The 144179-nt window shown below is 46.4% G+C and overlaps 1 protein-coding gene and 1 long non-coding RNA gene across 2 annotated transcripts; one reads left to right on the top strand and one right to left on the bottom strand.

The window, feature by feature from the left end:
• Positions 1–59752: 59752 nt before the first annotated feature.
• LOC136147524 (uncharacterized) lies at positions 59753–74319 on the bottom strand. Its single transcript, XR_010659207.1, has 3 exons — positions 74049–74319; positions 66818–66878; positions 59753–60106 (listed from the first exon to the last, which is right to left on the bottom strand). It is a non-coding gene; the product is annotated as an uncharacterized lncRNA (long non-coding RNA).
• Positions 74320–80922: 6603 nt separating this feature from the next.
• On the top strand, positions 80923–143717 carry TRPM1 (transient receptor potential cation channel subfamily M member 1). The gene is made up of 27 exons (XM_065906053.1): positions 80923–80931; positions 81915–81994; positions 83449–83644; positions 86732–86945; positions 88079–88203; positions 88864–89035; positions 92015–92189; positions 93051–93174; positions 94312–94384; positions 95268–95368; positions 99989–100162; positions 100329–100463; positions 101312–101362; positions 104770–104910; positions 105979–106008; positions 110599–110891; positions 112465–112693; positions 118501–118623; positions 119038–119169; positions 121988–122116; positions 125054–125305; positions 126786–126960; positions 128534–128554; positions 129343–129487; positions 131316–131518; positions 133070–133202; positions 142463–143717. The coding sequence occupies exons 1-27, from the start codon at positions 80923–80925 to the stop codon at positions 143715–143717; spliced, it is 4890 nt and encodes a 1629-aa protein (XP_065762125.1).
• Positions 143718–144179: the final 462 nt, after the last annotated feature.

Raw genomic sequence — 144179 nt, 5'->3', positions numbered from 1 at the left:
GGAGGAGGCAGGATAACAAAACCAAGGCTCCCAGCCCAGGAGGAGAGCTCCGTCTGGATAGAGCACCGGCTTGGGAGCCCAGAGGCCTGCCCAGGAGGCCTCCCCAGCCAGTGCTTGGGCTCTAGGGACGATCTGACTGGGCAGTAGGAGGCAGGGCGGGGCCTGCAGGGCCTCCTGGAGCAGACGGAGCTCCAGGGTGGCTGCAGAGGCTCCCCCAGACTGGTTCTGAACCCCAGAAAGTGTCATTCCCTTGGAGGGGAGCAGCATTGAGGCCCCTCTGTGTGCCCACGGGTTCCTAGACAGAGCCACATGGGGCTCTGAGCTCCTCTACCAGGGCAGGCAGTGCTCCCTCGGGGGCCGTTGGGGCATCGCTGGAAATCTCTGAGCTAGAGTCCAGGGTCTGGGAGGGAGAGAGGAGGCCCTGGGGCGGGATGCACCAGACTCTTGTTGCCTGGACACACCTGGTGGGCGGCCCCACCGTCTGGATCCTGCCTGGACTTCTATCAAAAGCCACACCCTCTCCAGCACTGGGGTTTAATTTTTTCTTTCGATTGCTAGTCACAGTGCAGCCCTCTGTGGAATACTTCTGAAGACTGTATTTTATAGCTGCACGTACAAAGTCCTTGGCCTGGCAGCCAGGTCCCTTCTAGAACCTGGGCCTCCCTGGCTCTGCCAAACCAAATGGGCGGCAGCAACTGGCAGACAGAGCTCCCTTCTTCCTGCTCCCTTCCCAGCCTTGGAGCTGGCCTGTCTCTGCACTGGGAGGCCCTCCTGTTCCCACCCTCTGCTGAGAATAGGGGTCACTGATGCGGCCCAAACCCCTCAAGCCCTGGCCACTGCTGTGGAGTCCCCATCAAGGCCCATAAGCCATTTTGTCCTCCAAACTGGCCTTGGCATTGTTGGTAGCTCCATTTTGCCATTGGGGTTTCTAAAGCCGAAGCAAAAAACTAGGAACACCAGAGCTGGATTGAAACCTGGGCGGGTGGAGCAGGTGAGCAGCCCACTGTCCCCTTGTTCTTGGGCCAGCCCAGTCATGTCTGGACCTTCAGACTGGAGTCGGGTGTTCTGGAGAGGGTACCTTCACCCCCACCCCTGCCTTAGGGCAGATGCCTGGGCCAGGCAAGCGGCAGTGCTTTAATACCCATGAATGAGACCATCAACAGGAGGAATGCATCCAAGCCTCAACCCTGGACAGCTCCCATGGATGAAGCATCTGGTCCCATCTAGAACTGGCTTGCCTGCTTCTTTCCCAGGACGCTAAGGCCAGTGTCAGCACCAGCCCTGCCCAGTAGGACACCCTGGACAGCTGCCTGCTGCCTTTGATCTGGGGACAGCCTTGTGTGGTGCTGAACCGTCCACCTGAGCCATGCCTCAGCCTTGCCCAGATCACTTGTTCATTTTCTCAGCAGCCTACTCAACCAAGAATTAAGGATCTTAGAGTTCTTTGTTGTCGTTTAGTCACTCAGTCATGTCCAAATCTGCAAGCCCATGAACTGTAGCACGCCAGGCTTCCCTGTCCCTCACAATCTCCTGGAGTTTGCCCAAGTTCATGTTCTTTGAGTTGGTGATGCCATCCAACCATCTCATCCTCTGTCACCCTCTTCTGCCTTCAATCTTTCCCAGCACAAATGTCTTTTCCAATGAGTTGGCTGTTGGGATCAGGTGGCCAAAATATTGGAGCTTCAGCTTCAGTTTTAAGTTCTTAAATATGCTGTATTTCTGAAGATCAACTCCCAAGACTTAAACGGTTTTAGTGTCTTCTGGGAGGGCTAAACCAGCTTTCAGTCCACACCAAGTTCATGTCCCAACACAAGACTCTGTACGCCTCAGCTAAAGATCCCACATGGTGCACTGAATATTTAATATCCCGTGTGCTGCAACTAAGGCCCGGCAGAGCCAAATAAATAAATAAATATGTTTTTAAAAGAGAGAGAGAGAGGGAGTCTTGACTAAACCCCAGCTAGTTCCTAACAGCTCAAGACTGCAACCCTAAGATGAGGTCTCAAGTTCCAGCTTTCTCGCTCAGCATCCCTGGGAGAATCTGTCTCTCTGGGTCAAACCCTGGCAACAGGTAGAAAGGCCCTGAATTCTGTGAGACCAGTTACTTCAGAACATCTTCTGGCCTTTGAGATGTCCATCGCCCACCACCCAGGACCGTACCCTCCAGGACCTGCAAGCTGTCTCTTGGAAATGCAAGCATTCTGGGAGTCTCTCCTCGCCCAGCCAGGCCCCCCACCCCGGGAGGGTAAAGGTGGTGGGTGGTCACCTTGCTCTAACTGCCTCTTCCTCCTGAAGACACAAGAGATCCTTTCCTGCTCACAGAAGCACCAACTGACAAACCCAGTGGCCTGAGCCCTCCCCCCAGCACCCTCCGGCCTTTACACAGTCTCCTGCCTGTATCTCTTCAAAGTTGAGTTGAATTTCCACTGAGTCCTCTTGTCTTCTGCAACGGTTGTTCCTTTTTTTTTTTTTCGGCCTTGCAGTGTGGCAAGTGGGATCTTAGTTCTCCAATCAGAGGTTGAACCTACACTCCCCGCATTGGAAGTGCAAATCCTTAACCCCTGGACCACCAGGGAAGTTCTAGCAACAGTTACTCCTGAATACAGTCTATCCATGCCTAGACTTTGACTGGTCTCTGGCTTCGTTTATTTTTGCTGGATGCTGGGCCTGGGGTCTTGCTCACACTGTTTCTTGCACTTGTCCTAAGGGTGTTCCTTGGGCTCATCTTTAAGGAACCTCTGCACATGGGTTGGTGACACATAGAACTCTGCTTTGTCATAGGTGTGGATCACAGAACTGAAAGCTTCCCCGGCACAGCCCAAGGAAGTGCAGTGAAACTCAGACCATGGGACCCTTGTGCTCTTGCAAAATGCTTCTGAAATTAAAATACAACTTTTCCTTTGACATTTTTTTTTTTTTTTTGCCTAAGGAAACCTTATTTAGGACTGGACTGTAACCCTCTAGGCACAAAACGGTCATGGAGCAGACATTTGACCAGATTCTCCTGAACTGGTGTGGTTTTCCCAGGCCTGTCGCTCAAGGCATGGGTTTAGGCCAGGGCCACCTCCATACACACAAGGCAGCTGGACTTGGGGCCAGGATGTCCAAGACCTGAATAGACAGGTCCTCACTGGCCCCAACCCCACTTCCTGGGCTTCAGCCTGAAGATGCCCAGTGGAGATGGGACCTGGGGTGAGATCAGTGGGTCAATCCGATCAAACTTGGGTGGGAACCTGGTGGCCACCACTCTCAGGGACTGTGAGCTTAAGTGACTGTGGACATGAGATGCTCATTATGGAAGCAAGGATGCAGCCCCATCTCCTGTTGGGTGGGCACAGACAGCTCTGGGGAGGGAAAGTCCCGGTGTGTGGGTATATGGAGACAATGTGTGTGCATATTGGGTGTACGCATGTTGGCGTGTGTGTGCGCCTGTGTGTGCAGTTACACGGACATTCACGTAGGGGGCTGGGTAGCTTCTGCCTGGCAGGTGGCTGCTGGTCTCAGGGATCTGGGTGAGGCTGAGAGAGGAGAGGTACCCACGGACAGGGAGGTGGGAATGGGGACAGCTGCTCTGCATCTCTGAGAGGTTGGAGGGGGATGTTAGGAGCCCTGGGGGCAGGGGCCTTCTAGAGGTCTTGCTCCTCCCTGGGAGGCTGGGGCTGACCTCCTGGTTCTGGCAGAGGCAGGCCCGCAGCACACCTGCAGCACCCACCCCACCAGTGGCCCTGCTTCCTGAAACGTTGCCTCCTGCGGAGAACAAGAGTGGTTCCACACCTGGGGTGAAGGGTGGTAGTGGGCAGGGGGGTGGATCAGAAGGCCTCCTCCTAGAGGAAGGGGAACCGGACCTGAGCCTGTGATAGGTGGCCTGGCCCACTGACCCCAACAGTGGAAACCTATGGACCTCCAGGGTAAAAGGCAGGAAAGAGTCAGGAATGTTGGGGACCATTTCAGAAACTGGCATTCTGCAGGGTCCTACCCATGTCAGTGCTTGTCCACCATACTGTGTTTGCTGCCTTGGCCTGCTGTGTCAAGCAGCCCCAGAATGTGCCTCCACCACTATGCCTTGAGAAAGAGAACCGTATTTTATAAGAGGAACTAATCACTGATGGTAGATAGTGTTTCAGACAATGTGAGGAGCACTTGTCGTGGGGGCTCCCCACGACAAATAACAAACACAAAACAGGTACGTCTGCGGAAGTACCAGCAGCTCCTACTGAGACCCCTTGAATTCTGGAGCTCCCCCTGCAGTCACCTCACCCACCTCCCTACCAGTGGGGTCTCTCCTGTCTCTTGGGAGCTCTGGTCTACCCTCCAGAACAGCAGCCTCGGGTTCCCCGTGTACCCATAAGCCCTGTGGTGAAACAACAGCAGCCCGCCCTGGGGGCTGCTCTGCCCCCCACCCACGTCTGACTTCAGCGCAGGTGTCGGCCTAGCCACGGTCCCTAAACCACATTCCTCTCTGTCAGAGGGGTCTTTGGGGACTTGCAAGGCAGTCCCACTCTGGCAAACCTTCCCTCCTGGCCTGTAATGTAAACAAACCCGCTGTGCAGGCAGTAAGTGAGATGAAGGCTGAAGCCTCAGGCCCAGCTGCAGCTGAGCCCTGTTTTTCTCTTCTTGTGGTTTCTCCTCGGGGTTAAGCAATGTTTCATTTCTCAGCACAACAACTGACTGGGGCCTCTCTGCAGTATCAACACAGTCTGATGGGGAAGGGGGAGGGGCTCCGCACCAGCCCTTGGGTCTCTGGGCTTCTCTGAGCCTGTTCACGATGCCTGAACGAGAGACCCCAGTGTCCTTCGAAGCCTCTGAGCAGAGGGAGAGGTTTTGCCGAGGGCGTGTTCTAGAAAGATTAGGACACAGTGAATGCCAAACACAGTGCCAGCACTCCTGGGAGAGACCAGCACCTTGATGAAAGCAGGTCCCCCAGCTCAGAGCGGGCAGCCCCTCTCCTCCGGCCTGGCTGGGTTGCCTGGGGCCCCATCCTGGTTTGCTGGAAGTCAGGCCCGCCCCATTCCTCTTCCCATCCTTTACCCCGCCCCCTCCTTGAGGGTCTTCAGGGAGGCCCTCCAGGTGCCAAATGCTCCCCCAACCTGTGGACTCATTTCTGAGACTGAGGAGGTCACTGCAGGGCGACGGGAAGCTGTGAAGAGGGCCTGTTGCCCAGGACTGATGAGCGTCCTGGCATCGTCTGAGGATGGCCCTGGACTCCTGCAACCCGCTGGCCCTCGGGGCCCCCACACCAGGAGAGTGTGCCCCTTAGCCCGAGAGGCATCTCCTGACCTTGACCCAGCCTTCAAACAGGCTCCCTGAGGCTGCCCTAGTCCCCCCAGTCCCCCACTGCAGGTCCCTAGGGCTCTCTAGGTCCTCCAGCTCCACAACCAGACCCCTCCCTGCCTGGCTGTACCCCCAGCATCCTGACCCTTGGCCAGGCATTGTTTGGGGGTAACCAGGCTCAGAGTGGTTCCAGTTTCCCAGCCTCTGCAAAGCAGGCGGCCCTGGAACCCTAAGCCCAGACTCTGCAGTCTTTTGCTCTCCTGATAGAACCAGAGCCCTGCAGCTGACCAGCCCTGACCCCTCCATTACTCCTCAATTGGGGGACTGTTCTGGAGTCCTCACTGGTGGGCGAGGAAGGCCCGGGGATGCTCAGAAACTGGAAGCCTGGACCACCACCGTGGTGCCTGCCTCTGCCTCCTTTTACGAGGTAAACAGCTTCCCTCAGCCTCTGCCAGGTCATCTGTCCCTGCAGGTGATGCTGTGCTGACTACTCAGAGCCCGGGGAGCAGAATAGGGGGCCCGGGTCTCCTGACTCTGCTCCCCTGCTCCCAAGGCCTCAATCTTGAGGGTGTGAACAGCCCACCGGCTGTGATCTGAGCGGGGTCTTCTCTGAGACTGTGCGGGCCTCTGACAGCCCCTTTGCCACCCACACCCTGTCAACCCCTCTGGCCCAGAGTTTACAAAGTAAGGGAGAGAATAGGCAGGATCTGGGCTTCTGGTGGTCCACAGCAGTCAGCGGGGCTGGAGTTTTCAGGACTGGTTACTGGTAACCAGCCACAGCATGGGGTGGGCTTCCCTGGGAGCTCAGCTGGTAAAGAATCCACCTGCAATGCGGGAGACCTGGGTTTCGTCTCTGGGTAGGGAAGATGCCCTGGAGAAGGGCATGGCAATCCACTCTAGTATTTCTGCCTGGATCCCATGGACAGAGGAGCCTGGCGGGCTACAGAGCATGGGGTCGCAAAGAGTCGGACATGGCTGAGAGACTAGACACAGCACAGCACGGTGCAGGGTGCTTCCTGAACGGTTCCCCTCCCCCAGGGCCACGCGGGCTCACCCAGAGGCTTCTCCCCGCTGCATTGCATCTCTCAGGCTCCGTACAGGGCGGGGCACCCCTGCTGGAGGCTGGGGACACCGAAAGGGGCTTCCTGAAGTCAGGCTCCCTAGGTGGCCCCAAGCTCCTGACCTCACAGCCACGCCCACCTTCCTTTTCAAAGCCAAGTGTTCTGGGTCCTCCCTCTCTGGGTTCTTCCTGTGATCCTAAACCCACAACAGAATTTCAGCTTCAGGTCACATGCATGGTTCCTAAGGCAGCCATGGGAGTGAGCCAAGAGAGGGCTGCCCAGATGGACCCCTCTGGGAGGACTCTGCCTGGGCCACCATCAAGGGAGCCTGGGCACCCTCCGCCCCTACCCATGACAGGGAGTTGGAACCAGCAACCACAGTGGGGTTTCAGTTCAGCCAGCATTTAGGGAACCCCGGCTCCGTGCCAGGACAGCGCTCACCCTGGGGAGGTGCCAAGAGGAACGGAAGCCCGATGCTGCTGGGATGCGATGGTTCCCTGGATCCCCAGTGTGCCACCCACCAGCTGGGGGCTGAGGGCACAGGAAGGTTCTGGGGGCTGAGGCTTCCACGGCCTTGGGAGGGAATGGGGGAGAGTACAGAGGGTGGGGCAGGCAGGGCTGCAGCTCAGAGGGTGCAGGGCAGGAGTCAGAGCATTATGTACAAAGGGACCCTCTCAGAAACATGCACCCCTATGTTCACTACAGCAGTGTTTACAATAGCCAGCGCATGGAAGCAAGGAGCTGAAGGTGGGATTGCCTTTTAGGGGGATTCACATGGCCCTTCTGAGTGGTGGAGTCATTGTGGAGTTGCATGAAGACATCCAGGAAGGACAGTCAGCTTACAGAGAGGTAAGGATGCAGTCCCAGGCTTTCACGCTTGCTGGGTGAAAAATATAGCTGACACTCTAGAACGTGCTGCAGGGTAAACATTTCTGCAGCCATGGGGTCTTTGTGCTTAGGCCAGGTTTTCCAGAGAAAGAAATTCTGCAAAAAAGTCTGTGCTCGATTCAGGTCTTTTGCAAACCACCAATTCTATCTGGCTTTACACACAAAAAGGAGGAATTCAGAGCAGGAAAGCTGCACTGGAGTTTTTAAGAGCCCAAGGGCAGGGTGTGGTGGGCTCTGGACTGGGGTCTGGAGCATTATATGGTAGAGGGTCCCCTCACCCCTTCTGGGAGCTCTTTGCATCGTTGTGGTCTGCCCACATCCCTCCATGGAAAATGACCACCTTCATGTCTACATTTCTGCAAATTGTGCTGTGGTCCCCCGAGGTCAGCTCTGTCCTCCCAAGGAGGGGGCTTTGGTGGTCCTGGCTTGGGTCCGGCACCTGTCCCCAGGCCAATCAGTATGGCTGGTGTGGGGACAAAGGCACCCTGGAGACATTACTATATATTTATTTTTTGTTCTAACTTTTTATTTTGTATTGGGGTATAGCCGATTAACAATGCTGTGATAGTTTCAGGTGGACAGCAAAGGGACTCAGCCATACACATACATGTATCCATTCTCCTCCCAACTCCCTTCCCATCCAGGCTGCCACATAACATTGAGCAGACTTCCCTGTGCTTTATAGTAGGGCATGTTACTGTCTTCACAGCAGAACTATTTTCATCCCTGAAACAAAATCCTAACCTGAAACTCTAAATATGCCAGGGGCAGGCTTGGAAACAGCAGGTAGATGGCCTCTGGGAGTCCAGGGTCCTCCATGCTCACCTCCTTCCCTCCATGAATCCTGAATAAACCTTCAGAGCCCATTTGAAAATAAACAGGTCTTCCTGTTCTCATGAGAGCTTTTGCTCCCTCCTACCCCAGCTGCCACCACCTCTTCTCAACAACACATATCTCCTGGGTCCCAGGAGACACCCCAGCCTCCCTGGGGTCTGCAAGGATCTTAAGTACCAGGAGCAGGAGCTTGGAAATGGCAGCTCTGGGAGACACATGGAGGGGCTGGTGATGACTGGGGTCAAGGGCATGCCCACCATGATAGCTCACAGCACCTCCAGTCCTGCCCCTGCCAGAAGCCTCCTTCTGCCTGGACCCATGCAGGCTGGGGGCCCAGAGCTCTCCCCTCCCTGGAGCAGCTGCACAGACCACAGTCCTCCTGGTTTCGCACCACATCTGGCCCATGCAGGTCTTCTTACGTCCCAGCAGTTTGACCGAGGAAACAACTTACAGAGAAGCAAAAGGAAAAGAAAGCAAATGGGACCAGTGCTTCTGGTATGTGTCAGCTCACTTACATTAACCAAAGAATCTCTATAATTCAGCATCTTTATGAACTAAGAGGCCAGAGCCTGGAGCTGGTCAAGTCCCCAAGGTCACACAGCTGGTAGACTGCTAAGCAGGACATTTAAACCAGATGCCCAAGACTCTAACAGGTTTCCCTGGTGGCTCAGTGGTAAGGAATCCACTTGCCAATGCAGGAGATGTGGGCTTGATCTCTGGGTTGGGAAGATACCCTAGAGGAAGGCATGGCAACCCACTCTAGTACACTTGCCTGGGAAATCCCATGGACAGGGCTATACATAGTCCATGGGGTCTCAAATGAGCTGGACACAACTTAGCGACTTAACAAAAAAGACTCTAATGCCCTCAGTTTCTGCAGCACTGCATCCAGAGCGGCATGAATTGTGGGTGGCCAGTGGAAGATCCAAGCCCTGGGTCTCATCCATGGTTTCCAGGCTCTTACAGTTGAGCAAGTCCTCCAGTTTAGCCAATTCTAACCATGTCTCTCGATCCTGGGAATCCTACAAGGGCCCTTGTGCTGTGCAAAAACACCACACGCCTAGGCAGGGAGTCTGGGCCCCAGATGCCATGTCTGTGCTGCTTGTCAAGGGCCTACCTACTATCTTCACAGCTGAGTCAGTTCTGCGCGGGACACAGGCTTAAACTGAGCTCATTCCTCCCCACCACCCCAAGATGAACTCCCCTTAAGACCCTAGTGCCTGGTCTCTCCTCTTCCCAGAAGGCCCTTGCCCCTCTGCCACTCCAGTTGTGCCTACTTCCTCTGAGCTTGCCTGGTACCCAGGCCTATTACAGGCCAAACGAGTTGTGCTGGGCTGAACTATGTGCCCTCCGAATTCATCTGTTTAAGTTGAAGTCCCAACCCCCAGGACCTCAGGACATGATTGTGTTTGAGAACGGGGACTTTTAACAGGACTTGTGTGCTCACTAACTCAGATGTGTCTGACTCTGCAATCCTATGGTCTGTAGCCCAGTTCCTTCCACGGGATTTCCTAGGCAAGAATACTGGAGTCAACTGTCATTTCCTCCTCCAGGGGATCTTTCTGACCCAGGGGATTGAACTTGAGTCTCCTGCCTCTCCTGCATTGACAGACAGATTCTTTACCACTGAGCCATCAGCAGAAATTAAGGTTAAATGAGGTCACGCAGTGGGCCTTATCCACTCTGACTAGTGTCCTTATGAGGAGGAGAGATTAAGACACAGACACATACAGCGGGATGGCCATGTGAAGAGGCAGGGAGATGACGGGCCATCTCTGAGAAGCCAAGGAAACTAGCCCTGCTGACACTTTAACCTTAAATTCTGGCCTCCAAAATTGTGAGAAAATAAATTTCTGTTGGTGAATCCACCCAGCCTATGGCACTTTGTTATGGCAGCCCTGGTGGATTTGTACACAGAAAGGTATTTAGAAGGTCTGTGTGCAGGACCCTGGGGCACAAAAGGTGGGGAAGGGCTCTGGGCCAAGGCTGGGAGAAGAGGGTGGAGCATGTTCCAACACCAGGGGCTTCAGGGTCCTTGGGAAGACTAAGTCACCCCTCTTGGCCTCAACACTGCTTGTCTCACAGAGCTGGGTGACAGCCAACCAGACAATGGCAAGGAAAGCCCTAAAAAGTCTATAAAAGAAATGTTTGTCTTTCAGTCATGTCCGACTCTTTGCGGCCCCATGGACTGTAGTCCGCCAGGTTCCTCTGTCCATGAGATATCCCAGGCAAGAATACCAGAGTGGGTTGCCATGCCCTCCTCCAGGGGATCTTCCCAACCCAGGGATCAAACCCAGGTCTCCTGAATTGCAGGCAGATTCTCTACCGCTGAGCCGAGTCTGCAGATCACCTTTCAAATATTCATTCCACTCCCATGCCTGCCCTGTTAGAGCAGCCACTCGAGTTAACAAAATGCACAGAATATGACAATGAAACCTGAGAGATGGATGGTGCCCAGCTTTGTGAGTCTTGCAAAGATTTGTGTTATGGCTGCCACTTCTTGGGGTCACATTAGTGGGGGTCCACCAAACTCTTCAGAGCCTGCAGCTGAGCTGCTCTGCTGCAGCCTGGAGCCTGGGCACCTTCACTGGGCCAGCTGAGGGGCACATAGAGACCGCCGAGATCTGGTCCTACCCCAGGGGGACTCTGGCTAGGAAGGTGTCTGGGGTGACTGTCCATCTGGTCTGCTGGGACTGAGAGGGTTCCTGGGGGTCATGACTTCTGAAAGAAAGTGCCAGGCAAATGCAGAGAAAACTCTAGAAGCTGCTGGCCAGGAAGAATGGTGACAGCCTTCCAAAGACATAGTTTTGGCACCAGCAGGAGCACATGAGGAGACTCCCCCTCCAAGGTGGAGGACCAGAGTCCTCTTGAGTGGAAATGGAGACTGACAGTAACTACTGTGTTGGATTCCTCAGGCTCCTGAGACAATGGAAGGATGGGAACTTGCTGCTCTCTGGGGTCGTCCACTCCCATCACCAAGGGGAGGCTGGGAGCTCTACACACAGAGGTGGGCAGGGCTGGTCTGGGACAGGGGCACCTCTAAGGGCCTCCTGTCCAACCACAGGGCCAGGGAGAAAGTACAACAACAACCACAGCAGGAGATAAGCCTTCCTGGGTGAAGGGCCCCATCAGCTGCCATGTGGATCTGGGTGGCTTTGGAGCCCTGGGGGTGGTCCTAACTGGCCACAGATCTCAGGACTAGTTATAGAAATGAAAATCTACTCACATACTCTTTCTCATTAACATTTGCTGTGTTTAGGCTATTTCCCCCCTTGCCTTCCCTATTTCAAAAATGATCATAAACTTGTTACTGAATTATAACAGAAACACAAAAAGGACACAAACACAAAGTGTACAGCCAGAGGCACACAGGTGAAGACATCCGTGCATCCACACCCAGATCAAGATACAGAATATGGTAGAAAAGGATGTATTTGGAGCTCGGGACTAACAGATACACACTACTATATATAAAATGAACAAGGACCTATGGTATAGCATAGGGAACTACACTCAGTATTTCATAAAAACTTGTCAAAAGGGAAAAGAATCTGAGAAAATAGATCTATTTTGAATGTATTTGTATGTATGATTGAATTATTTTGCCATACACCTGAAACTAACAACACTGTAAATCAACTATACTTCAATAAAAATTAATTTTTTGAAAAGACACAGAACATGGCCAGCAACCCAAACACTTTGCTGAGGCCCACTCCCCCCAAAGTAACTACCGTTACTAAAGAACTTCGCTGATTTTGAATATGAGTATGGCCTCATGCAGGCTATACTTTAAGGTAGGAGCTGGCTTCACTCATCTCAATGGGCTGGAGGAGAAACTGAGGCTGGGGGAGAAGCTGGGGCTGGGGAGAATATTTGCTTCCAGTCATTGCAGGAAAAGAGGGAAGTGAAGGTCATCGACTGCTGCTCACTTCTTGGTGTCCTCTAAGCTCTGTCTCTGGAGAAGGAAATGGCAACCCACTCCAGTATTCTTGTGTGGAAAAATCCCATGGACAGAGGAGCCTGGTGGGCTACAGTCTGTGGGGTCGCAGAGTCAGACATGACTGAGCGACTAAGCACAATCTCTGTCTCACTGGATGCACACCAGACCCATGAGTCCCGCAGGTGCGGCGCTTGCTAGAATCAGAGGGAAAGAAGCACCGGACCAAATAAGGCCCAATGGGTCCAGCATCTGGGCCTCAGGACCCACACACTGGGCTCTGCTGATTTTTACCACCACGTCCCTTCAGTTGGTGGGCTGGCCACGCAAGACCCTCCAGCAGGGGGCAGTACAGCAAAGCCGAAAGGTGGACCAGTCTTTGGACCAAATCCTCCTAAGATCAATTTAGGGCCAGGAAACTGCCAACGGCTTGGGTTGCAGGGCTTGATGGTACTGCTAGAGAAGTGATCACAGTTGGGAAGGAGAGACAGGAGAGTGCCTGCCGGCCCCTGGAACTGGATCAAACACAGGAGCCCCGTTCCGAACTGGCAAAGCAGGCTTGGGGGGAGGGGGAGAGAAAGGGTGTGGGTGGTCCTGGGTTACTGACCACCAGAGCCCGCACATGGGAGGGCAGGGACCAGTGACCAGTTAGAAGCCCAGTAGCCGGGACTCTGCTTGAGGACTGCATGCCCTAATCTCCTTCCGTCTCAGCCGGTAGATCACAGGGTAGACGCTGTCCTTGCTTCTTTGTTGCATGGGGAGTTGGGCAGACCCCAACACGTATGGGGCAATTTGAGGGATCACCCCTGACCTGCCAAGAAATTGGGGGAAGATAGTTCTAGACAGCTTTGGTGGTTGTAACATTTATTTATCACCACATAATAAACCACTTCAAAACAGCTGCATAAAATTCAAAATACCAGTTACTCTGCTGATGAATCTGGGACTTCTGTTCTGGGGCTTCTGCCAGTGGCTGCCCAAGGGAACGCCAAATTTTCCAGTTTTTCTAGACAGCCTAGAAAGTCAATTTTCTTAAATATGGAAATGTCTGATTTTTAGCTAATTTACAGACTATGGGGGCTACACAAGAGCAGCCCAGGTGCAGCCAGCCTGTGCCTCTGCCTGGCCATGCAAGGTCAGTTTGGAATGGTCAAGGGCAGGTGAGGCATTCCAGAAGCTTCTCTACTCAGCACACTGTTTGGTGCTTTGCTTGGAGTGCTCAGGGGAGGAGGGGCTTCCCAGGTGGCACTAGTGGTAAAGAGGCTGCCTGCCAATGCAGGAGATACTAAAGATGAGAGTTCGATCCCTGAGTCGGTAAGAGCCCCTGGAGGAGGGCATGGCAACCTGCTCCAGTATTCTTGCCTGGAGAATCCCATGGACAGAGGAGCCTGGTGAGCTGCAGTCCACAGGGTCACACAGAGTTGGACACGACTAGAAGTGTCTGAGTATGCATGCTGGGATGCTTGGGGTAGGACCAGGCAAGGGTAAGGAGAGGTAGTGATGAAGGAGTGGGGAGAAAGGCCTCCCTTAGAAATCTGGCAGAGCAACTAAGCAGCAGATGAGGAGGGGACAGCTGGGGGTGCCCCCAGGGCAGAGCGGCCTCCTGCATTCCACTCTCCTCATTTCTCCTCTGAAGACCTCTCTTTGCCAACTTCCCCAGCAGAGCACACCCCCTGCTTCCCAGCTGCAGCCTTAGTGGGTGCCCCAGACACTCACTGAACAAGCACACCCCTGGCTCCCACAAAGCAGACATCAGGCAGCCTTCTGGGCACCAGTCTACCTTCTGCCAGCCTAGTGGTGCCAAGTTCAGTCACTTTATTAGGGAAAGGGTTGGAGGGGAAACCTGACCCGCAGGCAAGGTTATGCAGGAGCCCTTCCATGGGCTCTGCAGAGGAGGCTGTGTCGCATGTCGCTGACACCTGGCTGATTTCATCTGACACCAAAAGCAAAGGGGGTGCATCTGGACACCCCACATAGAAGCGTTCTTGAATCCCCAGCAGCAGGAGCTCCCAAGGGCGGTGTGTGTCTGCTTACATCTAACCCAATAGCAAGGTGTCCAGAGGGGCCAGTCTCAAGCTCAAAGAGGGTAAGGAGTCCCCTCCCACCAACTGTGGGGTGATTTCAGGTGCTGAGAAGACTTTAGTGTTGTCGGGGAAAATTGTATTCATGACTTAAAAGTGTCATTCAGCAGGCAAAACTGAGGATTTAAGCCTAGGGCACAGCATCTCAGACAGCTCTGAGGGGATTGCTTCAGAGATGTAAGGGTGGGGTGAGGGCGGAGCCAGGATATAGCAGAGTTTTTGCAACAAACATCAGGTAGTCAGGGACTTCCCTGGTAGCACAGTGGATAAGAATCTGCCTGCCAATGCAGGGGACACAGGTTTAATCTCTGGTCTGGGAAGATTCCACATTCCTGTGTGCTACAACTACTGAGCCTGTGTGCCTAAACTACTGAAGCCTGTGCTCCCTAGAAGAGAGCCTGTGCCCCACAACAAAAGAGAAGCCAGTGCAATGAAAAGCCCGCACACTGACACGAAGAGTAGCCCCCGCTCGCTTCAACTAGAGAGAGCTCTCACATAGCAATGAAGACCCAACGTAGCCGAAATTAAAACAACAAATAAAAAAATTTTTTTAAAGATCAGGTAGTCAGAACATCAAAAGATTCAGTCAGTTCAGTCCAGTTGCTCAGTCATGTCCAACTTTTTGCAACCCCATAGACTGCAGCATGCCAGGCTTCCATGTCCATTACCAGCTCCCAGAGCTTACTTGAACTCATGACCATAGAGTCGGTGATGCCATCTAACTATCTCATCCTCTGTCGTCCCCTTCTCCCACCTTCAATCTTTCCCAGCATCAGGGTCTTTTCAAATGAGTCAGTTCTTCACATCAGGTGGGAAAGTATTGGAGTTTCAGCTTCAACATCAGTCCTTCCAATGAATATTCAGGAATGATTTCCTTTAGGATTGACTGGTTGGATCTCCTTGCAGTCCAAGGGACTCTCAAGAGTCTTCTCCAACACCACAGTTCAAAAGCATCAATTTTTCAGAGCTCAGATTTTCATTTTCTTTATTAAAAGATTACTACTAATTAAAGAAAACCAGATAGTTTAAGTAAGGAATTTATCGATTTTCTATGTATGGGAAGATGCATACACCTAAACTTTGGTAAGGGACATCTGTCTTTACCTAACCATGACCCAAATCTCCTGCACTGGCAGGGAACCCCCATGGTGGGAGTTTGGTGGGAGATGGCTTTTGAAGCTAAAGTACCAAGACTGTCCTTCCTCAGCAGTCCACCCACCCAACATGGGCCTGTGACCTGACGGATGCTCCTGGGCTCCTATGAGAGGAGGCAGTGAGAAGGGACGGCTAGATTTCCCACCTGAGAAGGCAGTGGCTGCCCTGAACTGAGAGCAGCGGCAGCTCCCTGACTGGCAGGTGCTGGAGGTTCAGCCACACACGTGGACCTGCCCTGCACTCTCTTGGCTCCTGGGTGGTTTCCAAGCTTGGCTCTGCTGCCTGGTGTCCTTCAAGTCAAGGCCCTTTCTGCTGAGTCATCCTAGTTGCTCTGTGTTGCCCTCTGCCAGGCTCGCTATTTGTCTGATACCCAGGAGAGGAGACAGGGCTGGTCTCCAGGAGGCCGGCCTAATCTTAGAAGGCACTTGCGAGGTGCGTGTGGTCTTCAAGCAGTGGATGGGGGCTCTGTCTTCAATGAGAGGGGGTGAAACCTGAGGGAGCCCTAGAAAGGCTCAGGGCTCCTGGGTCTCAAAGCTCTCAAGTCCCAATCTCCCCATCCTAGACTGTCCTTCCTGATCTGGGCCTTGAGTTTTGCCGGCCTGCTCGGGAAGGAGAGAAATTTCACACCCAAGTTGCTGTTGGACCTGCCTAGTACAGACCTGGGGCTCCAGTCAAGGGGAACAGACGTTTAGGCAGGTAAGAGAGACCTGTTGATATGTGGGTATTCTGTCCTCACACAGAATGCAGCATCCTGGAACGTGTCCTAGGAGGATTCCTTCTTGGGTGGCTCTTGGAAGCTTGATAAAAAGCAGTGAATGGCCTAGTTTTTTAAGAGAATGGCAATGGGAAAGGAATGCCGGAACTTGCAAAGCAGACTGTGGAGGAAAGATCAGTGCCTCAGAGAAGCAGCCTATAGAACTCACAGACACAGAAAACAATCTTGCGGTCACCAGAGGCGGAGGGGGGTGGGGAGGGGGGTAGTTTTGGATTAACAGATATATGCTACTATATATAAAACAGATAAACAACAAGGATCTACTCTACAGCACAGGGAACTATATTCAATATCTTCTAATAACCTATAATGAAAAAGAATCTGAAAAAGAATATATATATATATTTGCATGTGTGTGTGACTGAATCACTTTGCTGTATGCCTGAAACTAATACAGCATTGTAAATCAATTATGCTTTAATAAAAAGAAAAAAGAATTTCTGCTCTACAAGACTGGAAAACCCAGCATCTGAGTGCTCCTCGGAAGGTCTGGAGGATACTTGCCAAGATGGTAAGGAATTCATGGCAAGAGAGGAGGCACTGGCCTAGTTAAGAAGCTGGGTGGTGGCTGTCATCAGAAGGACGGGCAGGGCTGGTGGTAGGAGGTGTGATTGGATGGACCAGGAGCAAGGAGATCTGGGGAAGAAGCATGGAGACCTAGAAGGGAACCTCCCCATGGACAAAGTGAATTGCTGTCTGACTTTTATCCCTTGGGCTCTTACCTGGTGGCTCAGATGGTGAAGAGTTTGCCTGCAGTGCAGGAGACCTGAATTCAATCCCTGGGTTGGGAAGATCCCCTGGAGCAGTGCATGGCAGCCCACTGCAGCATTCTTGCCTGGAGAATCCCATGGACAGAGGAGCTTGGCAGGTTACAGTCTATGGGGTGGCAAAGAGTCGGACACGACTGAGCTACTTTCATTACTCACTATACTTGTAACCCTTAAGTGTGTGTGTTGGGGGAGGGGGTCGGCCTCCCTGGACCCAGTAAGATTCCAGAAACTGAGGACTGACCCTAGGCCCCCGCAGGCCCTTGGGAGATGCACCAGCTCCCTCCTGCCAAGTCCTCCTGATATCCTAGTGTCTTGAGTGACTCTCTCTTGCTAGAGACTGGGTTTCGACCCAGTCTTAACTTCCGTCCACCCCATCCACCCAATCATCCACTGCCCCAGTGGCCACGCCTGGGGTGAAAGCCAGCCAATCAAAGTACATGGCTGCCGGCAGCATCTCCCTTCCCTGGGCCCGGGCCCTTGGGGAGCAGTGGGCCGGCGGCAGTGATGGGAAAACACACACTGTTTGGGGGCGTTGCGGATACAGTACGGATTATTTTTAGCAAATTGTTCTGACTTAGTGAAAACCCTGAAAGATAGTGTTGATGATCGCCCCTATTTTGGTGCTGCAGAAGGCACTGCTATAATTAGACGCTTGTTTCTGGGTGATTCTGTTCTTCCCATGAGAAGACACCTCGCCTGCCTCAGAAACCAGCCCTGAGGGTTGTCTTTATTGTTCAACTGGGGGCTCCATCCTTTACTCTTTACCCTTAAGGATTCACAGCATTTCTGAGAAAAAGTAAATTATTTGCCTGTCTCTCAAGCTAATATTAGCTGGAGCATAAATGAGAGGGGTTGGGCCCTCTTTTGTTCTGCGATCCTGCTGACAACTGGGAATTATCCCTCGCAGCCCGCCCTCCTCCTCAGAGGTACTTCCTGGGCCCCCAGCCAAGCCCGGCTCCTTACCTCCTTCCACCCTGAAGTCTCTCTTGTATCAGTGTTTGTCATTTGTGACCTCAAATTTATCTCTGAAGCACTTGGACTAACATCTGTCCCTCTGCTGGACCATAAGCTCCACTTAGAAGGGACTGTAGCTCTCTGTCCTGTCCCCGGAGCCTACGATGGTGACATCAGTGAAATGCCACCATCAGAGTCAGGCATGTGGGGAACCCACAGCCCCCAGCTCTGCTCACTGTCCCCCATCTACAGGCTCACTGCATGGACTTCTCTGTGAGTGCGTATGTGTGTGCTAAGCCACTTCAGTCGTGTCTGACTCTGCAACCCTATGGACTGTAACCCACCAGGCTCCTCTGTCCATGGGATTCTCCAGGCACAAATACTGGAGTGGGTTTCCATGATCTCCTCCAGGGGATCTTCCTGACCTAGGGATTGAACCTGCATCTCTTATGTCTCCTGCATTGGAAGTTGGGTTCTTTACCACTAGCACCACCTGGGAAGTCCTCTCTGTGAAGTGACAAGCAATTTACAAATCCAACCAACTTGTGGCACAAGCATCATGAGACTTTAGTGTGGGATGTGAATGAGGTAAGCTTGAAAAGGGAGAAGGTGATATGAGCTAATGATCCTGCTATTGAAACTAGGGTTGGGGCATAGGAGAGAGGGAATCAGAAACTAAGAGTGTCAGTTTCCTGGGAGCTGGTGTCCCCTTCAAGACCTGGTCATAACCACAGCCCGAAGCTCAGGGTCTCCTGTACAGTAGGTGCCCATGACTGCCCATGGGAGCAGCCTCTGAGATGGCCCTCAGGATCCTTTCCCTGGTGGCCATACCCTCCTGTGGGATCCACTTGCACTGTGCCAGGACCAACAGAACACAGCAGAAGTGAGGGTATGACATTTCCAAGAAAAGGTCATAAAAGGCACTGTGCTAAATATCCATTGACAGAGGAATGGATAAAAAAGATGTGGCACATATGGAATACAATGGAATATTACTCGATCAAGAAAAAGATGAAATTGTACCATTTGCAGAGATATGGATGAACCTTGAGTCTGTCACATAGAATAAAGTAAGTCAGAAAGAGAAAAACAAATATTGTGTATTAGTGCATATGTGTTGAATATAGAAAAGTGGTATCAATTCAGTTCAGTCACTCAGCCATGTCCAACTGTTTGCGCCCCAAAGACTGCAGCACACCAGGCCTCCCTGTCCAACACCAACTCCCGGAGTTTACTCAGACTCATGTCCACTGAGTCAGTGATGCCATCCAACCGTCTCATCCTCTGTCGTCCCCTTCTCCTCCCACCTTCAATCTTTCCCAGCATCAGGGTCTTTTCAAATGAATCAGCTCTTCACATCAGGTAGCCAAAGTATTGGAGTTTCAGCTTCAACATCAGTCCTTCCAATGAATATTCAGGACTGATTTCCTTTAGGACTGACTGGTTGGATCTCCTTGCAGTCCAAGGGACTCTCAAGAGTCTTCTCCAAAACCATAGTTCAAAAGCATCAATTCTTAAGCACTCAGTTTTCTTTATAGTCCAACTCTCACATCCATACATGACTACTTGAAAAACCATAGCCTTGACTAGACGGACCTTTGTTGGTATAGACATGAAAAGTGGTGTAGATATGAGCCTATTTTCAAAGCAGAAATAGAGACCCAGATGTAGAGAACAAATGTATGGATACCAAGGTGGGTAGAGAGGTAGGACTAATTGGAAGATAGGGTTTGACATATACACACTACTATGAATAAAACAGATAACTATTGAGAATCCAGTGTACAGCTCAGGGATCTCTACTCAATGCTCTGTGGTGACCTAAATAAGAAAGAAATCCAAAAGAAAGGGAAAATATGTATATGTATAGCTGATTCACTTTTCTGTACAGCAGAAACTAACATTGTAAAGCAACTGAACTCCAATAAAAAATTTTTTCAAGAGTCACCGCAGCTCTCTCCATGGTTGAGCTCTGTCCCTCTGTGTCTCTGTGTTTCTGTCTGTCTTTCTCTGAGATCACTCACTCTGGGAGAAGCCATGTTGTGAACAGCCCTCTGGAGATGCCCACGTGGTGACGAGCTGAGGTCTCCTGCCAACAGTCCCGTGACTGAGCAACCTGGAAAGTGGATCTTCCAGCCCCAGTCAAGCCTCCAGAGACCGATGCCCAGGGCAACAGCTCAACTGCAACCTCACAAAGGTCCTTGAACTGCAACACCCAGCAAGTTGCTCCCAGATTCCTCACTCCCAGAACTGGTGGGCCATGATGCATGTTTGCTGCTTTATGCTGTTCAGGTGTGTGGTCATTTGTGACACAGCAATGGTGATTCATACACCAGCAGACTGCACCTCTTACTCCTGACTCTGCTCTGTCAGCTGGGAGCTGTTTCCCCTCCCAGCGGGGTACTCCCACTTCCTTCTCCTCATCAGCCTCCACCTCCCTCCAGCCCCCTGGCCCTGGCTCAACAAGAGTCACCAATAAGGGCCAGCACTGACCATAACAGAAGGAAGGGTAAGGCTCAGGGAAACCAGGGAACCTCAAAGACCTGACCCCTGGCCTGAGAAGGAAACTTGATCTTCTCCCCTCTGCCCACATGGCTTACTTAACTCTTCCCAACACCGAAATCTCTTTCCCTCCATCCTGCTGATCCCACTGCAGAGGAGCCAAGCAGCCACTTCCTTTTGCAAACTGCCTGAGGACCATCACTTTCCTGGTTCAGTCCTGATCTCTTCCCTGTGTCCCAGCACCAGAGACCAGTATTCCTCGGGAAGCTATATTCCACCATCAACTGCCATCATTTGCTGAGAATCCCTGCAGAAAAGAGAAGGGAAGACCTCCCACTGGCTGCCCAGGCCAGGACGGCTGCCCCTGGGCACACAGCTTGGAGTGGAATTTTCAGAGCTCCTTGGTGGGCACTTGATGAGTCCTCTCCAGTTGGAGGCCTCCACTCTTCTGCCGGCAATTTTCTTGTCTTATTTCTTAGCAAATATCTCTCCTTTCTCTGTTTTCTCCTTTTGCAACGCCAAAGAGTAGGATACTGGATCGTCTGGACCAAACTTCTAGTTGTCTTTTCTGTCAATCTCTTTTTCTAGATATTCCCTCCACCCTACCTTCTATCTCATCTATTAGGAATCCAAGTGCTTGGATGACCTCTTCCTTGTCTCTTGGATCCAATATCCTCTCTCACATCCCTGATAATATTAATGACAGTTTCATTAAGAGCTTCTCTTCTGCTCCTTTCTCTCTAAGTCCTCTGATGCCTGTTTTCTGTTTGGTTCCACACTGGTACATTCATTCACATGGTCAGGGATTCTGGGTAATCTGTTCAGAGTCAAGAGAGTAGCACTAAAGGGCTCTCTGAAGATTTCTTGGGGGGAGGGGGCTTTACGCTGGTGGGAAGAGCAGATTTCTTGTGGGGTAACCTCATAGGTGAGCATTTCCAGGTCTCTTCTCTAGGGACGTGTGCTCTCCCTAAAGCATGAAGGTCCTGCTGCCATCTTCCTGAGTGCAGAGTTGGGAAGGCGCTTTGTGGGTTCTCTTAGTGTGAAGTCTGTCTTCTTCTACCCTCGCCCTTCTCAGTCCAAAATCCTAGCCCCGCCTCCTTCTGTCCCTGGAGTCCCTGAGACCAGAGCCACCCCTTCTCCACTTTCTCCAAAGAGCAAAACTTCAGGCTTGTCTGGAGACTGCAGAGGAGGAAACCTGGGGTCCCACCCACTTCCTGGACAGAGTCTGAATCAACCCCTCCCTTTTTTTCTTGCCTCGACCATCCTTACATCATCTGCCTTTTGTGATGCCAGCTGCTACCCACTTTCCAGGCTCCTGGGTTCCACAGTGAACAGACCTGATCCTTGGCAGCGGATTCCACCCCACCCCCACAGAGCCTTAGGTCCTGGCTTCCTCTTCTCCATCCTACCCTCTCACATCTTAGCCTACCTCCTCTCCATCCTACCCACTCACATTTCAGCCTACTCATGGGGAAAGCGGAGGTAGCTGTGGATCCCTCTCCCATGCTGTTGCAAGGCAGAAATGAGGTCACCATGGTGCCACTGTTAGGGGAAGCACACTGACTGAAATAGCCCACCCTAGCCAGGCACCATGGTAACCGTTTGCGTGAGTTATTTTACAACAGGAGGCCCTGGTAAAGAATGAGGAACTAACAGGCCACCACCAACTGGAAGAATTTGAGGAAGGTCAAAAGGAGATGCCACATGTCCTACCACCTCCCAGAATCCTCCTCGCTGGCATCCATCTTGACTGAGTGACGCACACAGCACCAGCAAGGACCGTGAGTCAGATGACTGGCCAGAGACAACCTGAAAACTCACCCCATCACCATACAACTGAGACTGTGGGCCACATGGCAGAGCAGCCCTCCTGGGTTCTCTTACCCTGCTGCTCTCCACCCTTTCCAATAAAGTCTCTTGCTTAGTCAGCACGTGTGTCTCCTTGGACAATTCATTTCTGAGTGAAAGTCAGGAGCCCCCTCTCAGACCCTGGAAGGGGTCCCCCTTCCTACAAACACCATGACCATGATGGCAGCCCCTCGGGTGATCTCTGTCCCTGGCACACACTCTGTTTCTCCCACATAGGCCCAGGAAGAAGAATCACATGTAGGGATCATGGGAAGCACAGAGCCAGGAAAACTGCCCCCTCCACGCGCCCCCACCCCCACCCATCCATGCAGGACCGGCCCCCAGCCAAGTGTGCCACCCAGGGACGCTGTGTTGGCTGTTTCACGGCCTTTCCAAAGCCTCCTTTCAGCCCCCTCCCTCCACACCCACAGACAGAAACGTGCACAAGTGCAAAGTCACCATGACAAGAACGCGAGCTGGCAGCTGAGACCTGCACGGCTAATGACGGTCTGAAAGAAGGATGAGCCGGCTCTGTGCCATCTGCCCACCTACTCCTCAAATTACCTTCTCCCACCTTCGAAATGGTGTCTGACTTTAGGAAGAGTGATTGCCAGAGTGGGAAAGATGTGTGTCCCTCCCCTGCAGGGCGAGGCAAGCTCGCAGAGCAATTCTAGTTCTGTTCTGTGGGGGTCTAACTTGTCTGCTGCAGCTGGTTCCTGGCAGGGCACAGGCACTAGGGGGTGGTGACACAGGGTGTTTCAGGTTGGGTCTGCTCCTGTGACCCAGGTTGGCCCGAATCCCATCCCTTACCAGGACTGTTGAGGCAGGAAGCCTTGCCTGGAGCCTTTGATATCCAGAGGCCTGGCCAGACACATGGACAAGCTTGTCTTGTTCCTCAGTATGTGGTCACAGTGCACATGTGTATTTCAGGGAAGTCATTAGGCTTTGAGGTCATTCATTTGATGACCTGGACATTGTCAGAGGCTAATTTAGGAAAAGACAAACTCAGCCTACATCAGCTGGTAGAAGAAAAGCATTTGTTAGTTGTGATGCCCTCCTCCTAAGGAAGGAGGTTCCCTGGTGGCTCAGTGGTAAAGAACCTGCCTGCCAATGCAGGAGACTTGGGTTTGATCCCTGGGTCAGGAAGATTCCCTAGAGGAAAGCATGGCAACCCACTCCAGTATTCTTGCCTGGAGAATCCCCACGGACAGAGGAGCCTGGAGGGCTCCAGTCCATGGGGTCAGAAAGAGTTGGACACTACTGAGTGACTAACACTTTCACTTTCACACTGGTGAGTTAGGATTTCAGTATATGAATGGGAGAGTGGGCAAAAACGATTAGACCAAGACATCAGAGAAACCCATGATGCCAGTGTCCATGTTTTATGTATCCTTCCAGGAATTAATTTCTATGCTTCTACACACACTCTCTCTAGCTTCCTCTTTTTCATGAGTATACTTTTATATGTTGAAGACTGGTCCATATCACAGACCTATATATTTGCTGTTATTTAGTCACTAAGTCATGTCTAACTTTGTGACCCCACAGACAGCAGCATGCTGTCTATATACACACCTTAAAAAAAAAAATCCTGATAATTCCATACTATGGATGTGCCATAATTTCATTAATTTACTAATGCTAGTATTTAGGTTATTTTCTAAATGAGGAGGATGAGACGGTTAGATAGCATCACCAACTCAATGGATAAGAGTTTGAACAAACTCCGGGAGATAGTGAAGGACAGGGAAGCCTGCCGTGCTGCAGTCCATGGGGATATAAAGAGTCGGACATGACTTAGCGGCTGAACCATAACAAGGTGTTTCCACCCTTTTACAATCATAAGCAATGCCTCCATGAGCCTGTGATCAACATCCTTGCAGAGGCACTTGAGAGCACACACAGAAAAAAGTCTGAGAGCGAACTTGCTGGGCCAGTGGTTCTGACATAAGGGCCCAAATCTTCCAGGTCCTGTCCCTCTGGCATTGCGGTTATCAAAGTTTCTGGAGCTTGGCCAATCTGATTTAGGTCTAGAGTAAGGTTTCCAGGTATTTCAGTCTGCATCTCTTTTACCGTGAGATTAAACCTCTTTTCAAAAGTTTAAAAGCTTTTTCCGTTTCTGTGAGGGATTTCTATCCATTTTTCAATTCAGTACCTGGGGTTTTTTTGGTATTGATTTATAGCAGTCCCACACTTGTGACATAAATTGCATATATTATTATGCAGACGATACTGCTTTCATATTACAGACATAAATATATTTTGTTCATTTAATGACTGCATGATAATTCCATTTTAGGGATGACCCATTATTTTATTCTTAGTTGAAAGTTGCCTTTCTACTTTATTTTTTTTATTTTTTATTTTTTTTTTTTATTTTTCAGTGGGTTTTGTCATACATTGATATGAATCAGCCATAGAGTTACACATATTCCCCATCCCGATCCCCCATCCCACCTCCCTCTCCACCTGATTCCTCTGGGTCTTCCCAGCCCACCAGGCCCGAGCACTTGACTCATGCATCCCATCTGGGCTGGTGGTCTGTTTCACCACAGATAATATACATGCTGTTCTTTCGAAACTTCCCACCCTCACCTTCTCCCACAGAGTTCAAAAGTCTGTTCTGTACTTCTGCGTCTCTTCTTCTGCCCTGCATATAGGGCCATCGTTACCATCTTTCTAAATTCCATATATATGTGTTAGTATGCTGTAATGTTCTTTATCTTTCTGGCTTACTTCACTCTGTATAATGGGCTCCAGTTTCATCCATCTCATTAGAACTGATTCAAATGAATTCTTTTTAACGGCTGAGTAATACTCCATGGTGTATATGTACCACAGCTTCCTTATCCATTCATCTGCTGATGGGCATCTAGGTTGCTTCCATGTCCTGGCTATTATAAACAGTGCTGTGATGAACATTGGGGTGCACGTGTCTCTTTCAGATCTGGATTCCTCAGTGTGTATGCCCAGAAGTGGTATTGCTGGGTCATATGGTAGTTCTATTTCCAGTTTTTTAAGAAATCTCCACACTGTTGCCTTTCTACTTTAATCACATGTTTTCTGCCAGGCAGAAATATCTGGCTCTTGTATCAGTGATGTGATTTATGGCCTAGGGTTTTGTAACATAAGCATTCCTAGCCCAGGAGCCCCTTTCAAGACATGGCGGTGGCCAATGTATCCCTGTGAAGTGGTGTCCCTAAGATGGGAAAGTTGCCACATAGAAGTGTCTGATCCACATGGAAGTATCCCCACCCCCTCCCATCATGGGTGTGGCTGTCTCAGAGCAGGGGCCCAGGCCAGCTTCAAGCACCCCTGTAGCTGAGGAAGAAAGGCCCAAGGCGGAGGGAGGAGTGGGAGGCCAGGTGGGTGGGTTCCACACGCTCTCCACCAAGGCTGGAAGTGTCGGCGGCCACCCCAGCTGCCTGTCCCTGGCCTTTCCTGCCCAGCATTCTCCATCCTTCCCCACGGGACACCGCCAAACACTGTAGAGAGCTGCTTCTTTGTGTCAGGGCCTGCCCTGAGGGCTGGGATGATTGCACTGTGGAGACTGGTGGTCCGCGGAGGGCAGGCTCCCGGCACCGGGTTAGGGCCCTGCTTAGCTGGGGGAAGCAGCGGCTTGCACTGAGTGCTGCCCGGAATCTGGGAGGGAAAGCCAACAGGAGGTAGGTGGCAGCAGATGAGGCCAGACCCAGGGACCAGAGCCCGGGCTGCTCCCCACCACGGACACACTGCAGAGACCCCGGAGGATCAACATCCCCCAGCCCAACCAAGCTGGAAGCACCCCACACCCCTGGGCGAGACCAGCAGGGATGCCCCACCACCCCAGAGGGCAGTGCCCATCCAGGACCACAGTGACCCCAAAGTCTTTGGGGACTGGTCAGGCTCTGCGGGCTGGCAGCTCAGCTTCTGGTTTTGACTTAGAGCTGATGCTCAGTTTTCTCATCTATAAAGAGCATGTAGTGCTATGGCAACCCCTGAGATGGGTGAGGAGTGACCCACATGAATCCTCGGATCTGTGAGCACTGCTCAGTGAGTGTAGATGGAGGGCGGAGCTGAGCCCACTCACCAGCCCAGTCGTGCACACCCCTCCCACACACACTCATCCAGGATCACATTTTCTCTGCAAACGGAGAAACTCTCCATCACAGATTTCAGCACAGCTAGCATCTATGCTGGGAAAGACTGAGGGCAAGAGGAGAAGGGGGCGACAGAGGATGGCATCACCAACTCAATGGGCATGAGTTTGAGCAAACTCTGGGAAATGGTGAAGGACAGAGGAGCCTGGCGTGCTGCAGTCCATGGGGTCGCAAAGAGTTGGACACGACTGAAACTGAACAACACTGAACCTCCACGATTTACCTGGGCCACCAGGAACCAAGCGCCCCCACTCCTGGAGGATGCTCTAGGACTAGGGGTAAAAGTCAAATTGCACCTGTTCACCACCAGAAAGGTGAGTCCCTTGCCCCTTTCCTAGAGGTGGTGACACGCACAAGTGTATCAGGTTCCTGACAAATGCTCGCTCCCTTGGTACTGAAACTGCTTGCCTGCAGGAGAGCTCAACTTAATGAGACACTCAGTGACCGCTGTGTTTGCTGAGAGACGGGATGGGAGGGGGTTAGTGCCGCCCCTCTGGTGTCTCACCCGCCCCTCCGTGGTCTCTGCAAAGAGTCTGTACTTAGGAGATCAGGAAGTGGTCCTTTTCACAGGGCTGCCTCGAATTATTTCAGCTGCACCGAGGTATTTCAAAGTCAGACCAAATAAACATTTGCATCTAAAAGAGGCAAAACAAGGTCATTTGAAATAGAGAAGAAAGCCTTTCCCGTATCCGGAGGGTGTGGCCAGACTCCCCCATGAAGCCTCACAGCGTTAGCTTTGGTTTTATGAGTTTGCCAAGGCACGGAGCTCTCTGGCTTCAGGAGGAAAGTGTTTCGTTTGAAATATAACATGAGCCGATCTAAGGTTCCTTCCCTGATCTGCTCTGTGGCCACCCCGGCACCCTGCAGCTGCCGGGACCACATCTTTAAAGGTTTGTTTTTCCTGAGGAGGCAGCCGGGACCCACTGGGTGTTAACAAGCAATCAGGCCCAGGGCGGGTGTGTGAGTGTGTATGTGTGTGTGTGTGAGTATGTGTGTGTGTGGGGGGGGCTGCTCCCAGCCTCCACTCAGCATCCCCCGCATGTGGTCAGATGGGTCTCTGGCCTGCCCCCAGCTTTCTAGTTCTTCCCTCTTCCTGTTGGGCCTGGCACCCAAGAGACACAGCCAGACCTTTCCTGAAAGACTCTGGACCGAAACCAGGGTGTTCCTGTTCAGTCGCTCAGTCATGTCCAACTCTTTGCCACCGTGTGGACTGTAGCACACCAGGCTTCCCTGTCCTTCGCCATCTCCTGGGGGAATCACCTTTTCTTTTCTTCCAGCGATTATTTCTGCCCTCCCCTGGCTTAAACACATCTTTTAAATTAAGCCCAAAGGGAGGGGCCGTCTGTATAGCATTCTGTGTGCTGACAACCCCGCCCCCACCCACCCCCACCCCCCACCCGACTCCCACAGGGACCTGTAGCATTTCCACCAATCGTTGAGCTCCTGGATGACAACAGGGTCAGGGCACACCCTGGCCTCACCTGAGGTACAGGTGTTCTTACACAGGTGGGACTTCCTATCCAAACCACATGCCCTCTGACCCTCATGGCATCCCTGCCTCAGAGGAGTGTCTGCACAGGCCCGGGTCCTCCCCAACCCTCCCACTCCTCCAGGAGCCCTTGCTCATTCATTCATTCATGCACTGGGCTCAAGATGACTCATTCAACACCCAACTCTCCCTCCTCAGACCTCTGAAATAGCAGGATAAATATAAAAACAAATCCTTTGTATAGACGATCTTATGTACAAGACAGAAATAGAGACACAGGGGTAGAGAACAAACATTGACACCAAGAGAGGGGTGGGATGAACTGGCAGATTAGGACTGATATATATACACTACTATGTGTAAAGTAGATAATTAAGGAGAACCTACAGCATAGCACAGGGAACTCTACTCACTGCTCTGTGGTGACCTGAATGTGAAGGAAATCCAAAAAAGAGATATATGTAGGCATATAGCTGATTCATTCTAGTGTGCAGCAGAAAGTGATAAAACATTGTAAAACAACTGCACTCCAATAAAAATAATAAGAAAAAAAAAACACCCAGATGCCCTGGAAAACTAGAAATATGCCACCAGTAGACCAGAACATGGGAGAATTCGCAGAAGAGAGAAAGCAGAAGAGGTCAGATTAGCGGTGAAACCCAACATCCCTGAGGACCCACAAGGCTGGACCACCTTCTGAAAGTGAGCAGGGGTGCAGGGTCATGAACATTTACAGGGAGAGTTACCTGAAGGGCCACCCAGGCAGCCGAGCTGGTTTCCTGTTTGCCCGTGGGATAAAGCCAGAAGACAGCTTTAGAGACTTCCCTGGAGGCATAAGATATGGCATAAGTGGATAAGAATCTGCCTATCAATGGGGGGTGAACAGAGGCTTAATCCCTGGTCTGGGAAGAGTCCACAAACTGCAAAGCAACTAAGCCTGTGAAAGTGAAAGTGAAGTCACTCAGTCGTATCTGACTCTTTGCAACCACATGGACTGTAGCCTACCAGGCTTCTCTATCCATGGGATTTTCCAGGCAAGAGTACCGGAGTGGGTTGCCATTTCCTTCTCCAGGGGATCTTCCCGACCCAGGGATCGAACCCGGGTCTCCCGCATTACAGGCAGACACTTCACCCTCTGAGCCACCAGGGAAGATGTGCCACAACTGTTGAGCTTGCATGCTGCAACTACTGAAGCCCGTGCCTAGAGCCCATGCTCAGCAACAAGCCCTTCTCAACAAGACCAAGCATCACAACGAACAGTAGCCCCAGCTTGCCACAACTAGAGAAAAGCCCAAGCAGCAATGAAGACCCAGCAGAGTCAAAAGTCAACAGTAATAAAAAAAGAAGACAGCTTTACAACAGGGCAGGGGGCTGCAAGGGGCACTTCAGAGAGGGAGCAGGGCCACTGTCCCATAACCGTAGCAAAATGAGAGGCAGAATGTCCCTGCATCAGAGGCCTTCTCAGCGTGGGAACAAAAGGTTGAGGTTTTGTCTCTTCAAAGTGGCCCCCTCCCAGCATTCTGACTCCCATGTGTTGGTCTGAGAGTGGGTTCTGTGGGAGATCCACAGCCTAGAGTCGCCCCACCAGGCTACCTCAAGGCATGGCCCTTAGGGGTGGGGGATGCAGCCAGAAAGGAAGGGTAGCTCCTCTCCTAGCCCTTCCCACCCCCATAAAGACTCTACAGGTCCACCCCCCACCAGAAAAAGAAAACACAGGATGCTGGCCCGAGGTAGCTAAGTTGGACATCAAAGGAATGATTTCAGTGAGCCCAGACTCTTGCATATCTTCCCATACACAGAAAAGCGCCAAATTCCTTAACTTGGGATATCTGGTTTTCTTTAATTAACAATCATCTTTTGATGTTCAGGGCTTCCCTGGTAGCTCAACTGGTAAAGAATCCACCTGCGATGCAGGAGACCCCGGTTCTTGATTTCTGGGTTGGGAAGAGCCGCTGGAGAAGGGAAAGGCTATCCACTCCAGTATTCTGACCTGGAGAATTCTACAGTCCATGTGGTCGAAAGACATGACTGAGCTACTTTCACTTTCACTTTTGATGTTCAGACCACCTGTCCTTTGTTGCAAAACTTCTATATAACCTGACTCCTCCCCAACTCACCTCCTCCAAGCAGTTCTCTCAGGGTCACTTGAAATGCTACCTGCCTGTCTTAAAGTTCTAAAAATTCCCACCGAATAAAACATAACTGTCAAAGTTTACGTTGTGAATATTTTTTAAGTCTACAGGATCAAATGAGTTACTGCATGCAAAATGCTCAGAGCAATGCTTGGCATTTGGGAACCAGTCACTGCCCAGTAAGTCTTATACTATCCTGATCTCATTTCTACAACAAGTACATTAAGACACATCAATGCAGATTGATCCAGCTGTACATCCTTGGCCATGAACAGTGGTTACCTGGAAGTGGGGGTGAGGAGGGAGGAAGGGGGTCAATATGGTGTCTATTGGTCTATGGTCTATGGATAAATCCTTTCAATTTCCTCTAAAAAGTACTAACTCCTGTAGGTAGGCAAGTAAGTATACAGGAGACAGATATTCAAATGGATGTAACAGGACAACGCAGGCAGAGCCCTGGGACCTGAGGCTTCTCCAGGTCCCTGAGAGGCACCCAGGAATGGGGGGCGGGGCGGGGAGCTGGGAGTGGACCCTGGAGAAGGGGCACTGCACAGAGCCAGGCCATGACATTCATCATCGCCACTCTCCTTTCTGCCCCGCTCTTTGATCCACCAGGTCCCAGGGCTCAAGTCCCACCAGTGGACACAGTCAGTGAGTGAACAGTGAACTCATCGGAAAACGCACAGCCTTCCTGAAGGTCCAGGGTCCTAGCTTAGTGGGAGGAGCAGTGTAGGCACTGTTCGGGACAGGTGCTGGCTGACCCCAGGCGAGGGATGGGGGTCAAGACACGAGGGGGGTGGTACAGCCTGTACCTTTCACCCCTTAGACCTGGAAGGCAGGTACACCGTTCATTCATTTCATACTTCCCTGCAGGGCTGGCCTAGGGCCCCGGGAAAAGGCAGGAGTGCGGCCTGCGGCCTCCATCATCCTCCCTCCCGCTCCTGCCCTTCCCAACCCTTCCTCCCTCTCCTTTGCCTTCAAGTTCCTTTCTTCTCCTCCCCCCTCCCCGCTCCTGTCCCCTTGCTGCTTCTCCCCTTTCTTGTCCCCCCCCCCACCCCCCCGCCAACCCTCCTCCCTCTCCTCTCCTCTCCCCACCCTCCTTCACCCTTATCTTTCATCCTCCCCTATCTCCTGTCTCCAGCCCTATTCCCCCCTACCCCTCCCCAAGGCAGAGGCGGGCGGGCTGGGCGGCCCCTGGCTTGGGCCGCGCCCTGCGCTCGCACCTGCTCCGCGGCCGCGTGTATTCCCTGCCCCGGGCTCCGCGGGCTGGAGGGAATGTGGGTCAACGCTGAGCCGCTAAGCCTGTGCTTGGGAGCAGACCGGGGACCCGGGGCCTCTGCCGGGGCGGGAGCGGGAGGCGGCGGCTTGCGTTGCTGAGGATGCGGGCCCGCTAGCCCCTCCTCGCGCCCCAGCCCGCGGAAGGCTGCCTCCCTCCACGATGCCCCGGCCGCTGAGCCCAGCGCGCCCGCATTTCAACTGGCGGGTCGGAGGGTCTCCCCTCCAGGACGCGGCTCCCGCTACCCCTCACTGCCCCCTAGTGTCAGCCCCCGGACTGCGCAGGCTGGAGCCCAGCCCTGGAGCACGCCCCTGTGAGCGTCTGTCTGACGCCCCCAGACCGCGGCCCTTCTGCCCAGGTGTGCAGGGCCCTGGGTCTGCTCTGTGGGGAAGCCCCCCAAGCGGCCCTCTCCGCCTCTACCCCGGGCGATGCTCCCACCTGTAGCCCGGCTGAGCGCTGTCCAGCCGCACCCTAGCCCAGTATCCCGAAGTCCCATTGCAGATCCAGGTCTCTGCCCTGCAGCAGGGACCAGCTATGGGGCCATGGAGGTGACCTGGCCTCCCAGGCATCAGTCCTGGGGTCTCTCCGCAGCAGTTTCCCACCTTGGGCCTCGCTGCCTCCTGTATTGCCCTGGGACTTCTAGGGTGGGCAGCACAGCTCTACCACCTCCTAGTACACTCATTCTGAGCTCTCTCCAGGCTAGGCCTTGGATTCCTTCTGGACTTAAGCCTGATCCTGGAAAGCCCTACCCCTTGTTCACCTGACCAGTGGGTCACCTTAGCCCAGAACCCCCAAACCCTCTCACCAGAATGCTGCTTCATGCCCTGGTTCCCGGGATCCACAGTTTGCATCTGTCAGTGACCAGGCTAAGCGCTGGCCTGTCAGGGAGGCTGGGGTCTGTGAACCTCAGCAAGATGAGCTTCTCATATAGGAAGCAGGAGGCCTGCCTGAGTCAGAGGCTGCCAGAGTCCATCCACCCCTCTCCACACCCCACCCCACCCCACTCCCCTGCCCTCACAGGGCTCCAGGTTTGAAAGACTGCCTGGTGTCCTCAGTCATGTCAAACTCTTTTTGACCCCAAGGACTATAGCCCGCCAGGCTCCTCTGTCCATGGGATTCTCCAGGCAAGAATCCTGGAGTGGGTTGCTCTTTCCTTCTCCAGGGCATCTTCCAGACCCAGGGATGGAACCTCTGTCTGCTGCATTGTCAGGCAGGTTCTTTACCACTGCACCACCTTCAGACAAATCATCAGACACAAATCATCAGAGCCCTGTGGATCGCTTGGTAAACAGCGCTCAGGAAAAGCCAGGCTGGGCCCTGCCCACTCAGTTAGGAAACAGATTTGGATTCAGTTTAGTTTTGTTTTTATTTGAAGCTTTGGTCATGGGCAGGTTATCACCGTTGAGGATCTTCCTTCCCATCAACTCCCGCTGAGTTCTGAGGCTCAGAAATTCTCAGGGGAACAGACACTGGTTAATAAAACTTGGAAGGGGCTTTTTTTTTTTTTTTTTTCATGAAGTAACCCTCCTTTCAAGTCTGTTTACTGCGGGGCTCCATCTCTGGCTCCACGTAGCAACGTCTGATTAAATGCCCAACATGTCCTGGGGCGAGAGACACATAATTGCAGTGCTTCATTTTCCCATGTGATGATTAACGAAAGCTTTGCTCATTTTGTACGTGTGGGAAAGAGACGATGTTAGTATTTGGATTTGAAAACTTGTTGGTGTTGCTGTCCTGAGAGAATGATACAGTGTGGGTTGCCCCTGCAATGGTTACTATACATCTTTGAAAACAGAACGGATTTTTGGTGCCAGACGGTACGATGGGGCATGGAGAGAGGTATTCCCAGCCTGCCTTATATGTAACGTTACACACAGCAGCAGGACATATTTCTTCCTCAAACACTAGATAAACAATATACACCATAAATGAGGATCCTTTGTCATTAAAGATCTCAGTGTGACTAGTGTTTTGAACCTGCCACAAGGCTTTTTTTCTCAAGTAAAAGGAGAAAATATGCCTACCTGTACTGCTTCTCCTATGAAACTTTCCTGCCTCTGACTCTGTGGGGAGAATGGAAAGAACCTGGCCAAGGAGTCAGGAGTCTGTTCAGTGATGAATTTGGCTGTGAGCTGGCTGTGTTATGTTGCAGAAATTGCTGTCCTTCTCTGGTCTCAATTGCATTGTATGTTAATAAACAAGAGAGTAATCTCCCTTCCTCCCTCTCTTTCTCCTTCCCTCCTTCACTTCCCTCCCCTTCCTTGTTTTCCTTTTTTTTTTGGGGGGGGGGAGGTTTGTTTGTTTGTTTCTGGATTTTCTTGGCTGCACTCCGTCCTTGTCATTGCTGCACAAACTTTCTCTAGTGAGTGGGGGCTACTCTCTTGTTATAGTGCTTGGGTTTCTCATTGCATTGGCTTCTCTTGTTGTGGATCCCGGGTTCTAGGGCATGCAGGCTCAGTAGTTGCAGCACATGGGCTTAGTTGTCCCTTGGCCTGTGGGATCTTCCCAGACCAAAAATTGAACCTGTATCCCTTTCACTGGAAGGAGGATTCCCAACCACTGGAGCATGGGGGAAGTCCTCCTGTGATTTTTTATTATGGAAACTTTCCATTTCAAAGATAACCAATTGTAGAGAGAACAGTAAAGAAATAATAAACCGTCATGTACCCCCTCACCAGCTTCAACAGTGATCATTACAGAACCCATCTTGTTTCATCTTTGCTTCCACTCAACCCTCACCCCCAGCTCATGCATGTGTGTTCAGTCACTCAGTCATGTCTGACTCTTTACCTCTCCATGGCTGGTAGCCTGCCAGGCTCTTCTGCCCATGGGATTCTCCAGACAAGAATACTGGAGTGGGTTGCCATTTCCTCTTCCAGGGGATCTTCCCGACCCAGGATTCGAGCCCACGTCTCCTGCATTGGTAGGCGGGTTCTTTACCTTTGAACCACTGGGGCTTCCGTACCCTCCAGCTTATTGGGAAGAAAATCCCTAAACATCAGTCATTTCATCTACACATGTTTCAGAATTATCTGATTTATCACTGCAATCTGGTTGCTTGAAACAGCACTACTCTATTAGATTAAGATGCTGTGGCTTGACAGTTTTGGCTGGGACCAATTGGACTGTTCTTCTGTTGATTCTGCCTGGTTCTTTCATATAAAAACAGTTAGCTGATATCTTGCTTGTGGCCACACAGTCTGTGATGGCTTTATGCATCTGACAGCTGGCCTAGGTGCCTCCATTGTCCACATGGCTCCTCCAGTTAGGCTAGCTTGGGCTTGCTGTCATGGTGGTGGCATTCCATGAGTTTCCAGTGGCAAGAGAAGGCAAACCTCAATGGGAAGTTACTTTCCAAGCCTGCTGCTTGTGTCATGTTTGCTAAAGTCCCATTTGCCAAAACAGGTCTTGTGTAGCCCTGCCCAGAATCAACATGGGAGGGGAAGAGAGATGTACAAAGAGGGAGAAACAGGGGAAGTAATTTATTGGGGGCTGTTACTGCAGCAATCTACCATAAGGATATATTCCTAAAACCTAAGCCCTCTGCCATTTTAATATAACCACAATTCTGTTATGAAAGCCTACCATATTGACTGCAATCTTTGATATGGATGATATCCAGAGTTCCCCCATTTTCACGTGAATGTGGAGAAATGGGAACTTTGGTAAATAATATGGTGCAGCCACAGTGGAAAACAGAATAAAATGGAGTATTGTTTGTGTGTAACTGCTGTCAAGTTTTTTATGACTGTGTGCACTCTTATAGCATAAAATAGATCTGTTATTAAAAATGTTTTACAAACCAAAAGGTTGCTCATTTTGTCAGTAGCAGAGGGGCTGGAGTTCTCAAGAAATGAGGAGCAGTTGTAACAGTTCTGAGGACTTTTGGCTTGGGTCTGAGCAGCTACACTATGGCTTTATTGTCATTTATTGTCACTTGAACAGCTACTTTCACATTTCACCAACTTTAAATCTCTCAGGTCCTGTCATTAGTGCAGTAATAAGACACTCAAGTTCTTGCAAGCAAGATCAGTTGAAATACACAATTTTCCCTGATGCAATATAGGTATTATTCTCTAAAATGTAACAGCACACTCTTAGGTCTTAAGAGCCATTTAGACAGGGTGGATCTGGAGTCTGTGAGGTCTGAAGATTATAGACTTGTGAGACTCCTGTAAGAATTAGATGTTGCAAAAATCAAGTTAGGTATAAAAGTGAATATTTAGAATGAGAAAATAAATCACAACAAATCAGAAACTTAAAAGTGCTGAAAAATCTGTAAATCCAGAAATATAACATAACATTAAAAAAATTAACTTCCTGACATAATTATATAGTACTTGTTTTTCTACATTTTTGACTAGACTTTCTTATATGGCAGTTCTTTTGTCATATATTTTTATATAAAGTGTTTAAAAGATGATTAGAACGTGAAAGTGAAGTCGCTCAGTTGTGTCCGACTCTTTTTGACCCCATGTCAGGCTCTTCCATCCATGGAATTCCCCAGGCAAGACTACTAGAGTGGGTTGCCATTTCCTTCTCCAGGGGATCTTCCCAGCCAGAAATCACACCCGGGTCTCCCACACTGCAGGCAGACTCTTTACCATCTGAGCCACCAGGGAAGCCCTAAAAGATAATTAATCTCTGTCATATAGCACAGAGGTCAGCTAACTTCTCCTGTAAAAGACCTATCAGTAAATACATCAGGCTTCATGGCCATAGGGTGTCTGTCATGACTACTCAACTCTGCCTCTGCAGCACGGAAGCTGTCTTAGATGATGTGCAAATAAAGAAACATGACTATGTTCCAATAAAATTTTATTTATGTAAACAGGTGCCAACCCAGGAAGTGACAGCAAGATGGTGTAATAGGAAGACACAAATACAGAGATTAACAACAATAAATAGTTCAAAAAAGTGTTTCAGAGATCTCCATAAGCCAGTTAGGAAGTCATAACATTCCAGGAAGCTGAAAGCTAAGAAGAGCTGTACTGAAACAAGAAAAATCCATTTCAACCCAAGAAGGCACAGCTTGCTATCAGGATAAAGTGCAACTTTCAGCTTCTCCTTTGAGAGGAAGAGAGCAGAACATACGTCCAATGTTTCAACTTTTCAGGGAGCTGCCCAAGAGACTAGTTTCTGTCTTTGCTGACTCAGAGCAGTGATGGAACCAGGAGAGCTCAGATGCGGGGGACCACAGAGAAAGCGCTGCAGCTTGACACTGCTCCAGAGAAGCAGAGAGCTTGCAGTACTACAAGCAGACACCAGAGGGAGCAAGACTAAAAGCTCCTGAGAGAAATTGGCAGACCTCATCAGCTGGAGAGGGAAAAGGCAACCCAATCCAGTATTCTTGCCTGGGAAATGCCATGGACAGAGGTGCCTGGTGGGCTACAGTCCATGGGGTCCCAAAGAGTTAGCGATGACTTAGCGACTAAAACAACACAGCAGCAACAACACCTTATCTCTTTAGACAAGAATATGTTGGTCCCTGTGAACTGGTGAACTCTTTCAAAGTTCAGTTCAGTTTAGTTGCTCAGTCGTGTCCAACTCTTTGTGACCCCATGGACTGCAGCACTCCAGGCTTCCCTGTCCATCACCAACTCCTGGAGCTTACTCATATTCGTGTCCATCAAGTCAGTGATGCCATCCAACCAACTCATCCTCTGTCGTCCCCTTCTCCTTCCACCTTTAATCTTTCCCAGCATCAGGGTCTTTTCCATTGAGTCAGTTCTTTCTATCAGATGGGCAAAGTATTGGAGCTTCAGCTTCAGCAGCAGTCCTTCCGATGAATATTCAGGACTGATTTCCTTTAGGATTAACTGGTTGGATCTCCTTGTAGTCCAAGGGACTCTCAAGAGTCTTCTCCAACACCACAGTCTAAAAGCATCAGTTCTTCAGTGCTCAGCTTTCTTTATAATCCAACTCTCACATCCATACATAACTACTGGAAAAACCATAGCTTTGACTAGACAAACTTTTGTTGGCAAAGTAATGTCTCTGCTTTTTAATATGCTGTCTAGTTTGGTCATAGCTTTTCTTCCAAGGAGCAAGCGTCTTTTAATTTCATGGCTGCAGTCACCATCTGCAGTGATTTTGCAGCCCACCAAGATAAAGTCTGTCACTGTTTCCATTGTTTCCCCATCTATTTGCCATGAAGTGATGGGACCAGATGCCATGATCTTAGTTTTCTGAATGTTGAGTTTTAAGCCAACTTCTTCATTTTCCTCTTTCACTTTCATCAAAAGTCTCTTTAGTTCTTTACTTTCTGCCATAAGGGTGGTGTCATCTGCATATCTGAGGTTATTGATATTTCTCCTGGCAATCTTGATTCCAGCTTGTGCTTCATCCAGCCCAGCATTTCACATGATGTACTCTTCATCTAAGTTAAATAAGCAGGGTGACAATATACAGCCTTGACGTACTCCTTTCCTGATTTGGAAACAGTCTATTGTTCCATGTCCAGTTCTAATTGTTGCTTCTTGACCTGCATACAGATTTCTCATGAGGCAGGTCAGGTGGTCTGGTAATCCCTTCTATTTAAGAATTTTCTACAGTTTGTTGTGATCCACACAGTCAAAGGTTTGGCATAGTCAATAAAGCAGATGTTTTTCTGGAACTTGCTTGCATTTTCAATGATCCAACGGATGTTGACAATTTGATCTCAGGCTCTTCTGACTTTTCTAAATCCAGCTTGAACACCTGGAAGTTCGTGGTTCACGTAGCCAGGTGTTGAAGCCTAGCTTGGAGAATTTTGAGCATTACTTTGCTAGTGTGTGAGATGAGTGCAACAGTGTGGTAGTTTAAACATTCTTTCAAAGAGCACAGTGAAAATGGCCACCAAAGTGTGAAAATTGCAAAAGTATCATTGCACATGTAATTAAAGAGAATTGCACAATTATGTTGATTGACAGGGTGAAGATGTCAGAACAATCTGGATAAGTGAAGAAACCTGGCTTCACCTGGGAGCTCATAATCCCGTCCAGGCAGTTCTACAAACAAGAAGCTTGCATAAGTGGCAAACATTCCCTGAAGGATTCACGCACAGACAGACATAGTGGGTGCCTCAGGGGAGGGGTCCTTTCCAATTTAAATCCTTCCTTGATGTTTGATCGTTTATCATGTTTATGAGTTGTTTTTACTTTTAAAAAACGCACACATTTAGAAGCATGTGTGCATGTGTGCTAAATCGCTTCAGTTGTGTCCAACTCTTTGCGACCCCATGGACTGTAGCCCACCAGGCTCCTCTGTCCAAGGGATTCTCCAGGCAAGAAAACTGAAGTGGGATGCCATGCCCTCTTCCGGGATATCTTCCCAACCTAGGGATCGAACCCTAGTCTCCTGCACTGCAAGCAGATTCTTTATCGCTGAGCCACCAGGGAAACCCATGTAGAAGCATACCAGGATACAAAAGAGAAAGTTCTACCAGTGACTCCACCTCCCAGAAATAAGTCCGACGATCATCTTGGAATTTGTCAGTTAAGGAATTCATACAGACCTTGAACTCTGGATGTCTCTCCAGGCTGCTCAGCCTTTTCCCATAACCTTAAACTCAGCCATAGCAGATTATTCTAGTTCCTGGATGATCTTTTGACACGTTGGGCCACTCCCTCCCCTGCCCCACCCCGCCCCCCTCTCCCAGCCTATAACTGAGGCCATCCAGGGGCCTCGTACTTTGGTTCTGCACCAATGGCCCCTTGGGCAGGATCCCCTTCCCAACAGAAAGATACGTCACAGTAAACCCATGTGCCCAACAGAGGATGAGGACCCCAATGCAGAGTTCTGTCTGCATCTTCACCTCTGCTGCTCCCAGGGGTCCCCCCAGACCCCTTGGCTGGTCCTTCCCTGTCTTGTTCTTAAATGTCAGCCCTGTCCACACTATACTGTCATTGGCTTTGGGGACACTTTTAAATTCACTTTGTTCCTCCCCTCTGCTTTCTACTCATAACCAGCAAATGTGCTCAAGCCTTTGCAGATTTCAGATGCTCAACAAATAGATATTGAAAACGGCAGAGTGAAGGAGGCTGTGTTTATGGGTGATTGTGGTCCCCACTTGTCACCCTAAAAACTGCATCACAGCAGCCAGAACTCAGGCCCTACATGGTGGAGCATTCTGCCATTTACAAGGGGCTGGGAACTGCTGGGGCTTTTCCTGCTGTGGGAAATAAACATTCCCAAGGCCCACAGCTGCCAGGTCTGTCGAGAAGCAGGCAGGCTTTGGCAGAGGGCAGGGCCACCTGTCTTTCTTGTGACACATGGGCAGAAGGGTGGCCAGATGGGCCACAGGAGGACAAAAGTCACCCCGCCGTCCTGGGCTGCACTCTTCAATACAGGTGATCATCCAGGCTTCCGTTGAGGGTCTCAGCTTTGCCTGGCCCTGCACTCTTGCCTTTAATCCTGATTTAGGACGCACCCCAATTCAGGATGCTTAAGCCTGGTGAATGGGGCAGGAGTAATAACATTTGGGCTTAGAGGGAAGTTAATTCTTTCCACTCATTGGGGTCTGGAGATCTCAAAAAGCACAGGTGTCTCCCGGCACATGTAAGGACACGGGCTCTCCCGGGCTCTGGGTTAACAGCATGTTTCCCGGCCATTCCCAGCCTGCTCCCACCTGGAAAGAGCTGTCTTGCCAAACTCGCAGCCTTGACCATCCTTTGGGCGCTGCCATGAGGAGACATTTTCCCTCATTGGCCTCAAGCCAGCGAAGAATTTCTGAGTCCTGACAAGCCAAGGAACACACTGCTGACTTTAAAAATATTCAAAACCTAAAAGTTGGGACTTATGTTTTATTCAGCAGGAAGTTTTAAGACTTCAAACCCGGAAGGCAGCATTTCAAGTAACCCTGAGAGAACTGCTCCGAGAATCTTACTCAGACCTTTGCATCCATGTGGACAAATGTGTCTTGAAGGTAGATGGCCAAGAAGCAGATTTTGAATATTCATAGAAGCAGCCATTGGCTTTCTGTACCAAACAAATTTTTTTGCCTATGTAAATGTTTTCCCCCTCCAAAAATCTTTGAAAAAGAAAATAAATAGCACCTGAAATCTCAAGAATCTGAGATAATGAGCATTATCATTTTTTACACATACACAGGTGCGTGTGCACACACAGACACATATGTTTACATTAGTGGTGTCTCTTCAGCATTCATTATTATAAAAAACTTAAGTATCCTTTAAATGCAGTTTTTTCCTTTTGACTTTCTTCTTTCCAATTCCCCACCTCCCTGATCTCTTTTAATCTAATATGGACCTCTGGTTAAACATGCTGAATTGAAAGTATGCATTAACCTCTGTTCCCTCCCCAAACTCAGCTAAAATGACAGTAAATGGATGACAAAGGCATTATCCCTAAATGACAAAGAGCTCAGCAGAATATTGGACAGCCCTTGAGAAATGCCCAGGACATTTGGGAAGCAGAAAAACAGCTGGGTTGACCGCTGACCTTGATTCAGCAGGGCTGGGGCAGCTGAAACCTAGCTGCCTTCAGTGGGAAGCACACAGGCTGATTTGCCCCCAGTGACCCCGGGAATGTCAGTATTGGCATCTGAGATCCTTTGGGAAAATATGAACTCAGCAGCAGTTGCAAGTCAGCCTAATAAGCAACTGAATCTCCAGGTTGTATCCTTCACCCCTCAAGTGACTTCCCATCCCTCTCCTGGTAGTAAAACAGGAGGGAAGGGGGACAGGGTACCTTTAAAAGAATGACATAGCCCAAGGACACAACATAAACAAACATCACCAACTCACTGGATATGAGTTTGAGCAAACACCAGGAGATAGTGAAGGACAGGGAAACTTGTGCTATAGTCCATGGTGTCGCAAAGAGTTGGACGTGTCCTTAGAGACTGAACAACAACAAGGTCAAAGATGGCAAATGGGTCAACTCTACTAGATCTTAAGCCTCAGTATATGCTCACTATGACACATCAGCTAAATGACACACGCACAGATGCTGTGACATTCCCAAGGCCAACCATTAAGGTAAAAAAATGGGCAGTGGACCCATTTCTGGAAATCCCCACCCTTTCCCCCAAATAGCTGGAATAGTCCTCCCACTCATTAGCCTGTGAAATTAACCGCTCCTATAAAAACTGACAACCAAGTACCCCATGGCTGGTCTCCCCTTCAGAGATGGCCCACACTCTTCTGTGGAGTGTGTTTCTCTCTAAATAAATGCACTTCTTACCTATCACTGTGTCTCTCACTGAATTCTGCAGAGACATCAAGGACCTGAGTTCCATTAAGTCTTGAGGCCAGGTGTGTGATCTCAGTTAAGAGACCAATTTGGGTTGCATGGTTTCAGCAGGAGGTGAAGTTGCTGTCTGGAGAGGTTGAATCCATGAGCCCCATGGATGTGGGAACCCCAGGCACAGCCCAGGGTACGAGATCCATTCTGGACCCAAGACACATGGGATGTGAAGTGCTCGGGACCTCTCCTCCCATGGCTCAGGGAACCTTAGGGGTCCAGCTCATCCATCCAAGTCAGAGGCTAGAGGGCTTCTCTCTGCAAGAATTACTTTATAGGAAAGATACACAGATGCTGGTGTTACCAGAATCATACCCCTGCCCCCCCTCGAATTGAAACTAATTACTCTTAGCTAAGAGTCAGAATGAAGCTGCAAAAAACCCCCAAAAAACAAAAATAAGAGCTGGTTGGAACCAACTAGGTCCAAGATGGCAACCTGCAGTAGAGCTTGAGGCTCATCATAGGCTCACTGTGACACATTCCCTAAAGGACACACCCACCAGCCCAAGGCAGTTGCCAGTTGCCATGACAACAACCAGAAAAGCCCATGCAAGGGTATTTCAATGATGGTATGCATATTGTACCATGATTTACTTATTTCTCCTTTGAATGACACTGATTTTGTTTCCAGTTTTTTGCTACTACCAAAAATACTGTAGGTAACATCTTTAAATATATATATACATTTATATACACATATATGTGAAATTTAATATGCATATAGATATATACATATGTATACATATGTGTACATAAACATATATAAGAAAGCATTATTTGCTCAGTTGTGTCTGACTCTTTGCGACCCCGTGAACTGTAGCCCTCCAGGCTACTCTATCCATGGAGTTCTCCAGGCAAGAATACTGGAGTGGGTTGCCAAGCCCTCCTCCAGGGGATCTACCTGACGCAGGGATTGAACCAGGGTCTCCTGCATTGCAGGCAGATTCTTCACTGTCTGAGCCACCAGGGAAGCCCATACATATACATATAGAAAAGATACACAGATGCTGGTGTTACCAGAATCATACCTCTCCTCTCCCTTGAGTGGAAACTGATTAAGAGTCAGAATGAAGCTGCAAATAAAAAAAGATATATATATATATATATACATTACATAGAGCTTCAATTTCTGTGAGATAAAGCCCATAGACGAGTTACTAGTCAACAAGTAAGTGTACTTTTAAAGTAATATATTAAATGTATTTTATTTATTTATTTGAGTAATATAGCTAGTTTGACTTCCCAAAAATACTGCAGCAATGAATGAGAATATACATTTTGTCAAGATCTCCTTTCATGTTCTTCAGTAAAATTCTATCGGTTCCTCACAGTGAACTTACAAACTTGTTGCTAGGTTTATTGATGGGTGTTTTGTTATTTCTTTAGCAATTTGATGGGGATTATTTTCTCACTGGGGCTTCCCACGTGGTGCTAGTGGCGAAGAACCCACCTGCCAATGCAGGAGACGTAAGGGATATGGGTTCGATTCCTGGGTTGGGAAGATCCCCTGGAGAAGTAAATGGCAACCTACTCCAGTATTCTTGCCTGGAGAATCCCGTGGACAGAGGAGTCTGGTGGGCTACAGTCCATAGGGTTGCAAAGAGTCGGACACATCTGAGCGACTTAGTACGCACACACGAGGCAGAACTTTTGGGCAGTATAGGGATGTGGCACCCAATGCTTCTGCAAGACCAGGGAGAATTAGGACTGAAAATGCTATTAGGGGGACTTCCCTGGCAGGTCCAGTGGTTAAGACTCTGTACTTCCAACGCAGGGCATCTGGATTTGACCCCTGGTCAGAGAACTAAGATCCCACATGATACAGCTGAAGAAAAAAAAAGGGCTAGGGCTTAGCAACACCAAGTCCTGGATTGTCTCTCCAAAACCATTTCACCCACAGCCTTCTCTGTGTCACCCAGGGCAACTCCATCCTTCCAGTAGCTGTGGTCCTGAGCCTGCTGGGCATTGACTTTTCTCTACTCTGTCCCCGTCCCGTCATCCCCACACCTGGTCCTTCACACAGCCCCTCAGTTCTGCTGTCACTCTATCTCCAGGGTCAGACCACCACTCACCCTGCTCCTGACTTCTCAATGACTTGGCTCCCCTCTGCCCTGGCCCCTCGCCCTCCAGGGGACCACAGGGGTCCTTTTCAACCGCAAATCAGGCCAATGGCTCAGCGAACCCTATAGCTTCTTAGGATGGCTTCCAGGGCCTCCATGATCCCCACTGCACGCTGACCCCACTTCCAGCCACCTCTGCTTCCTGGCTCTTCCTCTTTCCAGACATCCCCCACATACACCCCATTCCCCTCTCCCGCCCCCTCTTCCCGGCTGCTCCCTTGGCCTGGAGCCTTCTCCCACATTCCTGTATGGCTTAGACATCCCTCTCCCGGAAGTTTTGTCCACACTGTGGGAGTGGGGAATGTGTTGAGGAGATGCCAGAGTTGGGCCTCTCCAAGCTCCTAAGCCCCATAAGAGGAAGAGGTCCTATCTCCGAGGTCAAGCAACCTCCTGGGGCAAGAAGGAGTATGTGCCCCCAGGAATCTGACTCAGCACACCGGCCTGTTCCTCCTCGCTACCCATCCCCTTTTTTCCTGCAGCCCCCCTCCTGTCTCCCTTCTATCCTCTGCTATTTGGGGTGGTCCTGCTTCATGATTCCTTCTCAAGGGGAAGCCAGAGAGGGGTCAGGATGAGTGAGTCTCAGATTTCAGTAGTGATTGCAGCAGTTCACAAGTCACTAAAGGTTGACAAGGTTAGGGCTTCTCTGGTGGCTCAGATGGTAAAGAATCCCCCTGCAATGCAGGAGACACGGGTTTGATCCCTGGGTCAGGGAGATCCCCTGGAGAAGGGAATGGCTACCCATTTCAGTAGACTTGCCTGGAGAATCCAATGGACAGAGGAGCCTGGCAGGCTATATAGTCCATGGGGTTGCAAAGAGTGGGACACGACTGAGTGACTAACACACACTTGTTGAGGTTAATAGGAAAAGGAAATGCCAAGCAGAGAATCCAGCCTAGAGTGCTGTGCAGGCTCCAGCAGCCACCATTTACTTATTGAGCTAAAGCCTGTCTGTCCTTAAAAAATTCACCTATGACCTTGGGAATACGTCACTGTACTCTGAGGCTCAGTCTTTGGGTGCAAGAGGACAGACTATCCCCATCTGCAGGGAGTGATGACACCTGTGCCTACAGAGGGGAGAGCCGGGTGGGTGACAACGCTGACACAGAGCACCCCATGGGGAACACCCACCACGTGCCCACCTGGAGCCCTGGGCCAGAACCTACAACCGCACCTCCCTAAAGAAACTGAGCCCTTTTGTGGGGGGCCAGACCGGCACCCCTGAAATAGCCATGACAGACAGGCACTCACAGAACACTCTGAGCCCCAGCCCAGACTGGATGGACCATCAACAAGGATGTCTGTAACAGGCCATGACGGCAGGTTAATAGCGGAGAAAGCGCATGCCTGGGGCTGGGGGAAGGAGCTGTGACCCAAGGGGCTGGGTCTTGGTGCTGGTCTTACTTCCAGACTGGGGAATCTGGGTGCTGCCTTTGGTGGGGGTGGCCCACCCTGCAGCTGTGGGCTGTCTGCCCCCATTTGCGCTTTTCTGCTCTGCACACCCAAATCCCTCCCGTGTGACCACCCTTTGCAGCCACCACTTTCTCAAAGTGGATTTACTTTCAATCACCATTTGCTAAATCTGCCCCCTCTAAACCTTGGGGGGATGGAGGGATTAAGCCTGATTACAGATGTTATAGAAGTGCCCCAGAGCCCCGAGGCGGGAGTCTGGAAAGAGGGCAGCTGGAACCCACAGCTGCTCCTCCTGGGCTAACCAGGCTCTGGACACTTTTGACCAGCCCTTTGGGGGCCCCCACAGGGACTGTGCCTCTACCCATCCCGGGACACGAGAGGCAGGCTCATGGGCTCCGTGAGGAAGATGAGCAGCTCCTTCAAGAGGGGTTCACTCAAGAGCTCCACTTCGGGGTCACAGAAGGTGAGTGGGCGGGCAGAGGGCCTGCGGGGAGGGGATGCTGGTCTCCCGCTGCCCTCTTTCAGAGTGCCTAGGGAGTGGAGATGGGCGTCCGAGACTAGAGCTCCTGTGTCGGGTCCGCTCCTCGCCCTTCATACCACTGTATCTAACGCCCGCCCCTCCCAGCTGCCCCCACCATCCACATATCCCCCACAGCTCTCGAGGAGGCTACTAGGGGTGTGAACCGTGCAGACAGTGTGGGTCTCACATCCGATTCCTCCACTGTAATGTCACCCCCTTAACTCTCAGGGTCTTGCCTTAAAGTTCACCTTCGTTCCTCATCACATGTCTGCGGGATAACTGTGAGGACTTGGGGAACCCTCAGTGAAGATCAGAGATGCCTCAGAGGGCCCCGGGAGGGCCAGGGGGCTCCCGGGACTCAAACCAGACTGATGGAAAGAGGTTGCGATGCCCCTGCCCCTGGGCCCCGTACAGCGCCTTGCGAAGAGCTGTGTTAACTTGAACCCTACCTGTGATTTTCCCAGGTGACCGAACTGGGGGCCCTGAGCACCCAGGGCCTTAAATGATTCTCTGAACTCAGGGGACCTGGATAGGCCAGCCTGTCCTTAACCCTTACCATTCAGAGGGTGGTGAGATCCAACCAGGAACCCAGTCTGGGCCACTCTGGGGGCCTCTGGACATCTCACCCCAGAGGCTCAGGGAGGGGGACCTCTGTTTTCCTTGGGGGTGCCCGCTGAGGGAGGGGAGTGGGGGAGGCAGCAGAGGTGCCACAGTGCACAAACAGGGGCCTGCCCTGTGTGGGCGGCGAGGACACCCCACTCCCACGAGCCCTCACTAGTACCCACATGCAGGCGGGCCCCAGGGCCTGGAACTTGAACCAGGAAAGGCCTTTCCCCTGGGCTGGAAGCAGAGGGTTCATCTTGGGGCTCCCCAGGCTTCAGGCTCCCAGCTGCAAACTGGGTGGGCAGGTATGGACCAGTCTCTCACATCCCATGAGCCTGAAGATTCAGATGGAACAATGAAAGGCTTTCTCTTCTAAATAAAGAGTTAAAATTCACCTGTCTCAGAAATAGGAAAAATCCATCCTTTGGGGGCTCTGTAGGGCATCTCTCTGCTTTTATGTGTGTATGAGTTAGTGTTCTTTGCAGGGACAGTGCACACCCATGTCTTGTGCAAAATCAACATCCAAAAACCCACCACAGCATTTGGCAGGAATGTGCATGAGAACCATGTGCAGCCTGGGACCATGTGACCCCTTCTCCCCAAACCAAGCGTTCACTCTGTTCTCACTGATAAACTCTGAAAAGAACAGGCTTTTGTTGTTCTTGAACATGATGTCTCCTCATGACCTGTGCCTGATGCTGGAGAGGGAATGGGAGCAGGGGAAGTCCCAAATGGTGATCGATGGGGTCTGGACTCAGGGAATTTGGCAAGAGGGGAGGAGGGGAAGTGCTTATCTTTTGTTCAAGATTGAAAAGCACCTCACTAATATAGACACACTCACAACCTTCGCTGTAGGAGACATGCCATCGGTGACAAGTCCAAAAGCAAAGGTCTCAGCTCCACTCTCACTTCTGAGCAGATAGTGCCAAACTCCTAGAAAAGCTGCATAAGGTGAAAAGTCTTAATATCATCATTTGCCCTATTTACAACCCTAAGCCCTGGAACTGAGAAGTACACTTGCTGATAGAAGAATGAAAGACAGTACCTCTGGCTTTTAAGGAAGTCACTCTTTAAAGTGGTGCTAGGAAACACCCACAAAATCACACAGGCAGATAGTGGACTGTGTCCATTCTATTTTCTTACATACTTGGCCCTCCTTTGACATCACTAGCTCAGGGCCAGGTCCCTATTTCCTAACCCACACCCACATTCTTCTGCCTGGTGTTCACTGAAACACACCAGGTGTCCCAAAGGGAAAAAGACCAACACAAGATACAGCAGGCACAGCCTCCCTGGGGTCATCTCGTCTGGACCTTCTATTGTCAAAGGCAGATTTGGCTCTTGGTCCTTGTCTGGCCAGCTCTTCTCACCTCTAAGGCTCTTCCTATGGTCTTAGACAGACAGGGGTGGCCGGCACGCAGTCCTGGGCGATGAACCAAACTCAGTTCACTTTGGGGCCCCTGGAGCTCCATCCTCAGCTGCCTGGCAGAATGGTCTCTTTTCCAGAAAAAGCCTCGAGTGTTCACATGGGAGATAGAAAATGTGCTTGTGTGCGACTCCTTGTCTGTACTTTTGTCTTCATCTACATTTTATTTAGCTGAGAGATGCAGAGGATATTTGGAGTCCACGGCCAAGGTCTTAAACACAACTAAACAATAGTCTGGCCCAGTGATTATATCCTAGAGTCAACCTTGAAAAACTGTAGTCCGTGTACTCAAGGGAAGGTACACAATGCTCGTGTCAGCATTGCGTGCTGCAGAAAATCAGAAAGAACCAAACAGTCCATCTAGGAGGGTAAGTATCAGCTTCTGTTTATTCACACAATGAAATATGCTACAGCCCTTGAATAACCAAGCCAGTTGTCTCAGCATGGATGCACTGAATGAAAAAGCAAACCCTGAAAGCGCACTCCTTATTGAAATTCTAGAACACAGGGAAATTCCACATAAACACACATATTTCTTTAGTGCGAAGGTGGTTAGCTGTATCTATAGTGTGCTTTCTCGCCCCCTCCTTCCCTCTTTTTAAAGAGAATAAAAAAATACAAAGCACATATGGAAATTCGAAACACCTGTAACGGCCAGACTGTGGGTCTATGCTTATCTGTTGTATTAGCCGTGTCTCTGATGTTGAAATCAGAGCCATGTTTTCATGATTTTTTAAAAAATGTGCTAATACTCTGCTTTTTAATGTCACAACTGCTGCTGCTGCTGCTGCTGCTGCTGCTGAGTCATTTCAGTCGTGTCCGTCTCTGTGCGACCCCATAGACGGCCGCCCACCAGGCTCCCCTGTCCATGGGATTTTCCAGGCAAGAGTACTGGAGTGCGGTGCCATTGCCTTCTCCAAATATCACAACATAGGATTTTATTTCATTAATTCATTCAAATGTTCATGGAAGCTTAGTCCATGCCAGACACTGTGTGAGACCTTGTGAACAGACAAAGACGTAGGTTTTGTGAAGCTGATATTTCAGTGGAAGAGATGAAGTATAAACGGAATGTGGTAGGAAGTAAACAGGGCTAGGATAGAGAAAGATAGGGTTGGGTAGGTGGCCATCTAGTTTACAGATAGTGTCTAAAGAGGTGGCATTTATACTCATGCCTTCAGTTTCAGAAGGATTCAGCTATTCAAAGAGCTGAGAGAACATTCCAGGCAAAAGGGAACCAAAAAATGTGCTAGTATCTTTAAAGTAGGCCACAGGGGCAGTGAGGGTAAACCTGGGTGTCCTGACCTGGGGTTGCCCCAGCTGCGCACATGGAGGATGAATTGTGAGTAAGGACAGAGCACATTACAAAGCCAGGCTGAGAAGGGCCTCCTGTAAACCCGCCCCTGGGATTGTCTGAGCCTCCTTCTCGAGGTCAGCATGCAGGCGGGGGTCACGGTCACCGGTCTCACCTCCTGCAGGCCCGCCACCCCTCCCCTTGCAGCAGCGGTGGCAGACCTTTGGCACTACGACCAGACCCAGTGCCCCACGAGGTCCTGCCTCCCCTACTTCTCAGAGGGCATTGCTGGAACCCAGGGTGTCATGCATACACGCATAGCCTGTGTTTGGAATCCGCTCACAGAATTCCAAGGGCGTGTGTCTTCAGTTGCCCAGTTGTGTTCGACTCCGCGACCCCAGAACTGTAGCCTGCCAGGCTCCTCTGTCCATGGGATTCTTCAGGCAAGAATACTGGAGTGGGTTGCCATTTCCTCCTCCAGCAGAATTCCATATGCAAATCCAAACCATCCCCATCCCCAAGCAGGAGGGGCCCAGCTCCCCAGTCCTCTGTCATGAAGGCCACAGAGGTAACAGACTCCCACCACGACCCGTCTGTCCATGGTTGCCCCATCATCTGTGGGACAAAACCTGAAATCTGACTGTTGTGAACAGCCAATTGTTGTTACATCTTCAACCCATTATAGACTGATACTTTCATAGAATGCAATACAAATGAACTATTAAATGATGAAATTTTAAAAAGACGTACAAAATTCAAGCCTTAAGGTTTTAAAAAATTATTAACTGTAAAAGACATCCTTTGATTCCTTCAAACTGCTGCACTGGCGTGGCCCTCGTTGCAGCCCTTGTGGTCTACAGCCCCATGCTCAGGCACATTTTGAGTACAAGGATCCAGGAGACTACACGGCCCCTTTAATCCCTGGCACCACCCCAGGGAGCAGGGGCTCTGGTCCCCTTTGAGGCTGAGGAAGATTCTCAGAGCAGAGCTGAGCCAGGGAGGCTCAATCTGGGCCTTGTCTTTCCCCAGGCACTGTGGTACCTGATTCTCTAGCATCTGAACTGGGCAGGAGAGTTCCCTTTTGTGTGAATACGGAGCTCTGGGGATCCCCAGGCCCAGGAACAGGCCCCAGACCCCATGTTCAAACCTGAGCAGAGTTCCCCAGGCAGCTACCCATGGGAGGAGGGCCTGGGTGATGTGGCAGAGAGTCCCTGAGTTCAGGAGAAGGTGCCACAGGGGCCCCCAGCCTGTGGACAGTCCAGTCACCCTTCACCTATGTGACAACAGGTGTTCCCAGGGACGGTGGGTCCAGCCCCTCTCTGGGGCCTGTTGGGTCACCCACTTGCCTGCAGGTCCTAGTTTCTGGCTCACTTGGACTCCTCACTGTTTGGTAGCCCCCACGTTTAGCCCAGGGGCAGAAATGTCACAGGCCTGGTTCTTCCACTCTGAGGGGCCAGGATGGGGGAGTTGTTGTTCAGTCTCTAAGTAGTGTCTGACTTGGCGACACCATGGACTACAGCACGCCAGGCTTCCCAGAGTTTGCCCAAATTCATGTCTATTGAGTCGGTGAGGCCATCCAACCCAGGGGGCGGGAGAGAGCAGGGAATGGGCTCAGGGTCACTTGCTCAAAGGACATTGCCCCCCTTTCCCCCTGCCACTCCCCCTCCCCATAGTATCAGAGAAAGGGCTGGGGAAAGAAGCTACCAGGGAGACAGGAGCCAAATGGAGTGGTTTGGGCTACAGGGTCTGTGTTTGAGGAAGTTGGAGGTGGGGTATGGGAGAAGGGAGCAGGTCTGACATTGCCTGATAGCTTACAGGCCCCCAGGGCTGATGTTGGGTCCAGGCTGGGCTGAGGGGTACCCCTGGGCTGGACAGGGGCTGAGACCTGGCCAGAGCCCACCATGACTGCTGTGTTGTCCAACCAGCCTACTGCCCTTGCTTTGGGCAAGTACTCAGGGGGAGGTATGACTCTGGCAGGCCAACCCCCACCCCAGTGTAAAGGGGATGCCAAGCAAGAGACCCTTGGAAGGCAATCCAAGGAAGGTATCCCTGTGCATTCCAGGAGGAGTCTGGCCAGGCCGGTGGGGAAACACTTGGTTGCTTTGTTGAGTTTGCCTGAGAGCGAAGGAGAGACATCACAAGGTTGAGTCAAAATCTCTGACGGGTTGGGAGGGACTGTAGGCAACCAAGATGTCCTGTTGCTTCAGGACCCCCAAGAGGACCCTATGAAGCCTAACATCAAGAACAGCCTGGAGACAGCAGCCCCCAAGCCAGAGGGACCAAGGAGTCCCTTGTTAGAGATTTACAGCGCACACCGCCATATTAAAGGTTCTGATAAGTCTTGCATGAAAGAAACTTCCATTTAACTCAGAGCACCCCATGAAAACCCTTTTCATGTCACCATTTTTGGAGCACTTCAAGGGGAAGGCTGGGGACACAGTGACAGCCCTGTGACCTCTGACCTCCCCTTACCCTTTGGCCTGTGCTTCACTGCACACAGCAGATCAAGCCACAAACCAAGCCCTTCACCAGAATCCCCATCCCTAGAAGGCAGCTCAGATGACCCCCCACCTCCCTGGAACCACGGTCCCTCTCCCCTGGCCCCTTTCAAAATTCCCTCCCCAAGAGATTTCCAGCTGCTAAGAAAAGTCATTTTTTCCCCCACATCAGCCCCTCTGTGTCCTGGGACACATTTCCTCTTTTGAATGCAGGTAAGTGTCTGGAAAAGGTGCATGTGACCCTGAGCAGTAGGTATCACAAGGTATAACTGTGGGCCTGGCTGGCACGCTTGACCTTCAGCTCCAGAGCAGCCTAGAATGCTAGAAAAGAGCCTGGAGCTGGGGAGGCCTCAGTGCAAATCCTAGTTCTGCTGTGTGGCCACAGGGAAGCCACTTAACCCCTCTGAGCCTTGGTTTCCTCATCAGTAAGATGAGCTGGTTTTGCATGGGACTTTTCTAGAAAATTCCTTACTTTCTATACATTTTATAACATTAAAAACAACAACAACAACAACAACAACAATTTGTAACATGTTACAGGTTTAACTTTTAGAACACTGGTTGAAAGGCAAACAAAACCCCATTATGATCAGCTAGGAAGTTGTTGGTGCAAGTATGTCATGATTCTTTGTTCTCTGCAAAGCCACCGTGGTGTTTTAGTAAAGCCAGGTGCAAGCCATCCTTCACCAGCCAGCATATCTTAGCCCTGCTGCATGCTGCTGGGACCTCTTGGAACTCAGGAGCCAGTGATGGCAAATCAGAAAACACTGCCATCAGGGGCAGACATCCAGCAGGGTCACCCAGATAAGGTGCCAGCTAATGAAAGCAAGACAGCAGCAGGAGGGGCAGAGCCTCAGGGCAGGGGCTCCAATTCTGTGTTGGCCCCAGGAAAGGAGGCACTGAGCAAGGCCTGAAGGACTGGTGGCTCAGACGGTAAAGAATCTGCCTGCAATGCAGGAAATCTGAGTTCTATCCCTGGGTCGGGAAGATCCCCTAGAGTAGGAAACAGCAACCTACTCCAGCCTGAGAAATCCTATGGACAGAGGAACCTGGCGGGCTACAGCCCATGGGGTCGCAAAGAGTCGGAAATGACTGAGTGACTAAGCACATATACAGACACATAACTTTACTGCAGTCAGCTTTGACCTGTTATGAAGGTTTTTGATTCAGTAGTAAAAGAAAAATGTTCCAGAAGACTGAGATTTGGAATTTGGGCAGGGGGGAAGGGGAGGGGGATTGAGTTGTGTCTCATCGGATTAGACTGGATTTCACATTCTTCCATGGGCTTGGAAGAATCCCTGACTTGAACGATGCAGTGCTTTAGTGCCTTCTAATTTTACATGGTGCTGTGACATGTATTTCATACTGTCAAGTATGACAGTAGGTTCCCCTGGCAGGCTAGGCGAACACATAGGGATACAGAGCCAGTGTCGCAGTCACTGGGGCCGCCTGCTCCCCTGAACATCCTAGAGTCTGTGAGCACCCACATCCTCCCTTACCCACATCCAGAGGAAGCAGTGTAAGACCCCGCTCCCTCCCACCCTCTGGAAATAATTGGCAGGTGGTTGGTGCCCCACTGGCTTCTACACACTCAGACTGGAAAGTACACACACATGGAGGGGTTAGCAGATGAAATCATCTTTGTGTGTATGTGTCTGCTCAGTCGTGTCCAACTCTTTGCTACCCTTTGGACTGTAGCCCATCAGGTTCTTCTGTGCATGGGATTTTTCAGGCAAGAATACTGGAGTGGGTTGCCATTTCCTTCTCCAGGGAATCGTCCTGACCCAGGAATCAAACCTGGGTCTTCTACATTGCAGGCAGATTCTTTACCCTCTGAGCCACTGGGGAAGCCATCTTTACTCAAACAGAATTCCATAGTTCTCATCACTCACAGCTTTAGCGGCCCATGTACTCTTTCAGCAGCATCCCTGTAAACCAGCAGATCTAGAGCTAAGTCTCTCTTGCATTTCTGGGTATTTCATCCATATATATGTACCCATAATGGGGTCTTTCATTTTTCTCCCCTCCTCTTCCCTGTCTGCTCGCTATGTGTATATAACATGGCATCATGATCACTGTGCTCCAGTGAACAGACAGTAGAGTCTGTGGACACAGAACGAATATACGTATCTCGGGGTTTTGTCAGTGTTTGCTTCTAAAGATAGGATCAAAATGAACATGTTTCTTTGTGTTTGGGGACGTAGATGACTTAAAACTCTTGAAATCAGCCCAAATAATTTGAGGAAACCTAGGTCCAGAAAAGGTGACCTGCTGGACTTGGCTGGGCTTTCCTTGCCCACAAGACCCAGCCCCACCCCATCCCCCTCAGCTCTCCAGCCACACAGAATGCTCCTCTCCTCTGGACCACTGGTCCTGCCACCTGAGGGCTTTTCACTGGCTGTCTACTCCCTTGGGCTGCCCTTCTCAGAAGCCTCACTCATTCATTCCCTCAGACATTCCATCTGTGACAGCCACGCCCTTAATTTTCCCTCTTTACATGACTAATCTGCAGTTTTATTCACAGTCTGACTAGAGTGACTGCTCCAGAGAGCCGGGCTCCATCCACCTAGGTGTCCTAGCTCCACTTAACTGCAGCCTGAGAGGTGAGGGGGTCTCCCTGGGCCTGGAGGGCTCTGTGGTGGAAGACGAGCCCTCCATGGGATCTGATTTACACTGTACTCCTTGGTATTCTCTTCTTTCAGTGCCTTTTTTTCTTAAGTTTTCTTTTTTTTAAAAAATGTGGGCCATTTTAAAAAGTCTTTATTGAATTTGTTACAATATTGCTTCTGTTTTGTGCTTTGGTTTTTTGGCTGCACATCATGTGAGATCTTAGCTCCCTGAGGAGGGATTGAACCTGCACCCCCTGAACTGGAAGGTGAAGTCTTAACTTCTGATCCACCAGAGAAGTCCCCTCCTTGCCTCTTTTTTCAGCCAGATTCCTACCATCAGCCTTTCCAGTCCCTCTGTGGTTAAAGAGACTCTGGGACCAAAAAGGAACAAAATGTATCCGCACTTGAATCCCCTGGCCCACTGGGAGGAACCTGAGGAGCCAGAGATCTCTCTTGGAAAGCTATGCTACAACCAGTCACACCTCCTTCCCCAGGGTCTCCTATCCCCTCAGGCCCACGGAAGAATATGTGCTTTTTAATACTGCTGGTGGTGGTTAATAGCAAAGAGGGCAGAGGCTGTAGATCTGGGAGTGTGCATTTGCTGCCCAGTGGCCATCCTAATACTGTGTGAAGCCTCATTGGCCATGGGAGAAAGGGTGAGAGCGAAGGAGGTCAGGCAGCTGTGGGTGGTGGGGGTCATGGACCCACCTGGGGGGCTGCAGGGTCCCAGCAAACCCGAGATGGGGGCGAGGGTGCAGTTCAAGGGTAATCCAAGTAATGGCCTGGGAAGCAGGATGGCAGCTGGAGGGCTAATGCTCCTTAGTATCTGCTTTCGTGTGATTAATGGCTGTGGATAAACCCTTGAGCCCAGGAAAGCGGGTGCCACAGCTAAGCCTGGCCGAGAGCATCACTTTGGGTTATGCTGGGAGCAGGGAGTATTTCATCCATTTACATTTTAGCACAACTGTTTGAGGACAGCGGCCAAGCCATCATCTGAGAAATACTAAAAGCTGACTAATAACAGAGGTGAGGCTCTGAACTCAAGGAGACAGCAGAAAGAAGGCCAGGAGGGAGCCTGGTGCTGGGGCCCCAAGTACCCTCTCACTGCCTCTTGCCTGGGCTCACAGGTCTCCTGCCCCACCTGGACAGCTTCCGGCCGCACTAGTGGTAACACCAGGAGCATTCTGCCTCTGCATCATCTACATGTCTTTCTTTTGCATGTGATCCATTTGCATTTCACCAGGACCTTGTAAATAGTAGAATTGGTGCAGACAAATCAGATACCAGGCAGGGCATTAGGCAGATCCCCGCGGTCTCAGGTGTGCCCAGCATTAACCCTTCAGCTGCTGGGTCATAGAGAAGTGCCCAGGGTCCCAGGGGAGGCACTCGGGCACCTGGGCAGCTCTGGACAATGACTATTTCATAACCTGTACAGAGGCATCCTGATGTTTTCCCATCTGAAAGTGCATTCCTGCTGAAGCCCAGCCCTGCCTGTGACCACCTGCCTGTGTAGGAGGCAGGTGTTTGCGTTCTAAAACCACAGGTGAGAACACTCAAGCTCAGAGGGCTCTGGACATTGGCACCAGCCAGTGTTCCCACCAGACCAGGCACTGACTGCATTTGGCATGTGCTTTCCCTTCTGCCAAATTGGCCCGCTGCAACCCAGGCTCATTGCCCCAAGGCAGCTCTCACTCATCCTCCAATGTTGGTTAACCTCTGGGCCAGGAGAGGCGCTCCACCCAGATGTCAGCTGTTCCCGCCCTCCTGTCCTCACAGGAGGAGCCGCTGTTTCTCTCCCCAGAACAGTGAGTTGCCTGTCTTTGCCCAGGGGCGCCTGGCTGCTGCCCTCACTGAGCACACCCTCCCTCCTCCCCCTTCCTGGTCCTTGGGGGAGGAGGGTGGATGTTGTTCTCGCTGCACCCGTTCATTCCCCACAGGCAGTCAGTTTCTATGCCAACGTCTGAACTGCCCCCAGAGCGAACCGCAGAGAGCTGACAAACTCCCGGCCCCTCCGGAGCAAGTGTTGTACTTCACAATTGTCCTGGGTTTTTTTTTTTTTTCAGCGGGGGAAGATGTTCAAAAATTTGGGGGGAGTATAGTTGATTTACAATGTTGTGTTAGGTGTACAGCAAAGTGAATCAGTTATACATACACACATACCCACTTTTTTTAAAAAGGCTCTTTCCCCATATAGGTCATTACAGAGTATTGAGTGGAGTTCCCAGTGCTGTACCGCAGGTTCTTACTAGTTATCTATTTTATACATTGTAGTGCGCATGTCAGTTCCAATCTCTCAATTTATCCTTCCCCCATCCCCTGTAGGATTGTTCTTTATACCCATGTCCTTTACCCTACCCTTTTACGCATGTCCCTCCATTCCTTTTTATAAGACCCTGCTAGTCCATGGCATGAGGTTGGACCACTGAAGCTTTGCCATTTGTATGGGTCAAACCCAGCCAACTAGCGGCAATTTCCTGTTGCTTCAGGGACTTGGCAATTTAGAGCCACACGGATCTCCGACTGCGGTCAGATGGGCTGTAGAGGTGGCCAGGAGGGGGCAGCAGAGAGCTGAGCCGGCACAGCTCCGGCCTACATGCGCGGCTGGGGCTGCTGCACGAAGCCGCCTCCGGCCTCTTCTTAAGCCCTGATCCTGTCCCAAGTGGGGTTTCTGGAGGGGGCAGCCGCCTTCCACAACCATTTTGGCGGTGGCTCCAATGCTCTGGAAACAGGGAACCACAGGCTCCGGCAGCCAGCTTTTGGTTTTATTTATTTTCTCTGTTGATTCTCTGTTTTTCATTTCATTGTTTTCCGTTCAAATTTTTATTATTTCTTTACTTGCACTAGTATTAGGTTTAATTTGTTCTTTCTCTAGTTTCCTAAGGTGGAAACTTAGACTATTCTTTTTTTTTTTTTTTTTTTTTTTTTTTATTAGTTGGAGGCCAATTACTTCACAGACTATTCATTTTTTATATTCCTTCCTTTTAATTATCAAGGCTATATATTTCCACCTCGGCACTGCTTTAGCTGCATCCTGCAGATTTTGCCTTGTGTTGTCTCTGAGTCGTGTTTGAGTCTTTGTGACTGCGTGAACTGCAACACACCAGGCTTCTCTGTCCTTCACTATGTCCCAGAACTTGCTCAAACTCATGTGCATTGAGTCGGTGATGCCATCCAGCCATCTCATCCTCTGTCACCCACTTCTACTCCAGCAGTATACGTTTACCTCTAATCTAGGTTTCCTTGAATAACATGCCAGTTCAGCCCATCTTCTGGGCTCCCACAGAAGCACAAAAACCAGGGCTGTGGGATGACTGGAGACAATGCAAATCACAGGGACCCTACTGTGACCATGCAGAATGGGTCACGGCTGGCTCTGCCCTGTTTCACATTCCCAAGGGCAAACAGACCAGCGGACTGGACTCAGGCCATTACTGCAGAACTCACTCTAGACACAGTTCTCCCTATGTGTGTTCAAGTATTCTCCTTATCTTGTATTTGTAACTTTAAAAAAGATCTATTTATTTATTTTTATTTGGCTGCACTGGGTCTTAGTTTCAGCATGAAGGATCTTTAGTTGCTGTATGTGGGAACTTAGTTCCTGACCAGGGATTGAACCCAAAGCCCCTGCATTGGAAGGTAAAGTCTTAGCCACTGGACCGCTGGGGAATTCCCCCACTGAACGTTTCCTTTGACATCTCCAAAATCACTGAATCTTTTCTCCAGTGTCTAGTCTGCCAGTGAGCCAATCAAAGGCATTGTTCATTGCTATTATAGTGTGTTTGATTTGATTTTCTTTTGATTCCAAAGCCTCTGCTGAATCTGAGTCCAGTTCTGTTGTTTCTTTTGTCTCTTCAGACTGTTTTTCCTTGTCTTTCAGCACTCCGTGTAATTGTTGAAAGCAGGACATGTTACATTGGATAATGAGAACTGAGGTTCTTGTGACTTTAGTTGGAGGCTTTATATTTATTTGGCTAGCAGTTACACTGTGTTTGCTCTTTACTGTGGTTGTAGATGTCTGAGACTTTGCTATCATCCAGTGTATTTTTTAGTGTATTTTTTTTTTTTTTTTTTTTTTTTTTGGTCTTTGAGTTCCTTTGAGAGTCCTTAGCATCTGAGCCTTGTGGTCCTCCCAGCTGTAGCCCTTCTATTCCACAGGAGCTCTCTTGCGGTGGGTGGGAAGATATGAGGGCCAGTGGGTGTACAGAAGCATTCTGTTACCCTAAGATCAGGCTCAGCCAGATCCTGTGCCCTGGGCGCCAACCTTCACAAGTGCTTCTCAGCTTTCTTCTCTCACTTACACAAGACAAGAAGACTGGAGGAGGTTAAAATTATAAATTTTATGTTATCTATAGTTTAGGGCAGGTGGAGAAGCAACAATAGAGGATGAGATGGTTGGATGACATCACCACACTCAATGTACATGAGTCTGAGCAAACTCTGGGAAATAGTGAAGGACAGGGAAGCCTGCCATGCTGCAGTACATGGGGTTGCATAGTTGGCCATGACTTAGCGACTGAACAACAAATAAAAGTGATTTTATGTGTGTTCTTTAGAAACAGCAAAGACATTAATTGGATGCCATTGACTCTGCATCTGGGGACTGGTGTCCTCACTTGGTTTGGGTGTCTTAAGGCACCACAGATCAGGGGGAGAATGGGAAGCACCCCAGGCCTCCTGCAGCTCCCCGGAAGGGCAGAGATGGGGACCCAGAGGCAGGTGAGGGTAGTCCCCAGAGGAGCAGAGGCAATGGAACCAGGTAGGGGCCTCAGAGGAGCTTTGGCAGCAAGGCTTCCAGGTGTGGATAGAGACCCCAAGAACATACCCAGAGTAGGGCCCTGGGGAGGGCACTCCAGGAGGGGGTGCAGCAGTGCAGGTGCAGCAGAGAAATAGGAGCCCAGAGCACAGCCATGGTATAGAGCTGGTAGCCCCTGTGAGGGCCCGCAGGGCATTTAACACTCAGGAGAACTCCTATCAGGCCCACAGGGACTCCTGCGCTATGACAATGCCCCAGGCCGGGGGATCATGTCTGGCAGGGAGCACTGGCCTGTGCACAGTCGCTCCCATCCCAGGTGGGATGGAAGGTACTAGGGAGCCAAGAAGGACACAGAGTTCCCAGGCTGGACCACCCAGGAAGGAGTGTGTTCCGCTGGAGAAGTCGGCGCTTTGTGGAGCTCGGGACAGAAAGTGGGGCCTGTGCTCCACAAATGTGCTGGATATAATGTCAAGGAAAAGAGAAGGAGGGAAGGAGGGTGAGCTTTAGAGCCCTGCAGAGAGGGCAGCGTTGCCTGGTCTGATGGGGTGGGAGCAGGACCACAGAGGCAGGGTTGCCCAGAATGCTGAGCGTGACAGCTGGCCACGGGACAGTCACCAGACCACCCTCTGCCCCCAACTCTCCAGGTCCTGTCTGGCAGGGGATTCAGGGGGCAGACCCTGGAGTCTGAGAGGGCAGGGGTCTGCCTCCATTTCCAGCTGGTTTAGCTGGGACACTTTCATCAGGTACCATTCTTGTCACCCAACTGAAGGTGGGTGACAGTGGGAGTGATTCAGACAGAATCCATACTGGGAGATGATCCTATCTCATCAAAGCCAAGGAGGTTTCTACAGGGATCCTTAGCATCCCATCTCCAGACCTTCAGAGGGACCTGGGAAGGGGGCAGTTCACCTGAGAACAGTCATCAGCCCCCCAGATGGTTAAGCTCCTGGTACCTGGGGAGGGGGCTTCCCAAACCCTCCCTTGTGACTTTGGATCTGAGATACACTTGGAGTTACTTCAGAAGAAAAAGGGGGATAAAGGGCCAACAAGTTTGGAGAACACTGGGTTATGTAAAATTAAAGACGTTTATTAGTTGTAGGACTTCTCAGAGCCTTTCCACATCCTAACATGTGAATCTCTGAAAGGAAAATACAGTCTGCAAAATGGTCTCAGTTAGTTCATGTGGGACCATTTTTTGAGGATATCTAGTCTCAGGGGAGCCCAGTTTAGAAGTTTAGGGAATGTTGTTCCTGGGCAGACTTAATTCTCTAAGGAGCAGCATCACTGAATTAGGATCTCCTCAGAGCAGAGATATTCCTCTTCATCTCAGGGGCTTAAAAAAAGTTTAATTGGTACCTTGGGAGGAGGGAACTGAGTGTGATGGGGAGAGAAATCTCAGCTAGCAAAGTTTTCCAGCACTAGGGGAAATTTCGGACTCATTGCTAACAATCTCATAGCCAGCGTTGTTTGTTGTTTGCTTGCTTTCTGAATCAACTGGGAGAGAAATGGTGACCTGAAAAAAACAGAGAGATTCAGTTCTGAGAAGAAGGAAATCCCGTGATTTCCCCCCCCTCCCAACCCCACCCCTCTGCCCCCGGACCTGGAGGGCATCACCCTAAGTGAAATAATTGAAATAAGTCAGAGAAAGAAAGGCAATGTATGATTTCCTTTATGTGTGGAATTTTTAGACGTTAAGCTTTTTTAGGCTCTCAGAGAAACCAAGTGGTGATTACTATGGGCTGGGTGGTGGCAGGAATGGGGAGAAGCTATTGAAAGGTAGAATGTTTCAGTTTAAGATGAACACTTTTGAGTATCTCATGTACAGAGTGGTAATTAGAGCAATAATACTGAGTCACATGCCTGCGTATTGGGAAGAAAATAGACCTTAAGTGTTCTCACCACACACACACACACACAAATATATATATATATATATATATATATATATATATATATACACACATACATATAGAAAAGGAGAGGGTGGAGATGGTAGCTAATACTATTGTGGTAATCATTTTGCAATTTATAAATGTATCAGATCAACACTTACACCTTAAACTTACACGATGTTCTGTGTTAATTATTCCAATAAAGTTGGAAAAAATAAACATAATGTGAGACCTTGAAACAGAGAAAGGAATTAGATAAAAGAACGTAAGTTTAGTTTTTTAAGGAAATTCCATACTGTTCTGTATAGTGGCTGTATCAATTTACATTCACACCCACAGTGTAGGAGGGTTCCCTTTGCTCCACACCCTCTCCAGCATTCACTGTTTGTAGATTTTTTGATAATGGCCATTCTGACTGGTGTGAGGTGATACCTCATTGTAGTTTTGATTTGCATCTCTCTAATATTAAGTTATATTGAGCATCTTTTCATGTGCCTCTTGGCCATCTGTATGTCTTCTTTAGAGATATGTCTATCTAGGTCTTCTGCCCATTTTTTGATTGGGTTGTTTGGTTCTTTTGCACAGGGAACTCAGCTTGGTACTCTGTGATGACTAGAGGAGTGTGAAGAGGGGGTGGGGTGAGAGGGAGGATTACTAGGGACGGGATATATGTATACATATGGCGGATTCACACTGTTGTACAGCAGAAACTAATACAATATTGTAAAGAAATTATATTCCAATTAAAATTAAAAAACTAAGGAAATCTGAATAAAGCATAATCTTTAGTTAGTGATAATATGTTGATATTGGCTCATTAACTGTAACAATATACCACAATATATGGGGCTTTCCCAGGTGACGCAGTTTTAAAGAATCCACCTGCCAATGCAGGATACACAGCTTTGATCACTGGGTTGGGAAGAACCCCTGGAGAAGGAAATGGCAAACCATTCCAGTACTTTTGCATGGAAAATCTCATGGACAGAGGAATATGGCGGGCTGCAGTCCATGGGATCACAAAGAGTTGGACATAACTGAGTGATTGTCCACACACACACACACCATAGTATATGTTGTTGTTGTTTAGTCATTAAGTTGTATATATGCTACCAGAATAATGTATTGGAGAAGGAAATGGCAACCCACTCCAGTATGCTTGCCTGGGAAATCTCATGGACAGAGGAGCCTGGCGGGATACAGTCCAAGGGGTCCACAGAGCCAGACAGGACTTAGCAATTAAACAAACAAAAACAACAACAGTGTATACAACATATACACATTTATATTCTAGTATAAATGGACCATAATAATCTGTTAATATTATTAAAGAGTATAGGGGAGATGGAAACTATCTATACTGTCTTTTCTCTTTTTATTTTTATTTATTTTACGTTTTATTTTCTTAACACCAAAAATATTTTGTATTGGGGTATAGCCAATTAACAATGTTGTGATAGCTTCAGGTGAACCGTGAAGGGATTCAGCTATACATATACATGTATCCATTCTCCCCCAATACCCCTCCCATCCAGGGTATGCTGCTGCTGCTGCTAAGTCGCTTCAGTTGTGTCCAGGGTATACTGTCTTCTCAATTTTTCTATAAATCTAAAACTATTTTTAAAATTAAAGTCTACTTAAAATTTTTTTAAAAAGTAAAATGCGGGAATCTTTCTTGCTGTATCTAGAACCGAACCTTACAGACCATAAGCTCTATGCTCTCACGCTGGCCACCTTCCTCCAGAGCATCCTGCCTGGGCCTGTTTTTCACATACTTTTTGGGGGATTTTCATCAAACGATTAAAAATCAAAGAGTCACTGTTAATGGAAACATGATTCAAGAGACAATGAGTATTTGATTCCCAGAATGTTTTGTTTGAAGCCTTACTGAGATTTACAGGATGTTCCTAAATTTTTATTTTGGTGCATTTTTTTTCTTCATTGATTATTGCAACCAAATTGGGTGAAACCCAAATTTTAGTAGCTGTGAAGCATTGCTCAGAAGAGATGAGGCTGGTAAGAGATAGGCTGATGAAGACCATTATGAGCACTTTCTTTCCAACAAAGTATGAGGTAGAAACAACCAGGGTGCCAGGTGGCCAGGGGAAGCCCCGTGCATAGAATGTGTGTGTGTCCAAGGCATCTTTCAGGTCCCAGCAGTGAGAAGGCACAGCTGGCTTCCTGAGGCTGAAGTTCCTCCTTTTATCTCCCAGCGAGTCTGTGCTATTGCAGTCAGCTGCTATAAACAAAGTCAGACGGAGGCAAAACAACTTCTTGCATGGTTCCTGCCCAAACGTCTCTTCTGAAACACAGACATCTCAAAGGAAGACAAGGTCACATTGACTTCCACATAATTGGACCCACATTTCGGGAGATGTGCCACTGTTCCAGAGTGAAGGTTGAAAAAGCATTAACCACCAGTGCTCAGAATTTGTAAGAAGGGCCCTCCTCAGTCCCACCCGAGAGCAAAAGATGACATCGTGGAATTAGACGTGTGGTGATTCCACCACCGAGATGCGGTGGGTCTTCTTACATGTGGTTGATTGGTTTGTAGATTAACTAACCGTCAGGAATTTGATGAGAAGAAAAACCAGCTCAGAAAAATGTTCTCTCCTGAGGACGCCCAGAAGCTCCAGCCACGAGCAGACCAGCCCCCAGAAGCACAAGGCACATCTTCTCCTGTGCCCAGACTGGCCACCCCAGTTCCTGGATTTATGGATGGTGACTGCAGCCATGAAATTAGAAGGCACTTGCTCCTTGGAAGGAAAGCTATGACAAACCTAGACAGCATATTAAAAAGCAGAGACATCACTGCCAACAAAGGTCCATGTAGTTAAAGCTATGGTTTTTCCAGCAGTCACGTACAGATGTGAGAATTGGTCCATAAAGAAAGTTGAGTGCCAAAGAATTGACGCTTTCGAGAGTGTGCTGGAAAAGGGAACCCTCTTACACTGTTGGTGGGAATGCAAACTAGTACAGCCACAATGGAGAACAGTGTGGAGATTCCTTAAAAAACTGGAAATAGAACTGCTATATGACCCAGCAATCCCACTGCTGGGCATACACACTGAGGAAACCAGAATTGAAAGAGACATGTGTACCCCAATGTTCATCAAAGCGCTGTTTACAATAGCTAGGACATGGAAGCAACTTAGATGTCCATAGGCAGACGAATGGATAAGAAAACTGTGGTACATATACACAATGGAATATTACTCAGTTATTAAAAAGAAAGTATTTGAGTCAGTTCTAATGAGGTGGATGAAACTGGAGCCTCTTATACAGAGTGAAGTAAGTCAGAAAGAAAAACACCAATATAGTATATTAATGCATATATATGGAATTTAGAAAGATGGTAACGATGACCCTATATGCGAGATAGCGCAAGAGATACTTGTATAGAACAGACTTTTTGGACTCTGTAGGAGAAGGCAAGGGTGGGATGATTTGAGAGAATAGCATTGAAACATGTATGTTATCATGTGAAACAGATCGCCAGTCCAGGTTTGATGCATGAGACAGGGTGCTCAGGGCTGGTGCACTGGGATGACCCTGAGGGATGGGATGCGGAGGGAGGTGGGAGGGGGGTTCAGGATGGGGAACACATGTACACCCATGGCTGACTCATGTCAATGTATGGCAAAAACCACTACAATATTGTAAAGTAATTAGCCTCCAATTAAAATAAATAAATTTTAAAAAAAGAATTGATGCTATCAAATTGTGGTGCTGGAGAAGACTCTTGAGGGCCTGTTGAACTGCAAGGAGATCAAACTAGTCAATCCTAAAGGAAATCAACCCTGAATCTTCATTGGAAGGACTGATGCTGAAGTTGAAGCTCCAATACTTTGGCCACCTGATGCGAAGAGCTGACTCACTGGAAAATACTGAAGGCAAAAGGAGAAGGGGGTGGTTGAGGATGAGATGGATTGATAACATCACTAACTCAATGGACATGAATTTGAGCAAACTCCAGGAGATAGTGAAGGACAGGTAAGCCTGGCATGCTGCAGTCCAGGGGGTTGAAAAGAGTTGGACAGGACTTAGCAACTGAACAACAACAACAACAACTGCACCAATGTGAGGCTCCTACAAAGCTCTGAGGCAGTTGGTCATTTCCACCACAAAATCACCAGCTTTCTTTTTACTGCAGAGATTATTCTGGAAACTAAAATACAGTCAATGTTTGGTTGTTGTTGTTTTTTTTGCCCATGTGCTTGTGATTCCAGGACATATCATCTGCCAACATTGCAACATAACCCATTGAGAATCCAAAATAAATAAAGAGAAGAGAAAAAGGAAAAATGAAGAGAAAGCACACAGGATTAGATAGGAAGCTGCTGTCCATTTGGACTCTATTGGCCTGTGTCCTCCACTGAAGAATGACCAGAGCTCTGTCTTCACCAGTCTAGAGCCATATGGAGAGGAGGAGGAGATGCAAAAAGGCTGCTACCAATATTCAACTGTTGATCGGAGAAGCACCCTTTGGAGAATGACCTATGTATTTTGGTCTATGTGGCCCCTGAGATTCACCAGAAAGACCCTCTGCTTTTCAGATGGAGAGGGGTGAGCTTCCCAGGCCTGTGTCCCAGATGTTTAAGGATCTTCTTTCCCCAAAGTAGCAAAACTTTCCTTGTTCTTCTGACAGTTGGTGGAGGATTTCCAGAGCCATGGAGTCAGAGTCTATGGTGATCAAAGGTTTTGATGGATCTGTCAGTCTCTGCCTGATCAAGTTTTCCATTTATTTTTATGACTATCATTGATCGCAGTATCAAAGGCCTTCAAGTCCACTCTGACCTTCCTCATGTGTACAGGTATTGCTTGATGACATGTGAATTTTTACAAAGTAAATGTATTTGTTTGATAAATCTACCACTTCAGCTTTGTTTCAAAGATTCTGCCAATGGGGTCATAGGTCATAAGTCAACACTACCTGGTTTTAAAATGTATGTAAATAATTCAGAAATATGGAGAGTGGATGCTGACTCCTGCAGCCATTTCCAGGAGCAATATAGTCTGTTGAGCAGGTACGAGTCAAGCATCAAATGAGACTTTCAGAAGAAGGCCTTTGGAACAGGCCTCTAGGTCAGGATTCACAAATGGCCAGTGCTGGCCCGAGCACTTGACACTCCCCAGGGCTTTCTCATCCCTCCCTGGACACCTGTATTAATAATGAAAGACCTCAAGTCAATAATCTAATCTTCAGCCTTGGAACACTACAAAAAAAGCAAAACAAAACAGCAAACTAAACCTGAATCAAGCGGAAGGAAGGAAGTAAGACTAGAGTAGAAAGAAATATAATAGAGAATAGGAGAACAATAGAAGAAATCAATGAAACCAAAAGCTGTTTTCTTGGAAAGATAAACACCATTGATAAGTTAGTTAACTAACCAAGAAAAAAAAAAGACTCAAGTTAGTAAAATCAAGAGAGAAAGACAGGATACCACAACTGATCTTCTGGAAATAAAAAGGATAATTTTAAGGGAAAACCATAAACAACTACATGCCAACAAATAAAAACCCAGATGTAATGAACAAATTCCTGAAAAGATACAAATTATTGAGACTGCCTCAAGAAGAAACAGAAAAGTCGGAGTAGATTTATGAAAAGTAAAGAGCTTGAACTATTAACTTTAAAACTTCCCACAAAGAAAACCCCAGGCTCAGAGGATTTCACTTGTAAATTCCATCAAACTTGTAAAGAAGAATTAATACTAATCTTTCACCAACTCTTACAGAAAATAGAAGGTGAAACATTTCCCAGGTCATTCTGTGAAGCCAGGATTATCCTGATTAAAAAACAAGCAAACAAACAAAAATAAATAAATAAATAAATAAAAAACAAGCAAACAAACAATAAAACTGGACAAGAGCATTGCAAGAAATGAAAACTATTCTTATTAAGACACCATTTGTTAATAAGATGGACAAAAAATCCAAAAGTTTAATAGCACATTCTATAGACAAAGCTGTGGGGAAACAATTCTCATAAAATACTGGTGGAAATGCAAGATGGTGCAACCTCTATGGTGGAGAAGGCAATGGCAACCCACTCCATTGTTCTTGCCTGGAGAATCCCAGGGACGGCGGAGCCTGGTGGGCTGCCGTCTGTGGGGTTGCACAGAGTTGGACATGGCTGAAGCAACTTAGCAGCAGCAGTAGTAACCTCTATGGAGGGAAACTTTGCAATGTTAGCAAAATTATGTGTGCATTTACCCTTAATTCCAATAATCTCACTTCTAGGAAACTAGCCTAGAGATGACTGGCAAAATACAAAAGGACACACGGCAAGGCTTTTTGTTGCTCGGTGATTTGTAAAGGCCAAAACTCACCCAAGTGTCCATCTGGTTGAATCAATTTTCATGCATTCACTCATGGATTCAGGTTACACAGCTACAAAAAAGAAATGAGACATGGCTAAGTAATGCCTCCCAAAAGTGGAGAAGATAAGTACAAAAAGCAAGGTGAGAAAAAGTGTATAAAGTCCTCTATCAGTTCCATGAAAAAAATACATGTGTCTGTATAGACACAGAATTAATATTATATACTAGTACTCAAAATGAGAAAGATTAAAACAAAAATATTTTAAAGTTTTCTTTACACTTTAAAGTAAATAAACTTTAGGAAGAAATAGATATAGTAGTCAGACACTTCTGAAAAAACTTTCTTTGCAGTTTTGAGTTTGCAATAATGTAATCATTTTATATAATTATAAAACAAAATTAAATTGAGAAGTCAATGTCTAAAAACCCAGGGGAAAATTCCATAAGTGAATCCAACTATGTATCATTTTTGCAGAGTAGCCAAACAAGGCAGAATCATTTTAGGTGATGTGAAAACCCTGATGGGATATGTGTGTGTGAGTGCTAAGTCCCTTCAGTTGGGTCCAACTGTTTGCAACCCCATGGACTATAGCCGGCCAGGTTCCTCTGTCCATGAGATTCTCTAGACAAAATACTGGAGTGGGTTGCCAGGCCATCCTCCAGCGGATCTTCTTGACCCAGGGATAGATCTGGTGTCTCTTCTGTCTTCCACATTGGCAGGTGAGTTCTTTAGCATTGAACCACCTGGGAAGTCCTTGATGGGATATACCTCAGACCAAAAAGAAAAATAAAACAACATTTAAAACCGCTTTCAGTAATTTATGGGTCACAGTAATACTGTTGCTCTGAAACTTTACCTAAGGTAAAGCAAAAGAGAAACTGTGTCAATGACCTGAAGATAAGAGAGCATAAAGAAAAAGAGACATAAATATAAAATCAAGGACTTTAAAGAAAATCACTCTTTTTAAATCTGAATGGGAAATTATCAGTATGAACTCACGATGAATTTTCTTTTATGTATATTATATAAATTAATATATGTGATAAAAAGCACATATATTTTTATCAACATAACCTGTTAGCATATCATGCTCCTTTCTGGTCCGTTTTTCTCTTAAGTATATTTTTATAGCTGGAATCAAACTGTACATAAAATTTACTCATATTTTCCTCCTAAGATTAATCATATTGAAAGTTAAAATATTAAAATAGAATATATTAAAATATTAACAATATTTTAAAAATAATGTTTTATTCAACTGCAAACATCCAAAATATCACTTCAACATGCAATCAGTAAAAAATATGATCACCAGTCTTGGCCATTTCATGTGTTTTATGCTAGATTTCATCTCAGATTGAACAGGCCAAGTTTTATGTTCTCAGTTAGCAGGCAGGTGGGACTGGGGCCACCGTGTTGCATGTGGGGGCTGGGTACCGTGTTGCACTCCCAGGGGGCTGGGCTCAGCATGCTGGCCCCGGGGAGGATGGGCATTGGCTTGCAGAGGTCTGGGGATCCCATTCTCCATCTTATCTGACCCCGAGAAGGGCCTAAATGACCAGTGACAGTCGTGTCCACTGACTGGCGAGCCACTTACGGGCTGGCTGGGATGGGGCTGGTCCATGGTTCTGCAGCCATGGTGGGGCTGGCCATAGAGGCAGCCACAGGGAAGGCAGGAGGCCTCCCTGGTTGCTCCAGTCTGATTCCTGATGCCCCAGAAGTGCCCAGTATCCAAAATTCTGCCTCGAGCCACGCAGTCAGACCTACAGCCACCTGCAGCCCCCCCTCTGCCCAGAAAGATTCCTGCTAAAAGCTGTGAGCCCATCAGGGATGTGGTCTACAGGGTACCTAACCCTGCTGCCAGGCCAGAGCTGCTTCAGGGCAGGCACTGCTGACTCATTCCAGGCTGTGTGCATGGGCAAAGCTTGACAGGAGTCACACTTTACCCAACCCTGGCACTCACTCTGCTGGAACAAAGCCATCAATCTTTAGTGGGCAGAGACCCAAGATAAGCTGCTGAAAGCAAAGGATAGACCTCCCCTCCCCAGGCCCCCTGCACAATCCTGCATCCATCTCCAAACTTCAGAGGCTCCCCAAGCCCCTAGGCATCCCCCAGGTGTGGTTACAGCCTATGGCCAGGTGTGGTTACGTCCTGCTGCAGCTGGTGGTGGGGGCTGGTCCCAGGCTTGGCCTGCAGTCCCGGGAGCTCTACAGGGGGGACCTGACAGCCTGGGCCCATTAGAGTCCTGCCCGCCTCTCACTATGTCTGGGCAAACAGCCTCACATGATCCTCAGTCTCCTCATCTATAAAATGTGAACTCCCCTAACACCCCTTGGGTCCAGTCTGCCTGCATCTCTGTTGTCTCCTCTGTGATGACAGAGGGAACCCAGGCTGAGGAGACTTGCAGCCTCCTCTGTTGGGGAGGTGTTCCTTGTGTGGAAGGCCATGGCGGGGAGAATTCCAGGGCTCGGGTTTCCTCTTTCCTCAATTCATGTCCATTGAATCGGTGATGTTATTTAACCATCTCATCCTCTCCCGCCCCCTTCTCCTTTTGCCCTCAATCTTTCCCCACATCAGGGTCTTTTCCAATGAGTCAGTTCTTCCCATCAGGTGGCCAAAATATTGGAGCTTCAGCATCAGTCCTTCCAATGAATATTCAGGGTTGATTTCCTTTAAGACTGACCTGTTTGATCTCCTTGATCACTGGACTAATCATTACAGCAAACCTCAGAAACTCTCATCAGGATAGTTGTGGGGTGACTGTGGACATAGATCGCTCGGGCTGTGGTTGGAGTGGGGACCTGGGGTTCAGGGGCACCAAGACAAGGCTGACAGTCACATGGAACTCACATCCACCTCAACCTCTGGCCCAGCCTCAGATGATTTCAAAGGATTAGGGTAATTAGGGCACTGCCTTCAAGCCAGGAGCCTGCTGAAAGAGCCAGTTATGTCCAATTGTCTCAATTATGCAAACAGGGCTGACATTTTTAGCTGGGAAGGGCTGCTGGGGGAAGGGTCACTTCAAAGGGAAAGTTCTTGCTCCCCTCCTCCCGCCTCCCCAGACCCCAAGGCTGCTTTCATGGCATCGACATTGAACAGTCTGGTGGGGTGGGCTGGGCTGTGGCTTCCTTTTTGGGCCTTGAAGCCAGGTCACAAGCCTCATAGGGATCATGAGGGCTCAGTATGGGGGCTCACGTGCTCCTCATGTGGACACCCCCTCTTAAAGGGTGGGCCCTCCTCAGCCAGCCTCCTGCCTGACCAGAGGAGGAGGCGGAAAGAGGCCAGCTGTACCCTCTTGGTTCCGTGCTCGGGCAGGTAAATTCAGGTGTGGGGGAGTGCAGGTGCGCTGTGACAGGTAAGCTCAGGCATGGGGAAGTGTTGCAGGTGTAGGACTCAGATTCCTGGGGCCTCCAGCTCCTCTCCTGTGGAGCATGGCTGAACAAGGTCATGTTGGAAGGGCCAGTGAATCCATGTTCCCTGAAGGGACAAGCCTATGGAACCGGCCACCACCAGGCTCCAATGTCTAAATGCAGCTGCTGCAGTTCTGCTGAGAAGCCCCAGCTCCAGGGCTTGGCCTCCTGGCCTTCACTCCCTAGCATCTTACCTTTGTCCCCTGCTTCCTGCAGAATGTGCGTCTGTGTGTCTTCCTGTTGGCTGGGATATTCCTGTAAGCCTTTATCAGCTGACATTTTAGCCATTTTAGCCATTAGATTGATTGACTGTGAAGGAAGATGAAGGTTCCTTCTTACTGCTAGGGGGTGGGAGGTGGGAAATGGGAGCTGGCTTCCAGAAGGCAGTTCACCTGCCAGTGCAGGAGACCCAGGAGATGTGTGTTTGATCCCTGGAGGAAGGCATGACCCCTGGAAGAGGGCATGACAACCCACTCCAGTATTCTTGCCTGGGAAATCCTATGGACAGAGGAGCCTGGCGGGCTACAGTCCATGGGGTCACAAAGAGCTGGACACAACTTAGCAAGCACACACGCCCAAGTCCAACAGCTGCACAACTAAGGATCTGTCCTAAGGAAATAATCCTGACAGATTAATGTACATATAAGCCAACATTTATAGAGTGCTATTTACTGCAGTAAGACACAGGGGACAATCCAAACCCCGAAATAGAGGACTGGACACATAATCGTGGTCTATATACAAGGTAAAATGTAGTCTTTTTTTTTTATGTGGACCATTTTAAAGTCTACTTAATTTGTTACAATACTGCTTCTGTTGTATGTTTTAGGTTTTGGGCCTTGAGCCATCAAGGATTTTAGCTCCCTAACCAGAGATAAAACTGTCCTCTCTAGCCCTGGAAAGTGAAGTCTTAACCACTGGACCACCAGGGAAGTCTTTGTAATGTATTAGCTTTTTAAACAACAGAGAAGAGTGAATAATGACAAAGTAAGATAATCATATTTTCCATTACACACACATGTACACACTCACACACACACACACACATCTTATCTATTCTTGGAAAAAGCCAAGGGATATGTTGAAATGCTAGCCATTATTTTAAATGCAGTTTGTATGTGTGATGTTTATTTATTCCTTTGTACATTTCTTTTTCTTTTACTTTAACAATATTCGATAATGAATACATTTTCATTTTGTTACCAGAAAATTTTTAAACTATAGCAAATATTAACAAAAATAGTGGGAATGTGGGGAAGATTGAAAATATTCACAGGATTTGTTCTCAGCTGACCAGGGGTAGGAGACAGGAATAAAAGAAGGGAGAGAGGTTGGGAGAAAAAAGACAAGACAGATTTGCTGAGTCTGAGGTAAGTATTTATGGAGGAATTAAGAGGGATGATCGGTCTCTCTGGGAGAGGACCTTAGTAATACAGGTCTGATTTTGGGAAAGGGTTGTCTTTGGGAATGTTTACCAAATTACATTTTGCAAGGTATTGAGCAGCATTTAAAATATATATATATATACATATATATATATAATTTGATTTGTTTATTTATGGCTGTGATAGCTCTTCACTGCTGTGTGGGCATCAATCTAGTCGTGGCCAGTGGGGGCTACTCTCTAGTTGTGGTGCTCAGGCTTCTCTTGTTGCAGAGCACAGACTCTAGGGCACACAAACTTCAGTAATTGTGGCTCCTGGACTCTAGAGCACAGGTTTCATTGCTCCACAGCATGTGGGATCTTTCTGGATCAGGGATCGAATCCATGTCTCCTAGGTTGGCAGGAGGATTCTTTACCACTGAACCCCCAAGGAAGCCCCTCAAGCAGCAGTTTTGACTCATGGCATTTGCAGTGATATTTGTCCCATAAAGTGATCATTCCCTGCCATGTATTTTAGGCCCCAGAAAATGTAACTGTAAATGTCAACCAGTACCGAGGGTATTTGCTGTCATGGTTTATATTTTATTAGTTATTTTTCAGCAGAAGTCAGGGCTTGTGTTGGGTTTGGCTCCTTCGAAACTTCATTTATTTGCTTTGCAAAGTTGATAAGTACAAGGCACAGAAAGATGTGCGGACGTTTTAAGTGGTTGGTCTCCATTTTGAACTAAGTGAAAACAAAGCAGACTTTCTATTAACTTACAGTTCTCTTGACTTGGAGCACTAGATATTCTTAGAAAATTCTCTCTTGCTTTGTTTGAAAATGTTTTAAAATGTCCTATAATTTTGTGTGCATGCGTGCACGTTTGTGTGTGTGTGTGTGTGTGTGTGTGTGTGTTAAAGTTCTAGATCTGGGAAAATAGAAGCCCTCATCCAGAGGACTAATGAGACCCGGTCCCTGACCTAGAGATTAATGGTGTTCAGCATTTAAACACCTCCATTAAAAAGACAGTCACCAGGGATATATTAATATGCAGAGAGATCTGTCCCCAGACATCATTGTACATTGTAGAGTAACTGTATCCAAACAAAAACAAGCCATGTTAAAAAAAATTAGTGAAATATAAAAATGTATTTAACTCAATATATCCCCAATATGATCATTTCAAAATGTGGTCAACATAAAAAGCATATTAGTGAGATACTTTTTGTCTGTTTTTGAATGCATTTGTACCTAGTAGCTCAGTTGTGTCTGACTGTTGTGTAGAAACAACAGTCCAGTTGTGTCCACAGACACCATGGACTGTAGTCTGCAAGGCTCCTCTGTCCATGGGATTCTCTAGGCAAGAATACTGAAGTGGGTTGCCATTCCCTTCTCTAGGGAATTTTCTCAGGAATCAAACCCACTTCTCCTGCATCTCCTGCATTGGCAAGCAGATTCTTTACCACTGAGCCACCTGGGAAAATCCTCCCAAACACTTTTTCTTTTCTTTCTTTCTTTTCTGGGGTTGGAGGAGTGGGGTGACAGTACTGCAAAGCACATAGGATCTTAGCTCCCCAAACAGGGATCAGATCCACACCCCCTGCATTGGAAGGTGAAGTCTTAATCACCGAACCTTCAGGGAAATCCCCACTTTTCTTTCTAAGGTCCAGTGTTAGACATGGAAAATGATAACTTGCTGTTTTACATGTAAATTCACAGCATATCCCAACTCAGACCAGCCAGATTTAAGATGCTTCATAAGCTACCTGTGGCTGCCATCTTGAACTCAACATTTATACCTCAAGGTTGGTTCTTGCACAGCTAGATCGTGCCAGCAAAATCTTATTACAACTTTTTTTTTTTTAATTCAAAATAGAGATAGTTCTGTTCTCTATCCTCCTTAAAGGGAGGACCTCAAAAGCATCTGCCCATTTTGGAGAAAATTTTTTGAATCTGCCAGAGAAGACAGATGTGTGATGAGAGATAGAGCCATGCAGGGAAGTCAGGCCAACCACCTGGCCATGAGACTGGCCAAGCTTGTGGCTTCACCGTGTCACTGTGTCTTATATCTCAATGACCCCTAACTTCCCAGTTGTTGTTCAGTCACTCAGTCATGTCAAACTCTTTGCAACCCCATAAACTGCAGCATGCCAGGCTTCTCTGTCCACCACTATCTCTCAGTGTTTGCTCAAACTCATGTCCATTGAGTCAGTGATGCCATCCAACCATCACCTTCCAGAGTCCCTACCAAAGCCCTAACCCCTCCACTGCCTGTTTCCTCATCTGTGAAACCACAGTGAGGGAGCACATGGTCTCCGCATGGCCCCCACCCCAAATGCATCCAGATTTGAGCAGGCATCACTGTGCCCATCACAGCAGAGAAGGGAGGCCTGGCATTCTTCCCTGTCCTGCTGTCCCCTCTTCAAGAGCACTTTCCCCCTGTCTCCTGTGTGGGGGGACTCACCACCTATTACAGCTGTGTGGGAGGTCTGTCAGCCGGAGTCTCCACATCCTCAGGGCAGTGCAGGGCAGCCAGAGGTCAAGGTTTTCACACAGGGACCTCTCTTGCAGTTAATAACAGCAGCGAATTCTCCTCCTGATACAAGGGTCAAACCAAGTCCACGTGTGGGCCCCATGCAGCCCTGGATGAGAGCAAGCGCAAGGCGTCTGCTCCAAATAGACACATGAGACCAGTGGTTTCTTTCAGCTAAATTGGTCCACAAATCACCATTTCACTGTGGCCTTTGCTGTTAATTTTGGCCCAAGAAGCAGGGCCACTGAGTAAACAGAGACTCACCCAGCTGCAAACCAGCTCTTAGTTCCGAAGCCACTTCCTGAGGCCCAGACCAGGCTGCCCCATCGCCCCAGCCCCACCCTCCCCACCTTCCCTGGGCACCCCCACTTCAGCCCTGCCTTCTCCAGGCTGTGCCCTGCCCTGCTCCTCCCTCCCACACCTCCCCAGAGGCCCCTCCCCGTCCACAGGAACCCATTCCAGAAGGTCCTGATGCCACCCCTATTCTGAATGGGGGTGGAGGGAGTGAAGCTGGCTGTCTACAACTCCTCAGGACTTGGCTCTAAATCCACATAAAAGTCCAGCAAATGACCTGATCATGAGATCCAGTGGCCACTCCCCAGGTTGTACAAAAGTTACCTGGGGATTTTTATTGTTAATAGCAGATACTTTTTTTTTTTTTTCCTTTCTTTGAAAACAAAACAAAAAAACGAGCTGGCAGGGCCATCAGCCTACTTCCCTCTGACCTCCCTCCCGCAACTTGACTAGTCCATCAAGGACATATGATCCTCAGCAGGCCTCTGAGACACTGTGTCTGTCCTCTGCCTCCCAGACCTTGCATCCCCAGCCCTCTCCCCTGCTCCTGGGGGCTCAGTGCCAGCCACCTTCCTCTCTACTTCCTGCAGTCTCTCCATCAGCAGTCTCTCTGATTCCCATTATCTAGAGTTGTCTAGATATCGCTCTACCCTGAGTCTCACTTATGCAACCAGCTGACCCCTTTCCCTCCCTGCAGTTCCGGTGGGTGCCTGGAGCCTAAGGTGTCCACTGCAGGGGGTTGGGTTGTCTTCCTCAAGCCTGGGCCTGCTTGAGGTGGCCCCACCTCCATAAATTGCACCAGCCACCCAGGTCCACCAGCCAGAAACCTAGGTTCCTGATTAGGCCACTTCCCTCCCTCCATCCCCATCAACCTCAGATCCTTTCCCAGTCCCACCAGCACCACCAAATATTCCATCTGCCTGCTACTGAGCCTTCCCCAAGCAAGAGAAATTGACTAGAGGCCAGACTAGGCAAGGCTTTTTCTTTTATTATTAGGAATTGTTGTTCATTTGTGTTATTTTATTATTAGTTATTGTTATTAGTTATTATATTATTAGTTATTGTTAATCTCTTACTGTGCCTAATTTATAAATTAAACTTTATCATAGGTATGTATGGGAAAAGGCATAGTATATCCCAAATTTGGTCCTATCTGGGTTTCGGGCATCAACTGGGGGTCCTAGCATGTAACCCCTGTAGATAAGGGAGGAGGGCTATTGGAATGACCAGGATTTCCATTTAAATATGTGTGTATGCATGCTTAGTTGCTCAGTCATATGCGACTCTTTTGTGACCCCATGGACTGTAGCCCACCAGGCTCCTGTGTCCATGGAATTCTCCAGGCAAGAATACTGGAGTGGGTTGCCATTTCCTTCTCCAGGGGATCTTCCTGAACCAGGGATCGAAACTGCATCTCCTGTAGGACTTCCCAAATACTGCACAAATATCATCCCACTTGAAGCTCAGAACTATGCAAAGCAGTGTCCCTTTCAGAGATAGGAAAGTCGCAGCTCAAAGTGGTGGGCAGGGCTCCCCCATTCCCCTCACTCAGCTTCTTGCACTCTTTCAGATGGGAGCCTGATCCCATCCCCAGGACAAGGGTTCCCATTACCCTGCCCCAAGGCATTTCAAATAACCACTTCCTGAAAAAAATAAAATGTTTCTCAATTTCTCTTAAAAAAATAAAATAAAAGTTTATTTGTGATGGAAGAGACTACTTCAGAAGAGTGAGCGGGATCTAGCCTGGGGGCTGGGGGGACCTGGAGGGTTTATGAATGAACCCCAGGAGGCTCGGCTTCCTTTCACCCTCCCTTCCTTAATCCCTTGGCCTGACTCAGCCCTGGGGCATCCTCCGGAGGGCTGGGAGGGCTGTTTACCGAGGGGCCCTCCACCCGCGGCCTCTCACCTGAATTTGCCTCTGAGGCTGAGCTCGCCCCACGTGAGCTGAGGCTCTCCCGGTGACCTGGGTGACTTCCTGCTCTATGTGCCCAGCTGCCCTCAGGGGCCCGGGGATGGGCTACTGCCCGCATCCCTGGCAACACTCCACCTGGGCTTCTGAATCACCCCTTAGTCACCAGGGGACAGTGAGCACCGCCCTTCCGCCAGGCACTCCTACAGGAGACGGAGCAGGGCTGTGGCTTCTGAGATTCCTGTGGGAGGAAAAGGGTCAGATGAGAGAGGGAGGGTGTATAGGAACAGGTTGCCGGAGGGGCTGGGGGGCGGGGAGCCAGAGAGCCTCCCTGCTGGGCCTCTTGACAGAAACTGGACCCTGTGAAGCAGGACTGCAGGCACAGAGTGAGTGACTTCCGGGACTTCTTGTTCATCCTCAGAAGATTCAAGAACATTTCTGGAGACTAAGCAGTAACATAGCACCACGGACTCGACGGACATGAATCTCCCACAAAAATCACAGGAGCCACAGTCCTGCTCGGTCCCCTGCAGGAGTGCCTGCAGCAAACTCCAGGAGATAGTGAAGGACAGGGGGGCCTGGAATGCTGCAGTAGGCCATGGGGTCGTAAACAGTCGAATACAACTGACTGAACAACAACAACAAGCAGTAACTGGAATTTTGGAACTTCCTAACTAAACTAAAAAAAGATTAAGAAAAATTCAGTTACTACTAAAGCAAAGCCTTTCTTTCCTCAGGGAAGGTATGGTAATCACATGCTAGCTTTTTCATTAGAAAAATAATGGATTTTTGGTGAAGCAGAGGGAAGTGGGTTGAGCCTGGAGCTGTGTGGATGCCAGCTGCTGCCCTCGCCCATGGCTACAAGCAGAGTCAGTGCTGGGTGCCCTGAAAAGCCCCCTCCTGAGTTGGGGGAGCAGATGCCAGGCTGATGCCCCCAGAGGTCCACGGATGCCCTGCACCTGCAGGAAGGACGCCTGGGGGCGCGGGGTGGTGGGGGCGTTTGAATACTGCCTGTGGCAGAATAGATGTGAGTATGTCTGAGCCATGTTACTGCCGTCCCAGCTCCTTACCCACCTCAGCATGTGAGACCCTGCAGGGCAGATGGTTTGTCCCCCTTGTGATGACAGGGGCCTGGGCCTAGTTGTCCAAGGAGCTAGATCCTGGCTTTCTGACTTCCCACGTGCATGCATGCATGTGTGCCCTAAGTAACACCGGTCTCTTTGCTACCCTGTGGACTGTAGCCCACCAGTCTCCTCTGTCCATGGGATTTCCCAGGCAAGTACACTGGAGTGGGTTGCCATCCCCTGCCATCCAGGGGATCTTCCCAACCCAGGGATTGAACCTGAGTCTTGTGCATTAGCAGGTGGATTCTTTATCACTGTGCCACCTGGGAAGCTCCCCTGATTTCCCACACCTAGTTATGAACAGTTTTCTGTGAAGGGCCCACTTGTTGGTTTCTTATGCAGGGGTGGGGTGGGGGCACTGGGAGGAAGGGTCAGTGAGCCATTAGAGGGAGTGGGGCCTGGAGAGGGATCAGAGGGTGGGAGCCAGAAAGCGTGGGTGGGGCTGGGGAGCAGGGCCAAAGATGAGGCAAAAGACTGAAGGATGTCCCAAGGTCATGTCTCTACAGCTCCTGTGACCGTTCCCCAGCCTTTCCTTGTCTTTCATGGCCTTTGGAGTTTTGAAGGTCAGTGATTTCAATTATTTCCCAGATTGCTCCTCAATTTGGGTTGTCTAAAGTTTCCTCCCTATTAGATTCAGATTTTGCATTTTAGGCAATTTTTCTTCTCTGCATTTCATCTAGAGGCTCATGGTGAATATTGATTTCGTTGCTGGTGACAGCTCACTTTATTTTAGGTGGTATTCACCAGATTTCTCCAACCTGTCAGGTTACTCATTTCCCCTTTGTGATTAAGAAATATCTGTGGAAGATGAGATTATGTAAGTGTACTGTTACTCTTCAATCCTTTACCCATGGCATGTAGATTTCATCAAAGATTCTTGACGGTTGCCCCAAATGTTGGTTTTCTTTATTTTATTTATTTTTTAAAATATTTATTTATTTGGCTGTCCCGGGTCTTAGTTGTGGCATGTGGAATCTAGTTCCCTGACTAGGGGTGGAACCCAGGCCCCCTGCTTTGGGAGGGTGACTAAAAAATGCAAGAAAGAGCTTTCCCATCTTCCCTATATATTTATTTATGTATAAATTTATGCCATTGTGAGTTCATGAGTCCTTATTTCAGCCAAAGGGTTACAGTTCGTTATTGTGATCATTTAGTTTCAGGCTCACATCCCAGATAAAGCCAGCGAGAGCCCTTTCAAAGAGGGTTCTGTGTTCTCTGACAAGTTCCCAAGTGAAAAGTAAACACTTCCTTACTTTCTGGCACAAGATGTTCCAAGCTCTTCTTGTACTTTCTCTGCCCCAGATCTGGATTCAGTCATTTGTCCTAGGAGCCTTGGCTTTTCTTAGTGGAGAATGTTGTTTAGAAACAAATATTTGCACACTAAGTATATTCATTTCTGTCAGAGTGTTTTTAGGCCCTTTTGGTGGATGGAGCCAGGAAATAAATATACATACGTGAGCATGCGTGGTCAGCCGATGATCCCCAGTGATCCCCAGTCTCCTGAGCTCTGTGCTTTGTGTAACCATGTTGGTCTCAGCCTGTGGAGAGTGAAGCTCCCAGCGAGGCATGCCCAGGGCATTCACCCAGGCCTCCCTGCAGGGAGCCCCACAGACATCACCCCCTGGGACTAATGTGGCTGCCCTAGCTCTTGTGGTTCTTATTCTGATTGCAAAATACACTTCAGCCTAGACCAAGGGAACTTGGAGGAATGAGATTTATTAGTCACAGGTCCTGGAGGGTCAATAGCACACTTGAAGGATGGCCACACACCAAGGTCGTACATTAACATCATTCAGATTTTTAAACGGGAAAACTTACACCCACACAGAAAACCACACACAGATGTTTATGTCATCTTTATTTGGAATTGACACAATTTAGATGCAACCAGCTTCAGAGGGTGGATGGGTAAATAAACTGTGGTACATCCAGACCATGGAATATTATTCAGCACTAAAAAAAAAGAGGCATCTGTCAGAAAGGCATGGTAGAAGCTTAAAGGCAAACAACTAAGTGAAAGAAGGGGCTTCCAGGTGACACAGCTTTGTAAAGAAACTGCCTGCCAATGCAGGAGACGTAAGAGAAATGGGTTTGATCCCTGGGTCAGGAAGATCCCCTGTAGGAGGCATGGCAACCTACTCCAGTATTCTTGTCTGGAGAATCCCCATGGATACAGGAACCTGGAGGGCTATAGTCCATAGCATCATGCAGAGTCAGATACGACTGAAGCAACTTAGCATGCATGCAAGTGAAATAAGCCAACCTAAAAGGACTTTAGAGCGGATGATTCCAACTATACAACATCCTAGAAAAGGTGCAACTATGGAGATAGTAAAAATTCAGTGGTTTCCAGAGATTAGGAGGAGGGAGGGATGAATAGGCGGAGCACAGAAGATTTTGGGGGCAGAAAATACTGTGTATGATACTATAATGGTGGATAGAAGTCATTTTAAGTTGTCAAACCATAGACTGTACGATGCCAAGAGTGAAATAACACACACTATCAGCCTCAGGTGGTGAAGATTTGTCACTGTAGGTTCGACTTTGGTAAAAAAATACACTACCCTGATGGAGAACGTTGATAAAGATGGGCAGGGAGTTTATGGGAAATCTCTGTACCGCCCTTTCAATTTTGTTGTAAACCTAAAATGGCTCTAAAAAAATAAAGTCTTTATTTTTTTGTTTTTTTTAATTGAAATATAGTTGATTTACAATGTTGTGTCAGTTTCAGGACAGCAGAATGATTCAGTTATCTGTATCTATATCTATGTATCTTTGGCCACATTGTGCAATGTGTGGGATCTTAGTTCCCTGACCAGGAAATGAACCCAGGTCCCACAGTGACAGCACTGAGTCCTAACCACTGGATCACCAGGGAATTCCCATATATTCTTTTTCAGATTCTTTTCCTTTATAGATTATTACAAGATATTGAGTATAGTTCCGTGTGCTATACAGTAGGTCCTTATCATTTATCTGTGTTATATATAGTGGTGTGCATCTGCTAATCCCGAGCTCCTAATTTATCCCTTCCCCCACAACCTTTCCCCTTTGGTAAGCATAAATTTGTTTTCCGTGTCTGTGAGTCCCTTTCTGTCTTGTAAATAAGTCTGTTTGTATCACATTGTTAGATTCCACATAAAAGCAATATCATATATTTGTCTTTCTTTATGGCTTACTTCACTAAGCTTGACAAAAAATAAAATCTTTAAAAAACTGAGCAGGGCATCAGGCTCTGGGCGCCTCCTTTCCACCCAGGTCCCTGAGGCCTCTAGGTCTCCCCCTGGGGGAGCCACTGCCAGCTGCTCCTGGGGTATCATTTCCATACATGGTGTCTGTTTTCTAGAAATTATCCTGTGGCTTGCTTTTTCACTTACCATAGCTCAGTGATTTTCCCCTATCGATAGAACAAGAACATCCTATTCTCTTTCAAAAAATTTTTTTTGTTTTCTCAAAGAATTGTGTCGATGACTATCCTATGATTCGGGTAACAATCCCCTACTGATAAGCAGTAGGTGACTCCCAGCCTTTTGATATCACAGACAGTGATGCAGTAAATAGCCTTGGGCTTGTGTCAGCTTGTTCAGGCATATTTGTAGAATAAAATCCTAAAAAATGGCAAGTGAAAACATATAAGCTTTGTAACTGCAACAAAGGATTGCCAAATTACCCTTGATGGTAAATGTACCAATTTCCAGCCCCAGCATCAATGTTACATGAGGACCCAGTTCTTCACAATCTTCAATATTTTTAATTATAAAAATAACAGCTGGTGAATCTGAGCACCAGTTAGAAACATTACTTATAAAATGACTATAGTGCAATGGGGCCTGGAAGTCTAGAGAAGACCAGGTTCTTGACAGCAAATTGAAGACCTGATCAGAATGACTTCCCTGATGGTCCAGTGGTTAAGACTTTGCCTCCCAATGCAGCAGACATGGGTTCCATCTCTGGTCCGGGGGCTAAGATCCCACATGCCTTGTGGCCAAAAACCCAAAACGTGAATGCAAACAATAGTGTAGCAAATTCAATAAAGACTTTAAAAATGGTACACACACACACACACACACACACACACAGACAACATCTTAAGGAAAAACAAAACAAAGACCTAAGCAGAGACTGAACAATTTTGTCAGCTTTTCCAATAACTCAGGTCCATACCAGGCTCCACAGGGCACTGGCTGGCGCTAGGGGCACGATCCTTCCCCTTCTGTAGACTCTGATTTTCATGCAAAGCACAGGTTTCCTAGCCCTACGGAAACCACAAAAGCATATTTCTGAGCCATTTTTCTTAAAAGGAACCAGAGCTAAGACCCTGAAAGGCTTGCATTCACCGTTCTTAGAGGTGTTTATTCAGATGTTTTGGGCAGACTCCCTGTTACTATTCATTTTATAAAAGTAAAATAATGAATTCTGAGGTTGGTTTGGGAATATCTCGGTCTAATGTCCACTTTTTTCCTCTTTTAGGGACAGAAAGCTTGGATAGAAAAAACCTTTTGCAAACGAGAATGTATATTTGTCATTCCCAGCACTAAAGACCCTAACAGGTAAATTGGAAGCCATAATTAAGACGTTATTCAAAATAGCCCTTGTCCACCAGCTGCCAGCAACTATTCTGGTGTTTGAGGGAGAGGGAGGAGGAGTCAAGGATGCCCAGAACTTATTCTCCATGTGAGTCATTAAGCAGGGAGTCACCTGGGCTATAAACTCCTCTGTCAGGATGCAGACAGCCAAAATGACCTACAGATTCAATGTAATCCCTATCAGAGTTCTAGCTGACTTCTTTATAGAAATCGACAAGCTGATTGGCATGGAATTGCAAGGGATCCAGAACAGCCAAAACAATCTTATAAAAAAAAAACAAAGTAGAAGGGCTCATGTTACCTGATTTCAAAACTTCCTACAGTTCTACACTAATCAAGGTAGTGTAGTACTGGAATAAGGGTAGACATGAAGACCAATATAATAGAACTGAGAGTCCAGAAAGAAACCCACTTGTCTATGACTTGTCTATGATTTTTCGGCAAGGTTACCTAACCTGATGGGGAAAGATTAGTCTCTTCATCAAATGATCTGAAACAACTGGACATCAAGGTGCAAGGGAATGGCTTTAAGCCCCTACCTCACACCACATATAAAAATTAACTCCAAATCTATCACAAGTCAGATATAAGGGCTAAAACTATAAAGTTCTTAGACAAAAATATAGAAGTTAATCTTCATGACCTTGGATTTGGCAAATGGTTCTTTGAATTGACACCAAAAGTACGAGCAACAAAACAAATACACTTTCAGTGTTAACTTGTGTAGAAAAATGTTTTACTAAAGCAATGGAAGAATTCAGCAATATTGAAAAATCCTTGAGGGTCAACTCTATATGGGGAGTGGGTGGAGAGTGAGTGTCCTTTGTCACAGAATTTCAGTGACTGGTGACCATAATCATGTTGTCAAGACACCAAAAAGAATTAAAGGACTTCCCTGGTGGTTCAGTGGTTAAGAATCTGCCTGCCAACTGCAGGGGACACAGGTTCAGTCCCTGGTCTGGGAAGATTTCACATGCCGTGGGGCAATTAAATCCCTGTGCCACAACTACTGAGCCTGTGCTCCACAACAAGAGAAGTCACGGCAGTGAGAAGTCCTCAACATAACTATAGAGTACTCCCCGCTCTCTGCAACTAGAGAAAACCCGGATGCAACAACAAAGACCCAATATAGCCAAAAAGAAATAAATAAAAAATTTAAAATAAATACAACAATCCTTAAAAAAAATTAAGAATTAAGATGTGTGCAGTAAGGCAGGGCAGTCATCCAATGTGTTTAAAATAGTCTGGCATGGAAATAGATATTCACTGATTATCTGGAAAAGGACACCATAAGGGGTATTTCTGTCCCCAGTAAAGCTGGATGAGGAAGGTGTTAGTCTGCTTCTGTTGAGGTTAAGGCATCATAAGGAGGAGAATGTTCTAGAAAGACCAAGCTTTGTCTTTGTCTTTGTTTTCAGGTGTTGCTGTGGCCAGCTCACCAATCAACACATCCCCCCTCTGCCAAGTGTAACAGCCAGCAAAAATGGAGAGGAAAACAAGTTGGCAGAAGTTCAACCCGAAAAATGGTCTGTTGGCAAACATACCCAGAGCTACCCCACAGATTCCTATGGGATTCTTGAATTCCAGGGTGGCGGATACTCCAACAAAGCCATGGTAAGAGAGGCTTTGGGAAGGGGTGTTGTTAAGCCACAGCCTCCATCAGAGGCCCAGCCTCCCAGACTCTGAGACTGTAGACACCTGGGTCTTCTTTCAAGGGTGTGATGCAATCTTCCTAGAGTTTTTATTGTAAAGACAAGAAATACATCTGCACACTCCACTTTTTAGCCATGAGATTTGGAAACTGGGCACTGTGATAAAGAACACATGCTGTGCTGTGCTCAGTTGTATTTAACTCTTTGCAATCCCCTGGACTGTAGCCCTCCAGGCTCCTCTTTCCATGGAATTTGCCAGGCAAGAATACTGGAGTAGGTTGTCATTTCCTCCTCCAGGGACTGAACCCAGGTTTCCTACACTGCAGACACATTCTTTATTGTCTGAGCCACCAGGGAAGTCCCAAGAATACTGGAGTGGGTTGTCATTTCCTCCTCCAGGGCATCTTCCTGAATCAGGGATTGAACATGCATCTCCTGCATTGGCAGGCCAGTTCTTCATCACTGAGCCACCAGGGGAACACAGTATCCTTTACATCTATACCAAGAATCACAGTCCAGCCGGACTCTACAAAGATACTCTTCCATCTCCAGGGATAAGAGACGAATTATGTCATTTGGTTTTTAGGGTTGTTTGGGGCTTTGTTTTGTCTTTTCTATTAAATAACTGTGGGCATTGAGCCACCCTTACATGGGTGAGGAGCGCCTGGAAATATTTCTCTCTAAAGTCCAAGCTCAGCCTCCCTTGGCGGGCATTCAGCTGGTCCAAGAAGACAAGAAGACGGAGGCTTTTCACATCTGCATGTAAACAGGGAGTGCCCTCTGCCTTTCTGAGGAGCCCTGCCAGAGAGGGGAGGCGGCAGCACTGGGATCCCTTTCAGCCCATTCTGAATAATACTCCCACGGTCCCTGTCAGGCCATTTTTGCTATTTCATTCTATTTCACTGGCCCAACATCATTGTTCAGATAAAATTCAGAAGTGTTCCAAGCAAATACCATAGCATTGGGTCTTCCAGAAGGGCGCCCTGCCTATTGGCCAGGACACAAAGAAGCATTTCACAGGGGTCAGTGCATGGACTCATTAACCTCTTCTTCACTTTGAGGGAAAGGTCCAGCCCCAAGATCAGTTACGAGCCCCATTTCCAGCCCCATTCCCTCTAAGACATCCTGTCCAGCATCTGGAGCCACATTCTAGCTGAGCCAGCTTGGGACCTTTTTTAAAAAAATTTTTATCGGACTGTAATTGATTTTCAATGTTGTGTCAGTTTCTGGTGTACAGCAAAGTGAATCAGCTATACATATACATATATCCAATCTTTTATAGTCTTTTCCCATACAGACCATGAGCAAGTTCCCTGTGCTATACAGGAGGTCCTTATTAGTTCTCTATTATATGTATAGTACTGTGTGTAAATGTCAACCGCAATTTCCCAATTTATCCCTCCCTAACACCTGCGGTTCTATAGGCTTTCCTGGTGACTCAGTGGTAAAGGATCCGCCTGCAATGCAGGAGACTCGAGTTAGATCCCTGGGTTGGGAAGACCTCCTGGAGAGGGAAATGACAACCCAGTCCAGTAGTTTTGCTAGGAAATCCCATGGACAGAGGAGCCTGGTGGGCTGCAGTCCATGGGGTCGCAAAGAGTTGGACACGACTGAGTGACTGAGCACCCAAGCATGCACAGAACGTTACTGCAGTCAGCTTTGACCTGTTATAAAGGTTTTTGATTCAACAGTAAAAGAGAGATGGTCCAGGAAGACTGAGATTTGGGGGGGTGGGGGGAAGGGGAGGGGGTCTCAGTTGACTATCACCGGATTAGACTGGATTCCACTTTCTTCCATGGGCTTGGAAGAATCCCTGGCTTGAACAATGCAATTTAGCAACTGATCAGGAGCACATGGAATATAGCTCAACAATGACCAATTGTTAAGAAGCTTTACATAAAAGTAGATAAATTCCTAAATTGCTCTAAAATTTTTGTAAACCTAGCAGACATATTTCCTAGAAGTTTCCAATGAACAAAAAGTATCCAGAGATAAAATCAATCTGGAGTAATTTCTGTGCTCCTATGAATGCTAGACACAGGGAAGAAGTATTTCAATTGTTGTTTAGAACTATAAATGGTCTTTGCTTTGAAATTTTAGAATGTGTTTCCTTTGAACTCTGGTTTCATCTTCTACAAATTTGTTTCTACAAATTTTCTACAGATTTCTGACAAATTTGTTAATTTGCAGACATTTGTGCATGTGTGTGACAGTACTTAATTTTTGGGGGGTTATGTACTTTAAAAATATTTTTTATTAGAGTATAGTTGCTTTACAATATTGTGTTATTTTCTGCTATAAGTCAGAAACAGAACAACGAATGTCATATATTAATGCATATATGTGGAATGTAGAAAAATGGTACAGATGAACCTATTTGCAATGCACATAATTTTTAACAAACTAGTTAAATAATTTAAAATAAATCTTTGCTAATAGTATTATCTTTTGGTATCGGACAATTTCAGGATTCCTTTTACTCTCAGTATTAATTATTGTCATTATAGAAGTCCTGATACTAGGAAAATTAGCTGGGAACTTTGGCAAAATAAATCATCCTAAGGCAATGAAAAATGCAATCCACTCCAGTATTCTTGCCTGGAGAATGCCGTGGACAGAGGAGCCTGGGGGGCTACAGTCAGGGGGTCACAAAGAGTCTGACACGACTAACACTCACACAACACAAGGCAATGAAAAAATAAAAGATAAGGTTTGCCAGGTAAAATACAAGACTCCCAATAACATTTGAATTTCAGATAGATAACATGTAAGTTTTAAGGATGCCCCAAATATTGCAGGAGGCATACTTATACTAAAACATGTTCCATTGTTCATGTAAAATTCAAGTATAGCTGTGCATTCTGTATTTTTACTTGCCGAATCTGGCAACCCTCCAGTGTTCCTTCCCATTGTGTAGCCACGGACTTGCACAGAGGGCCCCAGATCCCTGCCAGAGAGAAAGGCAGGAGGCTGTCACTTGAACCGGAGCGACAGTGACCCGAGAGTCAGACCCAAGAAAGGGTGCTGAGGGCCACACCCTCTTTTGCAGTATATCCGGGTCTCCTACGACACCAAGCCAGACTCGCTGCTTCATCTCATGGTGAGAGACTGGCAGCTGGAGCTCCCCAAGCTCTTAATATCCGTGCATGGGGGCCTTCAGAACTTTGAGATGCAGCCCAAGCTGAAGCAGGTCTTCGGGAAAGGCCTGATCAAGGCTGCCATGACCACTGGGGCCTGGATCTTCACCGGGGGCGTCAGCACGGGTAAGTGTCGGCCCTCTCCCTGGCTGTGAATGTGCAGACCCCAAGATCACTGTGGTTCACTAGGAGCTTTGGGATAATTAACATCAAGAAACAAAACATGCTGCATCCTGAGATTGACACAGGCTGGGTCCTGAGACCCTTCGCTGCAGTGCTGGCACCTGGACACACCTCTCCTTGAGATACAAAATCAAAGGAACTAAAGAGAAAGTCTCATAAAGTTATTTTTATGGGACTAAAAAATATCTATGTGTATGCACAGTTGGGACAAATTCTGGACCCAAAATATACAAAGAGACTGAAAACAAAAACAAAAACAACTGCTGCTTCTGAAGAGCCTGGAGCAAAAGCAGGGGATCAGGAGCAAAAACGGTATTGTGCGTGCCCCCTGCATGTAGCACCACCTAATAGGTGGGTAAAACACCTAAGCCACCCCTCCAGCCTCACCCCTGGACACACTCCTGATCCTCACTCCATGTAAGGAACCAGCTCACCCCACTTTGGGGAGCAAGCAAAGGCATCTGTTGTTTGTTCTCACTCCCCCTCTGCTGCAGCAGGGACCCCAGTAAAGTCTTGCCAGAATCTTGTCTGGCCTCTAGTCAATTTCTGTTGATGGGGGAAGGCCAAGAACCATGGTTGGTAACAGTAATATTTATGGCAGAAGTGAAACTTTTATGTGATATCGTGCTATTTATTTTGGTATGATCATGATAATGGTCAACATCTCTGGTACCTACTATGTGCCATTTTTTGACATGAGCACTGGACAAAGCCTCATTTTCACTGAGGTTTCTGACAATCCTTTTCCCATCACTGAGGCCCAGAGAGGTTGAGAAACATACCTGGCTGTCTAACTCTCAGCTTTAGCTGAATGCAGACAAAGGGAGACCCTTGCTTCATCCATCCTTAGGTCTTGAAAACTTGTAAAGAAAATTCCTGTACAGTTGCTTTGGTTTTTATTTTCCCTTTCCTAGGAGCTAATGTAGGATGACTAGTTTTTATGCGCTCAGACTTTCAGTGATTCAACCCTATTCTTCAGGAAGTGGAGCAGCTCAGAGCAGGGATCCCTAAAGTTCCTGAGAAGTGATTTGATGAGAGGTAAGGGGCCTGCGATTATGACTTACGGCTGCTCACAGGTGTCATCAGCCACGTGGGGGATGCCTTGAAGGACCACTCCTCCAAGTCCAGAGGCCGGGTCTGTGCTATAGGAATTGCTCCCTGGGGCATCGTGGAGAACAAGGAAGACCTGGTTGGAAGGGATGTAAGTATTTTCTCCCCAGAGATGTGCAATTTTTAAAAATCAAAGTCTTTACTTTGATGTCATTGTAGATTTCACCTGCAGTTGTAGGAAATAATAAAGGGAGGTCTCATATAGCCTTTCCCCTTTCCCCAGCAGTAACATCTTGCGAAATGATGATATAAGACTTCAAGCAGGACACTGACCCCCCAGTGCCTCAGCAGTAAAGAACCCGCCTGCCAATGCAGGAAACGAAGGTTCTATCCCTGGGTCAGGAAGATCCCCTGAAGAAGGGCATGATCCAAAATGTTGGGATGTCAGGACTTCCTTGGTGCTTCAGTGGTTGACACTCCATGCTTCCATTGCAGGGGGTGTGGGTTCAATCCCTGGTCAGGGAACTAAGATCCCATATCCCATGAGGTGTGGTCAAAATATGGGAAAAAAAAATTTTAATCACAGAACTAAGATATTGGGTTGTCATGACTAAAATATTTTTTCTAACTTAATATGAAAATTGCAAAAAAACAACAAAAAAAACTTTCAATAGAGAGGCTAGGGAAGGCAGAGCAGGTTGAAGTGCACGATTAGATAAAGTCATAGCTTCACATCCGAGTGTTTTTGCTTCACCTGTTAGTCTTATTGTCGAAGTTCTGTAGCTCTGACCTGTGCTGTGCATTTCATCAGGTGACACGGGTGTACCAGACCATGTCCAACCCCCTGAGTAAGCTCTCTGTGCTCAACAACTCACACACGCACTTCATCCTGGCCGACAATGGCACCCTGGGCAAGTACGGGGCCGAGGTGATGCTGAGACGGCAGCTAGAGAAGCACATTTCTTTGCAGAAGATCAACACGAGTAAGTTGTTCCATGTGCTTGGGACTGTCCTGCAAACCAGGCTGGAGAAGAGACTGCCCGCAGGCATTTACAGCCTTCCCCTGACTCCTCTTCGACCACAGCAAGACCCTTTCCCTTGGCCACTGACCAAATCCCCCTCCTTGAGCTGCACTAGGGTGCTTTGCCCCAAGTTCACAAGGAGCCTGGACCCGAGAAACAGCTCCACAGCCGTTGTCATGGTGACGGCATTCCCCACCATGTTGTCAGTGGTTCCCATTCCTTGTAATGACTATAGTTACTTTAAAATAATTTTTATTGGAGTATATTTGATTTACAATGCTAAGTTGATTTCTTCTGTACAGTAAAGCGACTGTTCAAACTCCAGTGATTCTTAATGTCAAACAATGACCAAATGATCTTAAAGGGTATTTTGTTGTAACCATTACTGATAAGATTGCAAAAGACAGTCTAGACCTGGGAAATGGTCACTGTAAATCATAATTAAAGGATCTGTAGGGCTGCAGTGTGGCTGGAATGAGACAGCGTGCTATGAAAAGTTGTGGATTTCCAAGGAGCAGCGGCCTGGCTGATGGCTCTCACATTTGTGCTGTCCTGGCCACGTGCGTGTTCACGCCACCCAGCCTCCTCTGGCCATGTGACTTGTGGGCTTCCCTTTGTCATCCTTTGCCCAGGGTTTTGAGTGGGGCAGGGACAGCAAAGGGGTGCTCAGTCGTCACCTCCCACAGCACGGAGCTTCAGCAGTTCAGCCCGAACCATGAAGAGCCAGCTCTCCTCTGTTTCTAGAAAAGAAGGTGATTGGGTCCCTGGAGTCCTGAAGATCTCAAATGTCAAGCCTAAGTCCACAAAGTCTTGGTCCATTTCTTCAGCATCTCTTGGGTGGTCCATTTCCCAGCATCTCTTGGCTAGAGAGCCTGCCTGGTACATACAAGACCCTCAACACATAGCTTCTGAAATGAATATAACTGAGATTAACTCTGGTAGGAGATTGCAAAGCTGTTCACAATGGGACTTCCCTGGCAGTCCAGCACTTAGGACTCCATGCCTTCACTGCAGGAGACATGGGTTCTAGCCCTGGTCAGGGAACTAGGATCCTGCATGTTCTGAGGTGCAGGCAAAAAAAAAAAAAAAAAAAAAAAAGTTCAAAATATTTAAGAATTACTGACTGTAGAAATGCATTGTGGAAGCAAACCAGAAACTCTCAATTCCCCTGCTTGAAGTTCTTAGACCTTCTTTCAACTGTGCTGGCAGTTCCTATCCAAAGTCCTTCAGAACCATGAGACCAAGGACAGATCTTCTATTCACTACCTTATTCACCGAGATCAGATAACTCCCATCACAACAGACACTGGGGAAACATGCTCAGAACACAGCCTGTCCTGGCCAGTTTGAGGGTAAAATTGTGAAGTAGGAAACTGGGTCTTTGCTGTTCTTTCACTCCCACTATCTCCCCTCCCACCCAGAATCCTGAGTTCTTGAGGCACTCCTGTCACCACCTGCCTCCCAGAGCCCACCTTCTAGTTCTGCCACCAGAGTCGGCTTGTCCTACCATGTTCAGAAGAGTCCTGTCATCTCACAGAGGCAGAGGGAGGACTCTGGGGGAAGTTATTATTTTTAAATTAATTTTTATGAGAGTGAAGTTGCTTTACAAGGTTGTGTTAATTTCTTCTGTAACAGCACAGTGAATCAGCTATACGTATACATGTGTCCCCTCTTTTTTGTTTGTTTGTTTTTTTTTTTGTTTTTGTTTTTTTCATTTATTTTTATTAGTTGGAGGCTAATTACTTTACAATATTGTAGTGGTTTTTGCCATACATTGACATGAATCAGCCATGGATTTACATGTTTCAGATCACCATAGAGCACTGAGTAGAGTCCCCTGTGCTGTCCAGTAGGTTCTTGTTAGTTACCTATTTTATACCTAGTTGTATATATATGTCAATCTCAATCTCCCAATTCATCCTACTCCCCCGCCTCTTGGTTTTTCTCTACGTCTGTGTCTCTATTTCTGCTTTGCAAATAAGATCATCTGTACCAATTTTCTAGATTCCACATATATATATGATGTTTGTGGAAACAATTTTAATCAGTATATTTTTATTGAAATATAGCTGATTCACAATGTTGTGTTAATTTCTGCTGTACAACAAAGTGTGTGTGTGTGTGTGTGTGTGTGTGTGTGTGTGTGTGTATACACATATATATATGATTCTTTATGGGAACAAGTTATTAACTGGGGAGCTAATGATGGTCCATGGCTTTGCCCTCCTAGATAACTCACTGCCTATTCCAGGCACTAGAGGCTAATCAACAGCTACTATACCTACTATAACAACACTGCACATTCATAACACCACTTGAGGTTGACAGAACACCTTGATTTGACAGCCTCACAGTTTCTTATACTTTACATCCATTGCTCCTTCAGGAGGTAGAGGAGGCCCTGGGGTGATTCACCTCTTACTGACGGTCTGCTGCAGTTCAGGGTGGCCTGGTGACCGGCCCCAGGTCATAAGGCCAATTCACGTGAGGCTGGTATTATAGAACAGAGCTCTCCTAGCACTGGTCCAGACACCATCTGCAGTGTCATTCTTGAAGGGACAGCCACCCAGAGTGGGAACATCACCCAGGACAGGGCAGCAGGGAGGTATTCTTTTAGCAAGAAGAATCTTCCATGTTTCTCGCATCTCACCCTGAAGCACCTTGTAAGCCACATGAGTGATACATACAGTTGAACCACATACGTGTTGTCAAGTTCATCATTTTAAGGCTCTGTTTTTTCCAATAAGGTTATGATGTGGGCTTTAAATAAAAGAAGTCATCACATTCTGAGGGCCTTCAACTCTCCCAGTGAAAATTAACCCTCTGTAAGTGCCTGTCCAGGGCTAAGGGTTTCCCTCTTCCGCATGTTTAAGGGGTCAGAGCAAGGGGTCAGATGGGGCCTTGACAGTGGTCTGAACTTGGATGTGGTATGTGTTGCAGGGCTGGGGCAGGGCGTGCCCCTCGTAGGCCTTGTGGTGGAAGGGGGCCCGAACGTGGTTTCCATCGTCCTGGAATATCTCCGAGAAGAGCCCCCGGTCCCCGTGGTGGTCTGCGATGGCAGCGGCCGAGCCTCAGACGTCCTGTCCTTTGCCCACAAGTACTCGGAGGAAGGAGGGTAGGAGCTCTGACCTATTAGGAAGGGTGGGGTTTGAACTGCCGAGGTCCAGAAGGAATCGTGGTATGGCTAGCCAGCCCAAAAACACAAGAGAAGGAAGGTTTTCTAGCTCTCCTCTCCTACTTCCCAGGGTCAGTAAGTGAGGGTACTCTCAGAAGTAATGTTTTTATGGGTTCTTTCTGGGGCAGGAGGAGGGTATACATTCTCTCCCAATTTCATTTTCCCTTCTAAGGTTTTCAAACTAATAGCCTGAAATTTGGGACTTCCCAGCTAGCTGTCTCAGTGGTAAAGAATATGCCTGCCAATGCAGGAGACTCAGGTTCAATTCCTGGGTCAGGAAGATCCCCTGGAGTAGGAAAAAGCAACCACTCCAGTATTCTTGGTTGGGAAATCCCATGGACAGAGGAGCCTGGTGGGCTACAGTCCATGGGGTCACAAAGAGTCAGACACAGCTTAGTGACTGAGCACTCACACAGCCTGAAATTTAGGACAAGTGTAAATGCAGCTGTTGACTGTGGTCCCTTTTGGTCTCCTGTCCTGGTATCCTGTAATATCCTCCAATGGTTAATTTTCAAACCAAAGATACCAGACAGTATCATGTTCAGCAGTCCTCAACCTTTTTAGCACCTGAGACCAGTTTTGTGGAAGACAGTTTTTTTCCACGGACAGGGGGCAGAGGGATGGTTTTGGGATGATTTAAGCACAATCATGTTGATTGTGCCCTTTATTATTATTACATCAGCTCCACCTCAGATCATCAGGCATTATGAGATCTTGGAAGCTGGGCACCCCTGACTCATACAGATTTATTCATGTGGATTTCACCTGTGTTTTCTTCTTTTTCCCATCTCCTTCAAACAGGATAATCAATGACTCCCTCAGGGACCAGCTTATAGTCACCATTCAGAAAACGTTTAATTACAACAAGACACAGTCACATCAACTGTTTGCGATGATCATGGAGTGCATGAAGAAGAAAGAGCTGGTGAGTGTTTTGAGTGGATTCTCTAGGCAGCTCCACAGACAGAATTGTTTCCTTTCTGATGCTGCCTCTGTGTGCAGGATGAAGTTGTTCCTATTTCCATTCAGGCTTTTCCAAGAGGCAGTTTACAGATCCTGACCCAGCTGGCGGTTCTGTCCATGTGAAGGAAGCAGGCAAAGCACAGGCAGGTTCTCCTCAGAGTAGGGATACAGGTGCATTGGATCTTGTGTGTGTCAGGGCACCTCAGGCCACATCCCACCAGTTCTGAGGCTGATGTCATCGGTGAGATTTAAAGTGTTAGAGTCACAGGGACTTCCCTCGTGGTCCCTATGCTTAAGACTTCATGCTTTCACTGCAGGGGGCTTGGTTGGATTTGATCCCTGGTCAGGGAACTAAGATCCCACATGCTGTGTAGTGCAGCCAAAAAGTAAAAAAAAATAAGAAAAATTAAATAAATAAAACACTGAGGAGTGACATATACCATGCTTGCAGGTGTGCTTAGAAAATTCTACCAAACACCCTCATTATTTTCTACCCTTTGCCTCCTTCAAGGGGAAAGTGAAAGTGTTAGTCCCTCAGTTGTGTCTGACTCTGCGACCCCATGGACTGTAGCCCTCCAGGCTCCTGTGTCCGTGGGATTCTCCAGGCAAGAATATTGCAATGGGTTGCCATTCCCTTCTCCAGGGGATCTTCCCATCCCAGGGATGGAACCTGGGTCTCCCACATTGCAGGCAGATTCTTTAGTCTGAGCCACCTGGGAAGACTTTTACCTCCTTAATTATACTTACAAGGAAGACGCACTCTTGTTACACAGGCACTCTTCAAAATTTTAAATCTACAAATTTCCCACAAATCTGAGTAGAGATGCCTTTGTCACTTTCAGTAGCTATTTAGATAATAGCATGCAAGTCCTGCATGGGCTCAGCTCCAGGTGGGGTGAAGAATAAAATAAGATCCAGGTGAGGATTCAAAATGCTGTCCCTTCTGGAAATCAGAAGGCCCTGATGGAAAATCCCCTTGCTCTGGGGATGGTTGTTTTAGCATTGGCCTCTGAGGTCCTTTTTTAAAACAACATTCCAATTCTCCCTCTCAATTTCCACTTTGCTTTACTTAGTCTTTTCATGATTAATCTATTTTCAGGTCACTGTGTTTAGGATGGGTTCTGAGGGTCAGCAAGACATCGAGATGGCGATTTTAACTGCCTTGCTGAAAGGTGAGCTCTCGGAAACGGCCCCTCCTGTCCATTCTGTGCTGGCCTCCCCAGGCCCCACTCTTGGCCAGGAAACCCTCCCCCTGCAACCTCCTCCCACCAGGAAATGTGTCTGCTGGGGATGGAACCCTGAGCTGGCCAGGCTGCCTAGAGTTACTGTAGTCTAAAGCCGTGGTAATATGATGAGGCTCCAAGTGGGTTCTTTGGAGGGGGACTTTTCTGGGAGGAGGGAGCAATGGACCACTGGTTCTTGATGGCTAAGAACCAGTTTTCATTGGTAACTAGCTCACGACAGGTTTCAGCTCAGAGAGGGTAAGCATGAAATGATTTTTCATTTGTGATCCCTGCGTCTCACAGCACTTCATCAGTTTTCCCAGACTCTCCTAACGACAGGCTGCCACCTGGCTGCTTGAGGGGTCACCTCCCTCCTCCACTGTGAAGGGGAGGGTGCTGGAGGAGAGAGGGGCAGAGGTCCCCTCTGGGACCCCGGCCTCCTGGCGGTACTGAGCTGGTCTCCCTGCAATAGGGGCTGGTATGCTGGACTGTGCTCCCTTTTGACCTGGAGGAGCAGCGCCCCTTGACCTGGCCTGGCAGGTGTCTGGGTGGCCCCAGAGCTCCTACCCTCTTGCAGAATAGGAAACTGGGGTCACTGGCTTCCTCCTCTGTTCCCTCTGGGAACAGAAACCTCTTTCTTGGCATGGAAAGAGGTTGCCTCCATCCTTCTCCCAGCCAGCTCTTCAAAAAAACTGAGTCACTTGGGGGCCAGAAGAAAGGGTGAGATGCTGAACCAGCCTGTGGAAGACCATGCTCTCCGCCCAGCTCCTTCCCCCACAACCTGCCACAGTCCAGGAATGAGGTGATAACTGCCCCATCTCTTGCCTTCCAGGAACAAATGCATCAGCTCCGGATCAGCTTAGCTTGGCACTGGCTTGGAACCGTGTGGACATAGCTCGGAGTCAGATCTTTGTCTTTGGGCCCCGCTGGCCGGTGAAACTAAATGTTTTCAATCTATACTGTTTGTCATGACTTTGTACAGAGGGTGTATTAGTACAAGCTGCCTTGTACTGTGGATGTCAGAAAATCTTCTGGGGTTTCTGATGACCCAATGTCTGGTCACTTCCCTGGTGGCTCAGATGGTAAAGAATTTGCCTGCAATGCATAAGATGTGATTTGATCCCTGGATCAGGAAGATCCCCTGGAGAAGGGCACAAGAACCCACTCCAATATTCTTGCCTGGAGAATCCCATGAATAGAGGAGCCTGGCAGGCTACAGCCCATGGTGTTGCAGAGTCGGACACAACTGAGCGATTAACACCAATAATGTCTAGTCATTAGGATTATTAGGAGATGTTGCTGTGTCATTTCAAAGAACCAGCACGAAATAAGAGCTCCTGGCACTAACTTCAGATTCAAACCAGTGCTCTGGAATAAAGAGCACTAAATATTTTATCATTGCTGGTGAACCTGGGTTTTTACACTTTTAGGAAGAAGAAAGAAGATTGCTCATTAAAATGAAATACAATGATTACATTGAAAGCATTGATTTTTAAACTATGTCCCATGAAACCCAGAGGGCTAGGGGACTGTGTGTGTGACCTTTGTGTGTAGTGATGTGGTGTATTTGCATGTGGTTTGGTATATTGTATATGTGTGTCTATGTGCAGTATGTGTGTAGGGTGTGAAATGTATGTGTGGATGTGTGGTGTGTGGTTTACCGTGCAGTGTGGATGTGTTGTGTGTGGTTTACCGTGCATGCAGTGTATGTCTGTGGGATCTGTGTTTGTGTGTGTGTGGTTGTACATGGGTGTGGTGTGGAGGCGTGTGTGTGCAGATATGAGCAGGCATGATGAATAGCTCTCAGCAGCCTCCTGCTCCTTCAATCAAAGCAGCTTCTTTACAACTTGTGGTTACCATGTGGGACAGGAGTAGGGGAAGGATGGACTGGGAGTTTGGGATTAGCAGATGCAAAGTGTTATATCTAGGATCGATAAACAGCAAGGTTCAACTGTACATCTCAGGGAATTCTATTCAGTCTCCTGGGATAAATCATAATGGAAAAGAATTTTTAAAATGTAATATATGTGTATATTTATAACTGAATCACTTTCCTGTACAGCAGAATCCCAGGGACGGAGGAGCCTGGTGAGCTGCCGTCTAGGGGGTCGCAGAGTCGGACATGACTGAAGCGACTTAGCAGCAGCAGCAGCAGAAATTAGCAGAACGTTGTAAATCAACTATACTTCAATTTTTTTAAACTATTTTTTTTAACAAGCAGTTTCTTTGATAGGTTTTGTGTATCAGGGCTTGGGGAAAATTTTTGTTTGCAAAATTAGGGCTCTGCTGCTTCAAAAAGGGGTTTGGAATATCTAGAGGGTTCATGTCGAGTTTGACATGAATAAGGTAAAAACCTTATTTCTCAAAACAGGCCTGGCATGTACCTTCAAAGTACATTTCATTTTCACAGTTATCCTTTATCCAATTAGTGTGAAGAATTTAAGCAATCAGTGTGTGCGTGTGTGCTCAGTGGCTTCAGTCATGTCCAACTTTCTGCAACCCCATGGACTGTAGCCCATCAGGCTCCTCTGCCCATGGAATTTTTTAGGCCAGAATACTGGAGTGGGTTGCCATTTCTTCCTCCAGGGGTAAGGAATCAGAGAAGTGTATTAAAGGAATAAGATAGAAGTTTGGGGAGTGGTTTATGCATGTTGTTTATTGAACTACACAAGTTAAAAAACACTACCACACCTTACGTATTTTAATTTCATTTTGAATCTCCTGCTTTGTCTACTCTTGGTAAAGGATTTTAGAGCAAAGTGAACTGCTCCATGAGTGGTGATGAGGCAGAGACGCTAAGACCTCCGAGACAGGGCTGGCAGGAAGGGCAGTGTCATGAGCTCTGGAGACCGTCTACTCAGGAAGAGGAATCCCAGATCTTGGTTGGTTTTTCTCTTCAAGGGACAGCTTTCTGAAGACATAGCTCTGAGTCAGCCACACCAAGAGAGCCAGGCTTTCAGTATTACAGAAAGGGCCTGACCTGGGGAACACACCACACACACAGGGTGCCTGCCTGAAGCAATGGCCTGCACCCACTTTCCTGTTACAGAAGCAATAAGCGGTTTCTAGAAAGTGTGGAAAATATAGATAAGCAAAACGAAGGAAACAATCACTCATGACCACCTCCCCTTAGAAAAATTCAGCAATACTGTCAATATTTTATAACTTCATTTTTCACTCTTATGTTGGCATTAAATTCTCTCCAACTTCCATTTTCATGCTGCTTAGTGTTCTTTGATTTCTATTATTCAGTGAATGCATAAATATGGTTTGAAAAGCAAATAACAAATCAGAGCATGCCATGAAAAGCAGAGTCCTCACGCCCACCTCTGAAAGCCCCTCAAGTGTCCCTGTGTTCTGCTTTCCAAGGGAGCTGTAGCATTTTACATTCCCTTGAGCAATGTAAAAGGGTTTCTTGACATTGGCAGGTTTTTAAAAAATTTTATCTTCTTTAATGATAAGTAGTAGTATCTCATTATGGTATATATTTAATGATCAAATATATTTTATATTCTCACTGAAGGAGGAACAAGTGTCAAATTCCTAATGTAATTCTCATTTGAGACATACATATTTTTTTCTTTATTTTTTAAATTGAAGTATGATTGATTTATAATGTTGTGTTAGTTTCACATGTACAGCAAAGTGATTCAGTTGTATATTTGTATAGATCTGTATTTATTCTTTTTCAGATTCTTTCCCGTTAATACTTATTTGTTGCTGTTATAGTTTAGTCACTCAGTAGTGTCAGACTATTTGTGACCCTGTGGGCTGTAGCCCACCAGGCTCCTCTGTCCGTGAGATTTCCCAGGCAAGAATATTAGAGTGGGTTGCCATTTCCTTCTCCAGGGAATTGTCCTGCCCCAGCAATTGAACCCATATCTCCTGCATTGGCAGGCAGGTTCTTTACTGCTGAGCCACCAGGGAAGGTTTAATGCATGTTACAAGACATTGAATATGGTTCCCTGTGCTATATATTAGGCCCTTGTTTATATTTTGTTTTTAATTGAGATATAATTGACATATGACATATTAGTTTCAGGTATACAATATAATGATTCAATATTTGTATATATTATGAAATCACTACAATGTGTCTAATTACCATCCGTCACCACACACAGTTACAATTTTTTTTCTTGTGATGAGACCTCTTAAGATCTACTGCCTTAGCAACTTTCAAATACACAACACAGAATTATCAGCTGTAGTCACCATGTTGTACATGACATCCCATGGCATTTATTTTATAACTGGGAGTTTGTACCTTTCAACAATCTTTATTCATTTTGCCCTCCTCCATCCTCCATACTAGGTCTTTATGTTAACTCTAAAAATGGAAAAACCAGCAGATTTTACTGTGATTCTGTACAGATTGTTCACAGCTGAGCCTAACATTACAGCTGAACTCAAAGAGAAAGAAAAGTAACTCTGGGTGAGTCACCAGGGCCATACAAAGGAAAACACAACAAGCATGACGGTTCTTACAGTCCATCCATTGTTTAAATTATGCGACCTTTGAGCTTCCTTCATATTTGGACCATGCATTATATGAATAGATAGATGTTTGCTCTCCCTTGCATTTCTTTTTTAAAAAATAATTTTATTTATTTATGTATTGTTGACTGTCCTGGGCCTTCATTGCTGCACGTGGACTTTCTCTAGTTGCAGCATGTGGGGGCTACTCTCTAGTTGTGGTGCACAGGCTTCTCATTACAGTGGTTTCTCTTGTTGTGGAGGACAGGCTCTAGAGCACAGGCTCAGTAGTTGGGGCACATGGGATTTGTTGCTCCGTGGCATGTGGGATCTTCCCGGACGAGGGATCAAACCTGTATCTCCTACACTGGCAGGCAGATTCTTTACCACAGAGCCACCTAAAGCCCCTCCCTTGCATTTCCAATTGATTCTCTCTTTTCTTCTTAGCATATTCCTTACATCATCAGGACTATTCTTTTATTACTGTCCATTGAGTGGAATTCCCTTTCTTATAGTATCTTTCAAAGGCCCTTGTTTCTCTGGAAACATGTGCCTGTCAGTTACACCCAGAAGACTTCAGTCCAGGCTTCTCTCCACACAAGTATCTGTGGTTTCACCTGTCATCTCCAGCCTCTCACAGTTGTTTTCTCTCATTTCCATCAGTTTCTACAGACACTTCTCTTTGGCGCCTTTGAATTTACCTCTCAGCACCCTTTCTTTTGGACAAAAACACACATCAACTGAAACAGCCACTTAAAGTACATGAATGTACTTCAAGCATATAAGTAATAGAGGGTCGCGAGATCAGGGTCTTTGCCACAAGTCAACCTGGCCTGTGACAGCTAAGTGCGTGTGTGCTCACACGCATGTGTGCCTGTGTTGCCTGTGTGCATGTCTGAGTCTGTGTGCTCATGCTTGCACGAATGTGTGTGTGCATGTGATCTGTGTGTGCATGTTTGTGCTCCTGTGTACCTGGACGTGTGTGTGCGCGCACATGTGCATGCAGAGGGGAGGCGCTGGTCCTGGGACAAGGGGAAGCTTTAATCCCTTTCCCAACCCTGCCTGCTTCAACTGCAGCCCCTGGGAAGCCTGGCACCGCCGACGGATAGCAAGGCTACAGAGAAGGAGAAGAAGCCACCTACGGCGACCACCAAGGCGGCAAGAGGAAAAGGAAAAGGCAAGAAGAAAGGGAAGGTGAAGGAGGAGGTGGAGGAAGAAACTGACCCCCGGAAGCTTGAGCTGCTGAACTGGGTAGGTGGGACAGCTCTGATCCCTTTTCTACGCTCACAGGGACCTCGGAGCCAGTCACCCTCCTCGAGGGGAGGGTACAGTTCTCGCAGCCTCCTCAGCTGCCCTGTGAACTTGCCCCTACCCACCACCCCCCAGGTACTCACGCCCCTCTCCCGGGCTCACGCAGGTGAATGCTCTGGAGCAGGCCATGCTGGACGCACTGGTCTTAGACCGTGTGGACTTTGTGAAGCTCCTGATTGAAAATGGAGTCAACATGCAACATTTTCTCACCATCCCGAGGCTGGAAGAGCTTTATAACACAGTGAGTGATTGCGAAGGAGGGAGAGTGAAGGGGAGCTAGCCCCATCAGAACATGGCTTTAGTGGAAGAGAGAGGGAAATGGCAACCCACTCAGCTATTCTTGCCTGAAGAATCCCAAGGACAAAGGAGCCTGGTGGGCTACAGTCTTAGGGGTCGCAAAGAGTCAGACATGACTGAGTGTCTAAGCATGCAATATTTAAGGGCCAGTGTTCTCGCCTGACCAGTGGGCTCGGCGAGGGTCCCATTCTCACCCACCTCTGCCAGGCTACCCAGCCCCCCACCCCATCTGTACCATTAACTCAGGGATGGTGCATGAGGATAAGTTTCTACAAAGGAAGAGTCTAGCTCCTGGAGTCATTAGCAGAGTGCAAAGTTCCTGGAGTGAGCAGTCATTTGTTCCTGGGGACTACCACTTTTTATGAGGCTTTGATAAAAATGGAAAATTGAGTTTACACAACAAGGAGCTCCCGAAATGAGAATCACAGTGTTTGGATGAAATCCTCTTGGCTTGTATTATCACCATATGAATTTTGAGATGTACATTTCCTCCCTTGTTCTAAAATTTTAAGTCATAGAAGTGAGCCGTTGCTTGCTAAAACTTGGTGAGCTTTTAGGACGATATGGTGCCCTGAGAGATTCTTTTTAAAATAATTTGATAAAAGGTATTTAACATATTGTTGAACATGTGGGATACTTCTTACCCATGACCAGTCCTATGTTGTAAAAGACATAGGCTGATAGTGGATGACATCCCAGCTTTCACAAATTCATTAATTCTATAGAGTCAGATTTTGCTGTACGAGTTGAAGAGAAAAACATGTTTAATATGGCTGAATGCTTCTCTTTCAGAGACTGGGTCCACCCAATACACTTCATTTGCTGGTGAGGGATGTAAAAAAGGTCAGTCTTCTCTTTTTGTCTTTGCTTTTGTTCATATATATATATATATATATATATATATATATATATATATAATGAGCTATTTCAAGATTTATTTGTTTTATTTATTTAATTTTTGGTTACATACCATGCAGCATGTGGGGTCTAGTTCCCTGACAAGGGATTGAACCTGTGCCCCCTGCATTGGGAGTTTGGTGTCTTAACCCTAGGACCACCAGGCAAGTCCCAGTCCGCTGTTCTCTAGTTGTTTACCTGTTGACTTCTTTCAATAAGACATTTTCTAAAGCAATTTTTAAATTTCCAAATGTGGTGTCATTTTATTGGCGGCATAAGAAATCATGAATTCCTCTTTCCATAAAAAGAGTTTGCTTTTTTCAAATGTCATCTTCTTCAAGTATGGTGTTCATCCCACACACAATTGGCTTGCGCTAAATGACTGTTTGGTGGTAGGTTGGCCCTGGCCAGGGGTGGAGGCTGGGGGGGACAGCAAGTTCCTCTCTGCTGCCCAGGGCCCCCGTGCTCTACAGGTTTCAGATTTACTCTCACTCCTTCCCTGTGCCTCTTTCCAGAAATCCTAGCAGGACAGGCCTCATGTCAATCTGCGTGTCCCATGCAACAGTTTTTCTTGGCCCTGTTTCCTCATTAGACAGTGATAGACACCTCCACTTCATGGCCCCACCATCCTTTCCAGGACTACAACCCCTTACACTCTTGTAGGATCCCATCTACTCCCTGTTCTGTCGTGGAGTTTCTGGCGTCCTGCTGCCCGCCGCAGGCTGGAGGATCAGACCAGGTTAACACAGAATGATTCATGCTGCCAGAAGCAACCCCTGGCACACGGAGTGCAGGACGGGTGTTCGTGTTCTGAGCAGGAGGGAACAACTCAAACCGGAGGAAAGGGCCTTCAGTCAGAGTCCCAGACAGACTGGTCAGACTTCAAACATATCTGATTCTACTGATGTGAGAATGTGGCGTTTACTACAAATGTTACAAATCTGGCTTCTTGAGCTTCCTCAATCAATAGAGATGGACTAGAGGCCAGACAAGGAATTCAGGTGAGGCTTTATTGGGGTTCTTGCTGCAGCAGTGGGGAGTGAGAACAACCTACAGTTTCCCTTGCTTGCTCCCTGAGGAAGGGCAAGCTGGTTCCTTAGGCAGTGGAGTGAGAGTAGGTGTGTGTCCAGGGTCGGGCTGAAGGAGTGACTTAGGTGGGTTGCTCACTTCTTAGGTGGTGCTGTGTGAAGGGGACAGTACCCTGCTTTTGCTCCAGGCTTCTCAAAAGAGGCAGTTGCAATTTTTGGTCTCTTTGTATCTTTTGGGTCCAGAATTTGCCCCAACTGCACATGCATACAATTATTTTTAGTCCCACACAGTTTCTTTGTATATTGTTGTTCAAGGAGAGGTGTGTCCAGGTGCAAGCATTGCAGTGAAGGGTCCCTGGTCCCAGCCTATCTCACAAATGCTCGCTGGATCAGAGCAGAATCATTGGATCTGGGAACCAAGAGGGACTAGGGATTGCCCTGCCCTTGTTTCCCACTTTCCCAGATTTCTTAGTTTTGGAAGCGCTGAGAGTCAAAAGCCACTGCTACTCAAGTGTAGACCCAACCAACCAGGTCTCACTTAAGTGGCTTCAATCGTTTTTCTCCTGCCCTCCACAGACACAGGACACCCTCGCTTGAAAGCCTCCCACATCTCATGAAGTTAAGGCTCCTTCTAAGACACTTACATCCACTGGGCCCATCACATGCCCACCATACGGGGTCTGCCTCACACTCATGTGTTCTGTCCTGGGGCCGAGCATGATCATATCTCCAGTGCTCTCCACCCTCGGCTGCAGCAGCCCCTGCTCTGCCTCAGTGTTACCCTCCCCAGGAAGCCCTTTCTCACCTGCCCACCCAGGCAGAGTGGGGGTCTGAAGATGCTGCTGTGTCGAGATTTGGGTGGCTTGGCCCTTAACCCCTCCCCTCCACAAACAACAAGCTCACCGAGGCAGAGCTGTATCTTGTCCCCTCATGTGAAATCCCTGACTTGATCAAGGATCACGATGGGGGCTGAACAGACTTGCAAAGCCTGAGTGAAGGATGAGGTCCCTGTGCCCAAGGAGGACATTCGAAAAGTGTAGTCTCCATGAGTGGAGAAGGAAATGGCAACCACTCCAGTATTCTTGCCTGGAGAATCCTATGGACAGAGAAGCCTGGCGGGTTGCAGTCCATGGGGTCACAAAGAGTCAAACACGACTAGTGACTAAATAACAACAATAGAGTCTCAATGGGATGGACCCCAGGTTTCTGCCATCATTTCAGCTGCAGGAAGTTAACCAAGCTAGAGATGCCACATAGCATAGCATCCTTTGTTTGTTTGTTTTTGCATAGCATCTTTATAATGGATGGGTCAGCTCTGCCTCCTGGATCAGCCAGCTGCCCAGAGGCATGAGTGACTGGCTTACAGGTGTATGGATGCTCTCAATTCCTCTCCCTTCTGCCCACACCCTGCCTTCATCTTAACACAGCCTCATCCATTCTGCAGCAGAAGTCTGCCCCTTCACGAGCTCCCAGCCACCTCAGGTAGTTTGTGTTCTTACTGAAGCCTTTGGGGTCCCTCAGAAAATCCTGGGGTACCACATGGAGGTTTCTTCAAAGGGTCCCAGTCCCAGGAGTGTCCTGTCCTCCCCTACCTTTCACAGAGTCCTCCTGCCCATCATGCGCTCACTCCCTCCTTCTGTAGAAAATCTGGACGCCAGCCCCTGAAGACACCTTCACCCCTGCAAGCAGCTGTCAAAGCACCTTCTCAACAGGGCAAATCTACTCACATCAAGGAAGACTTGTACCAGCTACACCATCTGTCCTCAATGATTTTTTCCCTTAATCAATTTTTTATTGAAGTGTAGTTGATTTACAATGTTGTGTTATTTTCTGCTGTACAGCAAACTGGTGTAGTTATACATACATATACATTCTTTATATATATATTCTTTATTTTTATTTTTTGGCCTCACTCTGTTGCATGTGGGGCCTCAGTTTCCAGATCGGGGACTATAATGGTGCCCCCTGCAGTGGCAGGCAGAGTTTCAACCTCTGGACCACTGGGAAGGTCCCTCTTTCCTTTATGTTTAAATGCACATTACTGGTCATTCTGTCCAAGCGCACAGACAAGCCCAGGCCTCTCCCCTACAGCCCTGTGGGTTTCTAACTCATCTCATGGGGAAGTTTAACCTATTTTCTGGAACATGGTTCACTCTCTTATCTCCCTCCATCCTGTAGTAACAGATAGAAGATTGTTTAATGTCCCATTGTTTCCGTTAACACCCACATCGCCAGCAGGGGTGGCCACGACGCCAAGGTGTGTGATGCAGTCCAGGCCACAGGTACCTTCTCGCAGGGCCTGAGACATGGCTCCTTTCCTTACAGGGCAACCTTCCTCCTGACTACCACATCAGCCTCATAGACATCGGGCTTGTACTGGAGTACCTCATGGGTGGCGCCTACCGCTGCAACTACACGCGCAAGAGCTTCCGGACCCTCTACAACAACCTGTTTGGACCCAAGAGGGTAGAGCTCAGTGGACACGCAGTTATTCTGTGGCTCCCACGGTCACACATGGTTCCTTGCTCACCCCCACAATAACTCAGCCTGTTCAAGGCCAAACTCATTACCCCATCCCCCCCACACCTTCCAGTCCTCCTGCAGTGGCTTTCGGTGTGAAGCATCTTTCTTCCCTCCACCCATCAGGCCCATAGCCCAGCACTTGCACCTGCCCCATCCTTTGTTCACAGCTGTCTTCCTCCTGGGCTCCTTTGTCTCTGCTTTCTTCCATGCTTCCTACCTCTGGAGCCACCCTGATCCTCCAAAATGAGGATCCTGACGGGGCATTCCCTGCTCACAAACTCCCAAGGCTCCCCAGTGCCCGAGGAATCACCGTCAAGCTCCTGATCGAAGCGTCTAAGACTCTCCCTCATTATCCACACCCTGTTGTGGGTGACCATGTACCACTTTCAGAACAAACTCTACTAACATGTCAGCTGTGTCTCCCCACTTCAAAACCCCATGTGTATCCCAGGCCCAACTCATGTGTGAGACCTCCCATGAAGCCCTCCCTTCGCCCCACTCAGAGCCCCATAGCTCAGTGTCTGTGCTTCTGTGGGTGAACTTCTCTGGTTCTCCCTGGGGTGGGGGTCCTGTGTCTGCACGTCTGTCTCCTCACCTGACCTGGGATGACAGAAGCAGAGGAAAGGAAAATAGATTTTAATAGATGAAAGAGTACTTTATATCATGAACTGTGAAGGACAAATGCTTTCCTTAGATTTGTCCTTCATTGTTAATTATACAAAGTACTTTAAAAATTTTATTTATTTTTAATTGGAGGATAATTACTTCATAATATTGTGTTGTACAGTATTAATTGCTTTACAATATTACAATACAATATTTCTGCCATATATCAACACGAATTCACCATAGGTATATGTATATGTTCCCTCCCTCTTGAACCTCCCTACCCAAAGTACTTTTTAATCTATTATTAATCTACTAGCAATATCACTAATGTACAACTCACAGTATTGTAACTTCAGTTATCTGATTCCATTGAATTTTTTTCCCTCCCTTTTCATTATGCAGCCGAAAGCTCTCAAACTTCTGGGAATGGAAGTAAGTAGGACTTGTTTCCAGTGGTTTCATGGTATCATGCAGCCTCTTCATTTTGTATTTAACATAAAATTTTTTTTCCATGAATAAATCCACTTCACCACATACCAAGAGTTACTTGGATGATTTAGTCAGATTATATTCAAAGGTCATAGACATTTTTTTAAAAGGTAAAAGCCACCCAACTGACTTTTATTAAAATTAAGAACAACTCAAGCTCACCCACTATTGTTGGCATCATTATCCCCTCTGGTTTTTAAAAGTGTTCTGGAAATTTTACCACATGAAAACATAAATAAAGGAAGAATACATAAAAGAAGGAGTAAATTATTATTGGCAGAAAAATATTTTGTATCTAGAAAGTCCAGGAAAATCAACAAAGTTTCCTCATAATGGGACAAAAATATCCAGAAATAACCTTAACAAGGGAACTTAAGAACAAATCACTAGACATGAAAATACACAAACGAGTAGAGGAAGTACCATAATACAATATTAAGACTGAGTATTATAAAGATTCTTCTCAAATAAATTCAGGAGTTAAGTAGCATCCCAATTTCTGTATGGATTCAGGGTAGAAGGTTTTGATTCTTGTTCACAGTTGACACTGACCTTCAGCATAACTAGAAGGGTTATGAAAGTCGGAGTTGCATAATCCCTTAGTCTCTCGGATTGGTTGTATCACATAGGGTTTATCTACTGGATGAAGCCTTGGCGGAACTCTCCTATATAATAACCTGTCCAGTCTTGTTGTCAGAGGCCCATTTTTCACCACCTTAGTAATAACTTTTATAATAGGAGTTCATAGAGGCTTTCTATTTTCTGGAGTCAGCTTTGGTCAATTATATTTTCATAGAAAACAATTTACTTCATCTAGACTTTCAAGTTCACTGTTGTAATCTTTATTGCTGTTTAGTCTCTCAGTTGTGTCCTACTCTTTGTGACCCGATGGACTGTAGCCTGCCAGGCTCCTCTGTCCGTGAGATTTCCCAGACAAGAATACTGGAGTGGGCTGCCATTTTTTTCTTCAGGGGATCTTCCTGACCCAGGGATTGAAGCCATGTCTCCTGCATTGGCAGGGGGATTCTTTACCACTGAGCCACCTGGGAAGCCCCATAAACCTTTACAGAGTATTTTAATTCTTTCAGTCTACTCTGTATCTTTAGTTGTGTACCAAATCTTGTTCCAGTTTTTTGTTTTTTTTATATCTCCACCCTTTATTCTTAACCATACCTGTCTTTGGATTTCATTGGTATTTTTGCTTAATTCAGCAACTTTCTTTTTTTCTGTTTTCTATTTTATTAATATATTTTAATTTTTATTCATTCCCTCCATATACTTTGTATGGAGTTATTGTATTATTTTTATTGACTCAATTTGAAAGTGAAGTTTGCCCATTTTCAATATTCCTTATACAATAAATTCATGAAGAGTATACGTTTTTCTCTGAGCATTGTTTTTCATGGTACCCTACAGGTTTCGGTAAGTAGAGCTTTTATTGATATTCATTTCTAAACAGTTTATAATTTCCTCTTTAATCCAAGAGTTATTTATAAGCATATTTTAAGTTGCCTAGATACAGACTTTTGTTATTGTGGTTATCTTAGTCTCATTGATTTCTAGTATTACTCTTTGGATGTAGGCTATATGATTTCCAATATCTAGAACTTGTTGAGATTGAAAATCTCAAAAGAATTGGGGTATAATGCCAGGTGGAATTTTGTTAATGATCCATGTGTGTGGAAACAAATGTATATTCTCAGTTTGTTGGACACAATTATATACTTCTCTGCAGGAGACCTGGGCTCAATCCCTGGGTTGGGAAGATCCCCTGGAAAAGGGAAATACTCCACTATTTCCACTCCAGTATACTCCACTCCCTTCACTGAGAATCCCATGGATGGAGGAGCCTGGTAGGCTACAATCCACGGGGTTGCAAAGAGTCAGACACGACTGAGCGACTTCACTTCACTTCACTTCATACTCCACTCCAGTATTCTGACCTGGAGAATTCCCTGAACTGTATAGTCAGTCCATGGGGTCACAAAGAGTCGGACAGGACTGAATGACTTTCGCTTTCAGCATACTGTCAGATCAAACTTAGTAATTTTATTATTCAATTTGCTTCTATATGTACTAGTTTTTTCAAGTTAATTTCTGACTGAGGGGTGTTTAGAGGCTCTTACTATTATTTGTGATTGTGGATGGATTCATTTCGTCTTAACTTCCAGTTCATATCTTTTGTTATTCTATTGGGTTGCTTCTCTTTTACTTGTTGCTTTGTGTCTCTTCATGCACTTTAGGGAAATGAACACCTTGTCGGTTATTTTCTGCCTATAGCAATATTAAAATTATTTTATGAGAAGTTGCATACAATTAATATTTTAATAATATACTATGGAAAGGTAGGATTAAAGGGGTTTCTGTTTGGACTTCCCTGGCAGACTCCAGTGGTTAGGACTGCACTTCCACTGCAGGGGGCATAGTTTTGATCCCGAGTCAGGGAACTAAGGTCCTGAATGCCTTGTAGTGTGGTGAAAAAAACTCTGTTTTACAATTTTTCATTAGTCCTTAGTGGATTTTTATTTGACTTGATATAATCTTGAAAATAAAGCTACATTTCCTTTTTAATTTCAATATTCCCTAAATGACTGAAACTGCAGTTTTACTGGGACAAATTAGAACAAAAACATTTAAATTCAAGGCAAGATATGATAGTTTCAATAAAAACATCAGAATACCTCATAATGAGGTTATAAAACTTGGTTTAGTCATGAACTACTTGCCATAAGAATTGACGAGTCAGGCTCCACCCCTTTTCCTGCCCCATGCCCAGCCACTCCATTCATGTGAATGTGGGCAAATTATTCAGACGTTAAGCCACAACTTCCTTATCTGACTGACTGGAAGACATTAAGAACCTCTCAGGATCAGTGTGAGAATAAAAGAAGGTCACTGATGAGAAAGCTATTTGCAAAAGAGCAGAGATCCATTTCTGTTATCCTATTGGGTACTGGATCCTCAGCCTGGATCAGTTCAGTTCAGTCACTCAGTCGTGTCCGACTCTTTGTGACCCCATGAACCGCAGCACACCAGGCCTCCCTGTCCATCACCAACTCCCGGAGTCCACCCAAACCCATGTCTATTGAGTCGATGATGCCATCCAACCATCTCATCCTCTGTCATCCCCTTCTCCTCCTGCCCTCAATCTTTCCCAGCATCAGGGTCTTTTCAAATAAGTCAGCTCTTCTCATCAGGTGGCCAAAGTATTGGAGTTTCAGCTTCAACATCAGTCCTTCCAACAAATATTCGGACTGGTTTCCTTTAAGATTGACTGGTTGGACCTCCTTGCCGTCCAAGGGACTCCCAAGAGTCTTCTCCAACACCACAGTTCAAAAGTATCAATTCTTTGGTGCTCAGATTTCTTTGCAGTTCAACTCTCACATCCATACATGACTACTGGAAAAACCATAGCTTTGACTAGACGAACCTTTGTTGGCAAAGAAATGTCTCTGCTTTTTAATATGTTGTCTAGGTTGGTCATAGCTTTTCTTCCAAGGAGCAAGTGTCTTTTAATTTCATGGTTGCAATCACCATCAGCAGTGATTTTGGAACCCCAAAAAATAACATCTGTCACTGTTTCCATTGTTTCCCATCTATTTGCCATGAAGTGATGGGACCAGATGCCATGATCTTAGTTTTCTGAATGATTCCATGCAACATGCATGTTTCACCACCAGTTCTCCCAGTCATTAATGCCTTCCTTTAGGATCCTGCTTTATTATTAGAATCACCCCTCATAATCCCTTGGAAATGGAAAGCATTGGCCTTCTATTTATAACACGTCCATGAAAAGACAAATCTCATTCAAAATAGAACTCCTGCTTCCTTAAACTCTTGGTAGATGTGTGTGCATGCTCAGTCATGTCTGATTTTTTGAGATCACATGGACTGTAGGCCTTCAGGCTCCTCTGTCCATAGGATGCTCCAACCAAGAATACTAGAATGAGTTGCCATTTCCTCCTCCAGGGGATCTTCCCAATCCAGAGATCAAACCTGTGTCTCCTGCATCTCCTGCATTGGTAGGTGGATTCTTTACCACTGAGCCACCTGGGAAGCCCAAACCATTGGTAGAAAACCAAGATATTTTTCTCTACCTACTTCTACATTTTTTCTATTAATCTCTGGTTCAGAGTGTTGATATTTAAAGACATCCCTCAGGAAATGAGTTTTGTGCTTTATCTTTCCTATGGGGTGATTTTGATTGAAGTGTTTTCTTTGTTTTCAGTTTTGCAGTTTCTCTTCAATTTTTAGAGCCTTCTAGAAAAAAAACACAAAAACCTGCCAACCCAGGAGTATAAACTTCATACAGTATTACGCCTTTTCAGCTCATTTGATTTTCAATGGTTTACTTCTCATAATAAACATGTGCATCTTTTCAAAAGAATTCATATGATGGGTGGACACACAGATGTACTTAAGAAGTCTCTCTGTTCCCGCAGACAGCAAGGTTTCCCTTCTTCCAATTGGTTGTGAAACCCTTTACTGCATGTTTATGGCAGAACCACAGTTAAGGTGTTTCTCTCCCCTCAGGATGACGAGCCACCAGCCAAAGGGAAGAAAAAGAAGAAGAAGAAAAAGGAGGAGGAGTTGGACATTGATGTGGATGACCCGGCCGTGAGTCGATTCCAGTACCCCTTCCACGAGCTGATGGTGTGGGCTGTGCTGATGAAGCGCCAAAAGATGGCGGTCTTCCTCTGGCAGCGCGGGGAGGAGAGCATGGCCAAGGCCCTGGTGGCATGCAAGCTCTACAAGTCCATGGCCCACGAGTCCTCCGAGAGCGAGCTGGTGGACGACATCTCCCAGGACTTGGACAACAATTCAAAGTGAGTGTCTGGAGGGGACGTAGAGCTCAGGGAGACCCAGGTGTCCTGAGAACCACCCCTTTTCCAGGAAGGGTGGCAAATGTGGTTCTCACTTAAGTATCATCACATTTAAAGCTTGTTCATCAAACGCTTTGTTCATTGTGTCAGTATTTTTCCTTCTGTCTTTCTGAGGCATTTCTGGACCATCATTGTTTTTGTCGACTGTCTTCTTGTGCAAACTATGGAAATGCAATTTTTTATTAATTAATTTTTATGGGAGTATAGTTGCTTCACAATGTCATGTTACTTTCTGCTGTATAGCAAAAAGAATCAGTTACACTTATATGTGTATCCCCTCTTTTTTGGATTTACTTCCCATTCAGGTCACCGTAGAGCACTGAGTAGAGTTCCCTGTGCTATACAGTAGGTTCTCATTAGTTATCTATTTTATACCTAGTTATGTATATATGTCAACCCCAATCTCCTGATTCATTTCACCCTCCCTTCCTCCTTGGCATCCATATTTTTTCCCTATGTCTGTGTCTCTATTTCTGCTTTGCAAATAAGATCAACTATACCATTTTTCTAGATTCCACATACATACATTAATACATGATATTTGTGGAAAAATAATTTTAGACAGTATATCTTTATTAAAATATAGCTATTTACAATGTTGTGTTAATTTCTGCTGTACAACAAAGTATATACATATATATGTGATTCTTTTTTATATTCTTTTCTATTATAGTTTATCATAGGATACTGAATTTAGTTCCCTGTGCTATACAGTAGGACCTTGCTATTTATGCATCCTATATAAAAAAGCTTCTGTCTCCTAACCTCAACTACCCACCCCCTCCCTTCCTCAGTTCCAGTTGGCAGTCATTGCTGTGTTCTCTATGTCCATGATTCTTTTTCTGGGAAACACAACTTAAATGCAAAGACAACAAAACTGATTTTCATAAGGAAACATGCATTCAGAGGAGTACAGCCTTAGTGAACCTATGCCCTTGGACTTGATCTTCCCAATGACCTCTTAGGGGTAGGACAGGATGGCTACAGGGGGCTGGAGCTAGGTATTTCCCTACCCTCAGCTCAGTCAGGCTCTGATAAAACACCAATAGGTTGAACTCTGGTTAGCTAGTTTTCCCCAGGGCAGGCTTTGTTAGGAAGAACAGAGTGCTCTAGGCATAGTTCAGAATGGTCGCCGCCCCCCCGTCCCCCCCCCCCCGCCCCCAGGCTGGCAGTATGAGGGGATTCTCCTCCCATCTTCCCTGTGAGAACTCGGTGGGGCACCTGGAGGTAAAACTCATGAAACTGTGGACACACTTCTCTAAGCCAGGGCTCCCCAGACTTATTAACCTGCTGACTTGTCCTCATGGGGCCTCCAGAAGTAAGCCTCCGACATGGCTGAGCACGGACCCTGGCCCCTGGCTGTCTGCTTGGGGACATCCAAGGAGCTCCCTGCTGGAAGAGGACAGGGAGTCAAGGACTCTGTGTCCTGTGTCTCCTTGATGTCCCCATGGACATGGCTCTCTAACAAAGTGTGTGGCTGTCACTGCCTCACCCGCTCCCGTCTGTGTCTCGGCAGAGACTTTGGCCAGCTGGCTGTGGAGCTCCTGGACCAGTCCTACAAGCACGATGAGCAGATCGCCATGAAACTACTGACGTACGAGCTGAAAAACTGGAGCAATTCGACCTGCCTCAAACTGGCTGTGGCAGCCAAACACCGGGACTTCATCGCCCACACCTGCAGCCAGATGCTGCTGACAGACATGTGGATGGGGAGGCTGCGGATGAGGAAGAACCCTGGACTGAAGGTACCTGTGACCTGGCTGTGTAGTGACAAGTGACACCTGTGGGCTCTGACTCTCTGCCTGGCTGAGCTAAACACTGTCTGTGGATTATTTCATCCACGACTCTGAACAACCCTGGGAGGGAGACCCTGTGGCAATCCTTGCCTTACAGATGGAGAACCTGAAGCTTTGAGATGAAGGGACTCACCTAGGATCCCAGCAGTAAGGTGAGGGGCAGCACCTGAACATGGGTGGTCTAACGCCAGAGCCCAACCTGCAGCAAGACTAGCTTGTGGGCATGGCATCCACTCTAACGAGTTGTGCACCCCTGACCATCCACCCACCACTAAGGCAGGCACCTGAGCTCTGTTCTTATAGATTACCTTATGACTCTGAAAGTACTTGCTATCATTTTATTGTTAATTTTTATTGAAATATAGTTGATTTACAATGTTGTGTTAGTTTCAGGTATACAGCGAAGTGAATCAGTTATATATATATATATTCCTTTTTTACAACTTCTTCCATTATAGGTTTTTGAGCATAGTTCCCTGTACTATACAGTAGGTCCTTGTTGATTATCTATTTTATACATAGTATTATGTAATATTACATAATGCTATTATGTAATATTACATAATGCTATTATGTAATAATAGTTTTACTATTATATTAAAAGTATTTTAAAAGTATTTTAATATAATAGTTTGTATCTGCTAATCCCAAACTCCTCGTTTATCCCTCCTTGCTTTGGCTTTATTAAACATAAGTTTGTTTTCTATGTCTGTGAGTCTATTTCTGTTCTGTAAATAAATTCATTTATATTCTTTTTCTAGATTCCACATGTGAATGACATTATATGATATCTGTCTGACTAACTTCACTAAGTGTGATAATCCCTGTCATTGTTGTTTAATGGCTCAGTTGTGTCTGACTCTTTGTGACCTCATGGGCTGTATCTCACCAGGTTCCTCTGTCCATAGGATTTCCCAGGCAAGAATACTGGAGTGGGTTGCCATTTCCTTCACCACTGGATTTTCACAACCCAGGGATAGAACCCATGTTTCCTGTGTTACAGGTGGATCCTTTACTGATGAGACACCAGAGCAGCCCATGTAATATCTAGGTTCATTCATGTTGCTATAATTGGCATTTATGGCTGAGTAGTATTCCATTGTATATATGTACTACATCTTCTTTATCCATTTTTTTGTTGATGGATATTTATGTTGCTTCCATGTCCTGACTATTGTTAACAGTGCTGCAATGAACAAACATTGGGGTGCATGTATCTTTTCGAATTATAGTTTTGTTCAGATATATGCCCAGGAGTGGGCCTGCCGAATCATTTGGCAACTCTATTTTTAGTTTATTGAAGAACCTCTATACTGAATATATCTACAAACCAGAATCAGACTCACAGACATAGAGAACAGACTTGTGGTTGCCAAGGGGGATGGGATGGTGGGTGAGGGAAGGACTGGATGTTTGGAATTAGCAGATGCAAACTAGCCTATATAGTATGTATAAGCAACAAGGTCCCACTGTACAGCTCAGGGAACTATATTCAATATTCTGTAGTAAATCATGATAGAAAAAAATATGAAAAAGAATATATGTATAACAGAGTCAATTTGCTGCACAGCAGAAATTAAGCCCAATATTGTAAATCAAATATGCTTCAATAAAATTAAAAAACAACAACAACAGCCAAGGTCTGGTCCAGCCTCAACATGCAGCTGCCAAGTGGCAGAAGATAAGAAGGGCTGAGGAGCATCCCCAAGTCCACTCTGTGATCAAGTCTACAGGTCCATATGTTCCAGCTCTTCAACCCATAAACAAACAGAGCTTGTTTATATATGTACCATAAACAAACATATGTACTAAAAGTTCACCAGGACTTCCCTGGTGGTCCAGTGGTTAAGACTTTAGGCTCCCAATGCAGGGGACTCTGGTTCAATCCCTGGTCGGGAATCTAAGATCCCACATGCTACCTGGCACAGCTAAAAAAGAAAAAAAGTAGTTGAACATATTACTAAAAAGCAATTTTTTAAACATGCCAGAATTTTAAAGAGTGAGATTAAACTGTATTGTCTTCAGCAGCACTGTCCAACAGAAATAAAGCACAAATGTGCTTTAAATTTAAACTTTAGATTTTCCCTTTACAAAAAGATTTTTAATAGCTATAGAAAGTTTTTCAAGTATGTTGTAGAAAGTAAAAAAGAAACAGTTAAAGTTAACTTTTAAAAATTATTTGTTTATTTGGCAGCACTGGGTCTTAGTTGCAGCATGCAGGATCTTCAGTCTTCCTTGAGGCACGTGGGACCTTTTAGTTGCAGCATGTGGAATCTAGTTCCCTGACCAGGGGGACAACCTGAGCCTCCTGCATTAGGAGCATGGAGTCTTAGCCACTGGACCACCTGGGAAGTCCTGAAGTTAATTTTAGTAATATATTGATTTATTGATTTAAACCAGTAGGTACAAAATGTTTTCGAAAGGAAAAATATCACTAATGAGATAGTCTATATTCTTTTTTTGTACTAAGTTTTTGAGATTTGGTGGGTGTTTTGCAATCTCTTCCTTTTCTTTTTTTAACCTAATGCTTTTTTTTAATATAATGTCTATCCATAGGTATAAATATTTGTAAGCATCAAATTTCCTTCAAAGCATTTTTAATTTGCAATATAAATATGTAATTATTGTAAAGCCAGGATTGTTTTTTTTAATTTAATTCTTTGACTAGTTCATATCATATGCACATATTAAAAAATTAAAACTGTTTATGGGACTTCCCTGGCAGTCCAGTGGTTAAAACTTCACCTTTCAAGTGTGGGTTCAATCCCTGGTTCCATCCCTGGTTAAGGAGCTAAGATTCCACATGCCTCTGGGCCCAAAAATCAAAACATAATACAGAAGCAATATTGTAACACATTCAATAAAGACTTTGAAAATGGTGCACATCAAAAAAATAAAAATAAAACTGTTTAAAGTGTGACAAATCTCCCTGCTAACCCCTGTCCCCCATGTGGCCTATTCCACCCAGTGGCAACCACTGATATTTGTTTCTTGTGTATATTTCCATATGTAAAACTAATATGAATACTCTCTTTTCTTTTCGTGGTGAATTAAATATACTTACTGTTTTTTCTTTTTCACAAAGGTTGACATAGTCATTGTTATGTACCGTTTTTTCCCACTTCCTCTGGGAACTCTTTCTGTATTACAACATAGAACATTCCTTCATTCTTACCTGCTTCCCCTGTTTTCCTTTACGGTGGACTATCACAGCTCAGGCCAGTCCCCAGTGCAAGTCACTCACCCCTGGGGGTGCTACACTCATGGCCACCATGGCTGCTCTTGAACACACATTGTGCCTCACATGTCTGCTAAGTGAACATCCAGAAGGGGAGCTGTTGGCCCCATGGGGATCTGGACTTGTGATTTTGATAACCTTTCCTTCTGTGGAAGTGTCCACCGCCCCCCACCATTGTGCAGAGAATTTTCCCACAATCCCACCAATATGGTGTGTGAGCACACATTGGAATTTTTACAATCTAATGGTAAAAAATGAGATCTTTGCATAGTTTCTTTGAATGTCTTTCATCCCGCCCCCACTTTTTTTTTTAAAAGATGCTATCAGTTTCTTTATTGTTATTTTATTTTTGGCCATGCTTCAGCTGGGATCTTAGTTCCCTGACCAGGGATCAAACCACTGAACCATCTGAAAAGTCCCTGAATATCTCTTATGAGTGAAAATGAGCCCATTTGCTGTAAACACAAATGTCCCTAAGTTCACTGCTTTTGCCCATTTTTTTGCTGGGCTGTTAGAAGTTTCCTTCTTGACGTCTAGGAGATCTTTCCTAATTAGAAAGATTGGCCCTTTTCCTGTGTCAAGAGCTGCAAGTATATTTTCCCATGAGTTGTTTTTTACTGTGGTTGTGATGTGTTTTTGCTGTGCAGAAGTTTGTGATTTAAGTACAAGATCTATTGATCTTTGCTTTGATTGTGTCTTGATTTGGGAGCATCATTAGAAAGGCTTTCTCCTCTATTTATGAAACAATTCTCATGTGATGATTCTTAGTTGTTTCATTGTCTCTGTATGCATCCCCCTACCCTATTTTCTTTCATGAAATTATTGAGCTAGACAGAGTTATTCTAGTGATTGTGTGAGATATGGATCCAACTTAATTATTTTATAAATGATCACACAGACTCTCAATAACATGCATTACATAGTCATCTTTACTCCTCTCATTGGATGTGGTATTTGTCTCACAAGTGTATTTGAATCTTTTCCTGGATCCTTCCATTCTGCTCCACTGTTTGGTCTCTTTATATACCTGTACTACACTGTTTTAATTATTAGTGTTTTATAACATAATTTTTAGTATATGGTAGAAATAGCCCCTTTGTGGTGTTCTTAATAATGGATGGCTGAGGGGAATTTTTTTTAAAAATTAGGACTTAACATTGGAAACAGCTTAGTATTGGAGACACACAGCACAGCAGTGATAAAAATGGCAAGAGTGGGGCTTCCCTGGTGGTCCAGCAGTCAAAACTCCACAGTTCCAGTACAGGGGCTGGGGGTTCGATCCCTGGCCAGAGAACTAAAATCCCACATGCTGTCCAGAGTGGCTAAAAAATTAAAAAATAAAAACAGAAACGTGGTTTTTAAAAAAATGACAGAGGTCTCCATTTATAGGTTAGGCCATCCTTTTGTTGTCTAGGCTGAGCCCATGTTAAGTTCTTCTTTCTTTCTTTCTATTTTCCCCAGAAGAACAGAACCAATTTATTTATTTATTTTATAGAATCGACGCACATGATTGAGTATGAGGACTGGTAAATCTGAATCTGTAATACAGAAATCAGGATTTCTATATTACATTCTTGAGGCAGAATTCCTAGTTCTTCAGAAAACCTTTGGGTTTTTTTTCCTTTTTTGTTTTTAAATGTTTTTTATTATTGTGATTAAAGTCACATAATATAAAACACACTATTTTAGCCTTATCTAACTATACAGTTCAATGGGACTAAGTACATTCACAAATCCTTCTTTCAGGAGCACGGTCGTCTTCCAACCCTTGGCCCATATATTCACATTTACATCTAAGTTATTTCTATTTAAAATATTTTGGTCTAATTAATTAATTTTTACTTGACCCACCTCCCAGAATATTGGAAATAAAAGCAAATATAAACAAATAGGACCTAATGAAACTTAAAAGCTTTTGCACAACAAAGGAAACTATAAGTAAGGTGAAAAGACAGCCCTCAGATTGGGAGAAAATAATAGCAAATGAAGCAACAGACAAAGGATTAATCTCAAAAATATACAAGCAACTCCTGCAGCTCAATTCCAAAAAAATAAATGACCCAATCAAAAAATGGACCAAAGATCTAAACAGACATTTCTCCAAAGAAGACATACAGATGGCTAACAAACACATGAAAAGATGCTCAACATCACTCATTATCAGAGAAATGCAAATCAAAACTACAATGAGGTACCATTACTTACTATATTTTACTTTAAAAAATTACCTGCTTTGAAACTCAATGTAAGATCTTTACTTTTTAAGCTAGGATTCCATATCATCCTGCTTGCTGTTCATCTTGAACAATGTGGTGGTTGTTCACATTTCTCAGTGTCTGCAATTCTATCCATGTACAAGACCAAATAAGCCACAGACCATCAGAGCAGAGACAGACCCACTCCAGAGCTGCTTGCTTACTGAGGAATGCTGAAGCTCATCATTTAAAATTTTACCTATATTGGGAAAATTTTCAGGAGTTCTCACAGCTTAAAAATCCACTTTTCTCATCATACCTAGGTTATCATGGGGATTCTTCTCCCCCCAACCATCTTGTTTTTGGACTTTCGCACCTATGATGACTTCTCCTATCAAACATCCAAGGAAAATGAGGATGGCAAAGAAAAAGAAGAGGAGAATATGGTCAGTGATGCCCCCAACCATCAAACCTCATCTTCAAAAGGGTTGCTATTTCTCTTGCCGTGAATTTAGACACTGCAGGAATACACAACATTTGAGGTTGAACATCATTAATGTATTTATTTGTTTTCCTTATACCTTCATTGGTGAAAGGTCTATTCAAATCTTTTACTTCTTTTTTTTAATTTATTTTTTATTGAAGGATAATTGCTTTACAGAATTTTGTTGTTTTCTGTCATTAGCCTTTGGAAAAATTCAATTATTAATAAATCACAATAATATATCGAAAGAAAAAGAATAGAGAGCATTTTTATAATCCTTGATTTTGGAAGGTGCCTGTCTGTTAGCTGTGGGGCTAGGGTCCCGGGAGTTTCCCATCTGGCAGTCTGCTTGCCATGTGCTCTGCTCTGTTTTCAGGATGCGAATGCAGATGCCAGCTCCAGAAAGGGGGACGAGGAGAACGAACACAAAAAGCAACGAAGTGTCCCCATTGGGACCAAGATCTGTGAATTCTACAATGCCCCCATCGTCAAGTTCTGGTTTTACACAGTAAGGCCTCCCTTAGCATGTTTTAGATGTATGAGAATCAAGAAGAATGATTCTTCTTCTTTAAGAAAGTGCTTTTTAAAAAAAATCAATGGATTAAGATGAGTTATGCAAATAGAAGTGAGACTAACTCAGATCCTCAATTAAATTATATAACATCCCTTATATGCAGAATCTAAAAAGAAATGATACAAATGAGCTTACTTCTAAAACAGAAAGAGACCCACAGACTTAAAAAACAGACTTATGGTTACCAGAAGGGAAGGATGGGGGGAAGGGATAGTTAGGGAGTTTGGGGTGGATGTAAACACACTGCTATATTTAAAATGGATAACCAACAAGGACCTACTGTATAGCACAGGGAATTCTGCTCAATTTTATGTGGCAGCCTGGATGGGAGGGCAGTTTGGAGGAGCAAGGATACATGTATATGTATGGCCAAGTCCCTTTGCTATCTACCTGAAACCATCACAACATTATTAATCAGCTACACTCCAATGTAAAATGAAAAGTTTAAAAAATCAGTGGATTAAAATGAATTATGCACATGAAGTGGGACTAACTCAGATCTTCAACTAAAATTGAACCTAGATAGGCAATATTTATATACAGGAATGTGATCATTCTAGACCAAATATACCATTTCATAAAGCCAAATAATCATATTCTATTTCCTTAAGAAGAAGGATTTTTCAAATGTCTTATAGTAATACACACTTAGGAAAATACAGTTCTAGTCCAACAATGAGCAAAGATGACTCATATTGAGAGAGCAAGCTGACAAATGCCATTGTTCAGAAGACTGATGGGATCACTCAAAGTGGAGTTGAATCCAGAGCATGAAGTCCTGGGTTTGAGGAACAAATCAAGGCCTCCAAACTGTGGCCACATACTCTCATCCAGCCCTATCTGTGGCCACTGTCTGGACGGCTATAGGAGGGCACTGTGGCTGGAGCAAGAATGGTCCAGTCTTACACATGCAGGAGGGTGAGAGAAGTGGGGCAAAGAGACTGGAGCAATTTGGAAGGTTCTGAAGGAAACTGAGCTGGTTGCGGGTGGTCCCAGCAGGGGTGGCAGGCACACTGTGCCTCCAGAAATCACTGCAGTCTTCGGGAGGGTCAAGACTACTCATTAAGTCCCAGGTACCAGGGCACAACCCATCTCAGGCAGAGCCTGGCAGTGCAGTTCCATTAGTGACTGGGCATGAGCAGGTGATGGAAAGTGAGGAGCCAGATCCAAGGCCATGGACAGGGCGATGGCTGTGGGTAGGCAGAAGGCGGAGGCGGAGCTCCGGGGCACAGCACCCTCGGGGCTACATGGGAACCCAGGTCAGTGAGAGTCTGGACACCCAACCTCTTGGCAGCCACACCTGAAGCCACAGCTGTCCATCTGTTCTGGTCAGAACCAGTTGAGGCCCAGGCAATTCCGAGCCCAGGCCCAGAACCTGAGGTCAAGTGGATGAAGAGGGTGGGGCCAGGAGGCTGACAAGCCTTGGGTGTCTCCCCAGGGCCTCTAAATGCAGCCTGCAGATGTAGGGGAGGGGGTCCCATGCTTTTACAGCTCAGGAGATGCAGGTTCAATCCCTGAGCCAGGAAGATCCCCTGGAAAATGAAATGGCAACCCACTCCAGTATTCTTTCCTGGAGAATCTCATGGGCAGAGGAGCCTGGAAGGCTAGAGTCCATGGGGTTGGAAAGAGTTGAACACAACTGATGTGACTGAGTACAAGGGGTTCCCAATGCAACCCAACTTTGAGAACTCTTGCTCTAATCCTCCTGCAAAGACTAGACATGGTATGCTGCCTGTATCCTGTTGAAAAACCAATCTGGAGGGGGCCATTAAAAAAAAAAGACTGGGAATCACAGATGATCAATTGCTAGCACACACCTTACCCAAACCACCAAAACTTCAGAAGGGGCCTGGACCAGAGGGGTAGGGGCTAAAGCTGAAGATTCTTCATCTTTGGAGTGAATCAACCTCACTCATCTTCAGATCACCTTCCTCAACCTCATACCTCACTCCTGTATCACCCAACTCTACATGCCTCAAAGATAGGGACCCTGTTGTGGGTGCAGCACACCACAGACATATGGGTGCTAATTAAGGGGCCTCAGGACCGCTGGGCATGCCGGGCAGATGCCCCATCGTCACCCTCCGCTCTTTTGAAACTCCCATGTCCATCAGCAGTGGGAAGATTCAAGAAGGAAATTAGCAATGCAGGGAGGAGTCAGTAACATTTTCCAATTTCCAGAAATGTAGAAGGCACACCAGTATACTACTTAAAGTTTCTCTATTTATCATAATTTTGTGCAACTTCATAATTTCCCCATGAAGCTGATGTGCGTGCGTGCATACGTGTCTGATTCTTTGCGACCCTTTGGACTGTAGCCCACCAGGCTCCTCTGTCCATGGGATTTCCCAGACAAGAATGCTGGAGTGGGTTGCCATTTCCTCTTCCAGCAGATCTTCCCGACCCAGGGATGAAACATGGGTCTCCTGCATCTCTTGCACTGGCAAGCAGATTCTTTACTGTTGAGCCATAAGGGAAGCCCCATGAAGCAGACAGTAGCAACAAATATACTTTCATTTAGAGAATGGAGTTTCAGCGTGCATATCATGCTAAAGTACAAAATGCCTCCCAACCTGCCTCAAGGTTCTCTGACTGCACCTGTGATGTGAGCGGAAGGTTTCCTCTAATAGAGTCAGTGCACCTAGAAATGAAAATTTGTTTTAGAGGATGTGTCCCCCTGTAAACAGGGTTTCAGAGCTTTTCCAGGCTCTGATCCTCCCCTCAGACACTACTGTCGGTCTCTGCCTTTCAGATATCCTACCTGGGGTACCTACTGCTGTTCAACTACGTCATCCTGGTGCGAATGGAGCGCTGGCCCTGCCTCCAGGAGTGGATCGTCATCTCCTACATCCTGAGCCTGGCCTTGGAGAAAATTCGGGAGGTGACGCTGTGAAGACCTGTCCCAGCCCCACCCACCAAAGACTTCAATTCAGATGTAGATTCTTTATTTATTTAAATTCTTTTTGGCCACAAGGCATGCAGGATCTTAGTTGTGCCCCCTACAATGGCAATACAGTGTCCTAACTGCTGGATCACCAGAGAAGTCCTCAGATATTGCTTCTTATTGCAAAAATGAGTCATGTAAATTCCAAGTGCCCTGGATGTTTTCTTTCCAGGTGTCACAATCCCAAGTTGATTCTATTCCCTCGCAGATTTATATGCCTTCTGTTTCAAACTGAAACTGAACTTGGAAATCAGAACACAAAGCAGAGTAGATGGTGTTTAGTAATAAAAACAAGTCTGAGGGCCTGTAAAACCAGCAGGAATTCTGCCAGGTACATGAGATGAACCCATGACTCCAACTTGGTACAAATTGGGGCTCCATTTTCAGGGATCTGAATGTAGACAGGGGGATGTAGGATATGACATTTTTCTTGTAACTTAGGACTTTGAACCACTCTGTCCTAGCTGGGTCTCCCTCCATCTGAGATGGGGATTCTTGTGCAAGTGGTTTATTAAAGGAGAGCTTCCAGGAGAGTGGGGAGAAGGAGCAGGGTGGTCAGGCCGGAGAGGCGACAGGGCTGAGGGAGGTGTGGCTTCAATGGAATCTGTCCCTGGCCTCATTGGCAGGGGACTCTGAGTGTATTCAATACTGTAGAGTCTGTTCCATCTTGACCAAAGAGACCTGAGTTTCATACCCACATCAGTCGGCCAGCGGGGCCTCTGGGTAAGGGCTCCCATTGCCCAAGGGGGCAGGTAGGAGGGAAGAGTGGCCCTTGCAGCAGGTGGGGGCTGGGCACCCCCACCCAGAGGAAGCCTCCAGCACCTCTGGGTAGGCTTCCAGCCTATCTGCTGCAAACACAGGAAACAGGGTTTTCAACTAAGTGTTGAGAAAGGACAGACACCAGTTCATACACAGCTTATATCACGGGGACGTGAAACTCACATATCTGAGAGGGCAGCCTATGCAAGTGGCAGAGAAAGTGTAGGCCAGACCCTTTCCTTTCTAATATCACCTACAGGTTTCAGCTCATTATATCAGTTTATAAAGGGAAAGCTTATATCCAAGGAAATGGCAACTCACTTCAGTATTCTTGCCTGGGAAATTCCATGGACAGAGGAGCCTGGCAGGCTACAGTCCATGGGGTTGCAAAGAGTTGGGCACAACTACACGACTAAATAGCAACAATATACCCAAGAAGAAGTGAAGTTGAGATAGCACACAGCAGAATTTTGTATTCTTTCTCCCACTGATAGAGAAGCAGTATTATTTATTTTGCAGTATATTTTTTGTACTGACCCTTTCACTGAACTGAAAAATTATTACTGGCAACTTCTTCCCAGGAGAGCTAATTTGATGCTGTCAGTCTGAGGACAGATGAAAAGTGCCAAGTCTAAACATTACAACCCATCTCCTACAACTTCTTTCTTTTCTAGCTGGGCTTCATTCAAACTCTGTGCATGCGACAACTGGGACTTTCAAGTGGCCTGCGTGCCACCTCTAGTGCCACTGTGAGCTCACTGAGCACCAGCCCTCTGCTAAGACACTGTTCTTTACTGCACAGAGCCCACCGTCCTTGCCCCCCACCCCCAGTTACAGGAAAGAGGGCAGCAGGCATAAGTCAGAGTGCATGAGTTTTTAAACTAGTGAATGCCTTCTGAGTTGGCTTATGAATAGTCACCACCCCATCCCACCCCTGGGGTCCCCAGGACCTACCAAGAAACTCCATAACTAAAGAGGCACCACCTTTAAAGACCCCACCCTGCTGCACACCATAGCTGCAGCTATGTTTGCTTTCTGTGTGCCCCTGCATGCTGCTTGTTAAATAATTTCAGTTTTACTCTGAGGAGAGACATCACTTTGCTGACAAAGGTGTGTGTGTGTTAGTCACTCAGTCATGTCCAGGTCTTTGTGACCCTGTGGACTGTAGCCTGCCAGGTTCCCCTGTCCATGGAATTCTCCAGGCAAGCGTACTCGAGTGGGTTGCTATTCTTTTCTCCAGGGGATCTTCCCAACCCAGGTCTCCCAACCTGGGTTGGGAGGATCTTCCCAACCTGGGTCTCCTGCATTGCAGGCATATTCTTTATCCTTTGGGCCACCAGGAAAGCCTCTGAGAAAGTGTCCTTTTAAACTGTGGTAACTTTGAAAGGGTAAGATCTCAAGCAGAAGAAAATGAAGCTCAAGCTTTCCCTGATTTCTCATCTCCGAGTTACAAAGGAATCTGGGCTGATTTACCCATCCTATTCCAGTCCCTCCATCTCCTCTGGGTGGATGCCCCTCTGTGGGACCACATAGGTTTATCTCTCCTCTAGGGTTTTCCTCCTGGACTAACTCTGGAATATGGGCTCACAGGCACGTGTCCAGAGAATTGGAAAAGGGGTCAAAAGGCAGCTACTTTCATAATGGCCAGAGGGACATAACTCAGAAGGCATTTCCTGAGAGTTTGTGAAACTAGGAATCCAAAGGAGTCTTGTGGAATTTCCCTTTCTAGATATGTTGTCTGACTAAGAAGATGAGTACTTAGAAATCTAGAGCAGGAAAGGGGACCAGATGCCCTGGAATGCTGCTGTGCTGTGCTTAGGTGCTCAGTTGGGCCCGACCCTTTGTGACCCTGTGGACTGTAGCTTACCAGGCTCTTCTGTCTGTGGGATTCTCCAGGCAAGAATACTGGAGCAGGTTGCCATGCCCTCCTCCAGGGGATCTTCCCAACCCAGGGATTGAACTCAGTTCGCCCACATTGCAGGCAGATTCTTTACTGTCTGAACCATTAGCAAAGTCCCTGGAATGCTGCTCCAGCCCTCAGTACCCAAGATTCTAAGGTGAAGCTTCCAACACCACTCTCCCTGATTTTTGTTGTTGTTTGGCATTTCTTTTCAGATCCTCATGTCAGAACCGGGTAAGCTAAGCCAGAAAATAAAAGTTTGGCTGCAGGAGTACTGGAACATCACAGACCTCGTGGCCATTTCCATGTTCATGATCGGAGCCATCCTTCGCCTCCAGAAGCAACCTTACATGGGCTATGGCCGTGTGATCTACTGCGTGGACATCATCTTCTGGTACATCCGTGTCCTGGACATCTTTGGTGTCAACAAATACCTGGGACCCTACGTGATGATGATCGGAAAGATGGTTAGTACTGATGGCCCATGAGGAACTGCAAGCACTGAGGCTGTTGGTTAGGACCTGGGGCCAGGTCTCAGGCGTGAGTCTGTGATGTTTCATTTGATCTTTCCCCAGCAATTGGTTTCTTACAGGAAATGTTCTTTGCTTTAAGCTCTTCTACATATTGATCACTTAATTAAATCCAGTTGACAAACAAGAGTTAAGGGCCCACTGTATGTATATGGATTTCTGGCAATAACCCAATGGTTAATCTCCTAACATGTTGTAGAAGCCAGAGACAAACAGGTGGGTGCAGTCACTCCCCCAACTCCAACTCCAGACAGTTTTCAGATCACACACTCTAGACTGGAGTAACCTATAACTTGGTCAGTGCTCAGTTGTGGTTGACTGCAATCCCATGGACTGTAGCCTGCCAGGCTCCTCTGTCTGTGCAATTTTCCAGGCAAGAATACTGGAGTGGGTGGCCATTTCCTTCTCCAGGGTATCTTCTCAACCCGGGGATTGAATCTTCATCTCCTGCAATCTACATCTCCTGCATTGCAGGCAGATTCTTCACTGAGTGGACACAGGCAATGCATGTGATGAGGTCAAGATAAATCCATGGCAACATTTATCCAGAAGAGGCTATAGAATATGAAACTAAGAATGAACCATTCTTACATCACTTAAAATAGTCTCAGTGCTAGGACTGGTCCCAAAAGACAGGACATCTTTCAAGCTTAGGAATAACTCTTTGTATGGCAAGTGGTTTTGAGGGAAGGGACATATAGTCTAGGTGATCCCAGTCAGGGCTCTCATCTTCAGGGATGTTCAAAATTAAGAATTACACAAGGCCAGTATTCATAGTAACCAGAGCATTACTCACTGTAACTACTCACCATTTGTATAATGAATGAATGTTAGTACACACTCTCAACTCACCAACTTGTTACCTCCTTAGACATCTCCTCTTCTTACTTTTGAGTTTCCCTTACAAATTCCTGTTTTCCCATAATGTTTCCCTTTCTCTACTTGCAGTTGTAGTTACTAGAGGAATTTGTTTATGGGTAACAAGAGAGGAGGGCCTTCGCTGGTGGCTCAGATGGTAGAGAAGCTGCCTGCAATGCTAGAGACCTGAGTTCGATCCCTGTGTGTTGGGAAGATCCCCTGGAGAAGGGAATGGCTACCCACTCAAGTATTCTTGCCTGGAGAATTCCATGGACAGAGAAGCCTGGTGGGGTACAGTCTATGGGGTTGCAAAGAGTCAGACATGACTGAGCAACTAACACACACACCAGAGAGAAGAAAGATTGAGAGCAGGAGATGGGAATGGCAATGTTCTAGAATAAGGTGCATGTGTTGCATGAAATTCAAGAACTAGTAGCCCATGGATGGAAGAGAGAGGGGGAAAGAAGCTTCCGCCATCCTAATTAAGCACTCATGAAGTCTCTGAGGGGAGCACACAGTAATGAACCAGGTGGACTTGGCCCATTTCCTCTCTCCTCAGATGATTGACATGCTGTATTTCGTGGTCATCATGCTAGTGGTGCTGATGAGTTTTGGAGTAGCCCGTCAAGCCATCTTGCATCCAGATGAGGAGCCTTCTTGGAAACTGGCCCGGAACATCTTCTACATGCCCTACTGGATGATCTACGGGGAGGTGTTTGCAGACCAGATAGACCGTAAGAATAGAATTCATAGTAAGATTCTCTTCCCTGCTTCCCGAGGCAGATGATCAGTTCCAAATTAATGGAAGAGCCTGTGTTAATTTGGGAGTAAAGTATTTTTTATTCTGTCATAGGCATCCAATTATTTTATGAAGAAATCAGTGCATATTATGAAATACAGATTTTTTTGAGATGCCAATCTTCTACTCTGAGAACCATTCCCTGGAATTTTGAGTCTCACATCCCTTGAGCACATTCTACATATGAATGTGGTCTCAATGCCAATATCCTAATTTTTATTCAACCTAAATCTCTTTCTGCCCTAAGATAGAGCTTGTGATGTTATTTCAGCCAAATGAGACAGTGAGCATGAGGGTGACTAGTGCCTTGTGTCATCCTCTTCTTCAGGCTTCATAACTCCTTTTCCATATAGCTGTCCATCTCCTCCTCACTCCTGGGGTGCTATTTTTGTACTATCAACAGTAATATGGATGTTAGCAGAGGAGATGAGCTGCAATCTTACATGGATTTCTGGGGAATGCAGGCCCCAGCTCTGCCCAAGCTGAGTTGGTAGGTCACAGTGTCTCTTGTATTGTAGGGAAGTGAAGTTCAAGTGAGCTTACATGATTTCACCTGGACAGTTACAGCATTACCAGTGAACAAGCATCTTCAGACCCATATTCATATTCACACCACATATTTTGATTTGTTTGTGTTCTGTCAAAAAGTGCCAGGTACAGTACCATGGCTACTACTTCCAGTAGAAGCAGAAGCTTCTTTAGAATAGAAGGTTTTGAACATCCTTGCGTTGTAGGAGATGGAGGGTTGTTCAGTGTATCTTCACTAGGTGAGACTGATAACCAGTTCACGCAAATGCCTTCCATCTACTGCATCTCATCGTGTGATTCAGACCACATTTTTATCATGATTATCTCAGAGTCAATTAGTGGATGTGTTTGTAGCTTGGTAAACCAGAACATAAAAATCTAATTTGGTTTCAAAAGGATATTAACTTCAGAAAACATACATAAATGTGGAAAAAGTCCCTGGATCTAGACATAAGTTGTAATATTTTTAAATTAAATTGGGTAATAACAGAAAATGAAGAGGCAAACTTGAGGCTATTTTCAGTAACAGTGGGAAATGTAGATTTTCAATTCTTGATCTGATTACTTCATAGTAATTTTGCATTTATTTGTGCTGATGAGGTATTTGAGTTGGCATACAGGGGATGCTTGATTGGTCAACCTACACATTAAAATGATCATCTGTCAGTAGCCTCATGTTTTTTTCAGTCTTTTTAACTAGTGAGCTTTAGCTATTGCTTATGACATCATAAAATAAATATTCCTGAAATATATATATACATATATTTCCTAGAACTAATAATGTGCACAATTCTCCTAAGTAGATCACTGTTTCCAAGTGTGAATGTGTAACTCCCTTCAATACTTTGCATTTCTTGACAGCAAAACAGTTCTTATATTACTCATCCTTTGTTTGACATTTTTCTCAACTATCTTCTTTTCTTTTCTTCCTTCCTATCAAAACTAAAAAAATAAAATGCTGCTATCCAATCACTCTATAGTCTACGCCATGGAAATTAATCGTAAGTTTACACATAATTGATGACTCTAGTCTATGGAATGTGTGTCTTAACTAGTCTCTTCCTCAGCTAATTACCCAGAATTGTATGCTGGTTTCAAATACTTGTTTTCTGGTATCAATGTTTTTTGTTTTTTTTTTTAAATAGGAAGTGAAAAATAAGTAGACTGTGAATTCATGGATATTACTTCATTAATGACTATTAGGATCATCTATCTTTTTCTTCAGAAAATAAGTCCCATAGGATCAAAGTGGCGTTTCTGATGAGCAGAGAGAAAAAAGATTCTTTTTCAAACAGAGCACAGAACAGTCAATTAATGAATTTGAACCTAGAGAGGATACTTACCTCCTACCTCACAATAAAATCACTTTCAAAGTTAATGATCAAGAAGACAACGTAAGCTAATATTACATAATTAGAAGACCCAATCACTTTCAAATGGTTAACAGTAAAAAAAAGGAGAAAATTCATAAAGACAGATGTGTCTGCTTAAAGATAAAGAACACATTTTTTCATTATATATTTTCACTGTAGATTGAAAAACACAACACAGAAATGAGAAAATATTTATAAATATGACCGGTTAAGAATGACTAACTCTGAGTGCAGAAATGAGTTTCTTATCTCCTTTGTATGAGTTGATATCTTTCACATGGAAAATTACTGCTTAGGAAATCAGAAAAAAAAAAATCACAGTAAAAAAGAAATAGGTCCTTTAATAGCATAGGTCAGTTAATAATCTTTTCATTCTATGTGAAAATCAAGCACAAAAAGACAAACTCTCATTTCAGCTCCTTGTGGTGACAACCAGTACGATGAGGAAGGCAAGCGGCTCCCCCCTTGCATCCCGGGTGCCTGGCTCACGCCTGCCATCATGGCCTGCTACCTGCTAGTGGCCAACATCCTGCTTGTGAACCTGCTCATCGCCGTTTTCAAGTGCGTGTCTCAGCTGATGACCATGTGCTTACTGTTTACTACTTTACAGATTTTCAGTTTAATCTCAGAAACCTCTGAGGCTGCCTGGGGTTTACATGGAATCCACTAGGGCTTTCAAATGCATACAAATTTTTTTTTTTTTTTGCAGCCTTTTTTGTTCAACCACAATCAGACTTCATGTGTTCCTAAATAAAGAGTTGACACCTAAATATATTTAAATTCAATCTTAGTTTGTATTTTAACACTTGGGCATGAATTTTAATCTAATGAAAGTATTTCCTCAGATGAAAGTCTCTTGAGATAGAAAGATTTATCAAGTTGAGTCTTGAATTCATGATCAGAGGCACAAAAGCAAAGCTAATTTTATAGGCTGTGGCAATCATTGGACACTAACCTAAGCAAATTCCAGAAGATAGTGGAGGACAGGGAAGCCTGGCATGCTGCAGTCCATGGGGTCACAAAGAGTCAGATATGACTTAGCCAATGAAAAACCATGACAATTACTGTACTATTTATTACATGAAATATTTTTCTTATCATTTACTGAATAGAAGATAAAGTGACCTAGGGAAGAAATGGCTTAAAATTCACAGTCCAGTTTTCTTGTAAAACTTGCCCCTCTTGCATTGAGGATGTGACCATGTTTAATAAATGTTGAAAAAAACTATCTTAGCTTCTAAGATGAAAAATATGAGAGAAAAATCCCTCACAGAAATAGACACTCAGAGCTGACCCATTCCAGTATTCTTGCCTGGAGAATCCCAGGGATGGAGGAGCCTGGTGGGCTGCCGTCTATGGGGTCACACAGAGTCGGACACGACTGAAGTGACTTAGCAGCAGCAGCAGCAGCAGAGTTGACAAAGGCACTGGAGAGAATATGGTTATACTCCTGACTTGACAGATGAGAAAATGAAGGTTTGACAGAGGTTAATTGGCTGTTCTAAGGACCCTGTGTAGACCACATACTTGATCAGGATTCCAACAATTCTAGGCTTATTGCCTTCTGCTGGAAGCTAAGACAAAGATTGTACCAACCTAATATCCAAAATAATGTACCTTCAATCAAAATGTTCAATAATTAATGAACTCAGTTCCAAAAAACTGTAGTCAGCTAGTTTTATGACTGAATTGAAAGTTTAAATACTTCAAAATGCTTAGCTGAATGGCTCATATCTTTAACTATATGAAATAAAATGTCCTGAGCAGTCAGTAGACTATGGTGTGGTTTTTCAGGAAAGTAGGGGATAACAATCTTCATTCTTAATTATTTATACAAGTAAAAGGCCCTTCAATGTAGACAAGCCATACTGATAGACAAACCAAAAGACAAGTCATCTAGAAGTCAGCCCTAATTCCTAGAATGGAACCAAAAGGCCATTTTATTGCATATTTTCAATTCAGTGTGAGTAACTCTAATTGTTCTGGGAAATCACAATCAAAAGTAATACAACTGCTTTACAACTTCGTGTTATTTCCTGCTGTACAGCAGTGTGAATCAGCTACATGTATACACAACATTGTAAAGCAATTATACTCCAATTTAAAAAATTAAAAATTAAAATAATTATTCTAGTGCTAAAAAAAAGTAGTACAACTTTGCAAATAGGTTCCTCTGTACCATTTTTCTAGATTCTACATATATGCATAAGTACACAGTATTTGTTTTTCTTCCTGACTTATTTCATTCTGTATGACACAGTCTGGGTCCAATATGATTATATGTATGACTTTTGTTTATTATATGACTATATGGTTATATTATGTGACTGTTGTCATGATAAAATTTTTTTTTAAGTATTAGCTAACTAAACATGTATTCTTTTTAAAGCAATACCTTCTTTGAAGTGAAGTCAATATCCAACCAAGTGTGGAAATTCCAGCGTTATCAGCTAATTATGACATTTCATGACCGGCCTGTCCTGCCTCCACCAATGATCATTTTAAGCCACATCTATATTATCATCATGCGTCTCAGCCGTCGCTGCAGGAAGAAACGAGAAGGGGACCAAGACGAACAGGATCGTGGATTGAGTATGTGCAGCACTCTTCTGTTTCTATTCTGGGCAAGTTTCTAAAGAGAGTTATAATTGGATACCTGTTAGTTTATTACTAATTAATATCACTGAAAGTCCACTCCTGAGGGGATGAAAAGTTGAGAGAAGTTCTTGAAAGTAACTTTTCTCTATAAACCCATTGTTCCTTTCCAAATGTTTTACTGTGTTACACTTAAGGAGAATGGGAAAATATTCCTGCCACTTTGCCTCTATCCATAAAATATATGGAAAACATTTCCCAGAAAATCAAGCTTGGTTTCATGTTCCAAATAGCAGTAATCTGAGTTGTGTTATAAAGTGAGCTGTTCACTGTTTACAATAGCCAGGACATGGAAGCAACCTAGATGCCCATCAGCAGATGAATGGATAAGGAAGCTATGGTACATATACACAATGGAATATTACTCAGCCATTAAAAAGAATACATTGAATCAGTTCTAATGAGATGGATGAAACTGAAGCCCATTATACAGACTGAAGTAAGCCAGAAAGATAAACACCAATATAGTATACTAACATATATATGGAATTTAGAAAGATGGTAAAGATAACCCTATATGCAAGACAGAAAAAGAGACACAGATGTATAGAACAGACTTTTGGACTCTAAGGGAGAAGGCGGATGTGGGATGATCTGAGAGAATAGCATCGAAACATGTATATTATCAAGTGTGAAACAGTTCGCCAGTCCAGGTTGGATGCATGAGACAAGTGCTCAGGGCTGGTGCACTGGGATGACCCAGAGGGATGGGATGGGGAGGGAGGTGGGAGAGCCGTTCAGGATGGGGAACACATGTAAATCCATGGCTGATTCATATCAATGTATGGCAAAAACCACTACAATATTGTAAAGTAATTAGCCTCCAACTAATAAAAATAAATGAAAAAAAAAAAAAGTGAGCTGTCTAGGTGTCATGCAACCCAGCAGACTCAGTCAGACGCTCTGTGCTTGAAATTTGAAATTTCAGTGAAAGGAACCAGTTGGGAGATTGGGATTAGTAGATGCAAACTGGTATATATAGGATAGAAAAACAATAAGATCCCACTGTAGAGCACAGGAAACTATATTTAATACCCTGTGATAAACCATAATAGAAAAGAATATGGAAAAAAATGTGTGTATAACTGAGTCACTCTGCTGAAATGAACACAGTATATAAATCAACGATACCTCAATGCTCTGGAGGAGGGCATGGCAGCCCACTCCAGTATTCTCGCCAGGAGAATTTCGCAGACATAGGAGCCTGCCAAGTTACAGTCCATAGGATCGCAAAGAGTCGGACACGACTGAAAAGTCTTAGCATGCATACCTCAATAAAAATTTTTATTAAAAGTGAGCCGTTCATCTCCAATGGAAAGATGATCACTGATATTACAAAGAGTCTTTGTGTGATAACCAGTCCAGGAGGCAGGGTGCTGCCTGCAAGGGATGGGGAAACGAGCTAGATTAAAGGCGGCCTGTGAAATTCACAAGGACGCACCTACCTGGCTGATGTCTCACGTGGCAACCTCTTCTGCGTATACGCAGAGCTATTTCTTAGCGACGAGGAGCTGAAGAGGCTGCACGAGTTTGAGGAGCAGTGCGTCCGGGAGCACTTCCAGGAGAAGGAGGACGAGCAGCAGTCTTCCAGCGAGGAACGCATCCGTGTAACCTGCGAGAGGTGCGCCTGGGGCGTGGTCACCGGGGGAGCGGGGAGCGGGGCAGAAGGGCCGACGGGGACATCGAGTTCGTTTTAACATTCACTCGCGGTTCTCCTGTTGACCCAACTTTGGCTTTTTAACGCGTTTCCCTCCCTGAAATAGTGTGACTGTTCCAGATAATGCTTATATATTGTATAAATAAGTGAACGATGACATTTATTGCAAATATCTCAGGCCAAAACCAAACCAAAACAAACAAAGCCGTGACAGTTCTTCCCCAACCCCAAAGTGGGCGCCTTTACAATGCAATACATGGGGAGAACCATCAGCTGCAGGGCCATGTAACTGCTGGGGACATTTCTCCCTGCCCTTGACATACTGTTGCCTTAGCCAAGGGTGGTCTGTCCCCAGCTTGACCTCCTCATCCTGACTAGTGCCCTCCTTGCTCCTTTCCATCACCTTTCACCCTCAGGGAACAGAGGCACAGGAAGGGCAAAGGCATCTGTTCTGGCTACCCATCGAGATCAGCATCATCGTTTACAAGCTACATGAACTGATTGCCTCTGCTTGGGAGTCAGTCAATTAGCAGAGGAAGGCAGGTCTGGGAGGGACAGAGAGGGTGACTTGTTCCATGCTTTGTAGTATTGCTTTTCCTGCAGCTGCAGACCTCAGAGCAACCAGCAAAGGTGGACGAGAACAATCAACCCACACTTCGGACATTTTTTTTTTCTCGAATTTTATACTCTTTGAGAACCTTGATCACTTCATAAAAGCAACGGAAGCTTGTTAAAGTGCGTGTGAATTGATAAGACATTGTTCCAAAGACTCTAATGGACAATGTCCGTAGAAGGATGAGCATAGTGAGGGAGCCATGCCCAAGAGGATTCTGGAGCATCATTCTTTTTAAATTTTATTTATTTATTTTACTTTGGCTGTAACAGGTCTTAGTTGCGGCACTGGGGAGCTTCGATCTTCATTCCAGCATGCAGGATCTTTAGTTGCGGCATGAGAACTCTTAGTCGCGGCAGGTGGGATCTAGTTCCCTGACGAGGGATCAAACCTGGGTCCCTTTCATTGGGAGCTCAGAGTCTTAGCCACTGGACATTCTACCCTGGAGTCTTGAGCATTAAAGTTTTCTGAAACCATGTATTTCATGTCTGATATACATGTGTATACCGAGAAACTTAAAAACATGGTACAATGTCAAAAGACTATGTCAGCACATAGTTCCCAATCAGGGGCCCCAGCAATTATAAGAGAATACATGATACACAGTGAAGTCTTCCTAGTGTGTGTTTAGGCCACCGTCTCTGCCCCAGGCCACAGGAGGGACGCTGCCCCGGGCAGCTGCAGGGCTCTGTCCCCTCCCCACTCCTACACCTAGTCACCTTGTATTAATCATTCTGCCAGCCAAACTCAAGGGTTATCTACACCAACTTTTGGCCTTAATACTTTTCAATAAAACTTTGAGACACTTCTTTGCTATTTTACTAGTAATTACTAACCTTTCGAGATTATAAAAAATGATTTCTGTATGAGAAGGATAAGGTGCCTCATCTTATAAACCTACTCTCCACGTTTTAGTTACACGTTTACTTGACTGTAATCACAGGCAGTGATTTACCATGGAAACAGTGCTCTGTTTCACCCGGTCTGGCCCCCTCTCCCTTTCCCAGCATTGTTTGGATTTTTACCATTCTTGGATCAAGGCTCCAGGAATGTGATTATCAGGTCGCTGCCAAATTGCATTTTCCTCCTGGGGCTCCTCGCACACGTAAGAGGAATGAAAGTGTGCTGGGGCTGATGGCAGGGGGTGGGGAGGTAGTAAAAACACAATGCTTCCCATTTCCCTTGGCTGAGTTCTCAGGGTGACGGGAGCACATTCCTGCCCCTTCGTTTCCCTTTGTTGACGCTTTCTTGACTGACTCACAGGTAGATGCCAGACACAGAAAGAGGAGGGGGTCCAGGAGAAAGTGGCTTTCTTTCACCCTTAACCAGGACTGCTGGGGAGCAATGCGTGGGGGGTGGTGGTGATGGAGGATCTCTGTGAAAGTATCAGCAATTGATCTTTCGGTATCCTCTTCCCAAGTACCAGGAAGAGAAGATGCTGGTAAGAAAGACTCTAACAAGACATAACAAAAAGAAACAAGACAGTAACTGCAAAAAGACCTGAAAGAATGATCAGTCTTAGAAAGGAGGTGGTGATTCCTCTAATGGAGAGAAGGCTGTTCACATAGGTGTGGGGAAGGTGGGGGTAGAGCTTACCTGAAAGTCTTAATCTTATAAAGTCATAAGAGTCAAGGATGCTTAGATGATAGAAGAGGGTTGGGATGAAGTGGTGGAGTTTCAATGTGCCTGGTAAATGACAATCTCGCTCCTTATGTGACTTTGAAAGCCAAATCAGAGATCGTTGCCGTCATTGGACTGAGATTAAAAACATCAGCTTTATTAGTAATAAATTTTGTGCTAGAGGATGTGGATCAGGTCTTGCCAAATACACACCCCTGTCCCCACCCAGGCACAGGAAGCTCCAGGAGCCCACAGGCCCCGCTGCCTTCTCCCCTTCTAAGCTTACCCCATGACCGTGACAAAATGAGAACCCACACTCCCTGCAGGCAGCGGGCTCCCAAAGAAAGAGAGAGAGAGAGAGAAGCACGCTCATGTCCTGGTCCCCAGTCCAGAAAACCAATTTTTGTCAAGAGTAAATGAAAGGCTAGAGATCGGCCAAGAGTTTTATACGAATGGAAAATTGAGTTGTAAGAAGAAGCAGTAGGAATGGGGAAAAAGAATGACCCAGCAACATTACAGACTTGAAGCCAGAAGGAGGATCCGAGTTCACCTTGAGGGGAAACACGGTAGGAACGTCATTAACCAAGAGATTGCCTGGTGGCAATAATGACAACACAGTTGTGACTTTGTATTGGGTCAAGTCAATGTGGCTCCATGCCTCTCAACCTGAAGACAAGGATGCTTGAGGTACAGCAAAAGGGAGCTGATGGGGGCCTGGGCTGCTGAGAACTAGTCAATGAGGGTACCATGGTGATGTCAGGGTTCACAAATGGCAGCAAAACATATTACATCACCTCCAACCCTGTTTATCTCTGTCTAGCCCCAGAGTCCTGGTCATGATGGATGAAGACTTAGGGACTGTCACTGCTACGTTGGAAGTAAGGGAGAGACAACCTAGGATATCAATAAGAGCTTCATTGAGGGCCTGACCAGAGTCTGGCCAGAGCAGAGAACACAGTCAGGAAAGGTTAATGATTTAGATGACCTGAATTCTAGAATCCAAGGAGGTTTGAGGTGTGCCTGTGTATAAATGATGTGGCATGGAGGCAGAATCCCAGAGAACTTAATATTCTTCAGAGACTACTCAGTCTTTTGCTGACTGAAAAGAAAGAGTACAGAAGATTGAAGACTCAAGTATTGTCCTTTGTTTAGTCTTTCACATGTAAAAACTCCATAAGTAAGCACAACCAGGTGCCACCCTGGGTGTTCTCCCTAAATTACTAAACTTAAAAGGCAGCCTCATACGCAGAAGCAGATGGGAAGTAAAATAGCTGAATTTTGGTTGGATGAGACAACTTTATGATCTATAGAGCTGGAATAAAATGACAGGGTAGGAATAGTCTTAGAACTCAACATAGACAACCATGAGATCTTGAAACATGGGTCTTGTCAAGTAGGAACCGGACCTGGTTGCTCCACTAACATTATGTTTTTATGTTACCTTTTAACTCTATCATTAAGGAAATGTTCCCATATAATTTGTGAGATGCCTTGCAGGTAAAGGGTGATCGTTTCACATAAAAAAATGACTGTACAAAAAATGAGTTTTAATAACTGGCTTACTACAGAGCTCCCAATGTCTGTGTTCTGTCCTTTGCAAAGATACACAGGACTCTTACCAAGAGAATGTGAATTTGGACCTCATATTTTTTTTTGTTTATTTATTTATTTTTATTTTTAATTGGAGGATAATTGCTTTTCAATGTTGTGCTGGTTTCTGCTGTAGAGCAAAGTGAATCAGTTATAAGTATCTCCTCCCCCTTGAGCCTCCCTCCCACCTCCCATCCCACCCCAGTAGGCCATCACAGAGCACCAGGCTAAACTCCCTGTGCTATATAGCTGCTTCTCACTAGCCTGGACATTATATTTAATAGATAAGAGTCTATGAAAGTCAATAAAGTTATGCCCTACTTAGGCATATATTCTCTTGGTGCATGCTAAGTCACTTCAGTCAAGTCCGACTCTTCAACCCCATGGACTGTAGCCCTCCAGGCTCCTCTGTCCATGGGATTCTCCAGGCAAGAATACTGGAGTGGGTTGCCATTTCCTTCTCCAGGGGATCTTCTCGACCCAGGGATTGAACCTGCATCTCTATTTTTTTTTTTTTGAACCTGCATCTCTTATGTCTCTTGCATTGACAGGTGGATTCTTTACCACTAGCGCCACCTGGGAAGCCCAAGTTACTGCAAAGTTCCACTGATTTATAGATTGCTGTGCCTATTATGTGAATGGAATGGAAAACATTATTCACAGAGCCTTATCAAAAATGCATTTTAGTTAAACTACTTTCAGATTTAGTGGTATAAGATTCAAATTTAAATCCTCTAGGTATTAGATCTACTGAGATACAGATAAAAATATTTGAAGATCTGTAACCACCTCTACCCATATGGTCATGTCATTCTATACCTGTTTAGCACCTAGAGTTCAGGGAATCCTTTCAATGAAAGTTTTTGAAGCTAAACTGAAACTGAAAGCACAACCCACAGAAAACATCTATAAAGAAAAGAAAAAGTGAAAGACTGGGTTTCATCAAAAGAAAAAACTTTTGCTCTACAAAAGACACTGCTATGACAATGACAAACGAGGCACAGACTGGGAGGAAACACATGCAAATCACGTATCTGCTGTAGGACTGGTGTACAGGTATCTAAAGAACTCTCAAAACTCAATAATCAGGGGGCAATGATCTGATGAAAAATGGGTTGGCAACTTCCCTGGTAGTCCAGTGGTTAAGAAACCGCGATTCTAATGCAGGGGGTGCAGGGATCTCGCATGCCACAAACAAGACCTGGTGAAGTCAAATAAATAAATAAACATTAAAAAAAAAAAAAAGAACTGTACACCAAAAGGCAAAGTAGTCAACTAACTGTATGATAGCTTTAAAGAGAAAACATGGCCTTAGAAATATGACATTATTGGAAATATGTCTTTGAGAGGAAATCGACTTTGTTTCATGGGTAGGCCATGGACCCAGAACAGTTTTTTGTTCTGTGCTGAAAAGAAAACAGAATTAAGATGTCAAAAGTCAGGAAGGTCTGTATCTCACAGTGAGTTCTGTCATAAACAATGGATTTCTCTTATATGCCCTCCTGCCATTCAGTGTGTAGAGATGGGACCCTTGCCCAATGGTTTCCTCCATCCCTTCTCTTTCCCCTCCTGAAATGAAAACCCCTCCCTTGATTTCCATATATGGATGTCAAGATTTGTGAAACACAGGTAAGTCATCATGTTACAAAAGTTACAAATCAAGGCTGGAGGGGAGATAGTTCTCCAAGTGTCCTTCTGTTAAATCATTTCAGAGAGAAGTGAATGTCACCTGGTTCTTTCTTCCTTCTTTTACACATGCTCTAAAAACTCAATACAACTTCCCTTGATTTGGCATAAAATGTGCTGTCTCCATACTGTAGCTATTTAAAAACAAGCTTGAAATAACATTCTATTTAATTACTTTTTTATTGGAGTATAGTTGGTATCTAATGTTGCATTAGATTCTGCTGTGTACCAAAGTATATCAGCTATATGTATACACATATCACCTCTTTTCTGGATTTCCTTCCCATTTAGGTCACCGCAGAACCTGAGTAGAGTGCCCTGAGCTGTATAGTAGGTTCTTGTCAGTTATCTATTTTGAAATAATATTGTTAACTTAAACCACATCTTGAGGCTTCGTTTCCTCCACAGCTTCAGCTAAGGGAGTGGCTCCAGTAGGAATGGGGCACTTCTGAGACATCTAAAGAGGCGTCCTACACACAGCGGGGTTATCTCTTTATCACAGGGGAGGAGGGACGGTTAGGGAGATGTCAGGGAGGCAGAATCAGATGAGTCTGAGGTCTCCTTTTTCTGAGTGGCTGGTGATGCTGTCTCTGGATTAGGTCACACAAGGGGTAAGTTAGGCAGAGAATTAGAAAAGAGTTGAGAAGATACTTATCTCTATTTTACCAGCCTATTTATTTTTAAAAGTTTGCACAGCTGCTTTATCTCAAAACTCTTGTGTTTGTTCAAGGATCTCAAGTCTGTTCCAGAGGCAATGTGATTTCTAATACAAAAAGAATGAATCCTCGCGGCAATGGATTTGAAGGGCATGAGAAGACATGACATTTAACAGAGAAAATTAAGTTGGACTTGAAATCATGGAAAATTAGGAGTAAAAAGTTCTTCTGTTGGTCCCTGAAATGCAGGAGGAGAACCCTTAGAAACTGTAGCTGGGTTCCCTATGGTTGTTGTAGTTTAGTCACTAAGTTGTGCCCAACTCTTTGCCACCTCATGGATTGTAGCCCCCCAGGCTCCTCTGTCCATGGGATTTCCCAGGCAAGAATACTGGAATGAGTAGCCATTTTCTTCTCTAGGGGATCTTCCTGACCCAGGGATGGAACCCATGTCTGCTGCTTGGCAGGTGGGTTCTTTACCACTGGGTCACCAGGAAGCCCAATGGTAGTGAAGCTTGTTTTTTTTTTTTTTTAATATTTATTTCTTGATTTATTCATTTATTGAAGCATAGTTGATTCACAATGTTGTGTTAGTTTCAAGTGTACAGCAAAGCAATTCAGATATATATATATATATATATATATTCAGATCCTTTTCCTATAGAGATTATTACAAAATACTGAGTAGATTTCCTGGTGTTACATAGTAGGTCTATTTTGATCATCTACTTCATGTACACTAGTGTGTATGTTAATCCCCGTAGGGACGCTTCTAAAGGAGGAAGTCACATCTCCTCATACATGGTGAATTTGGTGAAATCGGTCCTCCTGGTGGCAAACTGCCAGGAAGCCGGATCCTTCCTGCTCAAAGGATGTGGTTTCCTAAGGGGCATAAAAATAGTCCTCTCCCCATGAAAAGAATTAAGAATAGAATCCAAGGACCCTCCCACACATCAGAGCACAGCTGTTCAATGTGGCCAACAGAAGTAGAACCTTAGCAGGTTTTAGTTCAGGCAACATTATGATTTCACAGGCTGTTGCCTGATTATCTAAGAATTAAAAGAAAATCCAAAAGCAGATATTTACAATCTGCTATGATCTTCCTTACAATCCCATAAAGGAATACCAATTATTAAATATAGTTAACAATTTAAAGTTAATTGGTATTCCTCAGATAGTTAAAATAACTTCTTGTCCCTGAAGTAAAATATCTGATAATCTGAACTTAACTATTTTTGCATTAAAAAAATTATTTCATTGAAGTATAATTGATTTATAATATTGTATTAATTTCTGTTTCAAAGTGTTTCAGTTATATACATATATATATTATTTTTCATATTCTTTTCCATTATGGCTTACCCAGGATATTGAATATAATTCTCTGTGCTATACAGTAGGACCTTAATTGATTATACATTCTACATATACTAGTTTGCATCTGTTAATCAGAAACTCCCAAAACTTCCCTCCCCACTCTCTCTCCCCCTTGGCAACCACAAGGTCTGCTCTCTAAGTTTATGAGTCTGTTTCCACTTCATAGATAAGTTCATTTGTGTCATATTTTAGATTCCACATAAAAGTGATATCATTTGGTATTTGTCTTTCTCCATATGACTTAGTTCACTTAGTCTGATATTCTCTAAGTCCATCCATGTTGCTGCGAATGCCATTATTTCATTCTCTTTTATGGCTAATACGCGACTTAGCAGCAGCAGAAATATTCTTTTGTCTATACACACCACATCTTCTTTATCCATTCATCTGTTGATGGACACTTAGGTTGTTTTCATGTCCTGGCTATTTTAGAGCTGTTATAAACACAGGAGTTCATGTATATTTTGAATTATGGTTTTCTCTGGATATATGCCCAGGAGTGGGATTGCTGGGTTATAGTGCAACTCTATTTTTAGTTTCTTAAGGAACCTCCATAATCTTCTTCATAGTGGCTGCACCAACTTACATTCCCATTGACAGTGTAGGAGGTTCCCTTTTCTCCACACCCCTCTCCAGCATTTGTTATTTGTATACTTTTTGATGAGGGCTCTTCTGTCTGGTGTAAGGTGACAGCTCATTGTAGTTTGGAAATGGCAACCCACTCCAGTGTTCTTGCCTGGAGAATCCCAGGAAGGGCGGAGCCTGGTGGGCTGCTGTCTACGGGGTCACACAGAGTCAGACATGACTGAAGCGACGTTAGCAGCAGCAGCAGCAGCAGCAGCAATAATTCGTGATGAACCTAAACTTAACTATTAACAATGTATTTTCTGAATCCCCTGAATTTCAAATAAGGATTTGAATGTATTTATTTTGTCATTGTAACCATTCCTTGCTGACAGCTATACTCAAATCTCAAAAACCCGAGTGTTAGTCTTTCCTTATCATCAGAGGCAGTGTGATGTGCCAGCTAAGACAGCAGAGCTGGAGCTCATGCCGGAGCCCCAGTGTTTGCCAGCTGTGCGTCCTTAGGCAGTTTACTTACCCTCTCCTTGACTCTTATTTCCTCGAAAAATGTTGTTGTTCTTCAGTCACTAACACTTCAGCGAACCGATGGACTGCAGCTGCTAGACTCCTCTGTCCATGGGATTTCCCAGATAAGAATACTGGTGTGGGTTGCCATTTCCTTCTCCAGGGAATCTTCCCAACCCAAGGATCGAATCTGCGTCTTTCTACATTGGCAGGCGGGTTCTTTACCACTGAGCCACCTGGGAAGCCCCATCAATAAAATGGGGGTGTTGAAAAGAGTGCCTGCCTCATAGGGCTGCTGTGAGATTAAACAAGCCTAGAGTAGGACCTTGGTGAGTATGTATTAATACATATATAAGGTACTTAGTGTGATGAATGGTAAAGAGCACCATATGTGTTAACTGTAATTCTGTTGTTTCCTGATGTTCCTTGGGGTAATTTTCAGTGGTTATATTAGGAGTGTGTGACGTTTAGAAATATGCCGGAGTCCCATGATTCCCCAAAGCCTGAAAAAATCATACAACAACAATAACATTAATTTTTGGTTTTAATCTTTAGTTCATCTGGGTGTAATACACCTGTCCCTTTGTATCCACCAGAGTTGAAAACATGTCCATGAGGTTGGAGGAAATCAACGAAAGAGAAAACTTTATGAAAACTTCCCTACAGACTGTGGACCTTCGCCTCTCCCAACTGGAAGAACTATCTAACAGAATGGTGAACGCGCTGGAAAACCTGGCGGGAATCGACAAGTCCGACCTGATACAGACGCGGTCCCGGGCCTCCTCGGAATGTGATGCCACGTTCCTTCTCAGGCGGAGCAGCATCAGCAGCGCTGATGGCTATAGCCTGTACAGGTACCATTTCAACGGGGACGAGCTGTTGTATGAGGATACCTCCTTCTGCATGCCACCGGGGGCAGCGTCCAGGAAAAAAGCTGGTTCCTTCCGTGGGAAGGAAGAAAAGGACCAAAGGACGTACCTGGCCCCAGAGCGCCAGGGCAGCCTTCGCCTGCCACCTAGTACCGGCGCGCCAGCATCCCCAGACCGAGGTCAACTTGCCTCCGACAACGGCAAGAGCACCTCGGAGCCAAAGTCAGGTCCAGATACTGGGATTTCCGCTGAAAGTGATGAAAGGCAGGTAGTCCCTAAAAAAGAAGAAATGACTTCCTCAGGTTTAAGTCAAGCAGATGCTATACATGGAGAAAACAAGTCGGATTTTCAAAATAAAACTCAGCTGACAGTGGAAACTACAAAGATAGAAGGCACCATTTCTTATCCCCTGGAAGAATCAAAGACAAGCCGCTATTACCCTGATGAGACGTTCAGCGCTTGTAAAACGCTAAAGTCCAGAAGCTTTGTGTATTCCCGGGGAAGAAAGGTTGTTGGTGGGGCTAACAGCTGGGGTGCAGCCGGGGACCCAACATGCCCCTCGACAGTTCAGCAGTGGACCACGGAATGGAAGTATGAAGTTCAAAAGATTATGCGTTCTCGGAGCACGGAAATACCTTCCGTTGCCTCTGAAGCTGCACTGCAGGCTGAGCATTGTGGACATTTCACAGACAAGGAAGATGAAAACTGTGTTTTTAAAACAGCCCCTCAGATCTCTCGCTTGTCTGTTACTGACAGAACTGACAAGGTAAACTTACTGTCTGTGAAAACACACCAAACTTTGGGATTCCCATCTTCAAGGTCAAAAAGTTTACACGGCCGTCCTAGGAGTGTGAAAGCCCTCCAGGGCAACTTACACAGACCTGGACATGCCAGCAGTGTAAATAACTTAGTTGCGTCTGGAATTACAATGGAAGACCCCAAGGTTCAGCAAGAGAAGACTTCCTCGGAAACAGAATGCTAGTGTGTTCTGTTTCTTTGGTTTTTACATCGGAACCGTGGATGTGTTCCATCTTGGTCACCTAAACATCATCAGTTTCTGAAAACATTTTCATTAGAGATCTTTGACCATTAGTTTAATTTACACTTTGATTAATTTAAAATGTAAAGGCACTAAACTTTAAGTAATAGTTTGGTAGCATATGTTAGTAAACTTAGTTTTTTTTTAGTTGGAATAGGATCAAGAAATGTGAAGACTCCAGTTGCGTAATCAATAGGCAAGAGCCTGTGATCTCTTTGGGGCTTCCCAGGTGGCTCAGAGGTTAAGAATCCACCGGCCACTGCAGGAGACCCAGGTTCAATAATGGGCTGGGTAGATCTCCTGGAGAAGGAAATGACAACCCACTCCTGTATTCCTGCCTGGGAAATCCCATGGACAGAGGAACCTGGGGGCTGCAGTCCTTGGGGGTCACAAAAGAGTCCAACA

The sequence above is a fragment of the Muntiacus reevesi genome, chromosome 15, assembly GCF_963930625.1.
Source record: "Muntiacus reevesi chromosome 15, mMunRee1.1, whole genome shotgun sequence".
In the NCBI taxonomy this organism is placed as follows: domain Eukaryota; kingdom Metazoa; phylum Chordata; class Mammalia; order Artiodactyla; family Cervidae; genus Muntiacus; species Muntiacus reevesi.
This window is presented reverse-complemented; position numbering and strand designations above follow the sequence as displayed.

What these genes read in the sequence shown, in the direction of transcription:
- TRPM1 (XM_065906053.1), top strand. An exon ending in AGCTTGAGCTGCTGAACTGG is followed by an intron (nt 100,163 to 100,328) that starts GTAGGTGGGACA and finishes GGGCTCACGCAG; the next exon opens with GTGAATGCTCTGGAGCAGGC. An exon ending in ACCTGTTTGGACCCAAGAGG is followed by an intron (nt 104,911 to 105,978) that starts GTAGAGCTCAGT and finishes TTCATTATGCAG; the next exon opens with CCGAAAGCTCTCAAACTTCT.